This window comes from Centroberyx gerrardi, chromosome 16 (assembly GCF_048128805.1).
Source record: "Centroberyx gerrardi isolate f3 chromosome 16, fCenGer3.hap1.cur.20231027, whole genome shotgun sequence".
NCBI lineage: Eukaryota > Metazoa > Chordata > Actinopteri > Beryciformes > Berycidae > Centroberyx > Centroberyx gerrardi.
This window is the reverse complement of record NC_136012.1, coordinates 534,028-643,633: the sequence shown is the minus strand read 5'-3', so window position 1 is coordinate 643,633 and position 109,606 is coordinate 534,028. Positions and strand designations below refer to the sequence as shown.

The 109,606-nt window shown below is 40.1% G+C and overlaps 1 protein-coding gene and 1 long non-coding RNA gene across 4 annotated transcripts; both read right to left on the bottom strand.

Annotated features, from left to right (window-relative positions):
• Positions 1–21,541: 21,541 nt before the first annotated feature.
• Positions 21,542–32,168, bottom strand: LOC139926647 (uncharacterized). Of its 2 annotated transcripts, none has more exons than XR_011785314.2 (6): positions 31,713–32,168; positions 30,820–30,899; positions 24,142–24,188; positions 22,387–22,977; positions 22,206–22,337; positions 21,542–22,169 (listed from the first exon to the last, which is right to left on the bottom strand). It is a non-coding gene; the product is annotated as an uncharacterized LOC139926647 (long non-coding RNA). The 2 variants fall into 2 exon arrangements; XR_011785315.2 differs by having other exon boundaries at positions 30,820–30,896.
• Positions 32,169–48,992: 16,824 nt separating this feature from the next.
• Positions 48,993–108,859, bottom strand: fbxo38 (F-box protein 38). Of its 2 annotated transcripts, none has more exons than XM_078289181.1 (21): positions 108,720–108,859; positions 105,198–105,433; positions 104,560–104,693; positions 103,713–103,876; positions 102,481–102,646; positions 96,538–96,813; positions 92,372–92,465; positions 91,338–91,468; positions 89,897–90,067; positions 88,186–88,328; positions 86,344–86,542; positions 83,425–83,622; positions 79,077–79,271; positions 76,365–77,099; positions 69,731–69,831; positions 64,839–64,941; positions 63,983–64,149; positions 62,162–62,307; positions 54,905–55,008; positions 53,489–53,602; positions 48,993–51,633 (listed from the first exon to the last, which is right to left on the bottom strand). In XM_078289181.1, exons 2-21 carry the CDS (start codon positions 105,329–105,331, stop codon positions 51,455–51,457), a joined length of 3,654 nt encoding a protein of 1,217 aa, XP_078145307.1. In that variant the 5' UTR covers positions 105,332–105,433; positions 108,720–108,859; the 3' UTR covers positions 48,993–51,454. The 2 variants fall into 2 exon arrangements, with proteins under 2 accessions (XP_078145307.1, XP_078145308.1); XM_078289182.1 differs by lacking the exon at positions 108,720–108,859 and adding an exon at positions 108,574–108,655.
• Positions 108,860–109,606: the final 747 nt, after the last annotated feature.

The following is a 109,606-nucleotide window of genomic DNA, read 5'->3' as shown; positions in this document are numbered from 1 at the left end:
GTGTGTGTATATATATATATACATACATACATATGTGTATATACACAGACACACACACCCAAGTACCCTATCTCCTCCTGCTGTTAGCATTTTTATATTACACATATATACTTTTTTATCAGAAGAGTACATTTTTCAGTTTTCTACTGTTCATCTCCCTGTTCTTCCACTGCTGGTGTTTCTCATTGTTTTTCCTGCTTTGTCGTTGCCATCAACTCGGGTCAACACAAACTGTCTGGCCAGCTGAGAGTGCAGAGTGTATACTACTATAATATTATACAGTAGGAATAAACTGGCTTCCTACTGAACAGTATGCAGCAGGAATACATAAAACCCCACAGCACATTGATCGTAGTCTGTAATTTCTGTAACAGCATTTGTAGTTATCCATGTGCTCAAAGATAGGTTCATTTTTCTGCTGCCTTATTGGCATTAAACCTCAAAGCATATGAAGCGTAGACATACACTGGCTGCTAGACGGTATGCAGTTATGAATTCTTCCTCCTCTGTTTTCTATGGTTTTGTTAATGGCAGAGCTGCAGCGTATTGAAACATAAGACAAAGCCTCTTACTCTGCGACGCAGTCTCACCAAATTTTGTGAAATGAGCACCAACTCCCAAACGCAGATTATGTTTTGGAAACTTACGTGAAGATTACGTTCCTCCTTCATGAAAGGATTATGTATGAATTGGGCACAGTATTTTTATTTGTGTTATGTTTTGGCATCTAAAACTGTGGTTAAGGTTAGGCAACTAAAACAGGTGAGTTTAGGGTTAAGGTTTGATCATGGTTAAAGAAAAACTTTTGCTGAAAATGAAAACTTTGTTCAGAGTAGAAAACGTCTCGGGGAAATTAAACCTGGGTCATCGGAGTTCAAGGTAAATGAATCCGCCCATCCACTTCCCTGACTTCCACACCCTTACTTTTCACCACACTATTCCAATGTCAGACTATTTCTAGTCGTGCCTCCTCCACTTAATCCTTTCCTATTGAGGAAATGCATTTCTCTCCCTTTTGGTGCATGAAGCACTTCTTTGCATTTTAAGACAATGCGCTCATTTCATGAAATTACATCAGGTCAGGCTGTACTGTTAGTCATCATGACAAACACCTGAGATTTCACCTGGACCCCTGCTCTTACTAAGAAAAGCTCTCAGTACTACAAATATTTGTGTTCACTGTCTTAGAAAGCCAGGGTTTCAGGCTCTGGGGACAGCATCATCCTGTCCTCCTATCCTGGAGGGTGGAAACTCCCAGTTCCAGTTGTCTTGGACAGCCTTCCAATAGGACAGATGGTTTCAGTGCTGAGATGTCTTGGCTGTCCTCTCTTCACCTCATCTATCCATATCCCAGCCAACCCCAGCTGACCTCTCTCCTGTCTTCTCCTTCATCTCCTCCCTCACTGTAATTTATTCCCTTTTAGCATGTCAGAATAAAAGGTTATAACTTGTCAGACGTTTGCTGTCCATGCCTCTATGATTTGAACAAAACCACAAAAATAAAAGTCCACTAGTTGTGTCTGAAGCCCCTTATCTGAAATGGGAAAGCTTGTTAGTTCTTCTGTCAAACACACAGTTGTCTTAATCATCAGTAATTAGAGGGAGGGGATAATTATGTTTTTGCTCATTTTTTACATGTTCAATTCCTTTAATGTTCGTTGTGACAGTTTTTAACGTGCATGCGCTTCAATTAAAGATATTTTTAAATCAGTTTTTCCATACCCCTTGGCTCATTCGCTCCCATTCAATTCCAAACAGCATAGAAAGCAATTTATAATTCAGTCTGTAAAGGTAATCCATCACTGTGAATGAGAAGCCGCCAATCATGTTTTTGCAAAGTTTTATCAGATGCTAATAACAGGCTTTAACAGGAGAGGGAGGCTTATTTCCAGTTTCTTCTTTTCCTTTCTAACAAAACTTTCAACCAATAGGCAACGTTCTCTGCAGTTACATTAGGAACGGATATGTTGCGCTTTTATGAAACCAAAGCAAGACACTTCCACCAGCTATTGTCCATAAGATCTAATGGAAAATAAAGCATCATTTACGGCTTAAAATTGGCGCCCTTTTGTTTACTGGAAGTACCTTGTAATATTTAGATGGCTTTTATTTCAAAATATTTGCATCTTACTTGGAAAAACAAGGAAAAAAATATCTCCTGATGTGATATGAACACTGGAGAACGATCCACAGTGATGTAAAACAGTAAGAGAATGCAGGAAATGAGCAAAAACTCCAATCAAGCTGGAATTGTGCTTTTAAAGGGTTCTTTATCACACCATAAAGGTCCTATGTAGAGCCATTTGAGCATGGGACCATAGAGAACCTTCTTTAATAAGTGTACTAATACATCAGTATCATACTGTATGTTGTGTTAAACTACCATGAGGAACATTTCTTAACTAAACTACTAAATTCAACTGATGACTTAAATGGAAGCATTTTTACTTGCTTGGTATTGGAAACCATTGGCCTGACTGTGCTGCTGAGTATGGCATGTGTGCATCCCCAGGTCTCTTTCTTTTGTCATCGCTGTCAACTCCTCGTTTCTCCTCTCTGGTTCTCCACTCACCGCCACGCAACCGCAAGAAGCCTCAAGACACCTTGGAAATACCAGCATGGTGGAGGGGACAGTCCGGAGGGTGCGATGGGGGGCGAACACTTACTCGGTGGGAGATTTCAAAGCTCTTATTCCAGGTGGTGGTGAAGCCTTGTCCTTTTCTGGTTTGGAAGTCAGAAACTTCCATTCCCCACTTGTCTTGACACTTGACATTTCTGGGAATAGGAACTACTGATGCTGGCTTAGAAGCAGATAGCCTTTTTTGTACAAACATTGTGACAAGGGACTTAAACTTCATTCAAGCCTTTAACTATTTTCTCTAACTAAATTCTGTTAAATCCACACTGGCCAAACTGACAGACTGGAATTGTATTTGTTACCTGCCAGTATTAGGTTATTGGACGTACTATCAGGAATGGTTGGGAACTGTTGGGGCTTTACTGTTGCCAATGGTACAACTCTTCTAGATTAGTCCCTACATACATCAACAAGTGTATTCTCACGAAATAAACTTCCCCAGGGACAGTTCTTGGCTGTAAAACTCGGTTTTGAATCCTGTAGAAGCCCCTGTAGAAGTGGAGAAAGCACACCTTATCTGTTAACCTACAAGATATTCTAGTCTGGACTGTCTCTTCACAAGTATGGAAGAGGATTAGGGCCACGTGACAAATGTATGAGTTCTGAGTTTAAAGTAAGAATTCTGAGAATAAAGTCTGAATTCTGACTTTATTCTCAGAACTCAAATACATTTTTCACGTGGCCCTAATCCTCTTCCGTATCACAAGTCCCACTGGCTGACTAGAATTCCCCCGGTGCCACATCTTTAAATTACTCGTGTTCTTCTAAGATTCTTTATTGAAGCTCACTCTTAGCTCTAAAGGCTTTGATACATGTGCAATTTTACATTCAGTAGGGACTTTTCATAACTGATGGCCCATCTTACATGTACACAGCTTCCATTTGTTGCCCATGTATCATTGCTAGAAGCACTAGACATTAGCCACAGTAGACTGAGGCTTTCTGCTCTCAAAACGATTTTCATCAAACCGTGCCGTTAAAGGTCGGCTTGAGTATTTGTTGGTTTTAAAGGGCAGATGTTCTGTTGAGATTTAATGTTTCTGTACTGAAAACCAGGCTGTAATGTCATCAAAATGGACTTGTTGGGACGGTGGGCAGTTGTAGGTGCTTGTGGTGGTGTTTTGAAACAAGAATAATGATTAAATAAAAAATTCTCACAGGATTTTCTATCTGTATATATTAAAAATGACTTCAAACAGCAATTCATTGAAATTGGTTTATCATTATATTATTGATGATGGTTACATTGCTCATCTCTTCAGCTGTGCAGTTCTGATTTGCTGTAAAACCTTGACTTCTCAGTTCTCCTGTCCAACATATAATATTCACAAATAAACACAAGGTAGAGGCAACACCCTGTGCCTTGATGACACAGTCCCCATCTTCAGGTGTTTTGTGTTCTGGTAAGGAGTCATTAAATTCAGCTGGTGATGCATAATGTAGCACACCACACAAAGCAAAGATTCAAGTATTTTGACAAACGCAAATCATAATGAAGGGACTTTCAAATGCATGTGTGATTGTTGAAACTTCCTTACTGTGTTGCGCATGTGGTAATCCCACCCATTTGCTACCATGGTACGATAAAACAGAAAAACCTCCTACTACTACCAATACTCCAACTTTTTTCCATTGATCAAGTGAGCGCTATCACTCCATGCAAAGTCATTTCACAAATATGATTACTCACCTTTAGAACAACAGTGTGATGAGGTGGACATGAAAGATTCATTGCACAGTAGTGTGCTGTATTTCCATGAAATATCCAAGCATGGATATCGACAGCTAATCGTCATAAACACTTTCTTCAGACAAACCATGCCAAGGAATCGCTTCAGAGAAATCCAGTGAGTGTTGACTGTGTCAGGAGAGGAAAGTGCATGCATAAAAGTACATTCCCAAAAGCATTTAATGGCCAGATCTCATAATACATGTATAAATATTTGACATTTAGCAAATGTTATTAAAACTGGTTATTTCCTATTATTTAACCTAAGGCAGGCTATAGCAAATGTGAGATGGCTGCACATGAACTCCATACAGTAAATTCACAATGATTGAAGAATCCTGTCATGTTTTTTAAATACCTTATAGTTCGTTACCGTTTATCATTTAACTGTCCAGTTCTTTTTGCAGTTTTGCTACTCAAGTGCTTTTGGCAATGTGCCTGTAATATTTGATATAATAAAGTAATGGATGCGCCTCCGTTTCCCCCTGTATATATTGTATTCCAAAGATGATCCCACTACGCATGTAAGTGGTGGATGAATAGTCAAGAGCTCTTATTAAACCATGCAACACTGATAGGATGGCTAAAGAAACCTCTAAATTACAATCTGTGTGAAAAATAACTAAATTATACTTCTATCTACTTCTACTATTATACATACAGTATAATTCCAGTGAATCAGCCTCTTCAGCAAACATATCAAGCCAGCAGCAGCACTTTGTAGCTCCGGGTTTCTTCTTGCTTGAATTTTTCACCCAGTCCACTTTTATTGTTTTTGTAAATACAAGTTTATTCATTTATTTATTTAATTTTTTATTTTTTCCATTTTTCCATTTTTTCCATCTTTCCTGATGGAAACTGAAAGAATCCCAACCCATTTCCCCTCAAAAACCTCTGGTTGCATCCCTAAACACAGCATTTTTAGTTGCTCCAGAATAGACTTATGTCGGTTTCAAGTTAGCCCCCCACACACACACACACACGCACACACACACTCTCCCTAGGCCCTATATGTGTTTTGTAGGTGTGTATTGTCTGTATGATGTGCTTTTAAAGGAAAATGAGTTATTTTGAGATGAAGTGTTTAGAATAGAATAGAATGATCTTTATTGTCATTATACTCAGGTACAATCAAATTTCGCCTGGCTTCTTCTCAGTGTCGTTAAAATAAAACAAACTAGAAGGGCACTCGGAGAGCGGAGACCTCCGCCAAGGTTTGTGCTATTATTGCTTGTTCGTGAGTCGGATCCGGATCTGCTCCCAAATGTAATGGGTTCTTCCTTGGCCCATGCTACACCCTTCCACTAAGTTTCATGAAAATCGGGCCAGTAGTTTTTCTGTAATCCTGCTAAAAGACAAACAAACGGCACCGAAAACATAACCTCCTTGGCGGAGGTACTAAATAAAAGCAGTAGTAAAAGCAGTAATAGCAGCATAATGTTACGGAAGACTTGTGCAAGTACAACATAAAAATAAAAGGCATTAGTTAAATTATATTTACACATTTACAAATTTACAAAGGTTGAATGTTATAAATATTATAAATAGATGTTAAATCCTTGTGTTTATAAATTGTGTCTGTGGTTACCATTTTGGTGTAAACACTTTCCCACATCCTGCCTCATCTATTTGTAGTTCAGTTAGTGATTTCCTACATTTCCCAGAATGCCTTTTGACAGCCACCAAAGGACAGGTGTGAACATGTTCCATTTAGCTGTGACTGCATGGTTTACTGTGTAGGCTACATGACACGAGTTAGCTTGATATTGGATGTTATGTGGATGTTCATTTTTCCACCTTCAATAGCTTGTAAAACAAACATTATAAACATAACCACATTATGAGTATATTTGTGATTATTGGGAAAGGGAGAATATTTAGGAATTTACAACTACTTTTTTTTTTTCAATATTTGAGAAGATATTTTTCTTGTGCAACCTACAGTTCATATGGGAAACAAGCTACTGAAAATTGAATGTGTTCATACAGTAGAAAAATATTTCTCAATATTGAAACCAGTGGTTGTAAATTGTTCTTTCTCTTTCAGCAATGTGTTTTTCCTTGTTTGCTTTACAAGTTTACTTTACTCTGGTGTTTACGTGTGGGTGGAGAGAGCAATAGTGGTAGTGCCAGCTGTTGTGGCCAGTGGAGGAAAAGTAAGAGTCATGGCCCGTACGCAAAAACACATCTTGTGGCTGCTTTGCATTATGGATTATTGAGGCTACTGTCGGTGGAGAAATTGGTCTCTCTCCTCTTCTACAATGGATTTCTCCCTGTATGATGGTGCAAAATGGCGACTCAGAAAGAAACCCTTGATTCTGAGGGACTGACACCAAAACCTGACGTTTACCGTTGATGTTTTAGATCGCTGAAACATTTTCTCCTATCAAACTCCATACGCAAAACAACAAAATGGACATTACCAATAGCTGTTTTCCGACTGTTGGAAGTGTTTTAGGGGATTTTTCCTTTAAAGGCCATGGTTAATTTTGTTGGTCCTCTGTGTATGTATGTGTATGTGTTGCCTCAGAGTTTCCTACACAGCCTGAGCAAACAGGAAGTCAGCTGAATGCTGCCAGACAGAGTGGATGAAGGATGGAGGGGGAAGCCTGGAGGTCAGAAAGTCTAAATCCTGTTCCTATCACTGGTGGATGCATGGCAGACGTCAAGAGCCAAGAGTTGCATTACAGTAGGTACAGTGCCGAGAACCACATTGTAAAATGTCTGGTTCGACTGGACAATGGGACCAGACTATTAGGCTACAGATTATTAACCTAACAAATAAAACGAGCCACTTGGCTTGTAATGTCTTGCATCATTATGGTGTTTGTCAGCATGCCTTGTAATAAGCTATAATCAATCCTCAAATATAATGAAAATGCATCAAAATAGACCAAAGAGAAAGTCATATCTCACGTTAAAGGAATAGTTCACCCGAAACACCAGTATTTGTAGATTCATTGTATGTTGGGTTTGTACCTTTCATTGTTGTACAGCTTTGAATGGCTAATGAATTAAGGTGATCAAATCCTCGCCGCATGAGTGGTATGCATCCAAGGCATGATAGTCCAACTCCTGACCTGGCTTGACAACAGATCTTCTGTTTCTCTGACGTGGTAAGCGTTTAGATGGCTGACAAATTCAACTGTTGAGAAGAGTTGCCCAATGAGCATCCAGTTGCTCCTGATATTGAGTATGAAGGTAATCTTGACCAAAACTGCAATCTGTTCAGCATGCAGCAGGTCCAAAATAAAAAAAAGTCCCCCCCTTGTGTACTTCACCGAGTTCACAACTACGTGCTTGCTCCTCCAGACATTATCATCAACTGTTAAGGGTGTTGGTAAGCTCAGCAACTGGGCTTGCACACTTTCTGGTGTTTCTTGGAGTGATATATTGGATGTTGCGGTTTGTACGATGTCATCTGTCACAGCACTCTGAGAATGCCAATCCCAGCACTGGCGCAGCTGATTCCTCTTTGCCAATGTATGGCATATGTTTCTGAAGTTATTAACAACCCTGGTAAGTCTCTTAAAATATGTATGTTTTGCCTCAAACCTCATGCACCAGTGCGATCTCAGTGATCCGTATTCTACAATGAGGCGCAGGTAGTACAACAGGAAATGTAGTTTCGAAGTGAATACCCCTGGAAGCAGGCTTTTGAAGTCCGACAATAAAGAGGTACTCAATGAATCCAAATGACTAATCCAATGAAGACTCACTGTCGGAGCAAACATGATTTCTCCTATTTCTCTGAGCGAGACATAGAGCAGCCAGTACTTGTTGTCCTTGCTTATCTTGTTCCCAATAAGAAAAGGAATAGTTCTGAACAGTACCTACTTTTCCACCACTGTTCCTGCTGTGTCCATCACTTGCAAGCTTCTCAGGTGTTAAAACTGGTTTGGCGTGGGAGTCATTCTGACCAAATGAAAACCATAGTAAAGCCTGGTTAATTTCCTGAATGGTGACAGTTCTTTCACTGTGTAAGTTCTTCAACACCAACTTCAAGACTATAGCCGCTTTTCCACCGCATGGTACCGGTTCAACTCGACTCGACTCTACTCGCCTTTTTTGGTTTTCCATTGGGCAAGTACCAGGTACCAGGTACCATATTACCTGGTACCTGGTACTTTTTTTGGTAGCACCTCCCTCGAGGTTCCAAGCGAACTGAGGCGATACCAGAAGGTGACGTGAAAACACTGCAGACTACTGATTGGTCAGAGAGAATCGTCATCATTGTGCGAACATATGCTAACGTTAGCTACCAGGTTAGCTTACCCTCTTGCATCGCCTTTATAGGATTTCCCAAACTGTTTTTTTCAGCAGTCTTTTGTCTTGCTGCTTTCAGCCTCTTCTGAAATAAAATCTGTCTCCTTGCTGTGACTAACAGCCACATACCGAGAATCAAGAACACCATCTCTTCGATATCCTCCATTGTTGCTGTGTGTGTTGCGTTGAAGATGACATCACAGCAGTTTCATGCGGTGTCGCTATGACGACCAGTTGTGTGTTGTGTGGGGCACATTGAGGGGGTACTATCTGCAGTGGAAAACCAAGTGGTACTACCAAAAGCGAGTAGAGTCGAGTTGATTTGAGCCGGTACCATGCGGTGGAAAAGTGCCAAATCATGCATAAGATCAGGCGGAAAAGCCTGGGGTGGTGTTGAAATAAGTTACCTGGCTGAAGGGACAGGGACCTTTTATTCCATAGACTGATCTGGTGTTTGGATCTTCCGCAATACACTGCAAGTGATAACTGTTGGTGTCATTTTGTTGGCAAGATCTCTGTAATGGCACATACAGAATCGGCACACTCTGCCACAACTTATGTAAGTCGTTTTGATTTGGGTTTGAAACCTCAAATTTGTCATTGCACAGTTGAATCCTTAGAAGAGGCTCACTACAGTTGAAAAAGTCATCATCTTTGAAGATTTTGCCATGATAAAAGTCCATTAGGCTGTCACTCTCTGTAGAGCTAGGTCGAAATATATGTTCCTGTGTTGTGGGATCTTGGCAGACTAGTTTCAAAACATCGGACAGAGGGATATACTGGAACGTGTCCTTCTTTCCACTTGAGTCTACACCAAGAATATATTCAACGGGCTCAATCAATTTCAGTTTTTCCACACAGTAGTTGTCAAAGTGATGTTCAAGTAATTAGGGGTCTTGAAGAAATGAATGATTTGGGCTGTGAAGGTCTGCATTCAAATTCTCTAGACTGTTTCTAAAAAGAAGTGTGTAATTCATGTGAAAGTACTTAAAAGGAGTCTCTACTTTTAATTCATTTATTACTGAAGTCTGTACAGTTCTTTGAAGCACATGTTGTTCTTGTAGTTTAAGAGAAAAAATAGCTAGCTGCTTTTTAACAGTCTCAGTTAAATTTTCAACAATGTCAGGAACAGTAAGTGCTTATGGCTTGGCCTCCGAATCGGTTTCTTCAAACTTGTTTCCCTTGTGTTTTCCCCTGATGTGATGTTGTAATGATTTTATCGTCGAATACTGGCGAGGGCAATTTTCAATTCCACAGATGACAAAAAAAAGTTGTAAATGTTTCAAAAGTTTTCCATGAGTTGGCTTCTTTATAGAGTATCGTGAATACTGGTTGCTACCAGCCATTGACCCTCACCCAGAAATGCTTGCTGCCACTGCTTTGGACCAATTTCTTCTAGCCACTCACATACATCTGTCACTTTCCACAGGTGTACCATTTCCTGAGCAAAGAAAAAATAAAGAGAGCAGCATAAATATACATTTTACAGTGTCTCCTTCCATCCCTGCTTGAAATAGCCTAAAGAGCCTAATTTCCTACAGGGGTGGACAGTAAAGTATTTCTACTGTACTGTACTGTACTTACATTAGATACAGTTTTGAGATTGGAGTATTTACAGTTTAGGAGACTTAATGCTTATACTCCCCTACATTCCAAAAAAATTATTTTCCTGTTGAATGGTCACAGATGATCTATGAACAAACTAATGTACAGCTAATGATATGTTGTTTTCATTAACAATTGAGTAGGCCTAGTATGAGTAGCTAATATGAAAAGGTATTACTCTGCCCATTCTTCAAATTGTTTCCTTAACTTCACCAAAGGTTTGGGGGTGCTTAACAAAAAGACAACACTTTTGGTGGGTCCTGAAATGGAAAAGTTTTGGACCCCCCTGATTTAGACTATATTAGCCAGTAGGCATTCCCAGTGATATATGGTCCATGATGTCAATACCATTATTTTGTAATAATAATACATAAAATAATTAAAAGCACTGATGATCATCAATCAGTTTGTGTCAGAATGAAGTAGGTTTTAAACAGGTTGGAACACGGAAAAATAAAGGTACTGATACTGCTGGTATCACTATGATATAACATTAGGTCATTGAGAGGCTATTGACAACTGCAGTAGCAGAGCGATTTATCCAAACTTGTATTAGGTGACATCTGATTTCATCCACTTCTGTCTCATTGTATGATTAAAAAGGACACATTAGTGTGCATTTGACCACGGCCGCAATGGAAGGAAGCAACTATAAACACTGGTGTAAAATTGTTATCACTGTGACAAGCCTAGCATACAGGGCAGTCAAGACGTCTGTGATTAGCTTTTATGTTAGTAATCTGCCTGCTAACAATAGTTAACGCTAGCTAACGCTGCTCACTGGTAATGTTAGGCAACAGCTCTTTTAACTTTAAGCCAAACCACAGTTTGTAAACATGAACTAATATTCATTTTGCATCTAACGTTACAGTAGTTAGACTTATGCTAGGTAACATTAAGGTAACCCAATTACCATTAACTTCCCAGTCATCTAACGGTTAGTTTGCTAAATTAACGTTAACTAACTTAACTAGCTTACTTGTTAACTGTTCGACAGAATTGACACAATATTCATACAAATGCTAAAGTTACTTTGCTGTAAACTGTGCAGGCTTTTAGTATGATTGAATATATGCCTATAACCGAAAAAACGGTTACGTTATTTAATAAAATTACGCACTTTGAGAGTCTGATGTCCAACGTTAAGATGAAATCTCCAGGACAACGCGATGACGCCAGACCAGGCTTGATGCGCATGTGTATGCAAAACATTTGTTGTAAAAAAAAAAAAGCATATTCCCCTATCACCCATTGTCATGTATTTGAGTTTTATTACCCTAATCTAGGCAGACAAAATTATCCAGAATTTTTTATGAAGAAAGGACTACACTCCAGACCAGCACATTCCTCTTGTCTGGGTTTACAAAATTAACAGCCTTTTTCATGGAAATGTAGTTGCTTTTAGGTCTGCCTACAATTTTTAAAAGAATAGTCCACCCACTTTAAGAAGACTATCTAATTTGCTACAGAGCTGTAACTGAGACCATCATCAAATACAAGTCGCAGACTTTCTGTGTGTGTGTGTGTGTGTGTGTGTGTGTGTGTGTGTGTGTAGGCCTCCCACGGGGGCCTGATAATACCTGACCCAGGTCCATATATCATGTTACAAACAGCTGAATGTAGGTCACACACACAAAGCATGTGAATGTATAGAAAGTGAGGAGGGGGATGAGGGAGGAGAGATCTCGTCTGTTCATTGACCTTCATGAGGACATTGTTGGTAAATAATCTAGTGGTCCTGATGTGTAGGAAACATCAGTACATAAATACAAATTAGAGTTTGGGTTTTTTGTCCAAGTAGTAGTAGTAGTAGTAGTAGTAGTAGTAGTAGTACTAATAGCAGTAGCAGTAGCAACAGTAGTAGTATCATCCTGGGTTTGAGTTTTAGTGTCCCTTGATCGTCTAAATACTGATCGTCGGCAATACTGGGGAACTAGTTCCCCAGTTTGGGAACGCTGTACGACTGCTTCCGGCATGATGGCGCCTGTGTTTGGCTTTGCCGCTGCCCGCCCATCCAGTGTGGTCCTACCTGTCCTATGTGTCGTTGTGTTGCTAGCGCACCTGTTTGTTCCTGATGTGTCCGCTGCTTGGGTGTATGACCGCCAGACCCTTCTTGATATTCGATCATCTATGGTGGATTTCTATGGCACGTTTCCGTGGGATGGTGTCTTCCAACCCCCGTTCTCTCCGTCCTTCGTGCCACTCCCTTGTCAGCCGTATGGAGACCTTCCTCACCGAAGCTCCCGCAGACGCCGGAGGAAGCGGGGGAAAAGGGCCGGAGTACAGGTGAAGCTGCGGAGGCTCTGGAAGCAAGGAGTTGCTGTTAATCCAGGCCGATTGCTGTATATGGGCCTGCCCTCGGCTTGTTCTGCTCCATCAGTGGATCTTGGCGTCAGATTCTCCTGCCTCCGACCAGTGTTTCCGGACACTCCCTGTCGGCTGACTGCTTTCCCCCCGGTGAGACGTTCCTTGGAGCGCGGTGGAGCGGACTCTCGGTGCTTGCGCCCCTTGGCTCGGGCCTCTACTGCTGCTGGTGGTGGATCTGTGCCTTTCAGGATGGCGCTGGTAAATGCCCGCTCCATCGCGAATAAATCTTTCATACTGAACGATTTATTCATCTCAAAAGACTTGGATTTCCTGTTTCTGACAGAGACTTGGCAGAGGAGCGAGGATTACGGCCCCCTAATCGAACTGTGCCCGCCGGATTGTACTTTTATCAGCACTCCCAGGACCTCGGGCCGGGGTGGAGGACTCGCTGTGGTGTTTAGGAGCTGCTTTGCAAGTCGGATGGTGAGCACTGGGTCTTTCTCCTCGTTTGAACTGCAGATGACCAAAGTTGGTCGTTCAAATCCGTTTTATTGTATTTTAATTTACCGCCCCCCTGGCTCAAATAGTTCTTTTATGTCTGAATTCAGTGATTTTTTATCGTCTATCATTAGGCTGGACAGAATTATTATGGTTGGTGATTTTAATATTCACGTTGATGACAATACAAGCAGTTTTGCTGCTGATTTTCTTAATGTCACTGAGTCTTTAAATTTTATTCAACATGTGTCTGGTCCCACGCACATTAGGGGTCATACCTTGGACCTTGTTTTTACGCTTCGTTTAAATATTGATTCTATTTCCTCTGAGGAGCTGCATGTTACTGATCATGAATGTGTTTTGTTCAACCTGTCTTTTAATTTAGATTATCTGCCCTGTAAACGAGTAAATTGCTCTCGCATCTTAAATCGCCTCTCAGCAGAGAAATTTTCTGCAGCTTTTGACCCAAGCGCAGTGCGATCTTCTCACGCTGACGTTGATTGTCTGGTCCACTCCTTTAATGTGCATTGCTCTTCCATTTTGGATGAAGTGGCTCCTCGCAAAACTCGACTTGTTCCCTCCATCAGTTCATCCCCCTGGTTAAACGACACTATTCGTTGTTTCAGGCGTAAATGTCGGAGGGTGGAGCGACTGTGGAAATCCACCAAGCTCCAAGTTCACCGTATCTATTGTAAAGACCTTTTAACTGAATTTAACAATATGGTTAAGGATGCGAGGGCTTCTTACTTTGCTAACCTAATATCCTCCAGTAAACGAAATCCTAAAGTCCTATTTGACACTATCAACAACATTGTCACTCCTGCACCCCCTGATGTGCCTGTATTTTCAAATGAGGATTGCAGTAACTTTCTCTCCTTCTTTGTGGATAAGGTTAGAGATGTTAGGGCAAGCATCATCCCCTCTTCCACTCCCCTTTCCGTCTGCCCAACTCGGCCGTCAATTTTGAACTGCTTCTCTCCCATTTCCCTGCAAGACCTCATTGATCTGGTGGGCAGTATGAAAACGTCTTCAAGCCCCTTAGATATCTTACCAACGTCTATGTTTAAAAATGTACTTAGGTCTATTGGTCCGTGCCTGGTGTCTATTATTAATAGCTCCCTGCAATCTGGTTGTGTCCCATCTTATTTTAAACATGCAGTTGTTCAGCCTCTCCTAAAAAAAACTAACCTTGATCCATCCCTGCCCAAAAACTATAGGCCTATATCCAAGTTGCCTTTTATTTCAAAAATTTTAGAAAAAGTTGTTGCCAAACAGCTCACTGCTGTTCTGAATGCACACAACATTCTTGACAAGTTCCAGTCTGGTTTCCGTCAGAAGCATTCCACTGAAACAGCTCTTCTCAGAGTCTCCAATGACATCATGATGTCTTCTGATGTGGGTGAATGTTCTGTTTTGGTGCTGCTGGATCTTAGCGCAGCTTTCGATACTGTAGATCACTGCATTCTGATCGAAAGGCTTAGGCAGTGGGTGGGTGTCTCTGGGAGCGCCCTGGACTGGTTCTCCTCCTATCTCTTGGATAGGAGTTTTTCTGTGTCGGTTGGTCCCTACATGTCTGCAACTGCTGCCCTGTCCTGCGGTGTGCCCCAGGGTTCTGTTTTGGGTCCTATCTTATTTGCTTTATATATGCTTCCCCTAGGACTGATTATTGGCAAATTTATAGGTGTTTCTTATCACTGCTACGCTGATGATATTCAGCTGTACATCTCTTTTAAGCCAGATAAGACTGACAAACTGTCTGTTTTGCACGATTGTCTGAGTGCCATTAAGGACTGGATGGCCAACAACTTTCTACAGCTTAATGCAGACAAGACTGAGGTTCTTATTATTGCTTCAGACAGTATCGTTTCCAAGGTTGCGCAGTGTATTGGGTCCCTTTCCTCAACTGTACGGTCTAACCTTAGAAATCTTGGTGTTATTTTTGATCAGGCTATGTACTTTGATCAACATATTAAGTCATTGTCCCGTACATGTTTTTTCCATCTTAGAAACATTGCCAAACTCAAGTCTGTTGTGTCACAAGCTGAGTTGGAGATGATTATTCATGCCTTTATATCATCCCGCCTGGACTACTGTAATTCCCTTTTCACCTGCCTCAGTAAGTCATCTCTGGATCGTCTACAAATGGTCCAGAACACTGCTGCAAGGCTGTTGACCAGGTCCAGCAGGACGTCTCACATCACTCCCATCTTAGCTTCCTTACATTGGCTTCCCATCAAGTTTAGGATTCAATTTAAGGTTCTTGTAATCACATATAGAGCCCTGCATGGTCAGGCACCTGTGTACATCTGCGACCTACTCCATCCCTACATTACCAGCAGGTCACTTAGGTCTTCTGACCAGGGCTTACTGGTCGTCCCTCGCTCCAGACTCAAAACAAAAGGTGATCGAGCCTTTGAAATTGTAGCACCTAAACTATGGAACGCTCTTCCACTGGACTTAAGATCTGCGGTCTCTGTTGACACTTTTAAAAAGCAGCTGAAGACTCATCTGTTCAGACTGGCCTTTGTCTAGCCTCTTGTGTCTGTATTTCTGTGTGTTTTTTATGTCCTTTGTTTTTATGTTTTATTGTTTCTTACTATTTGATGGTCTTATTTTAACTATTTTACTCCTGTGAAGCACTTTGTGACTTCGTTCTGTGAAAGGTGCTATATAAATAAACTTTACTTAAATGCTTCTTGTTTTTTGGCATGAAAATGGTCACAGTTAAAGATGTTGAATATTGATCGATACACTATCACCTGTCGGTCTTCAAAAGCCTGTATCAGTGGAACCCGTGTACAAACACACACTTTTAAACACGTGCCGTATATCACACACACACACACACACACACACACACACACACACACCCACTGAAGCATTGGTTCTTATGTAAGAGGTAACATCAGAATGTCCAAACACCTGACACCTGATTAGCCTATCAGATAACAGCTGGGAATACACGTTTTCTGGTTCCTGTTGATGTCACTGGTCTGGGCCTGCAACCAGAAGGATGGCTGGATCATTGCATGGATGGATGGATGGATGGATGGATAGACAGACAGACAGATAGATAGATGATCATTTTAGTACTGATCAATTCTATAATCCCTCAGTATTGCTTCTCTTTATAGTACTGCACACAGTACAGATACACATACAATATAACATTAGTATGCAATGTTAACTTTTACACAATCTCGGTTTGTGTGTGTGTGTGTGAGAGAGAGAGAGAGAGAGACTCCATGTTACACTGATGGAAGTGGACAGCTGGCTGCCTATTGAGAGTACACTGGACTTGTCATTTAACAACCTACACACCCTGTACCAGCAAGCTCCCATCATGCACTGGGGCTGACAGCTGTCAAATGGCTGCTGGGAAACATACAAACACACACACTGCATATACACACTTGCATACACACACCTATAGACTTTTCATTCATTCAATCCTACTTGATATATTCTTGACATGTTGAAATTGTCAGTTGTGTTGTGTTTAATACTCCCCATTTGTTCTATTCTTATTTATTCTCTTTTTCTTTGCTGTATCCTATTACTAGTTGCTGCTGTAATTACCCAGTTTCCCCACAAGGATTAATAAAGTTTCATCTAATCTTATGTTACCTTAATACAGTTTAGAGTAAATGCATGTGATGAAAAAAGAAATTAAAACACTGGTATGTAAAATTGTTTGAATGCTGTAAAAGAAGGCTTGGTTAAGGGTGAAAATGATACGTTTCTCAAAATCCTGAGCCTTCCCTTTAAGAGAACAATGGCATCACTGACCTGATAATGTAATATCTGCTGGATATTGTCATAACTTGACGAAATGTCCTACAATTTTGAGTCAAATATGTAACAAAACCTGATTATGTAAAAAAAAAAAATCCAGATAATGTAATACATTATTACATTTACCAACAATCATTACATTATAAGAGGAGTAACCTTTTTTAAAATTATTAAAGTATGATGATATTAGTCTGGTGATATTGTTACATTAACAGTATGTATTACATTTTTGACTCATTTAGAGGAATAATTCATTATCCAGCAGTTATTACCTTATCATTTTATCATCACACAAGGTGTGATTAGTGAGCAATGGATCATGAACCCTAGTGCCACTCCCTGTACTAGGTTGTGAATCTGATGATTCATGACTGATGACTCATTCTACTGTTGCGTCCTCCGGTTTGAGCATCAGCTAAATGTTTTACATGTATAATATACATATAGAGTAGAATACACAAAGCCAGATGTACTCATTATATTGCATTACACACTACACAGTTCATTTACATTGGTGTGTTGGCTAAGTTAACTAACAGTGGCTATGGATGTGTGTGTCCATCCATGGCAGTGTAGTGAGTCAGTGAAAGTAAGTAGAGCCACACCTAACTAAGGTGTGTTTCTGTTGGTTTAAATACACAAGTATGGGGGAAGCAGGGATTAGTGTGTGTGTGTGTGTGTGTATGTGTGTGTGTGTGTGTTGTGTGACCACTCCTTTCCTCTAAATCTTCATACTGAGTTTTAGCAGACTTGCCCCCAGGTGCCTGTGTGTGTGTGTGTGTGTGTGTGTGTGTTTGACATTTCCAACTAACATGCCCTTACCTGTAGCCACCTCCCTTGATAATATGCTCACACACACACACACACACACACACACACATACACTTAGAAACACAAACACACAGCTCTCACACCCTCTCCAGTTCCTTGTGTAAAGTCGTCTAACCAGCTAATCTAGTTGCGACTGTAAAATTGCTGCTTGGTGGAAAATCACTGTACAGTTCCTCTGTGTTGGAGAGAATCTTCTGGCTTCTAGCAGTAGCAGACATTTGGCATTTACATTTACATTTACATTTAAACCACATTTACTCAGTTTTAGTGGTGGGAAAACTCAATTCTTTTGAGCTGTCAGGCAGTAAAGAATTGATTCAGGCGCTTTTGATTCACCTTTGTAAAAATGACTTTCGTAGCCAACAGCACTTTGGAATCGGTCCTGAATCGATTCACTACTGCTGGACAGCCTGAGAGAATCGACAACATGACGAACAAAGAGTAATACCACCACAAAACAACAGAAATACCCTACAGTCTGTAGCAATTCAGTTGAAATGAACACACGCCAAATAGCTGATAGTCTAATAAGAGCTAATTTACCTGTTCCAAGTAACATTAGGCTTGGTCAAGTCCAGTCTCAAATGATGATAAGTTGATAAACTATGTCAAATGCCAAATATTTGGACTAATTAAAGAGTAACAAAACCAAATCCAAATCTGTGTAAAGCCTGACATCTAAAGGTAAAAAGCATGTTACTGAAATGGCCATCTGCTATTGGTTGATCTTTGGTGGCAGGTGATGTCACCACCTGCTTTGGCATCATTGATTGGGGTGTGGCCAGAAGTGCAGCAGCAGCAATTTTCTGCCCTGTGTGATTCAGTGTTGATTTACTCTTTAAAGAGTAACAAACCCCAAACCTAAATCTGTGTAAAGCCTGACATCTAATGGTAAAAAGCACGCTACTGAAATTGCCATTTGATATTGGCTGATCTTTGGTACGACTGGAACTGTATGGAGCACAGTCCATCCACAGACACTGAACCAATTTGAAATTTAGATTCAGTTTGGTTGATTAACTGATTGAGCTCGTCCCATCACTATTGAATTTGGTCCCACGTGACCAGAGTACTAGTATGTGGTTTCTAATCCACTCACCCACACATACCTCATATACCTGCTGCCAAACGCACAGGCTGACATCCTGCTCATCCAAGATGCTTCCTTTAATGTACTTTGCAACTGATTATATGTTCAAGAAAATACTTCTTATGGTGAAGGAACATCCACAAGTTTCAGAGTGCTGTGCATTTGTTGGAGAGAGTCACAGGTTTTTACCATCCCATAGCTCAAAATGACCATAATATATCTGCATAGATCAATACCAATGACTCATTGATTACTTTGCCAAGTGCTGAGATTTCTGGCTTTCAAAACTCACTTTCTGGCCAGTACTCTGTTTTGGAACAAAGACTCCCCACCCATTGGAATTTGTAGAAAGACACTCCTAACTAATGGTTGGAATGCAAACCTACAGACTCTGGGGTGTGATTGAAAACCACAGAGACAGTTCACTCTGCTGCCTCTGCTGTCAGGATGTTTAGTCAAAACATGTTCATTAGCATTGTTCCTCAGATCTACCAAAATTACTTGTGAAACCACAATGAAAACAAAGTCACTGCTACCCATCTATTGCTATCAGCCATTATGACCCATGCGTGGTGGGTGAAGACAGTTGTCACTAGAATGATTGGCTGTCAGTTGAATATTGCTATTGTCAGCGCAGACAGCTGAATTTTGCCCAAAATCCAGTGGTTACATAAGAGAGTGATACGGGTTTGGCTCCATGATGCATTCTATTGGATTATAAACTCAGAAACACTAATCTAATCCCGTCCCTCAACAGGGGCAGGGATGTAGAGGAGAGTAAACCCGCCTAAACTCATGTACCCACCTTTTTATTTGCAAAATAGAGTTTACCACCTTTTTAGGCCAACATAAATCTATATGACATAAATTCATGGTAAATATCATAGTAGGTCGTATCAAATTGATCAAATCATGTAAGATTAGGATCTTTAAAGGGGGAAAAGGATTAGTTAATACCAGAGGTGGGGACTCGAGTCACATGACTTGGACTCGAGTCACAGTTTTAATTGCTTGAGACTTGACTTGATGCATGAAGAGAATACTTGAGACTTGACTTGACTTGGGTTCTGGTGACTTGGGACTTGACTTTGACTTGTACTTTGATGACTTGAAAAGGTTTCTAAAGTCTTGACTTGAGGTCTTGTGTTTATGTAAATGACTTATATTGAAAGTGATGAGATTTGTTCCAGCAGACGACTGAATTTAAATTCTGTTTTCTGAATTTGTATGGAATGATTGAATCTACATTTAGACTTGAGACTTGACTTCTACAAAATTCCTGAAAAAAGTTGATTTGCATTGGAAACAAGTGAAACTATCTCATGCCACTGGCAGATTTTTTCACTTCTTTTAAGAAATTACAATTTTAGGACTCAATAATAGACTAAATGACTGTTAAGATGGAGATTTTTTGCTGCTTTATCTGCTTGATCTGAATAGGGATGTCTAGTCTATCCATTTCTGCTCTGTGCGCTTTAGTCCATCCATAACGTTAGCAGACTCCAGTTTTAACTCCAGTTTTGGTGATTTTATTGAAGTTTAATTAAACAGTTTACATAATCCTGTGCATTGAGCTCAACTGAGAGGCTACAATAATGAACTTACCTGTTCAATAGCCCATTGTCAACACCATCAGATCTCTGTCACCACCATCAGATGGACATTTTGTTGATTTTAAATATATGTGTTTATATCTTGTTCAGCCAATTGTGTTAACCTATGAAAGCATTTATCTCTCTACACTTCAGAACAGGCTTATTGAGGTCCAAAACGATTATACCTTTAATATTAAAAAATAAAGTTGCATAATAAAAGTGGTGTAATACAGTGATTCTCAACCTTTTTCATATCAAGAACCCCTAATTTAGTCCACATTAGGACCATGGACCCCCATTTGATGAGATGTCTCTCGGACCCAAATCTGAGAATTTTTTTATTGTCAGATATGATTTTGTCCAGAATTCCATGACTATCTGTATTGTATGTAGAGAGATAACAGTGAAACTATGATCAAAATAGTCATTCCTCTACAGTCTCTAATTGTGTTCACTTCTTGTAAATTAAATAATGGTGAAGTTTAATAATTCATCAATTTGCTGGGGACCCCCTGGAACTCCCTCAAGGACCCCTGGTGGTCCCCAGACCCCATGTTGAGAACCACTGCTGTAATAAATGAACAAAAGTCAGCCCTCAACATTTACCCGTAGGCATGTGTGTTTGTGTGTAGTATGCTATATACAGCATGTATGGTGTATATAATGGTATGTAAAGCCCTTTGAAACTTGACTGATAAATTCTTATATAAAGGAAGATTTTGAGGCTCTAAATCTCCATTTTATTGTTTGAAAAAGAAGGCGGCCTCTTTTGTCTCATTTCTCTAGTGTCAGTGGGCTCAGACAGCATGAAGGCCTTCTGCTGTGGAAAACAGCTAGACGCTGCAACTGCTCCACCTGCTGGTCAGACGCTATTCTACTGTGCTGTCATATTGATTGTCATGTACTATCATGTTACTATCATGTCAGTGTATTGTCTTGTCTTGCTTGAGGTAAGGCCAAAAATGATTTTCCAGCCTAGGTTGGACAATAAAAATCTATTCTTTTCTATTCTATTCTATTCTATTCTATTCTATTCTCAAGCTGCAGTATTCATATTTACAGCTAGAGGATTGCTGATGACGTGAGTTACTGGTGAATTTTGTCACACATTTTTATTAAATGCGTGATGTTCTCTTTTGACCATTCTGTTGTAAAAGTGGTTTATGAAAAGAAGAAATGACAATATATTAAAATGACAATATACATTTATTTTTTTTACATTTATTCAACAATTAGAAGTAATAATGTGTTTTACACTGATCTAGCAAGACCATGAATCCTCACATTACAGATATTTTGTAGCAGTTCAGTTTCTCCCCTGTTTAGACAAACAAATCTCAGCTGCAAACAGTTAAAAATTGGATCTATTAGTGTGGAAATTCAAATAACATTACACTCTGCTGTTCACAAATATGACATAAAACATACATCCAGATATTTACATACACACAGCATACACATAATGTACATAATAATAATAGAACATACATGGGATTTTGAAATTGCTGTTAAGCCCCGCCCCCAAGAACAGTATTTCCAGGAATCCCCCTTTCGGATTGGTCAAGGGATTCCTGGGAAAACTGGACCCCAGGAGAGAGGAAGAGAGAAAAAGAAGAAGAGGAATCGAAGTCTGTCCCATACTTCCCACTCACACCTATTTAAAAGTTTTTAAATTGTTGCTTGTGTCAACCCAATTTGCTACATTATTGTTCAAATTCTATTTTTATCATCATATTACATTTTTCCTTGCTGCCTGTATCATATCACTATTTGCTGTTACAACGACCCAATTTAACCACAGGGATCAATAACCCTCTAATTATGTTTGGGGTCAACTTGACCCCATTCAACATTTAACGTCTCTAAAAACATGATTAACATTATTTTTCCAGCTTGATATTTCATGACTTTTCCTAATTTCATGGGGAAAACTGGTAAACATCAAATTTAACATGATGATATGTTTTCAAGGTCCTGTACACACTTTGCATAAAGCACCGTCGTTTGCGGTCATTTTGACCTCAAACACAACAACCTTATAAAACCAGAGAAAATATAAAAGTTTTACACATATTTTATTTCTCTTTGTTTTGACTGATACTGAGGGAACTTTCCCATGCAATTTTTTGATCTTTCAAAAATGCGCACACACACCCTTTCTCTTTGAGTTTTATCTTCTGTCCTGTCACAGCTCTTTTGCATTTGCATTCTGGTGACTAATTTACTTTTTATTGGTGTTTTTTTTTCATTATTGACTAACTGCTATGTGTTACTTGCTGATTTTCTGAAGTGTAAACTTGGGTAACATTTGCAATTACAAACACTTTTTGTAGGTTTAAATTTCTGGGGTCAATTTGACCCCAAATGTAAAAGGTGTTTGTTAATTTTAACATAATAGAAGGACTAATCTTCTAAGTGTGGGTGGTGGGGCGGCCCAAAAAAAATCAGTGTGGATGCTGTTAGTCTTGCTGTGTGTGTGGTAGAGGAAACCATATAGGCTGGTATGTGTGTCGCTCCACTTGTTGTGTCCTCCGTCCCGAGCTACAGTGCTTCATCTCAGACTACCAACTGACCAGAGATGCAGCACTGCACCATGGGCCGCAGGGATGAACCAGGCTATAGACTGGAGACAAAAACACAAACAGGGATGTAGGGAACAGAAAACACACCTGTTCCTCTGCAGAATACAGTTTGCAACTTTTTTCTTCTGACGTAAAAATATATACACATCATATTAAAGTCACAATGACACCGCATTTTTAGCATCAGTTATAATAGTTAGAATGAGCTAAAAAGGCAAAAAAGTCATTTTTCATTTCAGTGTGACTTTAAGTAGTGTCAAACTGATTTTTCTTTAAGTGGAAAAAAAAGCATAAATTAATTATATTCTGCTTATATTGTCGTTGCCTCATAACGATCACAGACTATTATATTCAACATTAAAACTTTACATTACTAATACTCCCTATCTCCATATACCAGCTGACCAGGAATTAAAGGTCCCATATCAGAATTAAAGGTCCCATATAGGAATTGCTATTCAAACTTCCCTCTATTTAATGAGGACATTGTTAAAGTTTGTTTTGATTTTGTTTTAATGGTTAAATTTAAAGTTATTGCATTTTCAAGAATCCATCCTTTTTCCCCCCAGACAGTTTAACTCCAGGAAACGCATCACAACTGGACTTGGTCCTCATTGGCTCCCTCACTAAGGGTCCAGTATTGTGAGGACTTCACATGTATTCAATAAATACCCTTTTAACTAAACTACTAATGTATTTTCAAAACATCATGAAGAACATTATTCTTCTCCTGAGCCATAGTAGATTTGAAAATAAAATACAAGTTAGTGATATAGGAAAGTCATTTTCACCACATAGTGCCAATGTTCTGTATAATAAGACAGAAACATCAGAGAGAGAGAGAGAGAGAGAGAGAGAGAGGACTGTACATATTGGGCTTTGTGTGTGTGTATGTGGGGGGGCTAAACAGGAAATGGCTTTAACCCCAATAGACCTACATAATGTGAACTTCCTGTCCTTCTGCCTCTCACTCCCTCTCACATTCCACATACACACGCACACACACACACACACACACACACACGCGCGCGCACACACACACACACAAACTATGTTCGAAGTCTACAAAGAGGAAACCAACCATCCTTTAGCTGCAGGTAGAAGAGACGCTGGAAATTAAACTGGTGTACTGTCTGTACTAACCCAAATAAAGCATTTTGTGTGTGTGCGTGTGTGCGTGTGCATGTTGTCTCTTTGATACTCACCTCTCCATTATTTCATTTTCTGATTTCTATTTTCTGACGGAAAACACCTGAAACACAAGACACACACACACACACACACACACACACACACATTGTTAGAGAAGAAAGAGAGAGAGAGACAGGGGAACAGCAGACGGATAGTGTAATAACTTATAAAAATAACTTATAATAAGATAAAAAAATCTCCCTCTAAAAGGGCAGAACATGAAATAAAACTTGATAATGTAATAAAATACATCAAATGACAATATTATTACTTCAAAAGGGGTAGAACATATTGTAACTGATGATGTAATGATAATATTGACTAACAATGTAACAACTCCAGTTATTAGCCTACATTCTTCTATTTCTTATGAGTTACTACATTATTAGTCTTACATCATCAAGATAGAAATATACTACACCCTTTATGAAGTAATAATTTGATTACATTTTCAACCCATTTAGAGGGACAATTCAGTACATTTTATCAAGCTATTACATTATCCAAGAGTTATTACATTGTCAAATCATATGTTCTATTTACTCAAAGAAATTATGTTTCCACTCTTTACACTATCAATTACAATGAATTCAATAAAAAACAAATCATTTGTGTTGATTAAACACATTTCAATTATATGGAACCAATGTACACAATTTTTTTTAAAGTAAATCCAAAGACCTTTTTTTTTGTGTACATGATCCAGATCAGGGATGGACAACCATGCTGCATTGTGACCCAAGAGTCTGCAGGTTTTAATTCCAACCAAACACTGCAGCAGCTGATTCCACTGATTAACACACTTTTAACCAGAGAGGAGGAACTCATTAGTTCAGTGAGCTGCTGTAGAATAGCTTTACCCACAAATGGAAGACCAGCGTAGAAGGAAACACATTTCAATGCAAACACATGGATATATACTGTATATAAAACTATTTAACAATGCTGGACAACCTTAGGCTCCTTGATATTTTGGATATTTTTATAAACGGGTCTGTTCAGTCCCCAGCTGCTTTAGCAGCCGAATCGCAGTTGGGATGGAACTGCTTTTGCCCCTCTGGTAGTGTTTGGTTGGAATGAAAACCTACTAGACTGTTGGGTCACAGTGGATCATGGTTGTTAGGTAGGGCTGATCTAGATTATCTAATCTCAATGATACTCCTATGTTACACACTAGCCTACTGTACAACATGCTGCTTTGCACATATAGGCTACATTTGCACATATATGTTATGCATACCTAGTTCATTCTTGCATTTGTATTTATTCTTTATTTTTTATTTTTATTATTATTATTATTATTATTATTATTATTTTTCTATTTATGTACCTGATCGATGGTTTGTTTTGTCTGTGTGGTGTCTTAAGTGTCTTGCTATCTATCTATCTATCTATCTATCTATCTATCTATTTATCATCTATCTATCTATCTATCTATCTATCTATCTATTTATCATCTATCTATCTATCTATCTATCTATCTATCTATCTATTTATCATCTATCTATCTATCTATCTATCTATCTATCTATCTATCTATCTTCTATCCCTCTATTTACCTGATTAAATAAAGAAGTAAAAGCGTATAAAGCTATGAGCACAATACTGGTGCAGCATTGATGAGGCCTTTCAACACCGCTGAAACTCCTGCAGCACAACCGCACGCTCATCTCACTTAACAGCTATTTCCTTTATCACTGAGTCACCGAGACAGAGAGAGGGGAGAGAGAGAAGAGACGGAGAGAACGAGAGGGAGAAAGACAGATATATACAGAGTGAATAACAGAGTGAGATCCGGGGTCTTTTCCAGGAATGCTCTGGGTCTGCTCTGTTGGAAACTCCCAGCCTTGCCCGTATAAGGCCTGAGCCTGCCTTTTTTTTATTTTTGGGATCATGGAAAATCGGATCGCCGCTTTGGATAAACATTCCCGTCTTCCAGCCTGTGATCGCTCCCAGTGATAGTTTGTCATTGCCCCCCACCCCCCCACCCCCCTCCACCCCCCTCCTTCCAACCAGCTACATACATTCCCTTTTCTAGTCACAGCGGCTACACTACTGACTTAAAAGGTAATACAGAAAGAGAGAGAGAGAGGACTACAGCCTTTATCTCTCTCACTCCTTCTCCCTCTCCTCTGTTCTTAAGTAAGTCCATATAAAGAAGAAAGGCCTGCACTCTGACTCTCTCTCTCTCTCTCTCTCTCTCTCTCTCTCTCTCTCTCTCTCTCTCGCTCTCTCTCTCTCACACATACACGCACACACACACACACACACACACACACACACTCACACAGTAGGTCATGTCTCCATGTCTGGCCCCAGGAAGTGTTGCCCTCAGGGAAACCAAACCAACAAACACATCTGCCCTCTCCCAGCCTGTGTGTGTGTGTGTGTGTGTATGTGTGTGTGTGTGTGTGTTAATAACAAAACAACATATAGCCTGTTCCCAAGCTATGGCAGTAGAGCTTCGTCATCATCATCATCATCATCATCATCATCATCATAATGATGGCCTCATAAGCACATCTTAATTGTATATTAAACATATAAGCACTATTCTTCTCTCTAACTCTAACAACACTGGTTTGTACAGAAAGTGGGTCTAGATAACGGCATGGAGGGACATTTTAAAAGATAATTCAACTGACTGCTGTTTGGCCTTTCTAGTGTTAAACAATAAATCCGTTTTTTGATCTATAATTTTACTGAAGGATGTATAAAGCCAGAATCTGCAGCAACAAAAAGGTGCAAAATGTGAAAACCCACATGTGAATTCAAAGATTGATTTACATATGTGAACATGTGAAATTTCCCATTGGCATTGTCACCTGTGAATTGTCTCTTTGCGTGTGAAATGAAGTTTTCACATGTGAAATAAATATTGACAAAATGTGGAAAAAAAAAAAAGTTCACGTGGAAAAATACTCTTCATCTAGGAATTGAATGTTTTACATCTGAAGTAAAAAAAACTGTCACGTGACGTCAGAATACAACGAGAGAAAAATGTTCACATATGTGCTTTGAACTTTTTTATGCAAGGGAAGGAAAGAATGCAAGATAAAGCGAGTCCCAGTGCAGAGAGTTGGTATGATGGAAGGTCCTGTCACACTGCAGATTGGTCAAAATCTACTTGGTCGGTCTGGAGAGCTGGAGGCCTCCTGGTTCAGGACGGCCTGGGACCAAAAGGTCGCCAGTTCAAATTCCCAGGCAAGCAGGGAAAAATGGCAAAGAGAAAGTGACACTCTTTCCTCAACAACCGCTGCTGAGGTGCTGCTGAACCCTTTCCCCACCCACATTTCCCCACCCGATCTGGGGATTTGAACCAGCAATCTTCCAGACTATCACCCCTAAATGGGTGTATGTGTGTGTGTGTGTGTGTGTGTGTGTGTGTGTGTGTGTGTGTGTGTGTGTGTGTTAGACAGGCTGTGATAACAGTCAGAGCCATCTCTCCTGTTGAGCCAAACATTTCCTAATATGGTTGTCTCTCTCTTTCCTCCCGCTCTGTAAATCAAACACAGGAAGCCCTCTCTCTCTCTCACACTCCGTCTGTCTGTTACACTCTACCACTCTTACTCTCCAGACACACACACACACACACACACAGAGAAAGCTCTGAGTGCTGTCTGTGTAATCTGAAATAATCTTTTTAAACAACAGTACAACTTTAGAAGTATGAGCGGAGGTATGAGTGGCAGTAGTGGTGTGTGTGTGTGTGTGTGTGTAATATATGGAAGCTGTGGTTAACCCTATCCAAGCCTGGATAGCTCATAAGAATCTATGGGATGTATTATATTTCCATAGCAACTAAAAATCAGATTTTGTGTGCTGGTTTGTCCATGTTAACATGTTAAATCAGAATGAAACATATAAACATATATAATGTACATATATATAATACATACGTACATATATATATAAATATTATATATAATATTAATATTTGAAAGAATGGATTACAGGTTGTATGATGGTGCACAAAATAACAGCATTAGGACATGCTGAGACAAAGAAAATCAAATCAAAATATATATATGAAAATATACTAAAAAGTGCAATATATGCAGCAGGAAATAAGTGAGAACTAATGGAAAATACATGCAATACATTAGCCTGGTTCCAGACTCCTGAATCAGAGAAACAATCGAGCCAATCAGCACCTTTGTGGGCGGGACTAAAGTTTGAATTGTTCGTGCAACGGTTTTGGCGGTCATTGGCATTTCGGCAGAATAGATTTATTGAAATCACCCCCTTAACCAACATATTTGTCGATATTTATTTATTTACAAATTGGAGAGAATATGGGATATGAAGAAAACATTTGAATGTGAATTTACAGCAAATAGACAGGATGTGCAAAAGGTGCAGAATTATAGCTTAACCAGCTGCAGTTTTACCCAGACTTTAGGACAGCATCACATACAAGCATTGCTATACACTCACTGGCCAAAATAATTGGAACACCAGTTTTCCATAAAACATAAAAGAGGTGTCACATGTTTGTTGAGCAAAACCTGCAAACCTGTCCTTAATCTGACTATCTACGCTGTTTTGTGACTTTCAATTCATGTGCAACTTTTAGATTATGGCTCGGTTTTTTGATGAGCATGACAATTAATCATAATTAACTATGAATCATATTATCAGATAATAATAATTTATTAATCAAATGGTGATATTTTGCCAATAATAAGGGAGTATACTCAGCTAATCTAGGACAAAACTAGCAAACACTTGGTCCCCAATGACTGGAGTTGTGCAGTGGACCTCCATATGTGAGTGAGAAGTGAAAAACTGAACTAAAAAAAGATAATTGAAATTGAGCAATATTTGTGACTCATGTCATGTGTCAAGTGTTGGGTTATGGCCGAATTATTATCATCTTTTTTTGTTGTTGTTGTTTAGTTGCATGGGAATCCATACTGAGCAGAGGTACAACTCCACTCTTCAACCACCAAAGACTTTCTGTATTTGCTGAAGATTGTACTCAGTTATTACTGACATGATAGCGTTTGATTCATAAATCCACTTGATCCACTAATCTACTTTAAATCCACCATTAGACAGCAGCACGACCATGTAGAGGATCTGAGTGAAGAGTAACGGTGATAGTAGTAGTAGTAGTAGTTGTAGTAGTAGTTGTAGTAGTAGTTGTAGTAGTTGTTGTACTAACAGTAGTTCCAAAGTCACTATCATCTTTTAAATCACTTCTTAAAACAAACTTGCTTTTATGTGTGTGGTACATTGTTTCTATTCTTATCCTTTTATCATGTGGTGTCTTCTTGTTTTGATTTGTTTGAATTTATTTTGATGATTTCATTTGATTGTCTGTTTGTGTGTGCGTGCGTGTGTGTGTGTGCATGTGTGTGTGTAGGGTTCTATACATAGCATCGGAGCTAAGGCCTCGTCTGTCCCAGAGGAGTTCATCTCCATCCCTCCCTCTCTCCCTCTCCTCCTCCCTCCCACTTCTTTTCTGCTTCCATCTGCCTTTTCTCCTCCTCCTCCTCCCTCCATGTGAAATTGACCCTGGGAACGATGGTCCTTTGGGCCCCGAGGGGAACCGATGTGCGTGTGTGTGTGTGTGTGTGTGAGGGTTATGTGAAAGTCCTCCAAGCCTAGCACCCTCCAGACTTTTGACTCCTCAGTAAACAAATACAGCATTTCCTCCTCTCCTCCCTCCATACGCTTTCTCATGTTCACCTCAGTTGCCAGCAGGGCAGCAGACTTGTGACTTGTGGCTAGTGGATTCTAAAATCACTTATCGTACCCGCCAGTTTGAGCCTCCAAATGACATTTGGTTATATGACCTGGTACATCAAATTAACAAGCAACAACCAAAACCTGTAAACTTCCACTATAAAAGTAGCGTGTTCTTGTTAGTTAAATGTGATGGTTATCTATGATAACTATTTGTTCTATTCTATTTGATCACAAAAAAGAAATCTGCAACATATATATACAGTCAAAAGTTTGGGGACACCTGATTGAATGTACAATGTTTTTCATTATGTTGAAGCCATTTTGATCTAAAGGCTTATGCTTAAATGCTTGAAATGTGTTTCTTAGACAAATATAAATAATTAAGTTGATGCCTATGTATGAATTTCTTTCCAAAGCCTTTGCCTTTCCATCAAGGCAAAGGGCAGCTACTTTATAGAATCTAAAATATAAGATAGTTTTGATTTGTTTAACACTTTTCTGGTCGCTGCATAATTCCATTTGTGTAATTTCATCGTTTTGATGTCTTTACTATTATTCTAAAATGTGGAAAACAGTAAAAATAAAGAAAAATGTGGTGTGTCCAAACTTTTGACGGGCAGTGTAAACGATGAGAAAAGGAAGAGATTACGTTTTTTTTTAATACTATGGACAAATACGGGAATACGTGAAAACTATTCACCATATCACATTCATCTACACTGTGTTGAAAGAGAATACTTTTGGTGTACGAGCGCACACTGGATTTTCCATATGCAGTAGTGTCCAGTCACATAGCCGTACTTCAAGTCATATACTCCTACTCATACTACTCCTAGAGATACAGCTAGACCCAGGTACAAGACTCTCACTTAGCTGGAACTACAGGCCAGAGTCACACGGGGTTCTAACAGAAGTCTTTATCACATCACCTCTGCCTCTGACACACTATGTGTGTGTTTATGTGTGTGTGTGTGTGTGTGTGTGTGTAGTGCTCTTACCTGTGTGTTGCTGGTGTGTTTCTTCCACATCTCCTGGTTCTCCTCCTGGTTCTCCTCCTCTCCTCTGCCCATCTTGTCTGCTGGGGTTGAATGAAAGAATGTAAACAAGCAATTTCCCTAATTAGAATTTGCCTATGACCTGCAGTTTTTTTTTCATGTTATGTCTGTTCCTTACAGTACAATATGTTATCCATGTTACTGATTTGGTCCCAGTTACTGATGCACATCATAGCATTGGCATGCTGTCTGGCTGGCTACAATACAGAGGGCTGGATCTTATCCACATCGTTTGCTCCAGTTTCCTCCCACAGTCCAAAGACATGGTAGATTGGAGACTCTAAATTGCCCATAGGTATGAATGTGAGTGTGTTTGTCTATCTGTGTTGGACTAGTGACCTGTCTAGCATGCTGGGATTGGCTCCAGCCAAGTGGGTAAATAGAATTAATGTTATTGCCATTTAGATACGTGCCACATAGTGGGGGGGGAATTCTACTTCCACTCCAGGGCAGTGTGAAATTTAGTTAAAATTATTCCAGAAAGTGGAGTAATGGCTGAGTAGGGGAAATAATTGAAAATGAAAGGCAGTTTATATTTATATTTATTTATTTTAATTTGACTCAAATGACATGCATTCACCCACAGCAATGCTCCATCTAAGCTAGAGGTGTCCATTTCTGTGCCATGGAAGAGTCTGCAGGTTTTTGTCCCAACCAAACACTACAGCAGCTGACTTCACTCATTAACACACCTTCACCCAGACAGGAGGAACTCATCAGTGACGTGTAGCGTTGGACTGGAATTTACAGACTGAAAACTGGAGCCCAGCCCAGAAAACACTGCATTTAACTAAGAAACAGCTCGCGAGCATTAAGAGGGATTATAATGAACATACCTTGGTTAGCAATCTTTTGTTTTCCCTCGATGTGACCAGTGCCAGGTAGCGAGTAACCCTTTAACCTGGGAGCTGTCATCTCCAGCGGCTGGCCGGCTGGTGAACTGGCTGGTTGTCATCTCCAGCGGCTGGTTGGTGGCTGGTTGGTTGCCTGGTGGGCTGGCTGTGATCTCCAGTGGCTGGTTGGCTGTTTTTCCTGGGTGATTCTTAGCTGGCTGCTCTTGCTATCTGTCTGCTGGGTTACTTTCCCCTGCAGTAGTGAGCAGCGGCGAACTGAAAGTGGAAGATTGTCCCATTTCATTTCATCCTAAATTCCAAAAGTTCTCTAAAAAATTCTCTGAAAGTTCTCTAAAAGCCTTAGTAGGAAGTCTTTAGTAGGCTGAAGCTAAAATGTGAATCTAACTCAAATAGGGCTGTTGTTGAGAATGGCTCATCAGTGTGGGACAACCCTCTGGTCTCTCTCTCTCTTTCTCTCTCTCTCTCTTATGAAGCAGATGGCCTGCCAAGGGAAGCATTCCTCTGTTACCTTGTATGGTCACTGGGGGGAGGGGCTTACGCCAGGGACTGCCCCCCCCCAAGACATGTTTGATTGGCTGATGTTAGAGGACCCCCGTGACCTCAACCAGTGACCTCTAGAGTCTGTCTGGGAAAGAGGGGAGGAGAGGAGAAAGGAGGAGGGAATGAGAAATGAGGGGGAGAGGAAGAAGGGAGGAGAGGAGTGAGGAGAGGAGAAGGAGAGAGATGGAGGAGGAGGAGAGAAAGGAGTGCAGAGAAAAGGGGAGAGGGGAGAAAGAGGAGGGGAAGAAAGGAAAGAAAGGGAAGAGGAGAGAAAGAGTAACGAGAGAAAGGGAAAGGAGGAGGAGAGTAGGGGGGTGTTGTTTCCTCGGTGAAGGAAAAAAGCTTTTGACAATTTTCATATTTCTTCTAAATTTGGACTTTTTCTGCTCGGGCAGCTGACTGGATGGCCTACTGAAACACCATGTGGAATCTATTACCCTGCTGCTGTGTGTGTGTGTGAGTGAGAGAGAGAGAGAGAGAGAGAGAGAGAGAGCAAGAGAGAGAGAGAGACAGAGAGCAAGAGAGAGAGAAAGGAAGAGGGTAATTATTTGGAGTAACTAAGCGATGTTTGACTGCTCTCACACACACACACACACACACATACACACACACACACACACATACACACACACACACATACAGCCGCCTTCGCTTAATGCCCCATATGGGCACGCTCTGGGAATCAGAGTAAATGAGAGACAGAAACAATATAGTTTGGTTTATAATGACAAATATAATATGGTATGCACATAAACTATGGTTTGAACTGTTGTTTGTTGGTTTTAAAAGTGTACATTTTGGTATATAGATATTGTCTGTAATAAACATTCATGATCATAAAGGAACTGAACTGAGGATGAAGAGAAGAATGACAAATGGAGAAAAGAACTACTGAAAAACTGAAATACTGAAAACTGAAACCTAAATACTGGAACTGAAGCAGCTGATAAAGCTGATTTGAGAGAAGTGTAAATGAAGAAAACATATGTTCTTCATTTTTTTATTTATACATTATATCATCCCCCCATTCTTGCTACAAATCCCTACAGAGAGGACATTCTAATTAATGGAATGGAACAGTTGAATTGACTTGAATTGAAATTAGTTGAATGTTTCTTTATTATATCATTGCTGATAAAACTGGTATTTATTGATTTGTGTTTAATTTGTGTCATTTGTTAATGTCTATAATATGACCTCATAATATTACTTCAATATTATATACGGCTATATTACTCTATTGTTTCTGTCTTGTCATTTTGACAAAGTCGGAAATAAATTAGATTAAATTAAATTCAACTGAAGGGAGGCAAGAAAAAAGGGATTTAATATCACATTGGCATTAAAGGAAAATTTCATGCAATTTATGATTTAGAGGAAGCCAGGGAATGATAGTGTACTATATAGCAACATAATACTTTTTGTTTGTGTGTGTGTGTGTGTGTGTGTGTGTGTGTGTGTGTGTGGTGGTGGAGGGGGGGGGTTTGCCAGAGGAGTCAAACAGGAAGTGTTAGAGGTCAAGTCAATAATGTGATTGGCCACTCTGAACAGCCTATTTCCTGTAATGTCCTGTAACTCAGAGAGAGTGAGAAATATTAATGATCATGATGACAATAAATAAATAATTCCACTCATCTTACGCATGTTATCCTCTTTATCAGACGAGATGAAGAGCAGAAGCACCACTATAGACTGTACTGATAGCATTACAGTGTAGTTTTCATTCTTCTATGGTTTGTAACTGGGACTATTTTATTTTATTTTTTTATGGATGTGCTTGTGGTTACTACTGCTCATAAGTTTGAAAACTATACAATAACTAACCACAACTTTTATTTCTTTCTGTTCTACTTTTCATGCCATCTGTTTTGAATATATATTGATATATCCATCCACCCATTCAGATTCTTGTCGCTTATCCAGGTCAGGGTCATGGTGGCAACAGTAACCTAGATGTCCTGTTCCCCGTCAACTTCCCCAGCTCCTCCTGCCAAGTGGGTTTGCCCCCCCCAAAGACATTTTTTTTTTTTTTGTGACCAATTTTTTATTGATTCATCCATATATGACTTTGGCTGCTATCGTTCCCCTTCCCCATTCCCCCTCTCAGGCTTCTTCAAAAAGATAAATAAATAAATACATTTAGATGTACAAGTTTTGTGTATGTAAGTGTCAAGCTATCAATAGTACAACATTGTTTGGCCTGTTATCTATAAAACATCTATAGTACATTAATGAGAACGTTTACATAATTAGGCTGGGTTAATTAAGTAGTAAATGTATAACTGTAGTACATAGTCCATGGGAATAGATATCGGAAACATATTGTCCTAGGTATTACTTATTGACAGAACACGGTAAAGTACAACAATGATAAAGGCAAAATAAATAAATAAATAAATATATTAAAAACAAAAGGGGGGGTATAATAATGCAAAGTATTTTATATACATGCATATACACCTACACCTACATATACACGCACTGCACACATGTATATATACATATATAGCCTACATACAAGCACATATACAGTACATATATGTATATACACAAAGACAAAAGACATTTTTTAAAACTATTTCATTTTGACCTACTGTATCTGCCAGCCATTCTAAGCACAATGTTCAAAATGTTATTTTCTCTCTAATTTCTTGGCTGATTCAACCAAATAAATGTCACTGTCAGACCCTACGACAGTCCTTTGTCCTGAAATATTAAGATAAATCAAGACTACAAAGCTCATTCTAATATCCGAAGCTGTTGGATATAGAGCAAGGTTTCATCGAATAATGAGTTCAATCCGAATTTTTCATGATGAACATGGTGTCATAGCGCCATACAATTCAAATAGCTTGTGGAAGCGTTTGGGTAACTAGTAGAAGATTAATTTCAAGTCCACTGGTTTCCTGATAAGGTAAGTCATGTCATTTTACAACACTAGATAGTCTGATTTAGGTTTTGCATGTTTGTTGGAATTCTTTGCTGTAAGTGGCTTCCTGTGTTGAGGATGTAACTTTAGCATAGTCGTAGGCCTTGCTAAGTGTATGTTAGCATTTACGTTAGTTGTTAAGTTGGAGTGAGCTATTATTTATCATTTGATTTAAAGGTGCACTAAGCGATTTTCCGACCACTAGAGGGTGACAGAAACCGCAACACATTTGTAAATAAAGCACAGCAAAGCTACTGGACTACGGAGGCCCCTAAGGACAAACCGTGCATAAAGACTAATAGCTAAGCTAACCGTACCTACAGAGAAGTGTTGCTGGTTACCACTTTGACAGATTTTTCTCCTACTGAAGGTTACATGTCCCACAATGACAAGTGAAGAGGTAGGTAGCAAGTTTACTAGTTTAACAAGTTTACTCGCTCGCTTCATCGATTCCGCCATTATGAGAGTTGTTTTAGGAAAGAGAGGGGGAGAGGGCTGCTTTTAAACAGCAAGGGAGGAGACAAGCTAGTTTTAAAAAAATAAAAGCTACTGAATGGGCCGGGAGGAGCTTCGAGTCGGTCCAGGTTTTGACAACAAGCTTTAGAAAAGAGGTGAAAACAGCAACACAGCTGGCTGCTGTGTGGATTTTGGTTTATATAAGTATGTCTCAAGGAAATCTCCACATAGCACACTTAGTTTCAGGATTGGTTATAGGGTCTGAAATCGCAGGTTTAATTAAATTATTTATCAAGACCCTCACAGCTGATAGTTAACTAGCACTAATCTAGTTTTCACTAGTTTAATCTATATCCTGTTTCCCCTCAGGGATCAATAAGTTCTTCCCAGTGGGGTCGCCAGGGGATTTCTTTCGGAGCTTAGGCCGAACTCCGATGAAGGCATGTGGCCGAAATACGAGTTCTTTTTAATGTTCAATAGAACCATGCCATATTAATAAAAGCGTTTTTAATCTAAGGGAAAGAGTGGTCCCTGGTCGTCTTGCTTTTTTAGCTTACTATTAGGTTGTAATAATATTAGGAGTTAGTGAAATACACTGAACAAAAATATAAATGCAACACTTTTGTTTTTGCTCCCATTTTTCATGAGTAGAAATAAAAGATCTAAGACTTTTTCTATGCACACAAAAGGCTTATTTCTCTCAAATTTTGTTCACAAATTTGTTTAAATCCGTGTTAGTGAGCACTTCTCCTTTGCCAAGATAATCCATCCACCTGACAGTTGTGGCATATCAAGATGCTGATTAAACGGCATGATTATTGCACAGGTGTGCCTTGGGCTGGTCACAATAAAAGGCCACTCTAAAATGTGCAGTTTTTATCACACAACACAATGCCACAGATGTCGCAAGTTTTGAGGGAGCGTGCAATTGGCATGCTGACTGCAGGAATGTCCACCAGAGCTGTTGCCCATTAATTGAATGTTCATTTCACTACCATAAGCCGTCTCCAATGTCGTTTCCGAGAATTTGGCAGTACATCCAACCGGCCTCACAACCGCAGACCACATGTAACCACGCCAGCCCAGGACCTGCACATCCGGCTTCTTCACCTGCGAGATCGTCTGAGACCAGCCACCCGGACAGCTGATGCAACAGTTGGTTTGCAAAACCAAAGAATTTCTGCACAAACTGTCAGAAACTGTCTCAGGGAAGCTCATCTGCGTGCTCGTCGTCCTCACCAGGGTCTCGACCTGACTGCAGTTCGTCGTCGTAACCGACTTGAGTGGGCAAATGCTCACCTTCGATGGCGTCTGGCACTTTGGAGAAGTGTTCTCTTCACAGATGAATCCCGGTTTTCACTGTACCGGGCAGATGGCAGACAGCGTGTATGGCGTCGTGTGGGCGAGCGGTTTGCTGATGTCAACGTTGTGAACAGAGTGCCCCATGGTGGCGGTGGGGTTATGGTATGGGCAGGCATAAGCTACGGACAACGAACACAGGTGCATTTTATTGATGGCAATTTGAATGCACAGAGATACCGTGACGAGATCCTGAGGCCCATTGTCGTTCCATTCATCCACCGCCATCACCTCATGTTGCAGCATGATAATGCACGGCCCCATGTTGCAAGGATCTGTACACAATTCCTGGAAGCTGAAAATATCCCAGTTCTTGCACGGCCTGCATACTCACCAGCAAGGGCGTAGGTTTGATTTTGACATTGGTAGGGACACAAATGGGGGAGGTCCGGAGGGGATGTAACCCCCACTGGAAGCTGAGGCGTTTTGCATTTATGATAGACTTCTGACCGCCATTTCATATCATCTAGATCAGTGATTCTCAACCTTTTTCATATCGAGGACCCCTAGTTTAGTCCACATTAGAGCCATGGACCCCCATTTGATGAGATTTTGTCTCTCAGACCCAAATCTGAGAATACTTTTATTGTTAGATATGATTTTGATCCAGAATCCCATGACTGTCTGTATTGTAGGTAGAGAGATAACAGTGAAACTATGATCAAAACAGTCATTCTTCAACATTCTGTAATTGTGTTAACTATTTGTAAATTAAATAATTCATCAATTTGCTGGGGACCCCCTGGAACCCCCTCAAGGACCGCTGGTGGTCCCCGGACCCCACGTTGAGAACCACTGATCTAGATAGTTATGGTAGCCAATACACTCATTAACAGACACACAGACACAGGGGTGTAGCACATTAATGAATCCTTTACTCAAATTTGCCAGCTGAATGGGACTTTGAAGAGCACATTTTGTTTTAAGGCAGGTACTGTAGTACTGTTGCCTATTCAAACCAACGATCTGTATTTACATTTAAAATAATAATATTAATAATAATAAGATATTGTAAACTATATCCAAACCCTACATACAAACAGCTGAGTCAAACACATGCCTACGCCTGTCATTAACAGAGATGAACTGTTGGCATATTTCTTTTACATCAGTGTTGTCCAGTGTGGCAACATCAGCATTGTTCAGTCTCACTTGTGACATGTAGGCTACTTACGGTCGTCACCCGTCACAGACGCACGCGACACGGTACTTAAATAAACTAACTTTAATGGCTAAACACAACTGTTACTAATATAAAATAGGATGGAGTCTTCACTCGCATGCTCACCGGTAGGCGGAGCTTTGGCTCTTCTTGCCCACAGCATTTCATACGTTAGCAAGAAATGGCAAAGCCAATCAGCGATTTTTTTGGGGGGTTAGGGAGGCGGTGTCACGCCAATTTTTATCCGGGTGACGCAATAACATTCTAAAACAGCTGTTATACTAAAGTTTCGTTACAGCGTCCGTTGCTATGCCGACACGGGACACCAATGCACTACACCAATGCAGCGGGACTCGTAGTAGAGAACACTATCTGTTAACATTGACTAGACACTGACGGACAAAACAACCTTTATTGTCAATCAAAATAATTGCTAGGGACATTTCAGAGTCGCTTGATATTGGTAGGGACACGTCCCTACCGTCCCTACCCAATTCTACGCCCTTGCTCACCAGACATGTCACCCATTGAGCATGTTTGGGATGCTCTGGATCAGCGTGTGCGACAGCGTGTTCCGATATCCAGCAACTTCGCACAGCCATTGAAGAGGAGTGGACCAACATTCCACAGGCCACAATCAACAACCTGATCAACTCTATGTGAAGGAGATGTGTCGCAATGGTGGTCACACCAGATACTGACTGGTTTTCAAAAAATGCATATCTGTAACCCTAGTCATGTGAGATCCATAGTTCAGTGCCTAATAAATGTCTTTTTTCAAGATAAAACTGCACATTTTAGAGTGGCCTTTTATTGTGACCAGCCCAAGGCACACCTGTGCAATAATCATGTTGTCCACCTGTCAGGTGGATGGATTATCTTGGCAAAGGAGAAGTGCTCACTAACACGGATTTAAACAAATTTGTGAACAAAATTTGAGAGAAATAAGCCTTTTGTGTGCATAGAAAAAGTCTTAGATCTTTTATTTCAACTCATGAAAAATGGGAGCAAAAACAAAAGTGTTGCGTTTATATTTTTGTTCAGTATATATAGAAACATAACCTTTGATTAAATATAACTCATTTGATTGGATTGGATTTTATTTCTTTTTTTACAGTAAAGGGAAAAATGACGAGTAATGAGCACATACCGCATATAATATATATTTATAGTTTTATATATCAGTTGATAGCTGTGTCTCTCTGTTTATCTTTCGCACAACCGGAAATGAACATGAGAGAAAATAAGGAGTCGGAGACAAAGAGAGATGATGGGAGGAGAGAAATAAGAGAAGGCAAGAGAAAAATCAGATAAGACAGACAGCACACTACAATATACTGTATCACTATAGGCCTGCACAGACTGCTGCTCAAAGTTTTTACTACGCTGCTTCATTTACACCCATGTATGTTCATGTCAAATTGCACCAGACTGATGCATTTTGCTGTTGAAATTTTAAAGATTTTCTCCTGGGGAGGATGGAACAAGCTTTAATCTTCCCTCTCTCTCTCCCACTCCAGAGTCTGAGTGTGAATGTCTCACTGTGACCTAGTGACATATTTACAGGTTAAAGAGAGAGAGAGAGAGAGAGAGAGAGAGAGAGAGAGAGAGAGAGAGAGATTTGTAAATGGCTTGAAGAAGACAAAATAAACCCTAAAATTAGCTGCTATAAATCTCTGGAAAGAGATTATAATCCAGCAGAGTAGCTTGTTTTATAGTAAAAGGCTTTAAAAGAAAAATCCTTAAAGTACTGAACCAGATACAACTTGGCAACTGAAAAAGGCTGTAATAAAAATAATGTTAAGAGAAGATGTGAACGTTCCACTTACACTGAAAACAGAATGAGACTGAAGATGAGATGCTAAATATCTCCCTGTCAGAGATGTTTGGTGGTAGAATCAACAGATAAAGAAAAGGTGAAAACTGTATTAAACAAATACAGCATTAACAAATATGAATATTGACCAGTCAAACAGAGTACTGCTGAAAAACACTATGTAGGCCTAATCCCTGAAAGGTTTCGTTTGACCAATTTAGATTCATTTTGTCCTGTTAAAATAGATCTGTATGAACAGTGTGTGTGTGTGTGTGTGTGTGTGTGTGTGTGTGTGTGTGTGTGTGTGCGTGTGTGAAACTGAAAAATGAAAACTCACATCTCTTTTCCCTCTGTCGCTCTCTCTCCCTCTCTCCTTTTCTTTCGTGTCTTAATAAGGTAATGTTTGGAGACGGTTCAGTGTTTACAGCAGCTGACAGGACTGGGCTATTAGTGATGGCAGCCAAGCATGGACACACACACACACACACACACACACACACACACACACACACACTACCCATTACTTAATGTGCGACAACTCTACATAAAGGGTAAATCCTATATAAATCTCCCAGTGTGTGTGTTTGCTCTAGTAAGAAGCCAGACTTTTCCCTCATATGGAGAGGAGTCATAGCATGGATTATTGTTCATTATTGCTCATCTACATGCAGATTTAAGGCCAAAACTATTGTAGAATTTCTAAAAATGTATTATGGCTAATGGGAAACGCAGCCAGTTCCTAAAAACCTGATGTTTTTGAGGTATGAGGGTTTTTAGATAACAGAAAACTGCATCAGACACACTCTTATTCTTTATTTATTTTTTGACATTCCAACTTAATAATAAACCTCTTAATTCTAGCAGGTAATCTCATTATAAAAATGATTGTTCCAGCTGATCAGTATCTAAACCTTTCCTTTCTGTTTTGGCTGTACAAATAAATCAATCAAATAACAAATTACATTTGTTATTTAATTGCATTTACTTTTGGAGTATTTTTTGAAGTCAGTAATTATATGTATTGACAGAAGTACTTTGCTACATTTTAAACTGCATACATTACCAAGTGCATTTATTACATTTTGCAGGCTCTCCATAAGCATTGTATTAAAAACTAGTGGTAATTGTGTTCATTCACGCTTTACTTTAAGACACTTTACTTTGTTAACTTTTTATTTCTTTATTAAAGAACCCAGTTTGAAGTCTGTTCTCTCGACAGAAGAGACTTCAATTTAATGAAATCATTTGTAACTGTATGTTACAAATTATTTCTTTAAATTGAAGTCTCTAAATGAGGAAGGAGGGATACGATAGAGAAGAACATTTCATCCCCACTAATTGAGACAATGTAGATTTACCCGCATTAAATTCTGGTGTTGGTGTGGTCACTGGTGGGAAATCTTCTCTCAGAGGAAATCCAAGAGTGAAATCCAAAAGTGTGTCTTAAACAGCAGTAAGCGCTCTGTCCAGAGAAAGCTGGATTCACCAACATTAGATCTTTTGCCTCTCTAGTCCCTTTGGTATCCTTTGGTATGAAGCATCACAGACCGGCCGGGTTGTGGCAGTTTACTGCCGTCACCTTACAGGCTTTCTGGGTATTGAAGTTTGAATTTTGTTAACAGTTACCTCTTGCTGCCTTTGGGAGCCGCAACGTGCAAACAGTCCATCAGACTGACCCCTTAAGAATATCCACTTCCACCCTGCTGGTCCGGCTGGCGGGGGCATCATTACAAAAACCCATAAAACTTTATTTTGAATTCTAGTCAAGATCCCAAGTTTTCCAAAGATACCAAAAATGTCATGCTGAATTACAGGGAAATATGTATAATATGGTGCACAAGACATCTGGATTTTTTTCCATCGTGCAGCCATAAAAAAATGGCATGTTGGGTTTGAATATTTCACATAATATACAATAAGTGTGCTATAGCTTCAATGAAGCATTGGAACAAGCAAATGTGATAGTTGTATAGAACAGGAAAAAAAAAAAATTCTAACTTTGAAGCTACTTTTTTAAGGGGAAAATCAGGGTGCCAGGGGATATCTAAGTTCTGACCAGTATGCCCCTTCAAAGGTACAGTAAATTCAGGCATTGCTTTAATATTAAATTAATTTAACTTTGTCAAATTCTTGAAGCTTAGCCTTAATTTGACACACTAAATACAGAATAAAAATTAAATAAATAAATAAAACTGGAATTGGCATTTATGTAGCCTATTATGGCACTTACTTGCCTAATAGAAAAAAGGGTAATGGTAAATTCCTAAATTCCAGTTACCCTTGATTTGTTTTATAGTCTTTATTTTCACCAAAGAAGGTGATTATATACCAAACCTTAATGTCATGTTGTGATTGGTACATTCGTGCAGCAGCCTGACAGTGTCATATAGACTTGTGCAACATTCAAGAAGAAGAGGCAGACAGAAACATGAGGTATACTGAGGTATACTCTCTATACTGAGAGGTAATTTTAACGCGACAATGTCGACGACAAATGTTGTATATTCACATGAGAACATTATTCATGGCAACAATTCTTTGCAAATGAACTTTTAGTTAATTGTTACTCCTGAAATAACAGACTCTCAAATATGCACTATTTCTTAAAATGTGACAAATATGATGACATCAGAGCTGTCTACTTTAAGAAATGTGTCTTATTAATCCCAAACTTTTGAAAAAACAAGTGATCCTACTGGGAGAAGGACTTTCAGCATCCAGAGCTGCACAATATGTTATGTTAATGGTTGTGTTTTGTCACATTAGCTTTTGTATTGTCTTGTTTGATCTTTTCTTTCTAAATCCAGCCTGCACTCATCATTACATTTTGTTTACTGTGACTCAGTTTTTCCTCAATGTTAGATTGTTATGTGTATTCTTATGTTATGTGCTAGTTATTTATCTGTATTTATTTATTGATTGATTGACTGATTGATTGATTGATTGATTGATTCATTGATTCATTGATTGATTCATTGATTCATTGATTCATTCATTCATTCATTCATTCATTCATTCATTCATTCAATTATTCATTCATTTGTGTTTCTCATTTGTATTTAGATGTTTTGGCAACGCTGTTCATGTGACATTTATGCCAATAAAGAAAATTGAATTGAATTGAACTGAGAGAGATAGAGAGAGAGACAGAGACAGAGAGAGAGAGAGAGAGAAACAGAGAGAGAGAGAGAGAGAGGGAGAGGAGGAAGATAGAGAGAGCTTTTCTCTTAATAGCACAGGTTTCCCTTCCATTTATGAACTGTTGGAGTTAATAGTAAGTTAAATGGAGTGTGACTGTGTAGGTTCCAAACACATCCAGTAGAAAATAGTAGTGGTGTTGGTGTTGAACACAGTGCACAGTGTATAGCTGGCATGGCTAAGTCTTCCTGTTGGTCAGCTCTACATGAATTCTGAACAACACAGTTGTTAAAATGGCAATAAGTAACAAGTTAAAGGGGGTTTAAGTAACAAGAAGTTAAAGGAACACTCAGTAATATTTCACTGGCTCATTGCACAAAATAATCATAATAAATATAAATATAAATATGAAATACTTCAGCATGGCAGGTCATGATTTTACTGTGGCGACCCGCCACAGTACAATATAGTTGGAACACTGGTTAGCTTGCCTCAGCTTCGCTATGCATAAGTAAATATCTGTCAAGCAATATGCTCACAAACAACCTGTTGCTAGTAAATGGCTAAAGGGTATTGGGACTTGTGGAGGCGGACACGTTTGCCGATGTTGTTGTAGTTCCTGTGGCTGCCATTAGATGGTACTAAAGAGCTCATATTACTGATTGTTCCTTTAAAGGGGCATTAAGTAACAAGTTACTTTGATACATAACCAATTCAAACCCCATAAAATACATCACCTGGGTCAAAAATAAACTGCATTCACAAAAGTGTGATTCTTTCTAATTCAGGCATACTATATTATTCATTTTGTTAAAATACTGAGCTGTGATTTGGATCACACAAAAATGTTTTGATATTTGAAATATGTTTTTTTTTTTTTTAACTTTTCACTACATTCCATGCCAATTAAATAATTTCCACAATATTTCGGTGTAAAAAGGCAGTGGATATCCACATATCTTGAGCCCCAATGTGGCCTTGTGCATTTGATGTTGGAGTCAAACATCTCCCACATAGACACATCCTAGCTCTTTTCCCCACCAGCAAAGAGTGTTAGACGAGTAGAGGCCCTGCGTTCCTCCTTGTTAATGCTTTGTTGTTGCTGCTCTCCGCCCCTCTAAATTGATGCATTTGAATTCAGTTGTCCCTGTCTCGCATAGTCCAGGTCAGCAGCGTCAGAGTTCAGACTCTGAATTAGGACCAGCAAGACCATCATCTCTTCATCTGGTATCTGTTCCTTGGTAAGCATCTCTATGGTTATTTCTGCTGTATATCTGGAACTATTGTGACCAGCTGGATGAAGAAATACAAAAGAAAGGGAATAATTTTAAATGCACATCAATCAGTTGATGTATTAGCCAATGCGTGTCAAAGTCAAATTTAGACCCTAAATTTATTTATAAAAGGATTATGAAGGTTTTTATTTAACATTTTATATTATAAAATTGATATATTTGATATTTCATCTCAACATACTGTATACTACATTCAATAATGTTCTTGTATATATGTTCAATTAAGTCTGTTACTGTGTGTCTAGGGTCTCCTCTCCTAACATCAATTACCAAAGTTTTCAGATGGACGTATGTGATTTTCTGTTAAATTGTATTTACTGTGGGGCAACGTTGTACTTACCCTAGAATTAAAAGAGGGGAACAAGCACTGCTTTATTTTACAGCCCGCACACCTTGTATTTATTCCATAACTACAGGGAACAAGCACCGATAACATGTTTTGCCCCCCCTAATTACGTTATTGTACCCTGTAATTATTTTTTAAGTATGCAGTAATTATGAAAATAGTTACACTATAACTACCTAATAAGTCTCTCACAATTACAAAATTGTTTCCCGGACTTCTTGTTTTGTTCACCTGTAACTACAGCATTGTTATTGTATTAGTAGGCCTACCCCATAATCACAAACTACCGTGTAAGTAGCGGGCTGTAAAATAAAGCATTACAATAATAATAATTTCATGTTTTTTTGTTTGTTTGTTTTTTCAGAAAACAAGTGGTATATTAAAAGCAAAATGGTCTCTCGGTGAAAAAAACAGCCACATTTAGAATAAATATTGATTATATTGTGGTAATAGAGGTAGTAAGTAAGTTAGTAATAGAGGTAAAGAAAATGGTAATGGCCAACATATATTTACTTAGTGGTTAGGGTTAGGGTTAGTTTGCATGCTGATGAAGCTGTGCTGGCTATTGGTTCCCATATATTGAGGCTCACAAATCCAGAAGCAGGTTTGGAGCCGAGACCAACAGCAGACTGTTCAGCAGGAGCTCCAGAGAAACTAGAGGCTTCAGCATAAAGGTAATGCTCCTTCTTCAGGACTTTCGCAAACATGCAGCTGATGTTTTCATGGCGATCGTCATTAAAGGCATTGAGTTAAGCGACCATTGGCATGGATGGTGAAAGAAATGCAATGGCAACATCTTAATGAAACAAATATAAGGTCACCTGATGTAGATTCATTCAAGGTCAACATGCTTCATCATAGCTTCATCTTATGCCTTTCATCATAGTTTTGTTCCAACAACAAATCTAACTGTGACTCTTCAATGTAAATCAAACTAAGGAAGAACTGGACACAAATGCATGTGTCTATCCTGACTGTCTGTCTCTTGTTTGTCTGTTCAGCAAAAATCTTTTTCTGTTAAAACAAATAAATAAATACATGTGGCTTACCAGGATGGAAATCACTCTCCATGTTTTCTGTTCTAAACAGTTGATATTGTTGTTGATGTTTCTCCAAATTAATGCAATCTGAGTTTTCTTTCTCAATGTGCAGGTGAACACCGATCAGAGTTGAAACTGTGAGTCCGAGTCTGTTCAGGTCAATCTGTCTTTATGACACTGACATTCTAAATTCTATGAACTCTGCTGCATTTTGTCCTGCTGCATTATGATTCATCAGATGAAGCTCAGGCCCCAGTAAACTTTGATGACAGAGATGTCTTGCTTTGTACATGGTTTATAAACATGATTAAAAAACACATAGCTGAAAATTTGGAATTTGTATTAAGATACTATCATATCTGAGGGGATACTCTAGGAAAATAACTTGATTTTTCTGAAGTTATTCATCTTCAATTCAGCTTTTCAGGTGTAGAATTTCTTTTTTCCAGAACACAATTTACACCAACCCATGTAGTTAATAGAAACATGGGTAGCACTTTACAATGGCCTTTTTCCAGTGCATTAATCTGTGTAACGTTATTAATCTATGGAAAAGTATTGTAAATACCATATCTCTTGTCAGAGAAGTAGTGTAGTAGTAGTAGTAGTAGTAATAGTGTATGCATTAAAAAGGTTTGCCAAGTGCATGGCACAATAACAAAATAATTAGAAATTAGAAAAAAATAGCTAGAAAAAATTCACCCTTCACAATAGATTAATGTTCACTTTGATGGTTTCTTCAGCAACATTTCAATCTAACTTTTAGTTGTTGGGCTTGATGAAGTAAGGTTGAAAAGTTGCTAAGCCCTATAAGTCTACATTCCCATTAAAGGTGGAAGTGGCCCAAATCAGATTTTTTTTTGCCTACATGTGACACAGATCAGAGTAGTGTGAAAACCAAAAAACACATGCAATCTGATCTTTGTAATTCTGATTTGGGCCACATTCATATGTGGTCCTAGGTCCATTACATATCTGATGCACAGCAATGCAACCTGAGTCTGGGTTAGATCAGATCGGAATACAAGCGGTTTTTGCATGTAACACTTCCATGTTGTTACATGGAAGTGATCATCAGCAAACAAAGTCTAATCCAACCTCCAATGCAAATATTCCTTAATATGTATGTATATGTTTGCTGTTTGGACAGCAATTTTACTTTCACGCTTCTATGATTTATTGTCTTGCAAATGTGCATAATTTTTTGTTGTTCATTTGCACGTGTGATGCTTCACGGTAGAGGTCCGGTTGCACTGACGTCGGATATGGGTCACTTTTCAAACATGAATGAGAACAGGTCACAAAATGCAAGTAAATAAATGTACTCTGAAACCCTGATTTTAGGATTAATAAAATCCCTGTATGTAGATTAAGTTGAAGTAAATGGCAGGAAATGCTTTCAGATTTTTCAAAATTTCTGGGGGAGGACCCCCAGACCTGCCCATATTTTCTGTACCCCCAATATCTAAGAAGTGGTGATGGCCATGTCCCCTGTACAGTTCCTCTTATTACTTGTCTCATTCATTTGAGTGCAATGTTTCAGTTCATATTTTTTTTGTAAATAAAATTTTTGGGTTAGTCCATGGGATCCTCTAGGAATGGTGATGACATTTTTCCAGAGAGTTGATTGGCTTTGTATACGTTTAGATACGATAGCCTGAATATACAGTGAGATGCTCCAGAGCAGGTTAATTAGGTGTGCTGCCGAAGTTACCATGGTGATGTACCCCGCTTAAAAGTGAGCCACCTTTCTGACAGCGGAAATTCCAGGTTAAACTTCATAGTATACCTCTCAGAACTCTGGCAGTTACCTAGACACAATGCAAGGCTACCTACACACACACGGGTTCCAATCGCAACTCCACAAATCTCTGCTCTTTCCTGCTTAGACAAGTTGGAGTGCAGTAAGGATGGAGTCATTCTCTCTCTCTCTCTCTCTCACACACACACACACAGCCGTAATGTTCGAGCGAATCAGAAGACTCTGCTGTTGTCAGTGAATGTAAACAGAGTGAAACTGTCCACCACCACTTCTTTCTACCTGCAGAGTGTCTTGCTGTCGTCATGCAGCTTGCTCTGACAGAGAACACCTGATTTAGTGTCCTGCACAACCCTCACATCTACAAAATTCTACTTTTCCCAGACATGGCCATTCATTTTATGTATTAGAATGCATTACTCGGCTTGAGCACAGGGTCATCAAATATTTTCTGTGCATGGGAGACAATGTCAGCTGTTGATTACAGTTTAAAGAAGGCAAAGTTGCAGGTAGGAGGTTTCTGCAGGACAAATATCTGATCTACTCATGGCTCTCTGAAAAAGCAAACTTGACAAATGACTTCAGCATGTTTTTCCATGTTTTAACAGCCTTTACTCTGGGTAAAGACAAGGGGGGGGGGGGTCACCTTACCTTAAAGGGCTGCTAACCCTAAAAGAATTTCAGTTGTCTGGGTTCCATGTGTGCCTTGGGCTAATCTGAAAATGCCTCATTGACTAGTTTACTGGTGTGGAAAGGTTTCAGTCTGGTCCTTAATCCAATCCAAAGAGAAGGAAGAGGCGGATCTTCATCAGAGTCTGTATTAGGGTCAACAGCAACTCTTGAGAAAAAAAATGACACCACTGTTAGCAGGCATTAAACTATCAAATATGGTGGCCTGAGTTTGAGGTTTGGGAAAGTATGAGCAGTTTTTTTAAGGCATTGCTTTTAGGGGAAAATTATTCATGTTAAGTTCACATTGCCTTTAAAGGGAAATGTGACTGAAAGCTTTTTTCACTGAGGAAAAACAGACTTGTCTTGTGTGCTTTGTGATGACAAAATGAAGCTCTGTGGAAGAGCCAGGTATTATTTCCCATGGAGACCACTGCTGGATGACAAAGTGTCTTCCCTCTCAACTCGAAGGCTCTCTAAAGTCACCAACTCATTAATGATCACAATCCAACAGTCATGAGGTCAGAAAAGGTAGAATAAAGTAAGGTTTGCTAACATTTTTCATACCCTACTGATGTACATCAGGGTTTTTGATGACCAGAAGTGCTTACTTATATTCTTTCAACAGTGGCTAAAAAACCCACCGCTGCTGCAGAAAATGGAAAATTACAAAATGTCATATCAATTCTGTATGGCTGAAATACCATGATTATTATTTTAATCAGAAAGATGACACTGGGACATTTTAGCTCCACTCAGTTCAGGTCTTTTATTTTTTATTAAGTGAAATAGTCTTTTTCTTTTCTTATAAACATATGAACAACACCATGGAAGCATATCGTCAACCATGAGATCTGTACAGTTTTATACACAAGCAGAAGGCAGGACGCAACTCACTTTATATTCAGTCCATTCAACATGGAAATAGAATTTCAATTCATTTGCTAATGATAAAACATTCACTTTGTTATTTCTTAATTAGTTAGATATGGCATCTTTCTCATGACACAGCGTTTCAATATTTGAATTGAGGAAAATCCATTTCCTGAACTGATCGAATGTAAAGTAAATTGAATCCACTGCTGTGCAATGCTATAGGGCAGAGCTGTCTATCTAAAGAACCAATGAAATCCCTGATAACCCAAACCAGTTCGACGATTCCTTCCTGACAATAAGCTAGAAGACAAGCTATCCAGTAAGCCAGCACACAGTTTGGGCCAGTAATGCTTAGCAACAAAATTTAGATCCAGAAAATCAAAAAATCAAATTGCTCAAGGGTTAAAACAGTTTGAAGGTCCAGTCAATGTCACAATTCTTTTAAGATAGAGAGGTAATGGGCTGGCCCAAAAGCATTTTAGAGCTAAGAGCATCGCTAGTCCATTGTAAGGCAATCTGGGGGATAGTTGGCTGATAACTTCTCTCTTAGAATATATTCATGATGGGGATCACAGCATTAGGGATGTAACTGGGACACCAAAAAGGAAAGAAAAAAAAAAAAAATGCATCAGCTGCATGAGAGTATGGCAGCTTTCAACTAGCCTTCCACCACTGTAGCCAACAGACGAAGGTGATCATGGTGTTCAGATACTGTTTGGGTAGCCACGCCATGTTTAGTCCTGTAGCTGTGGAACACAACCAACCGCTGCATCATGACACCAACCCTAATACGACTCAGAGGGTCCTTCATTACCACATTCATAATTGACATTGATCTCATCCACTAAGACAGTATCTGACCTCAGGGCTTTAAGTAGCACATTGACAAAGTGCTGTAGTTTCCCCGTTTGTGTGTGTGTGTGTGTGTGTGTGGACACTTAAAGGACATGAGAACCAACCAATCCAGTCATGGAAGAGGATTTCCCAGCCAATGATGACAGAAGAGAGAGAACACAGCAGCTGACTTCATTTTCAACATTGTTCATTATTACATTTTTGTCATCAGCATGCCTGAACAGGGCGGAAATAGCCAATCAAAATCATGTTGGCTGCATGGATGCTGCTTAGGGACTGGTGATTGTAGCAGCTCAACATGGCAATGCTATATGGAGGACATGCTTACACTGTGTATTTGCAGATAACACTTCTGATTTGCATTTGTAATAATAGCAGGCCAGGTTTTCATTTAAAGGGTGGAAAATGTGAAGATGACTGACTCATTATTGTGTTAGGAAAGGGAACGGGAGAAAAATCAATCTACAATTATTCAGTCATCCTCATCTCCATCTTGCATTTAGCACTTGCTGAGGTAAACACAACTGTGCAACATTACATTATACACACACACACACACACACACCTCTTCCAGAAGCTTCCAAACCCGGAGGTGGAAGAAAAAAATAAAATAAAATAAAAAACAACAAATAAAACAGACCAGTCTAAGGCCACTTCTAACTTCTGTTTGTGGGGTGTGTGTGTGTCTGTGGCAGCAGAGGTAGGCAGATTGACAGATTAAAGATCATACGAGTACTACAGCTTTTTCCCGCTCTCTCTCTCTCTCTCTCTCCATCTTTTCTCTTCATGTTAAGGTCAGTGATAGAAAACAAGGCAACTGAAAACACGAGCTATGAAGCTAGTGAAGACAATGGCCTTAGCCATCAGGACTTTGCAGGTCTTCAGATCTTGAGGAACAGGCTAAGGAGTTAATTTGTGCCTTGAGATTTTGCTCAAATGTTATGAAATTCAGCATCAAATATATGCCGCTAACCTCATTAAAAATCATCTCAATGAACTCAAGATTAAACATTGCTTTTTCCTCATGGAGCTGAAAAAGGTTTCACGACAAGTGATAAAACCATCCAGTCCGGTCCCAATTAGCCAGATAACAGTGTAGCTTTTTCACTGGGACTTAAGCCAAGGTCTAATACCAAATTAAGCTTCAACCTGTTTATTTTTGCCCACTTCCTTCCTTTGCCAAGCTTATCTTTGGCAAAGCCCTTCAGTGCCCTTCATTTGCAGACATAATGTAGCACATCAGTGTGATAAAACACAACTTTTACCTGCATCTTCCACACCAAACTACCAGTCACAGACAGACTAAAGGTGAATCTCTCCCTCCTCCAAACCAATGCAAATATTTTAGCTTACAGGATCTCAGGCAGTGCTGCAGCAGTACTGACATCCGTTAGGATTACACTTGATCTGGTCTACAAATAGAGTTTCTAGTCTTAGCTCCAGAAATAGAGCTTCTATAGTTGTGTTTTGGAGAGGCATGGTGTCTAGATGTAGTCATCGTCCACAGGCTCTCCTGGTGTATCACAGTGATGGAGGAAGAGCACCACCACTCTCTGGAACACTCCTCTTCGGCTCTGTCGGCGCTCTGAGATCTCCTCCCCTATCGTCTCCATGCAGATATCGGCCGACAGCTGGCCTTTACGCCGTGGGGCGTAGATAGTGGCTAACACAGGACAAAAGAGAGAGGAAAACATATTATGTGGTTACATGATCATGTTTTGTCTGTACTGTCTGTTAACATTCTGCTTTTTGCTTCTACAACATCTAGCCAGTGAAATGTCAAGAAGACAAACATTCCATTGCAGATAAAGATGGATAGAGCGCTGAGGTAGTTCAACATTGCTTTATGGCCCCCTTTACACCTGGCATTAACATGCATCTGGGTGATCAGATTGTGACTGGAAAAACCTGGAAAATAAGGCCCAGGTTGAAAATAACCGGAATTATCCTTTAATCAAGTAGTCTCTTTGAGATGGATATCTCTTTTTTTAAGAGAGCTGAGACCTGATATTAACAAAACAAACAAAACAAACCACAAAAAACATCCTTAGAAATAAACAATAAAAAATACACTACAATTTAACTCGAACAGTCAACAACATACAGGGACATACATTACAGAAAATAATCACATACAGAAAATGTGGGAATCATTGAGGGGGACAAGAAAGAGCTTTACAGTCGGTTCCATTCATAAGGGGCATACTAGCAGAAACCAACTACCTAACTAAACTAACCAGTCCTGTGATCTGGTAGCATCATTACTGGATTTAAGACAACAGAGATGTGAGGTACAGATAGAGCACTAAATAAAATGCAATGCATTTCCCTTCTCGTTAGAAAAGACAGTCTGCCTTTTTAACACCATATTATTTGTTTTGTTTGTTTATTGATTTTTTTCATTACTGTTTTGATCGTTGTTGTCTTGTGTGCTGTGATGTCCTTGTTCTTTGTACTGTATTGTGTCTTAATTTTATGTTTTTTTTCTTGTTTTTTGTCAATTGTAAAAAAATAAAATAAAGAAAAAATAAAAAAATGCCAAACAAAAAACCCTCTTTATTGGTCCATATATATACTGTATATGTATATATAAATATATATATATATATATATATATATATGTTGCATTTGCATATATATTACTTAATATATTTATTAAGTAATAAATATGAATTGGAAAATCTGAATTTAGTGCTGTAGGCTTCATCTTTGTTAAAAACCTTAAAAGAAAGATTTTGTGTCCGTCATTATTTAGATTACTGCTGGTAAAGTAAACCTAGCACACTCATTTTATGGTGTAACACAAAAGTAATGTAACAAGTACTGAAACTAATTACTTTTCTCAGTGAGTAATAAGTAAAGTAATTCATTATCCTTTAGAAAAGTAACAAGTAATGTGTAATTTCTTACTTTTTTCCAGTTACAAGGCCAACACTTGTTAGAATGACTTCGAATTTATTTGAATAAATGTCTCAAAATTGTCTGCAAACTTTGAGGCCCTTTTTCTTAAAAACATAGTTTGGTAACAATAAATAAAGATAATATTGATACCACCAGAAAGCTTAAATTGAGTGCTACCTGATGCACCAGCGCACACTGTATTCCCCGTATGCAGGGCTCTTGGAGCTCTGGGTGGCCTAAACATGCATACCACTATTCCCCTAAGCAGTGCACATGGCAAAAAGCATTACACACAAACAAACACAGAGCCCAGCTCATATAGAGGTGCTCCTCCCGAGCACCTACGCTCAGTTTAATCCATTTTGAATTCAGGCTGCAACACCACATAATTAATTCAAGGGGGTTGAATACTTTCTGGAATATCTATCTATATTCCAAGGTATTTTTAAGATTGTACAAGATCCGTTTGGGTACCTTTACATGTATGAATTCCAAGACAAGCAGTATTATAGTGACAGTCCTAGTGACTAATAAATATTTTGTTTTGTCTGAGTTTAGAAAACAGCCATGCAGAGGGGCTGCTGATGGGAAAGGACTGATGTGTTTACTGCACTCACTGCTCTCGTCGTCTTCAAAGTCATAGCGGGCATAGCTGTTGGGATCAGCTGTTCTCAGAGTCCTCAGCCAGGGGAAGTCTGTTATCATGCTGTAGGGGGCACCATCCACTACTCCTACAGACAGAAAATTACATCACTGAAGGAAAACAGCAAGTTTTTGGGAGATTTCCGCGATGGTCAACCTTAGCATAGCATACTTAAGCAACACTTTAGCACACACTATGTTGAGTGATAATAGGCTCCATGCTAACACTTTAGCATCTTACACTATGTTGAATGATAGTAGGCTCCATGCTAACACTATAGCATACACTATTTTGAGTGACATTGGCCATTAAACAACTAAGTTGACCAGCAAGACAATCACGTAAAAAATCACTGTATCCGTTTAAGATTGTCAGACCTTTCCAATCTTCCATACTATTTTGTTTAAATGTTTTGGAAAAAAACTAGACAAAAACATCCAGATCTTGGTGGTACTTTATACATAGTTGGAGTCCAATTCAGTGTTAATCTCGTCATTAAATTGACGAGACTAAAGTGCTCGTTGACAATGGCTTTTTGCAATTTTGTCAATGAAGTCTATGACAACTACATATTCTGTCCCATGACAGTATTTGAAATCATTTTTCATTCTAGTAATGAAAAACGGCTAGCACTAGATTGCTAGCTTGGACTGACACTTAACTAGCCTTATGGTTAAATGCCTACAAGCTACAGCTAAACTCTTCATTGTTTCTAAATGCAAAACGGCATTCCAAAGACATGCTTTGCTCGAGTCATTATAATGCTGGACCCCGCTAAGCAAAATGTCTCTTGTATCTCCAGTCTGCCACGTAGTTAGTTATTTACTGAAATACGGTCAAATCAGGTTGTTCTCCTGATCAAAGTGGTTATTATGCTGCTTCATTTACACCTATGTATGTGCACCAGATTGATGCACTTTGGAAAAAAATGTTAAAATTTCAACAGCAGAGCGGAAGCCCCCGGACCCCTCCAGTATGGTTCTGTACCTGCCTCTGGGCTGAGGTGAGCCCTGAATGTTCTGAAATCCTAACAATGCCACTGATCTACAGTATAGTACGGTCACATGTTTTTTTATTACGTGTATGTACTTGACTGATTAAATTTGATGATTCTGACATTATTCTCAGATTGAAGATTGAAGTTTTTAAGTCAACTATAATTATTTTAGTTGACTAAAATCATCAGTTACTTTCAGCTACTTTCATTAAAAGAATACGACTTACAAATGCTTTGAAAATTAACACTGGTCCAATTACAGTAATAGGCTGCCTCAATGTGACATTAAGCTACTGTATATGATCTAAACTTGTTCCTCCTGAAAAGCAGAAAAAGCCAATGTAAATCTGTCTATCTACCCCCAGGGGCAGTGTAGGTTTTACTGTGCGTTACCCTCCGATGTATAGATGTCCCGGCCCCAGGGGTAGTTGGGATACTTCTTAACATCCTCCTCTGTCCTAGTGGCCTCTGGGAAAAACTCATACTTGATTAACTCCCTGAGAAAGAAACACACACACAAACAGACAGAAAGATAATTTTTTGGCTTATCCGTTATGAACCACTAGATCATGGTTAGAGAGATTTAGCCAGAACTCACCTATATTTACTTGCTAACCATGTGAACATTTTGTGTTTCATGGGATTGGCAGTTCTAGCGCTCCGTTAGCCCACGTTAGTAAAGCAACATTTTTTTGGTGAATAATCAAGGCTAAGAACTGAAATTTCACTGGACTAAGTGCTGATGAATTTAGCAACAACAATCTAAAGATGTCCTTGCCAGTTCCATCAATCACAGAATTCGAATGGTGGCCTGATTACAGATCAATGTATAAGGTTAGAGCCAGGCTAAGACAAAATTGTATTTGACTATATTTCGCAGAGGATTTTCTTCCAAGAGGAAGATGTGGTTTATTTTAACAAATGAGGATGTTTCTGAAATCTGTGTTCAGTTCAAAATCAAGCACACCTCAAACGGTTCAAACCTTAATATATTTGGGCCCAATACAGAAAAAGTCTCTGTTGATGATAGGATGTGAAAAACTAAACCATTCTTAGAAAGAAGTCTGGTAGGAGGCATTTAATCACTTTATACCTTTGGTTTCTTGCTTAGATGGAGTGTGTTTATAGAAAGAGGAAGGGAGACAGGAAGAGGAAAAAAAAGGAGAGAGAAAGAAAGAGAGAAAGAGAGAGAGAGAGAGAGAGAGTGAGAGAGAGAGCGAGAGAGAGAGCGAGAGCGAGAGCGAGAGCGAGAGAGAGAGAGAGCGAGAGAGAGAGAGAGAGAGATTGCTTAGCCATTTGAGAAACAGCACCACTTTCTGGCCAAATGTTTGAAAAATGACAAGAAACAATATGTGCTTGACCGCAAAGACACAATAAAATATGTAGGACACACCAAATATAACATAATGAAATATGTTCCTTAATGAAAAAAATATTACTTATGGAAATAGACTTACTGCTGTTATCAGAGCAAAGGGCCTCTGCAAAGTATTAATTGAAAGGTGTGCAAACAAGGTAATTTGCTGGTTACTATATCCAAAGAAAATGAAAAGACTGAAAAAGTGTTTTTTTTCCCCCATTCTGAAAGTGTGTGTGTGTAGACTTTTGATATCCATTGTGTATGAGGAAATAAATTAGAAAATAATTTAAACTTCTCTTTTCATTCCTAGATAAACTGTTCATTTTATGATGACACTTTTCATCATGATGGGTACATCTGTCAGTCAATGCAAATGAGGCTGGACCTATTGGTTTAAGAGCAGCACAATGGCCTTATGGGAGAACGGTGATTAAGGCTGTCTGGCAGAGTCTTGGTAGCTAAATTCAGATACCAACATAGCAAAATTTAAGGATTAATAGGACGAAAGTGAAAAGTGATTTAATGGGATTTCAATTCGGGCCTCTAAGCAATAAAAACTAGAAAGTTTGAAAGGGTGTGTAGACTTGGTATGTAAATCAGTTTTTCCTCCAGAAATGTTTCCTGATAAGGTGGAAAGGTCTCTGAAACAGCTTTTTGAACTGGCACACTCTGTTGAAATAAATACATTAATTTTATTTCTTGCAGCTACTGGAGGAGGGATGGCCAAGGTGGGAAATTAACATTTATTAAATGCTACTATAATTTGACTGCCATGTTTGTCTACTCTACCACATACTCCATCATGTACCTATGGCAAGTAACCAATTTTAATTCTAAACACTCAAGGTTCTGTACTGTCCCACGGTTCATTTGTGGTGATGACATGTAGACCTAACTGATCAGTTTATTAATGATCAGTTTATTTGAATATGATCTCAGGTCTCTGGCTCCCTAGTGATCAGCTGCCTTCATCTCTTCTATGACAAATACAGTAACTTTAGCAATCATTGCTTATGACGCTTCCTACACACGTGTACGTTCGCCTTCTCTCACACACAGATGCAGAGAGGATTTGTTTCCTATTTCTGACACATTGGAAAACTCCCCTACCTCCATTGAACAGATGAAGACCAAGTTACATCGACTGCAGCAGAAAGAAATACACCTGAAGCTCCATGGCAGCACTCTCAGCGAATACTGGCGTAATCAACATATCCCCCAGGGACTTTGCATCCAAAAGGCCCCATCCATTGGACAGGACAAAGAAGATTTTAACAAGAAGTGGTGTGATATACTTAATAAGTGCTCCCTGTACCTGATGCTCCTGATCATTCAGGAGGTCTCACACCAGGAGATTCAGACACAGATGTTTGGAGATGACTTTAGTGTGATCCATCAATCCAACAAAACAACTCTAAAAAGCTTTGAAGAAGGACTGATAGCGAAAAAGATCAAATATAAGAGGGACACCATTGACTATCAGCTGAACCAGGTCTAAAAATGGACAGCCAAGGACCTTTCTGATAAGGTACTCTCCTCACACCAACTCTCTGATTTAAGTAAAGGCCTCTCATTTGTCCCCACTTATCGTAACAACTCCTTTGACTTAAAGACTGATCTTTTCCGCTTTTTTAGTTAAATCAAACTGAGGCATATGTTTGGTGAACCTGATGGGCCTGCTGAGACACAAAGGCCTAATAAGCCTGTGTTCAGACTGCACATTTATGCCTTTAGAATCCAATCCATCCATACATACCTTTTGTAGACTTGTGGAACAAGGAGTCTTAAGCTTTTATGAATCTTTGCCCCCCTACTCTCATAAAAATATGAGGCGAGATGAACAAGCAGCTGTCCAAGAACTTAGGACACCAGCATTGTCATTAAACCTGCAGATAAGGTAGGTGCAATTGTCATCCAGAATCTAAGGGACTATCGAACAGACACATATCATCAGCTAGATGACCACCATTTCTAGGAGGAAGCTTAAAGCCAACCCTACTGCTGAAAATAACCAACTACCTAAAATATGCCCTTGATCAGAACTGGATATCACAGCAGGAGTATGACTATTTGAACTGCAAATTTCCCATGACACCCGTTTTCTGTATGCTTCCAAAGATTCATAAAAGCCTTTCTAAGCAATGAATCATTACTGGAGCCACTTTCCAACAACGTAGACCATTTCATTAAGCCTCTGGTCCAGAATTTGCCAACATATGTCAAGGACTCCACTGATGTGATCAATAAATTATCAGAATTGGAAACACTACCTTGATTTTGGCTACTTTTGATCTTGAGTGCCTCTATACCAATATTTCTGATGACCAAGGCTTAGATGTATTGGCATTCTTCCTACAAAATCCTGATGGGCATACGTCCCCCCCTAGTGAGTTCTTGTGTGAATTGGCATCCTTGGCACTCAAGCTCAACTATTTTTCCTTTGAGAAGGAAGGAGGAAGAAAGGAAGAAGAACTGCCATGGGCTCTACCTTTGCACCAAATTACGCCTGTACGTCTGTATGTAGGCTTCTTTGAACAGAAATTCATTTTTAATGAATCCACAAATCTCTCTCTGAAGAAAATCATCAAATGGTTCAGATATATTGAGATTTTTTGGTGTATGGACTGGAACTGCATAAGAATTGAACTCTTTTTATGTAGTAGATGCACTTGAAAAACTTTTCATGCACTACCAATGGCAACAGGTGAGTAAGCACCTCAGTCATCACACTAACACTAACATGGTGATTGGCCAATCACACTGTGCCTCTGCCTCTTCTATGATTATTCCTCCCTGTATGATTATTGAACGTTATGGGTAGGGATGCACCGATCCGACTTTTTCAGTCCAGATACCGATACCGATAACTGGGCTTTGGGTATCGGCCGATACCGAGTACCGATCCGATACCAGTGTTTAATTAATAAACTGTAGGCTATGCCTCACTGTGTGGAAGAGACTGGGATCATTCTTTTATGTGTAAAGCAACATCAGGCTTGACTTTAACATTGCTTTCCTAACTTTGTAAAACAAAATGTAACAAATAAATACATAGATATAAATGTACTCAATTGTTATTTATTATTAAAATAATAAATAATCGTGCTCCAGCAACTTGGTAAAACATCTTCAAAATTAACAGGAATTACAATTCAAGTGTAAACCTTTTAAATGCAGCAACAAATTGGTCAGGAATTAAAATTCCAGTATATGTTTTATACTGGAATTTTACAATATACAACTGCATCAAATGAGAACAAAATGTAAACATTAAATCACAATTAAGTCACAAACCAGTGCAAACAAACTTGATAAATTAAATCATAATTCACACAAGTAGTATAAACAAGTAACTTGGTAAAAACAAAACATTCAAAATATGCAGAATAAGCCTAAATTACTGAAATAACTGGCTTAACTGGTAATCTTACTTTATGAAACAGCCCTCAGAAAAAAAATCAAGGTATGTTAGTCTGACTATGTGTCGGCCGAATGGAGCAGCAGTACCTGACGAACACAGAAAACACTTTAAATCGTGTTGTGGCAGGAAGCAACGTTGGCCTACAGCCGAGTCCCCGTAAACCTTGGATTTATGAATGGAGTCTGGCTGGACGCGCCGATTGTATAATTGGTGGAAAACTACTTTACCTCGCAGGTTAAATGGCAGCCCCGGGAGCGTTTAAACATATAACCGAGACAAAGTATTCATGCAGGTGTGTTTTTAACTACCGAGCATCAGCACCGACCCCCGGTCAGCTCACCCCGACCCCGGCTCTGTTATGAGGGTTGGGCGCCAGGTTAGCTTGTTAGCCTGGATGCTAGCTGCGGGAGACTCGCGCCCCACGAGCGAGAATTCAGTGCGCGAGACGCTGCGCGCGGCAGGCGGGATCCTCCTGCTGGACCGGAGGAGCCACCAGACGGACCGAAGGCAAATGGCCGGGTCTACCGGCGCGCTGCTGATGCATGACGTAGTATGCGCACGTAGACATAAACATAGAATTGAATTGAATAGATCGGCCCCATTGTCACCGATACCCGATCCAGCTATTTGAGTCAGTATCGGATCGGTGCATCCCTAGTTATGGGTCTAAAAGAAGCCCTTTCTCTTTGATTCTGAGGGACTGACAACAAAAGCTGATGTTTACCGTTGATGTTTTAGATAGCTGAAAGATTTTCTGTTCAAACTCCACTGTAGCTGCGCTAGAAATATCTTGACGTGATGACATGTTGTCTACGTTTGGCCAGTCATCTATGGGAATAAGAAAATACACCACCAAACAACAAAATGGGCCCAGAAATGCAAGGTACATTACGGTACATCACCTGTTTTTGAAATCAGTGTTAATTTGTTTTAGGGTGGATTCTTTCTTTTTATTTTTATTTGCCAATGAACAATTTCTTTGGTGGTTCCTTAGAAAGATATTACCTAGGAAAGCATCCCACACATTTTGCTTTCAAGGATTAATTGTGACAAAGAGGCAGAGGCATCATATGCAACAAAAATGCATTGCTGACTGACTCAAATTGTCATTAGAGCCCCTTCTAGACTGTGCTAAACTGTTGGATGTAACCACTGTCAATCCCCCAAGCAACACCCAATCAGCAGTCCAGCAACTGCATAATTACCCACACCTGGGTTTACCTAACAAGCCAATTTCAGTCAACGGTTTGTGGATGAAGAGCAGTATGTGATTTCTTTTGGATTTTTTTAATTTCCAACTTTCATACTGTATATCGTCAACATTATATTTGGGTGCTTAAAAAGTAAGATTTCAATTTACTGATTCAAACTTTTCATTACAAACAGTTGTGTCTCCTCTGTTTTTTATTTCTAGTTCAAACCATCCGGTTTTCACATTCATCTATACCGTTCATCTCGTGTGACTGAATAAATATGAGCGAAAAGCTTTGAAGTTCATCCACTCCAGTTTTTTTTTTTTTGTTTAAATCGGCATTCCCACCAGGATACTAGGATCCATACAATCCACATATCACAGACTTGTCAATGTTTGATATAGACCACAAACAATTTAAAAACACTTGACACTGGGGTGGACTTTGTCTGTGGCTATCAGTGTTCAGTGTTTCCCACACATAGACTTTACTTGGGCGGGCCGCCCAGGTATATTAACGGCCGCCGAAGTATATTTGGCGACCCATTTTAGCATTTTTTATTTTTATTTTTTTATCCGTCCGAGAGAACGACGCCATCCGCGATCGATCAACTAGTGGACAATCTCCCCTCGCTCTACCCCTCCAGGGTTTCCCACACATAGAAAACTTTGTGGCGGGCCGCCACAATATCAGCACTGACAGCCACAAATGTTCTTTTTTTTCACTATTTAATTGTAGAACTGCGTGTAGCGCATTGATTCGCTCAGCCCCTAATTGCTCCACGCGATCTCTCTCTCTCTCTCTCTCGCTTGCTCTCTCTGTTGCTCCCCCTCTCTCTCTCTGTTGCTCACTCTCTCTCTCTCTCTCTCTCGCTCTCTCACCGGACCCGTCTGTTCGCCTCCCACTGCACACGGGAGGGAGATTTCTTTTCCATGCCAAGAAGACAGCCGACTGAATTCCCGAAAAGAAGAACTAACAGTTAACGTTACTCGGAATACAGCTGAGTTTCCGAGATTAGCACGCTGTATAGCCTAGCTGCTAGTCAGTATCCACTGAGTGGACTGATAACGTTAATATTAACTTTTTAACTCTGACTCTGAATGTTTGCTCCCTCAATCCAGATTAATATTGAAAAATATTTTCAAAGAAGGAAAAGGACTGGTCCTGAGGAGGAGCAGGACAGTCTGGACCAGAGGAGCTGCTGAGCAGTAAAACAGAGTCGATAATAATGTCAAAGGCTGTAATGTAACGATGTAAAGATACAGGTGAGACTGACAGCACAGAGAGATGCAGCAGGGCAGAGGGGCAGAAAAGCAGATTTCTCTGTAAAAGGGGTCTCATTTCTATTCTTCACCTTGTAGACAAAAGCAAGCAACAAATAGAACAGTGTAGCACTGTTTATATTTTTAAGTGATGTTATCTTTGACACAAAGTACTTTAGATAAATACAGGTTAGTTATTTGTTTGACAAATGGAACTATTTAAAATGGAGTACATTAGATAATTTTTCAGCCATCCAGGTAATGGGATCCTTTATTGATATTAGCCTATATATTGACAATATAAGAGAATACAAGAATAAAAAGGCACTCAAACCCCACCCCACCCCGGTGCCAACCCACCCACCACCACAAATACATTCGAATTCTGTGGGAAACACTGGTGTTAGTACTCACTGGCTGATGTTCGCTATGGTGTCCATCCAGCTGCGAATGCGGACCTTGTTGCGTATATTTGGAGGGTTACTGAACTCGTGCACTATAGCGATGTGATAGGGATAGGGACCCTGGAACAGCTGACGCTCCAAAGCTAGAGAATCAATCTAGAAAAAATAAGAGGGGGGTGAGGGAAGACAGAATTAACGATGCATTAATTTGACAATTACCACATAATTAATTTGCTCCATACTGAAACCGCATTGATTTTTATGCATCCGACTCATTCAAACACAAGCCTTGATCTTTAATTGCAAAAGCTACATTCATAGGTATCTTTATCTTTATCACAGAGGAGCAAGTACAAAAACCTTTCCAGCAGTAAACCATCATGAAAGCTGCAGGGCTAGATGGGAGTCTCAATCTGTAAAGCATGATGACAGTCATGAGCACCTGGTACTGACTTACATCAGTATTGGGTCAACACTACTGTTTAATAAAAAAGCCAATAATGGGGCAACAAACTTTCAACTGGGAGTGATTATGTACTGGGGCTTTTAGCAGCTTCTCTCTGAAATCTGACATCGACTATTTGAATATTCTAAAATCAAGAACACACCTTTTTCTTCATTTCTTTGACAAAATGAATGGGGGGGTCGGGGTGGAGGACCTTGCACCTTGATGCCCAATGACATGATAAACGTATTAAGTACTGATAATCATAATGTACGCTAATGAAATGTAGCCAAAATAAGACTTATAGAAACAATAAAAAAAATACACTGTAAAATTATAAATTCTATATTATATTATTGAAAAAAGTAAAATTAATATCAAATTAACTTACATTTGTCAAACAAATAACTAACCTATACATCTAAAGTGCTCCCTTTCAAGTACTTTGTGCCAAAGATAACATCACTTAAAAATATAAACAGTGCTACACTGTTCTATTTGTTGCTTGCTTTTGTCTACAAGGTACGGAAAAATAGAAATTAGGCCCTTTTACAGAGAAATCTGCTTTTCTGCCCCTCTGCCCTGCTGCATCTCTCTGTGCTGTCAGTTTCACCTGTATCTTTACATCGTTAAATTATCTACTCTGTTCTACTGCTCAGCAGCTCCTCTGGTCCAGACTGTCCCTGCTCCTCCTCAGGACGAGTCCTTTTCCTTCTTTGAAAATATTTTTCAATATTAATCTGGATTGAGGGAGCAAACATTCAGAGTCAGAGTTAAGTTAATATTAACGCTATCAGTCCACTCAGTAGATATTGACTAGCAGCTAGGCTATACAGCTAATCTGCTAATCTCGGAAACCCAGCTGTATTCCGAATAACGTTAATAACTGTTAGTTCTTCGTTTCGGGAGTTCAGTCGGCCATCTTCTTGGCATGGAAAAAGAAATTTCCCTCACGCCGCATGTGCAATGGAAGGTGCACAGACGGGTCCGGTAGAGAGAGCGAGAGAGAGAGAGAGGGAGAGCGCGACAGAGAGCGAGCGAGAGAAAGAGAGAGAGAGCGATAGAGAGCGAGTGAGCGAGAGACAGAGCGAGTGAGCGACAGAGAAAGGGAGCGAGAGAGAGAGCGCGCGAGCGACAAAGCAAGCGGAGCAAGTAGGGGCTGAGCGAATCAATGCGCTACACGCAGCACTAAATAGTGAAAAAAAATAATAAAATTGTGGCGGTGAGTGCTGATATTGTGGCAGGCCGCCACAAAGTTGTCTATGTATGGGAAACCCTGAGTATGCAGTACATACTGATACGTATGTCGTAGGTTAGTATCTAATTTTGAACATAGCTCTCGACACTTTACCTGGGCAAATGTAGACAGCAGCATATATTACTCACCTGGTGCATGGGCCGCATGTAGATGATGCGGTTCCTCTCTGGGGGCATCCGGAGTATCTGATCGAGGACCTGCTCCATGTCCAGCTTCTTACACTGGGCATAGTCAAACCTGTTTACTATGGGAGCACTCTCTACTCGCAGCTGCTTCAACACTCTACATCGAGTGGCTAGAAAGAGAGAGGCACAAGGACAGAGAGAGGAGTTTCTTACTCAGCATACAGTGTTATGAAAAAGTATCATGTCTTATGTCTTAAACACAAGTTGCATACAGTCAGAGTTTTAAAAGGAATATATTTGAGGTAGTATAAATGGGAGGGGGAGAGAGAGAGGAAATTAATTTGATTGCACTGTTGGTTTTGCATTAGTCATGCCTATCCGTAGTTTAGTTAAATGGAGGGAGAGACAAAGTGGCGGTCCTGGCTTATTTGGTGCCCTAGGCGAGATCATGAAGAGAGGGGGCGATTACTTTTTCACACAGGGGCATTGGGTGTTGCATAACTTTATTTAATAAATACATGAAACAAGTATTAAAGTTTATGTCTACTTGTTTGTTCTTTCAGGGAACCTTAATATAGGTTTTAGTTGAGGATGTGCAGTAGTTCTTCAGCTTAATTCTGTAAAAGTAGTTAAATCACTAACATGTCAATAAAAATAAGGTAATACTTCACACACAGCATGTGATGACAGAAGAGTCAAATACTCCTTAAACAAGCACAACCAGGAATAACCTGAGAGCCTAAGACTAAATCAAGAAAACTATCAATCTCTCTCTCTCTCTCACACACACGGAGAAACACGCACACACGCACACACGCACACACACACACACACACACACACACACACACACTTCCTACCGTGAACAAACATCATCTTAGGGCAGTCTTTGAGTACCAAATCTGTGATTCCGCAGTTGGTCAGTGTGATGCCCACGAGGTTCTTACTCTTCAGAGACAAAACCTACAGGAGTGAAATGACCTTAGTATGTCAATAATACCAATATAACATATACATAATACTATAATTGTTAAGGCCAATGTCCACTGCCTCTGGCACATGTACATTCCGGCTCCGCGGTATGTCAAGTCTGAAGTAATGTCCACCAACAGTGTTTACAACACGGATGCAGCTGAGCAACGGCAGCTAGGCATTTGTTTGCGGCATGTTTCCTCAGTGTTTTTTGTCATTTACTTCAGTTATGGGTAAGTCAGCCATTTATAGGCACAGAGCTGACTAGACAGACAACAAACTTGAGAAAAAAGCCTGTCAGCATTCATTCACTGGTTTCATTTGGGAAACTGAAATTTTGTTGCAATAGATGAGGCATGAAGAGGTTATATAAGAGGTTATGATGAGGTTATATAAGCATTTTTTTATATGAATATGCGAATAAGTATTGTACTACGATAACATCCACATGTCAAAATAGTGTATTTCCACGCTTGAGATCAAGAAGGAAAATCTATACATTTGTAGATGTCAAACAATATAACAAACTCAAACCAGTCCTTATTTCTCGCTAGTGGATGGAAGGCTAAAGCTGCCATCATAGACCCACACTGAAGCACTGTTTTCATTAAAGCAAAATTGATTATCAGTAGTACCAGACCATTAAAACAGCAAAACAAGATTTTGTAGCAATTGGATGAGGTTGAAGTGCTATCTCTTGGAATGATAAAGAGGTTACTATAGTAAGTAAGTAAGTAAAATTTTATTTATATAGCACCTTTCAAAACCTAGGTTACAAAGTGCTTTACAAAAGAATAAAAGGTTAAAAGAACAAATGATGACATTTAACAACATTACACAACAAAGCAACAACAGTTAAAGGCATCACAAATCAAAATCGTGTACAAAGATAGGTCTTCAACTGTGACTTAAAACACCCAAGAGAGTTAGCTGACCTGACTCCCAGGGGGAGACTATTCCACAGCCTGGGACCCAGGACAGCAAACGCACAGCCCCTTCGTGTTTTCAGTTTAGAACGAGGTACAACTAGCAGGCCTTGCTCAGAGGACCTGAGGGGCCTAGCAGGGGTATAAGGCATTAGTAGTTCACCAATATACTCTGGAGCAAGACCATTCAAAGCCTTATAGGTGAGGAGGAGGATCTTGAATTGAATCCTAAATTTAATCGGAAGCCAGTGTAGTGACATAGGAACCTGGGTGATGTGAGAGCGATATGAGGTCTTAGTGAGTAATCTTGCTGCAGAGTTTTGGACTAACTGTAATCGGGTAACAGTGTCTTGGCTTAGGCAGGAATAAAGAGCATTACAGTAATCTAGGCGGGAGGACACAAAAGCATGGATAACCATTTCCAACTGTTGGAAGGATAACAGTGGGTGTATTTTTGCAATATTCCTCAGGTGGAAGTAGCAGGACTGAATAACTGACTTAACGTGTTTATCGAATTTCAGCTGGTAGTCAAAAATGATGCCTAGGTTTTTGGAAAAAGATTTTCTATTTGTAGCCAATGGACCGAGTTGTTGGAAGATATTAGTAGAGACCTGATCTGGGGCGAAAACCAGAAGTTCAGTTTTACTGTGATTTAATTGAAAACAATTTTGAGACATCCAGTTACTAATCTTGGCCAGACACTTGTGCAGAGTAGTTAAGTTTGAGAGGTCACCGGGCCTAATGGATATGTAGAGTTGTGTATCATCAGCGTAGCAATGATAAAACATTGACGGATCAGGTGCCCTAAGGGGAGCATATATAATGAAAATAAAATGGGTCCAAGAATTGACCCCTGAGGCACCCCAGTGAGAGGAGCACAGGTGGATGCCTTGTCATTAGCTGATACAAAAAAATTCCGGTTGGATAAATAAGAGGAAAACCAGTTTAGTGCTACACCAGATATCCCAAACCATTTTTCAAGCCGATCAATTAGGATAGCGTGATCAATAGTGTCAAAGGCCGCAGACAAATCTAACAGAACTAGAATGGCAATTTCACCGTGGTCTACCTGCATGAGAATATCATTCGTGACCCTGAGGAGAGCTGTCTCAGTGCTGTGTTTCTGGCGAAAGCCTGATTGGTATTTATCAAATATGTCATTTCCTTCAACCAGTTCCAGAAGTTGCTTGCAGACCAATTTTTCTAAAATCTTAGATGCAAAAGGTAGCTTAGAGATAGGTCTGTAGTTTGTTGGTATGCTAGGATCTAGGTGCGGTTTCTTTAGAAGAGGTTGAACTGAGGCCACTTAAAAGGATTTAGGAACATTGCCTGACAAGAGGGATTGGTTCATAATAGTGAGCAGAGATGGTCCAATAATGCTAATGGCTTCTTTAAATAATCTTGGAGGTACAATGTCAAGGGGACACATGAAAGAACGAGTGTGGGAAACATTATCAATCAAATCACTGAGGGAGATGGGAGAAAATTGGTCTAGTAAGACAGGACAGGTGTGAGATGGCTCAGTATGGGGGCTGGGGGAGCTGGGGCGCCCGATAGATGCTCTTATTCTGTTGATTTTATCAACAAAAAAGGATACGAATTTTTCACAATCCTCCACCAAAGGTGAGGACATGCTGGAGGCTGAGTTATTTAAGAGGCAGTCAATAGATTTAAAGAGAAACCTAGGATTATGTTTGTTTGTGGTGATGAGATTATTGAAATAGGCAGTTTGTGCATTCTTAATTATTTGATTTAGCAAGACCATCAGGTCTTTCATTCGAGTACAGTGGACAAGCAGTCGTGTGGTTTTCCACCTACGCTCTGCTTGTGTATATTCTCTTTTCGCAGAGCGGATGTCATCGTTTATCCAGGGAGATAAACTGGTTTTAGAAACTGATTTGGTCTTAAGAGGGGCAGCGGCTTCTAGAGCAGACGCACATATATCATTAAAATGGTTAACTATGTCATCAATATGCGAGGATGATAGCCCACCTTGATTCAGCACAGGAAAAGTAGAAGAAAATGTGGCTATAGACTGACTGTTTATGAGGCGACATTTTACAGTGCGCTTCTGGGTTAAAATGGTTTGATGTAAAAAAGTATCAAACATAATACATTTATGGTCAGAGATAAAATCATCCAATTTTAGCGAACTAAGTGTCATGCCCAACGTGAAAACTAGGTCAAGGGTATGGCCACAGTTATGGGTGGGACCCTTTACATGTTGTAAAAAATTAAAAGACTCAGTTACATTAATAAAATCACTTGCTGGGGCATTTGTTGCGTCATCTACATGGAAATTAAAATCACCAACCATAATCACTTTATCATACTTGACAACCACATCAGCAATAAAATCAGAGAATTCAGATAGAAAATTACTGTTCAGTTTTGGTGGATGGTAAATGACAATGCAACATACAGCATTGGTGCAGCTGATAAGAAACATGAGAGCCTCAAAGCTGGAAAAAATGTTAACAGTAAGAAGAGAGCATTTAAAGAAAAAACCACAGCTAGGCCACCACCACGGCCACTTAGCCTAGCGGAGCTAAAATAGCTCAAATTTGGGGGGCATAGCTCCAAAAGTTGACTACATTCTCCTTCCTACAGCCAGGTTTCAGTTAAGAAAAATAAATCTAATTTCTGGGACAAAACAAAGTCATTTAAGACAAAAGTCTTATTAGAGAGAGACCTAACATTTAACAGACCAAAATTGATAGAGGGGACTTTAACGTCAGGAATGTTCAGGAGCAGAGTCATAAAAGTGGGCCTAACCAGATTAAAATAGGTTTTGCATACTGCATTATAGCATTTGTGTGGTCTATTATTGATTATAACTGGGATGATAGAGAGGCTCTCTGAATTGTCATAGGAATTATTTGGGCTATAGGGGGAGCTGGTGGTACAAACAGGAGGTGAAGAGGTCACTGGGGACGAAGAAGAGCAATCAATGACCGGTGTGTAGTCCAGAGCTGTTGTGGAGTGGATGGCAGTCAGTCAGTGATGTGCAGCTGTAGTAACTGCATGAAAAAGGTTTGCTGACAGTGCACGAGTGCCATGGAAGCTGGGGTGGATACCATCTCTGCTAAAAAAGGAATCTCGTTCCCAAAAAAGATTAAAATTGTCGATAAAAGACAAATTGTGTGATGGGCAGACTGACTGCAGCCATGTGTGCAGAGAGAGCAGCCAACTAAAATGTATATACGTACATAGCCTACATTCAAGTCATGAATATATTTCTTTAGTGTTTATAAATAATGTATGGGCTATATACAGTATGTAGCATTAACAGGCACAGCTGACAAGACAGATAAACTAGGCTAAGGAACAACTGAACCCAGAGTAAAAAAAATATAACCCTATAACCAATACATTGTATGTAAGACTTAAAGCAGAGAGACATCTATTAGCATACCCATTATGCAAGATTGTAAAGAAATAAACAAGTAATAAGATTTGTTTTCCACAATTTAGAAAATTATATGGTCAATTATATTGAAAATTATATTGTCATTCAGAGGTAACTGTTTAAAAATTGTCTTGTGACCCAAAGGTGTGTTGCAAGAAAATAAAAATGGACCCCTGATATGATATGAAAAACAAAAGGCAAACAGGTTGAGACTTTTGGCTAGACATTTATTATCCTTATGAAGCCACTGACATTATGCCAGGCAGTCTTGCCAATTCTTACCAATTAAGGATTGCAGTACAAAATAATATACTGTGCTATGCCGACAACTTCAATCTGATGTCACATTTCTATTGGGCAAGGCTTTGCTAAGGGAAAACTGACAGGGCCGGCTTGGTTCCTGCCTCTCATCAGGATACGATAAAGCAATTACATGTGTGCATACCTGTACATGGTCGTCCTCAGTGACAGGGTCTGAGGTGCTGGTTGATTTATCAGCCGTTCGTTTCCTCCTCACTGCTACCCGAGGCCTGGCTCTCAACAGGTCTACACAACACAAACAGCAACAACTTAACCTTATGTAGAAGTCAGTTATTTTCAATAGAAGTCAGTAACAAAGTGAAGCAGGTACAGGCTTCAGTTGACAATACGACAGGCATGCAAGATGAAAAAACCTTCATACCTTAATACAAGCAATAATTTGCCATGTCATTGCTATCATAATCATAATCAAGGCTCAAGAGTAACTTTATTCACCACCATCCCAAAAAGTTCCTTCTTTGATGAAATGAGGAAATTATGAGGAAATTCAGCAAGACATTAATAGGGATTATTTAACTCATTCTGGTCTAAGTAATTGTGCCAGTAATGCAGACATTAGCAGAGTATTCAGATGGGCAGCCTTAATCTTACAGCCTGTTGCACCAATTAAACTTCAAGCTAGTTTGAACGTAAAATACTAGCACATATAAAGCACTCTAAAGTAGCACACATGACTTATTTTTAATGAATTTTTAAACTAGTTAAAGAAGTTTTAAACTTTGTAAAGTTGCTATATTTCCCCATAATACAATATGCATAATTTTGGACTGGACCGGACCAGTTTACAAAGTTTTGTGCATTTTTGTTAATGGGAAGGCAGTTTTTGTCAGAAGAAATAAAGAAAGAAAAAACAACAAAGACAGAGGAAAAAAGATATAAAGAACATACAAAACACATAGGCTGCCTGACCTATTGTTTTTTCTTCCTCCCTCCATGTCACAACCTGCTACAACTACAGTACCTCTCCTTTTGTGAATGTGGCTGTAGTCTATGCTTTGTTCACATGATAATTAAGTGTGAATATTCGATGGAGCAACTTCATGGCTAAAAGCGAATTGGAATTGTTCATGAAAGTGATGCACACATTTTTCTACCCTCATCCATTTTTTACCTGTTCATCATTTGAACAGAAGTTACCCTTAGAATGAGTGACATTAACTTACCCTCACCTAAAAAGTTATACATTTCCAACTCTCTCTATAAATTACTATAAATCACATTTAAAAATTACTAGAAGTATGCTTTTGAACACTCCTTTTTCTTTCTCTCTGGGAAAAAACATGTCCCAGTCCCCTCTAGATATAATGTGTCAGTTTTTTGCCACCTTTTTGACCCCTGATGTGTTTGCATCTATCCATCACCCTACCCGTTTACAATGCTATTTTGTGTATAGAATCGGGGCGCTTTGTGCTTCATCATGGCTGTATCAAAGAGTTTCTGTAACTGAGCCATTAAAATTTTAGCAACTCAAAAAGTTACTTGCAAGTGCAGCAGATGACCCTTATTGATTTATCCACAGACAAATTTTACTGGCATTTGGTGCTGGCGGGTGTTCATTTCAGACACTGTCTAGTTGTATAAATTTGTTTGTTTGTTGTTAAAAGTGTTTAGCTGGGGGAAGTCCAGTTGGTGTTCAAGTAGTTGCTAGTAGGTGGGAGCGGCTTGAGCTCCACACCTGGATAGTTGAGTTGAACTAATTGTTTGCTGAAACCAGTACACATTTTGTCTGCAGTGTAGAATCTTCTGTTCTATCTCAAGGTGCGATCACACCTACAGTTTGTTTTCTTTGGTCCAAATCATAGTTGATAAGTTTACTTTGTAACATTTTTATATTTGGTTCATTTCATTTGGATCACACTGCCCAAATGCGAGCCAACCAGGGCTTGTAAACAAAAGTCATATGGACTCACAAGTAGCTTGTTTATTGGACAGAATTTTAGCGACCTGTCATCCTGCCAGATTAAAGATTTTGGCAGCAGGGGAGCGGGGTAGTCAAAACAAAACTATGGACTTATCTGCACTCTTTGCCATAATTTACCATCTCTGGTCTTCATACCAGGTAAGAACACATGAATAAAAAGTTAAATATGAGTGTCAGTTCATTTTGTTATGCTAGGCTTTCCAAGCATGAGTAACTGTTGGATATCAGATGTCAATATCCATCCTTATACCCATAAGCTCAGAGCAGCTGAGAGGAAATGGCACAAATCCAGAGATCCCACTGACCCACTGATCAGTCTCTCCTATCAGCATTCTCCTCCCATTTAAAAACTGCCAAGACCACTTATTTTCACAACAAAATCAGCAGTGCCAAAGGCGCTCGAAAAATATTTTCAGCTTTTAAACACGCTCCTCAACCCTCCACCACCTCCACCCTCAACTTTACTCACTGCCGACATCTTCGCCTCCTTCTTTACTGATAAGGTTTCTGCCATCAGTAATCAGTTCTCTGATAGCTAGCTCTGCCCCAGCTAACAGGGCCTCACTCCTCTCATTTTCCCATCTTACCGAGGAGCAAATTTCCAAGCTTCTGCTTGACTCTCGTCCCACTATCTGTCCGGTGGACCCCATACCCTCCAACCTCCTACAGGCCATTTCACCCACACTTATCCCTGCAGTCACACACATCATCAACTTACTCACTCACTTACAACGGGTGTGTTCCCCACTGCTTTTGAGAGCAAGCTCGGGTTACCCCACTGCTAAAGAAACCTACACTCAGCCCATCTAAGGTTGAAGATTACAGGCCGGTTTCACTCCCCCCCTTCCTTTCCAAGACACTTGAGCGCACAGTCTTTAATCAAGTCTCTGAATTCCTTTCTGAGAACAACCTGTATGATCCTAACCAGTCTGGCTTCAAACGCGGACACTCTACAGAGACTGCGCTCTTGTCTGTAGTGGAAACACTGCGATCAGCTAGAGCTGCTGGTAAGTCTTCTGTTCTAATGTTGCTAGACCTCGGCTGCCTTTGACACAGTTAACCACCAAATCCTCCTCTCCACACTCGCTGAGCTTGGCTTCTCAGGATCTGCTCTCCGCTGGTTTGAGTCCTACCTCTCAGGGAGATCTTTTAGAGTGTTTTGTAGGGGGGAAGTGTCTAAATCGCACTGCTTGTCCACAGGGGTACCTCAAGGGTCAGTGCTTGGACCCCTTCTCTTTTCAATATACACCACCTCACTTGGTGCAGTCATCCGCTCACATGGCTTCTCATACCATTCATATGCTGACGACACCCAGCTCTTCCTATCGTTCCCGCCAGAAGACCTCACAGTCTTGGCACGGATATCGGCATGCCTCGCCGATATCTGCGCATGGATGAAGGCCACCTTCAGCTTAACCTATCAAAGACTGAGCTCCTTGTCATCCCAGCCAGTCCCTCTGTACAACAACAGATCAGTATCCAGCTCGAATCAGCTCAGCTCATTCCCGCAAAGTCTGCCCGAAACTTGGGTGTCATGACTGATGACCAACTAACCTTTAAGGTCTCTTCTGTTGCTCGGTCATGTCAATTTGCCCTGTACAACATCAGGAAGATTAGACCCTACCTGTCTGAACATGCAGCACAACTCCTAGTACAGGCTCTTGTAATATCAGCCTTGACTACTGCAACTCCTTACAGGCAGGGCTCCCAGCATGTACGCTCAAACCTCTGCAGATGATCCAGAACGCTGCGGCGTGTCTGGTCTTCAACCAGCCCAAAACAGCAAATTCATATCCCTCCACTGGCTCCCAGTTGCTGCCCGCATCAAGTTCAAGTCCTTGATGCTCGCCTACAAAGCAGCAACCAAAACGGCTCCCACCTACCTGAACTCCCTCATTCAGGTCTACGCTCCCACCCGCTCACTACGCTCTGCCAAGGAGCGGAGCCTGGTGCTGCCACCACAACAAGGCCCTAAGTCTCTATCCAGACTCTTCTCTTCTGTGGTTCCTCTGTGGTGGAATGAGTTACCAAACTCCATTCAATCCACAGAGTCCCTCTCAATCTTTAAGAAAAGGCTAAAGACCCAGCTCTTTAGCGAATACCTTCTCACCTGATGGACTGTGTAATTGCTAAAATAAATAAATAAATCTTTATCTGCCTCTATGCACTGCCTCTATGTACTGCCTCGTGGCACCTATGTCCTGTCGGACTAGAACTTAGCTTTATGTCACTTACTCTCGTTGTTCTCTCCTGACTAGATCCTTGCTTGTGTTGTATTCAAATCTCATGTGTACGTCGCTTTGGATAAAAGCGTCTGCCAAATCGCTCCACTAGGTGAACCAGTACTTGTTGGGCCCAGTCATTCTACAACGTCAGCCTCTTCTTTTCAGCCTCTGCACACAAAGCCTTCAGGCACACAAAGACAAGGGAGTCTATCTGCCGGAGTCCATTGAGAGAAGGCCAGAGAATAGGGACACACGGCTAGGGTTGTTTCTCTCAAACCCCCAGAGCCTCTGACTGTGGGAGAGGCACAGGACTCCTCATTTCATCTGTCCCTCCTCTTTCACACCTTTCAAAATCCACATTTGAATTCCAGGCAGTTTCTGCATCTTTTCCCGTCAAGCTTAACATTGTGGTGATCTATTGCCCCCTGGTCAGCTTGGTGACTTCGTTGATGAGATGGATATCTTTCTCACCTTCTTTCCTGAAGATGGCACTCTGTCTTCTGGGTGACTTCAACATGCAGCCAGAGAAATTGCAATCTCTAGCCTTCCTTAACTTTTCTTGTCTTTTGACCTCACTCCTTCTCAATCTCTTCTGACTTGCAAGGCAGGGAACCTGCTTGACCTTATCTTCACCAGATCCTGCTGCACCTTCAACCTTACTGTCATCCCTCTTCCTGTATCTGACCATCACTTTGTATCCTTCTCCCTCTCATTGGGCTGTCCTTGGTTTCTGTCTCTGGTTTTGAAACTGGGAAAACATGGCGGCTTGTTCAGAAAGTTCCTCTTATGTTCTCCCTGTACACCAAATCCCTTGGCATGTGATCCCCTCTCATGGCTTCTCCCATCACTGCTATGCTGATGACACACAACTCTACCTACCAAAAACACAAATTGATGGCCACATCTCTGCATTATTAGTGCTTGGATGTCTGTGCACCACCTCAAACTCAATCTTGACAAGACAGAGATACTCTTACTACCTGGGAAAGACCCTCACACAGACCTCTCCATTAACAGAGAACACCACTGTGTTGGCATCTCTAACTGTCAAGAACCTTGGGGTGATCCTGTACACATCTTATTTTAACTACTTTACTCTTGTGAAGCACGTTGTGGCTTTGTGCTGTGAAAGGTGCTATATAAATAAACTTTACTTACTTATTTACTTACAACCAGCTGCCCTGCTCTGCCAACATTGCTGTGACACCCCGCTCCTGTAGGTTTTCCCTCTACAAAATCTGCAGAATACACCCGTTCCTTATGAGGGACGTGGCACAACTCCCTGTCCAGGCACTTGTCATCTCCCGCCTAGACTACTGCAACGCTCTTCTGGCAAGGCGACCTGCCTCTGCCATCAGACCTCAACCGAAATTCTCACATGTAACTCCCCTCTTCCGGTCACTTTACTGGCTCTTTCGGCTCGCATCAAATATAAGACACTGGTACTTGCCTACAGGGCAGTACATCAAACTGCTCTTCCGTATCTAAAATCACTGGTTAGGTTCCAAACTCTGGCTCATTTGCTCCACTCCTCCACCCTCGCAGGTCACCTAGCCCCTCCATCGCTACGTGGACTCATAAGTCGCACATCCCACATGTGACTCTTCTCATCCCTGGCACCACAAAGGTGGAATGAGCTCCCCCCTTCTGTCAGAACGACTGAATCGTTACCCATCTTTTGCTGGAGATTGAAGACCCATCTCTTCAGGTTACACCTGGACCCCACTTGCATTGACCTATCTATCATGTAAGGATCTTCTTCCCTTTTTACTATATAAAATTAAATTAAATAAATAAAAACCTCTCTGATTCTATGAACGCTAGTTATTCCTATTGAAGGCTTAGCTGATGAAGACTGTGATATACTGTCGGTTTGACTACTGTTGACAAAATGCAAAATAAAAGCTCCCTGAGACCTGCTGTCAACAAAAAGCTTTGTCTATGATTTGGCTCATATATTTAGCACTCCACCTAATGCATGGTTTAGGGACTGCAGACAAGTGAGCCGTCTCTTGTAAAAACATGCTCTTGCCAGCTGCTCTTTATATTTTGTTGTGCGTCTAATCATGTCTTTACAGTACTTACCCTGCCTCGAGTCAAATAACTTTATTGGTCAAATATGTCTGAGCCATGTGGTTCCGCTCATGGTAAGAGCTAATAATCCATCGAATAAGTTTTTTTCTGGTTGAAAAACACTGGAATAATTAGCATGAGTGCTGAAAGCGGTTTTTTTTTTTTTTTAGAAAGGCTCTTTATCATGACTGTGCACCTCCTGCATATTGATGTCATATTGATGTAACACAGGCAAGCATAACATACATAAAAGGGGTTATGTGATTTTAGACAGATCTATTAGGTGTGCCTTTGCCAATTAAAGACACAAAAATAGCAATGAACGTCAGCAGTTGTGCTAAGATGTGGTCTGCGGAGGCGCTAGCGTAATTTTTGACACCAAAATTATACTGCTGCATCCAATTTGTATTGACATTCCCCTCTGGTGCGCTCCTCCGGCCATTTTGGCGTTAAACTGACTAGTGTGCAGAAGTACAAGGAGATAATCCAGAAAACAATTTGAATGTGCTATTTGAAATTATTTGTAATTTCAGTCTTACCTGCCTCAGGAACCAGGGGCACAGAGGACAAACGGGTGCGAGATCGGGTTAAAGGTCGTCTGGGAACAAAGCCCTCCTCTCCGCCCGAACCCTGCTGTAAACTTGAACCAGCAGCAGAGTAAGATCCAGGAGGGCCAGGCTGTCTCTCTCCCTGTCCAACCAACAGTGCTCCTCTCCTGGAAGCATGGTCTCCGGCAGCCCCTCTGTGCTCCAGACTGTCCACACCTCCACCAGTCCCAGTGCTTTGCCTCACCCCAACTTCCCTTGTGCTAACTGCCCCAGTCCTCACTCCAGAAGGGCCCTCTGTGCCACCATGGTTCAGCCCAGTCCCAGTTGCTCTGTCGGTGGTTGCTCTGTGGATGGTCCCAGCCACAACCCTCCCAGATCCAGCCCCCTGTCTCACCCTTGCCTCCCCAGCCCTCTCCACCCCAGCCCCAACCCTCCCAGGTCCAGTTCTTTGCCTCACCCCAGTCCTTCCCCCAGCCCCAGCACTCACAGTTCCCTGTCGTATCCCAGTCTCAGCTCCCTGCCTTGCACTAGTCTCCCCAGCCCCAGTAGGAATCCCTTTATTACTGCTCTCGGTAGCAGCTTTCATATCAGCTTTGATCTGTTCGCTGGTGACCTGACAGCTTTTCTCACAGCTGCTCTTTGTGTCCTGAGCCTTCATCTTATCCATCGATGCCGATACTGCTACAGCCAGGTTGCCGCAACGCCGCAGGGGTGTCTTTCCTTTACCTGGAAACATACACACTTGTTTGTATTAAAATAGTAAAGCCATTTCATTCACTAACATTCATTCCCTAAACCTGACCACAAAACTCTGACCATAATCCCCAATTCTAAACGTATTCATAACCACAAAATAAGAACTTTCTCATGTAAAGATCAGAATAACTGATCACAAGATGGAGGTCGCACACTGTCGCACACACAAACCTTGTGCGGCCACGATGGCCTTGCGAGGTTTGGTAATGCGGAAGCTAAATACAATGGAGGAAGACTCGATTTGCATTAAATAATGGATAAAATGTATCTTTTTCCACTCACAGAGCGATCGCATGTTGTTAGAGGATTTGGATTATGCTGCACGAGCTGTATGGAGTAATTTTATGGTTATTTTTTGTTGACTGAGTTTGGCACTAGGGAGCATTTGACTACACTTCAAACAAGCTACAGTGCCCCTTTCTTTCTTTCTTTCTTTGAACTTTTTAAAGTCCAACTGAGCTACATTTCTCATAATGCATCACACCTCCCTGGCTGTAACACTTTATAAAATGCATTTCTAGCCCAAAGGGTCGTGTAAATAGACTTCATTTTCCGTTTATCACCTGCATATTTCATAGTAAAGAGCTGCTCAAGTACTTTGCGCAATCTGATTTCACTAAAGACAACAGAATTTTTTAATGTTAAACTGATGATCTCAATACATCATTCAGAAATATGCCATACCTCGTTTGGAACATTATCTGATTAATAATGATAAAGGATCAAACATTGACCCATATTGTGCATACTCATGCTTTCAGCTCACTAGTACTAGATGAAATGCAAAATTCAAATCTTTACAAAACTACACTGAACAAAAATATAAACGCAACACTTTTGGTTTTGCTCCCATTTTTCATGAGTTGAAATAAAAGATCTAAGACTTTTTCTATGCACACAAAAGGCTTATTTCTCTCAAATTTTGTTCACAAATTTGTTTAAATCCGTGTTAGTGAGCACTTCTCCTTTGCCAAGATAATCCATCCACCTGACAGTTGTGGCATATCAAGATGCTGATTAAACGGCATGATTATTGCACAGGTGTGCCTTGGGCTGGTCACAATAAAAGGCCACTCTAAAATGTGCAGTTTTTATCACACAACACAATGCCACAGATGTCGCAAGTTTTGAGGGAGCGTGCAATTGGCATGCTGACTGCAGGAATGTCCACCAGAGCTCATGTTGCAGCATGATAGGTGAGCTGGACATGCAGTTATATCCAGAAAAGAAATACATTTGCAGGGAGAGGTATTTTGTAATTAGCTAATGTGTAGATCAAAGACATATAGATAATAGAAAATATAATACTTTCATGGTCAGACCCTAGGGGGGGTGTAGCTTGCGTAGCGTTCCATAGGTCGGACTCATCGGGCTAACCCCAGGGCATCACCTACCCCCAATGACCCTGAAATCTAGGGGAAACACTGGTGTCCTATTATGGTCTAAATGCTGTTTCAGAGGCTTTTCCTTCCTGCAAAAAATACATTTTTGGGGGAAGTCAGTCAAATTTAAATATATAGAAGATTGGCACAAAATATCGGATATTGCGAGCTTCAATCCAAAATTATCCATATCAATCTTCAAAAATCCAAACCCTAATCACTTCATTAACTTTTTAAGGTCTATGCAAGGTTCTTCCAAGGTCTATGACAGACATTTCTTTTTTTTTTTTTTTTAAACCAATTTGAGTGTTCATTCAAGTGTGCAATTCTAGGGTGGCTGCATAATATGACAACCTCTAACGTACTCTACAATTTTGTTGAATATAAAATGCAAGAATCTTTATCCTGTGTTTACTTGGTGTATATGATCAGGGAAATGTGTTACCACCTGTAAAGCTGCCTCACCTATACCCTCCCATCTATTGTGATTCTCCAACAAACCTAAGACAAACCTGCCACCATAACTCCCCCAAAAGCTGAGGGACAGCAAACTAGTCAAACTCACTGCTGTGACTGCTGGGTGTCTTCTGTGTTGCATTGACTCCTGCTGTACAGGAAGCTGGCTGCTGAGAAGAGGAAGTAGGTGTTAGCCTTGTAACAAGGCCCTCGTCTTCCTCACTGTCAGAGTCTGAGATGACAAGTGGGGGCTTAGTAATCGTGGTACCTGCTGGTCCACACTGCTGGACTAAACCACTGGGACCTGGCAGTGAGGAGGAGAAATCAATGGTTATCAAACTTTAATAAAAGAAATTTCTTAACCTGTAAAATGTAGGGGTCAGAGAGCAGGAGCTGGATTGGACAACACAAATGAACAGTTTGAACTGGACGGATAGATCTCTGAGTGGGACCAACTACCTGCCGGGCTAATTCACACCTGTGTCCTACAAAAATGCTGCATCTGCAATTTTGCCAATCTTGTTTTACTGTTACTGACAATAGGATGTAAAAGAAAACATGCATGTTTTTCTAAATTCTTGAAAAGTTGTCTTTCAGGGTTTCTAAAAAAAAATCATTTTTGTTCATCTCTGTAAAGTCTTCTGTACACAGCTTGCCCTTCAGCTACTTGCAGAGGGACATTTTTTTTCTTTTCAAATTTAAGGGCCCAAACACATTTAGACAAGTCTAAATTGTAATTCAGACATGTTAAGCCCGAGTAATGGCATCTGCTATTATGATAATGATTGCGTGCGAGTTAAACCATGAACATTTCTCCACTCTTTGTCCTTTAAATAGAGTTGCCTCCGTACAAATCATGAAATCATGAATCAAGACTGCGACTTATGAATGCAATACTCGATTAGGCTAATATACACATGGTAATATTATGCAGAATTGATGTTACGTTCAAAAGGGAATCATTTCCCTGTCTTCTCAAAATGCATATTATAATATTTGTTTTCAGCCAAGGCAAAAATCTACGTGCAGGTCAAGTTTTATAAGACTTTATAGCATTTATCGGTTTACTTTCACTATAGATTAAAGGATTCCTCCACTGTTGGCACTTCTCAACAATTGCTAATGTCCTACATGGTTACTTCAGCTGTGAAAGAGTGTTTATCTGCCTGAAAATAGCCCACAAATTAGTTGGAGCTACTCATAATAAGTTAGTTTGGTCTCTGCTATGATGCTGTTTTAAAAGTTAGGATAATTATGTAAAATGCAGGACATCTGAAATATTTATTGTATCTAATGGTAAAACATAAAAACAACAGCAATTTCATTAGAGAGAGATGCCAATCAGGAAAATATAAGTCTTTCACCAACACCAGAGGAATCCTTTAAAGGAATAGTTCACCCAAAAGAGAAACACAGGTGAAGTTTCTTTGCCCACATAACACACAGGGAGGTTGCCAGCACAACTCCGTAGCAGCCTTCTCTAAAACAACTGAAGGTCATGGTGACCAGGACAAAAAATGACCATAAAATTACTCCATACAGCTCGTGCAGCATAATCCAAGTCTACTGAAGCCAAATGATCGCACTGTGAAGAGACAAGACCTATATTTGCACAATTATTTAGTGCAAATGTTCACTACAGCTGTTGTTTTCAAAAACAACCTCACAGACCTCGCACGTTCATATGAATCTTCTCCACTTCCACGTTTACATAGGTGTTTACACATTGTCATAGGTTTACAGCACAGAAACTGAAAGACCTCTGCTCAAAGTGCCTCAGTTGGACCTAACGTTAGCTTTTCAGTCTTTGTTGTAGCTTCTCTCCCTAGTGCCGATATTTTAAAAATGGTTACAGTGAGTGCTCTTCCTGGATGCTTCAACAGAAAGAAGCCTGTAAGAGTCTGTGACCGGGCATCATTGCGGGATGCAACTGTGACTTTTCACAAATTACCACAGCAGAACCCAGAGAGGTTGTGGCTAATCGCTGGATGTTAACTCCTCCATTCAATCTCTTCATATAGTCTGGCTGTGTCGTGAACATTTTTCCTCCAGGGAAGAAAAACAGAAGTACCTCTTCTTCAGTCGGCCGCTATGCCTGCCACTTCTCTACAAAAAATGGAGAAATAATATACATGTATATTGTTAGGGCGAACAGATGCCCCAGTTTTCTGGGGACAGTCTGCAGGTTTGGTGCTTTGTTCCTGGCTGGCACTTTCCCTGTAAATGTCCCTGGGTTCCCCACTCTCTGGACAGCATACATGTATTACTTTATTACTCCCATAAATTACTGAGGAGGCGCATCATTCCCGTCAGATTTCAGAATGCGCCTATCGCACAAATTAGGCAATTTAAAATTTATAAATCACATACATGCGGACGGTTCTACAAGTGACAGAGGATATGGAAGTTCACTGAAAAAGAGTATAGGTGTTTTGGTTGGTAACAGTACTCCCCCGGGGACACATGCTCTGTAATAATCACAAATGGAGTTGATAGGGAATGAGATTCACTCAGGTAAAAACTACATTACCAGACCTGCTCTAGTAATACTAACCCTGTCCGGACAGGGCCAGTGGTTTGATCTGGCTGAGCTGCTATTGCCGCTGGTTCGTCCATCTGTCTGAGATCCTTGTCTGTGTAATCTGGTTCAAATAAATAAGGCTTGGCAAACAACTGTTGTTCCTCTTCTATACAAATATAGATTTTCTTCTTTGTTTGAAAGTCTGATAAGTAAGCGTTTAGCGTTATAAGTCAAAGTGGCTTAGACTTATCTGACAAGAGCCTGAAAGTGAAACTTAAAATTCCACTATTTGCTCCATACCCCTGTGTTAGTCACGGTATCCAACTGTGATGTCATGTAGATTGACATGTAATTCTGACAACTGATTGGCCAGATACTCTCCATGGAGATTGGACCCACGTGGGGAGTGGGGAAGAATTATCCGTGATATGCATGCGCGACCCAAACCGTGGGTGGTGAACTGTATGGTCCAGATTTTTTTGGGGAACGGTTTCACCTCTAATAGGAGTGTAAACACAGAAATGGGGAAGATTCATGTGAACATGTGAGGTCTGGGCACACGCAAGCGTGAGCGTTTTCAAAAGCAATGGCTGCAGTGACGATTTACGCTAAATAAAGGTGGCGATATAGGTCTTCTCCACTAACAATGCGATCGTTTGGCTTCAGAAGACTTGGATTATGCTGCAAAGCAGTATTGAGTAGCCTAATTTTATGGTCATTTTTTGCCCTTTTTGGAACTCAAGTCCCAGTCACAGTGTTATTTGGACAAACAACCTTCACCTGTGTTTCAACTAGCATGAGGGTGCATGTATAGAGGCTCCAAGAATGCCTTACAGAACATGGTAATGTTGCTACATAGTGCACATATTTTCACAACTGACAAAATAGTTTTTTCATCACTAGCCAGGTGGGCCAAAACTTATCAATTTTTACTGGCATAAGAATGGCCTCATTTGATGTCCAAGTTCAATACAAAAACAATGCATAATTCTGAACTATAATTTAAAGTAATCACATCCATACTAAATTAACTTTTAGGCCTACATGCTGCCGACGACACACAGGTAGCTTCAGACAGCAGCAGTACTGCCGATTCAAGCAATTTTCAGTTTTTCCTAGTCCAATCATAGGTTCACGAGTATTGGGGCTTATTTTACAGATATGGATCCAATTCCAGCTAGGAAGTGATTGGCCCAACCCTAGTGCTTACTTTGACGTAAGGGAGTGCTATGGTGGAATCATGTAACTTGTGCATATGATATTGACCTATGACCTAACTTATCTATATAGGTCTTAGGTTGTTTTTCCCCCATTGTATGCAATGAACCTTTTGGAATAGCCTGGACCTTTATATAGCATAAAAAAAAAAAAAACTTTAATCCTCATTTTTTGATACTGTGTAGGTTTCTTATCACTTCCTTTATCCTATTTAAAACTGGTTCGGCATTCATTTTTGTATGACAGCAAGGGTTTGATATCTCATTTAAACTTGAAGCGTTATGGTACATTTTCACTGGGGCATCATTGGACAGAGGGATTCGCTGCTTCCCAATATTGGCCGCTTGATGGTTGCGCTACTGAAATAACGTAGGCGGTGTCCCAATAGATGATTAACAAGCGCTCTGCAAACAAGAATTCCTCCCAAATTTTAAAACCCATGTGATGTCTTCCTGGGTTTATTTGAAACTTTGGACAAACATGGAGTGGCCAACGTGATGTGCCGGCTCACTGCACCGCTACCAGAATGCACTGCCCCTCGCCGGCCGTAATTTCCACCATTAGAAGGTAATTACCATTAGAAGGTAAAAGTGTGTGTTAACTTAAGCAAAGCTAGGAACTAACATCTCTACTAATTAGTGCTCTGTCCATAAGAATAAGAGCACTAATTAGTAGAGATGTTAGCGCTCCGTCCATCAGAATAAGAGCAGCTCCAGACCTGCTTGTTCCTCATCAGGCGGAGATGGTGCTTCAGTAGGATGACTAGTTCCTGGAGCGATGTCAAGCTCTTCCACCTTCACCTCTTCCTCTCCTCCTTCTAGCTCCATCTGGGGCTCAGCCTCTATGTTCTCTTCCTCCAAGATTACCTCCTCCTCCTCTTCCTCCTCATCCTCCATTCCGTTTACCTCCACTGGCTCTGTGGAAAGGAACAACATAAAATCTATATATAGCGGCATGCTTTAATATGTTGGTTTGTTGTGTTTTGAGGGAGGCAAAGTTGTCCGCATTGAGAGTTCTGGTAGACTGATCGGTGAAGTTTTTTTTTAAGAGTGGCACGCTTGGAGTGGCAGAAAAAACAAAACAGAGAAATGACTGAGCTGACTTCCAAAACCCCTCTGGTCTTTGGTGGTCCCGAGTTGAACAATGTTAATTTCCAGTTAATTTAACTTTAGCAGCTGAGGCTATGTGGAGAGGTTGGCTAATTGTTGCTCAACTCCAGCCAGAGCCACTGCAGTTGTTTTCAGCTCTTTGTAAGTGTGTTGCAGTGAGAAATTACAGTTTATGTCCATAAATTTGCTAAGCATGACAGGACAGAAACAACTCAAGTGCGAACCTGAGGAAGCAGATGCAAATGTTTTACTTGCCGAGCTTCATGAAAATAAAGAAGAAAAAATCATCATTCACCATCTGCTGGTGCTAAAATGTCTTATTTTGTCACTCGTTCAGCCCAGCCACCTCGCCTTCAACTCACAATGACGTGTAGTGTAGGTAGCAGCTACACTGCAGAGCCTGACATGTCAGTCTGTCAGTCTTAAGAATCTTGTCAAGATAAAGTTTTCATTGCTTGACCAAAGACTCCTTCATCTGCCATAAATAGATTCACAACATAAGAAGAGATCCTGGTCAGCATTGCAGGGTAAGGTCATAGGCAATGATGTTACTGTATCATTAGCATGCAACTCAACCATGTACTCATTTTGCCTCAGAAAGATTTAGAGAAAGTGTAGCCAAAGCTAAATCACCAGATACAGTGAACCTAACAAAAACATATCAAGAGTCTTATGATGTTTGAGTTGCAAACTTTCAAAACTCACTACACATGAATTTTTGACTACATATGACAAATGACAGAGTCCTGAAAAGGTAGGCAAAGTTTTAAAAAAGGCCTGTAGTTAATTAACTGTTTATCCAATATGAATGAAAATACTTAGACACCTAATACACCTAATACTTATCTGACAACCTGCATTTAAAACTCACATCTATTGTGGCATTCCACATTGTGAGTAATAACATTATGGAGACAAAACATCAGGCTGATAACATGGTGGAAAGGTTTTAATTTCCCCCTTTTTTTTAGCTTAGTATTCTCTTTTTGTGTTGTAGTTGCAGTGAGAGGCAACCATCAGTGTACAAGAAGAATCAAATACATGCTTCAAGACCAACAGTTCTGATTTTCAAGGTTCCAGGGGAATGATAGGAACAAAATGTTTTTCAAAGGACTTACAAATCATAACACACTCAAAGCCGTTTATGATCAGGACCTTGCTATTAGATTTGATGTGTCGCTTTCCCTGCTACAAGAGTTACATATTGGATTGTACAGAAATATGTGCAGAGACCTAGCTCAAAAGTTCTCAATCCCAAGATATATTCTCTCTACAACCAGAAGAGCTGATGATAACCAAAACATAAAACTTTGCTATATCAGAATTACAAAGTGGCCAGTTTTAACAGCTCTATACACTATTAACTGTAGGAAAAGTGACAAAGGGGCATCCATGATTTTTTTTATTTTAAGCAGCCTGTACAGAATGTGGAAAACAGTTTTATTCACATTTGTCTATTGTATTTTATGTAAATTCATGACCTTACAATGCTAACTTTGATATGAAAATATAATTTTCTGTTTCACTTTATGTATTGTATTACTTTGCTCATGTCTACTAGTTGCTGTGAAGAGAGGTTACCATTTTACCCGGGCCATCACTGGGCTGTCAATGGAACATCAATACCTTATTGACATGAATGAATTCTGTTGTATTGGGAACAATGGAGGCTGATGACAGCCCATCTACAGTACAAGAAACCCAGACTTCAAGAAACAAGACTTCAGGTACTGCTCTTTGAGTGGACTCTTCATAGTTCACAGTTCTGTTTGGATTAGCATCAGAAGTTACAACACTACACTTGACAAGCATTTATTAGAGTAATAAAAGCGATAAGCGATATAAGACCTTATAACCAATCCTGAAACTAAAGTGTGCTATGTAGAGATTCCATTAAGACATAATGATATCCACACACGCGGGCCAGCTGTGTTGCTATTTTCACCTCTTTTTTAAAGCTTGTTGTCAAATTATGGTCTGGAACGAAGCTCCTCCCGGACCATTCAGTAGCGGCCTGATTTTTTAAAAACTAGCTTGGCTCCTCCCTTGCGGTTCACCCTGTCCAATTCCTCAAAATCAATGAATCAATGAAGCAAGCAAGTAAACTTATCAAACTACTAAACTTGCCACCTACCTCTTCACTTGTCATTGTTTGTACCACACGTAACCTTCAGCGGGAGAAAGGCCTGGCAAAGCGAGACTGGTAACCGGCTAATCCACTGGACTTAGAATGACTTAAAATGTTGCAAACATCACTAAGAAGGCCCCTTGCATTGCTTTTCTCCATTGTATAGAGGTTTAATTAATTCATCAATAGGGTTAACAGGCTCAGCCATTCTCCCCAATATACCACTCTTTTTTGGCATTTCTGCTTTATTAAAGAGTCATAGAGAGAGACAGGACAGACAGGGCAGAGAGAGGGGATGACATGCAGCAAGGAGCACAGGCCGAACCCAGGCCACTGTGATTAGGACTTTGCCTAAATGAGTGTGTGTGCGTGTGTGTGTGTGCGAATGTGTGCAACTTGCCATCGTGCTGCTGCTGTTGTCGTCTTTGGTTGTTGATGACAGGTTGAGGAGGGGGAGGCAGGTTGGGGTCGTTGTTGTTGTTGTGGTGGTTATTGTTGTTGTTGTTGTTGTCATTGTCATTGTTGGAGTTCTGGTTGCTGACCAGTGCTGAAGACACTCCGATGCCAGTTCCTGCACTGAGGCCCACCCTGGCACAGCCCTGACACACACACACACACACACACACACACACAGATCAGCTTCTAATAAATCTAAATAATGCTGAACTTTAGTCCCACTTTAGTCTTTGAAGCGTGGTCTTGCTGATCTGACAAGTTTTGTTCACCAACACAAAAGGGATGTTTTTTTCAAGCAGGTTAAAAAAGGATTTCTTAATTAGGATGGGAATGCTTTGAAAGATTCTCAAACTTAGGTAATACTAACACCGTAACAAGATTAATCCTGACCAGCTAAGGGGAATGGTAAAGAGGACCACCTGACCATGCCCTGCTTACAATTGCTAAGCAGAGGATATAAGTTTTTTGTAAACATATCAGAGAAGCAGTGAATGATCTTGATTACCAAATATTTAAAACTATCATGGACTTTCCGGAAGGGAAAAAGGTTGGATGGAAGTGCATGTGCTTCAGAGTTTAGAGTAACAAAAAAAATTAACTCTTGTAAGTTTAGCTTATAGCACAAGAATTTTCCAAATTGATGTGAAGTGTAGGATGTGAGAGTGGGACGAGGCTGGGTCAGAAACATAAGAGCAAATTGCCTGTATATAAGGAGATCTTGTGCTCCAAACAGCCCCTTTGTTTACTTCCATCTTGTCCTCTACCTCAATATTGTCTTTTTTTATTAAGAATGGGATATGGCCCAAGTGAGTCTCATCCACCTCTGATATGATGGAAACAATGCCATTGGATTGATTACATATTTATTGTAGAATTGATCAAATCTATATTGGTTAACTATGGAAGTAGTGTTGTCATGATGCCAGAATTTTGACTTCAAAATCAATATCTAAAAATCCGATCACAAGACAACATCATGGCAAACAAGTAAAAACATCAAGTGATGCGTTACGGCACTTAACCTGCATGGCTTTGTAGCTTTATAGGGTTTTGATGTCAGTTGGGTGTCTGTCGGCTATGTAAGCGAATAGTACCGTCTGCTGTGTTTTCAGCCATTTCACTCTGACTGCTACGGTCCACTGTCAAGGGCTAGACTGCCCTATGTCTATTCCAATCTGCACGTATGCACCCTCTGGAGTTGACACTGAAATGGATTTTCAACTTGCAGACCACATTTAGCTCTCCATATTACATGACTTTCTAAACCAGTCACCAAGTTAATGATTTTTATCCAACCCCATGTTTTTAAAGCTAAATGTCCATCTTTTTGCAACTTAATGACGGAATCACAGAACAATCTGCTTTGTTTGATGTTGATGGTTCAGACAGCTTAATTTTTCAAGTTTCAAAATTTTAAGTGGGTTTGGCCTGTTCGTTGACTCTAGATTGGTTATTCTAAACAAGCTACTGGTTCATTTAAGCAGAATTTTCTGTATAGCCTACTTCTCAAGTTGAAGTCTGGTTTGGCAACTTATTCTCAAGGCGCTGTTACCCAGATTTAAACATACAAGAAGAGAGTGACAGTGGTTATATTAATGTTAGCTAGCAAACATCAGCTATCTTCCATCTACCATGACAAGAATAAAATGACACGATTTTTGCGTGAAAATGGTCAATAGGCTATGTGTGCGTGTTAGATTTGTATGAATGTCTGTGTTAGGTGTGTATGACAGTGTGTGTGTGTGTGTGTGTGTGTGTGTGTGTGTGTGTGTGTGTGTGTGTGTACCTTCGGCGGTTCTCTAAACATCTGGTCCAGACAGATAAATTCCAGACTGGGCAGTAACTCTATGAACTGGGAGAAGGAGTCCAGTTTGATGGCATGACAGCGAACCAGAGTCAGATCAACAAGGCGGCTCCATCGGGACTGATCTGAGCACAAAATAGGCAGAATAGAACATAGTACAATCATATAAAGCACACCACAACCCATGATTTTTCAAAAACACCTTCAGGTTTACAGAGTGAGAAAAAAAAGACAAGAGGAAAAATAGGGCCCATCAATTACCATCAAAAATACACACAGTATCCTCTTTATTGGGTATACCTCCCGTTTATGCAAAGCTCACTCCTCCAGACAGTGAGTACCATATTTTTAAAGCCTATTTATTAAGTATGCCAGGAGTTGAGTGTCAGCTGAAATATTCTCAAAAGGACATTGATTACATAAAAGGCGCACAGACCAAGTATAAGTCAGACAGCAAGGACATTATTATACAGATCCAGGAACTAAAAGCAAAGCAGGCTCATTCAACAGATGAATCTGAACGCATCGATGAGAACCAAACCCAAATAAATAACATCATCATCGAAGGCATTGGATCCAATCGTGCTGAGAAGACACGGGACATGAGACTGAGAAAAAGGTGTATGAACCGTTTACAACCAAGCTTAAACTGGACACGGACACAACTGAAATTGAGCGTGCACACAAAAACGGAAAATTCGAATGGAATGCTGGTCTGCTGAATAATGTGAAAAAGGGCAGATTTTTGTGTGTGCCTAATTATTTTTCATGAGCTACTTGGCATGGTCCATTTCACACACAAGGCGACAAGGCAAAGACAAAACATTGGCCAAAGCCGCGAGTGTCCTGGAGTCTATGGTGAGATGCTTGGAAAACATGAGGCCAACCAAAACCAAAAGACATTTGGATGTAAATCCAAACATTGTGCAAGTCACTTGGCATTTGCATAGGTGAGGAGGATGAGAGAGCACACAAGCAACCTATCATAACAACAACTGCTGTCGACTGCGCAGCTGTTACCAGCAGCCTTGGTCAGAGGGAGCACCAGGGAAGTACAGCAGAGAGCATGAAACAGAAATGGGTCGGACAGATGTACTTTCCTGTTTTGGATACACTTGTGGGTGAGTGTTCAGCAAGGTTTTCAACGCAGTCAATGGCAATAGTGAGCGGTGCAGACGCAGTGTTTAAAATGTGACTGCGGAGGTGCAGAGTCATATGTTACATATTAACAAATAACTGGCAGTTTGTATGAACCGGTAGTTATCGGTAGTGAAAATTTTGTGTAACTGGTGCCATAGTGGTACCAAAGTTTCGGTACCCAATCCTAGTGATCAGTATGTTGTTGGTATATGCATTTATGATTTAGTTGCCTAACTTGAACATGGAAGCTCTGAATATGTGCTTTCATTTTTTGGATTACAAAATAACGGTATTCCCGGTGTGGGGCTAATAACACTGGTGTGGACTCCAAGACTGTGTGCCACCAGTAACACTGCCCACCACGACAACCCTAGGAGTAAGCTGACATCTTAAACAGGTTTGAGATTTGAGTATGAGTTTATGCACGTTATTCTGACCCAGTATGACATGCATCGGGTTAGTTCAGTAACCAGGTTAACAAGGGAATTCTCCATGCATAAATGTAACCAGTGTGTGCATGTGTTAAGGGATAGCAAAGGAATGTGTGGGTTACCTGTGATCCAGTGGTGAGGGTTATGCAGGTGAGGACAGTTGTAGATCAGCAGGTATTTGATATTTGTGAACACCTCATTCACAGCCTTCATGCCAATATCGGTGATGATGCCTGGGTTCTCAATAACGTCAGCCAGACCATACTTCACCAGCTCCGAGTGACTCATCTTACCTACACACACACACACACACACACACACACACACACACACACACACACACACAGGCTGGACATTAAGCCTTTTCAGGTACATTAATAGCCTTTTCAGTTACACTAATAACCTTATATAATAATCTTTCACTTTTCAAAAAGTCACTTGATGAAAACAATGATTGCTTTTACAATATAGTCTTCACTAGTAACATAAATTACTACTACAGCCACAGTCACTTATATCCACTTAATTTGGATATAAGAGAGTTGTTAAAATTCATGTGAACTTATGTAGAACAGGACTTTTTTGTCGCGTATTGTCAGTGTGACATTGACAAATGTCTCCACATTGTAAGTGTTTCCAACAGAGGTGCACTGGTGCACTTTTTTCCAAATGGAAAAAAACAAAATTGGGAAAGACAACAAGAAGTGTTGGTCTGCTCTGACAGAGCAGGAAAAACTGATTACACCTCTGACACACTATCCAGATAATCAGATGTGCTCTACTCTAATGTCCATGAGCTTTCTGGCTCACTGGCGACAACCTGCCAATTTGAACTCTGAAAGAGAGCTTTTACTTTAATGCATAGCCTAGCAGTTTGTATAATATTGTGCTCATGAACAAAATCTTAAGAAGTTGGTTCAAAGATAGGCAACTAGATTGCAAAACAAAACAAATGGCCTCTATAGACAGATACCTACAGAGCTTTCAATAATATGCAATCTTATGTCGAGATCAGACAAAAAGTCTCAACTCTGGCCCAGTTAAAAAATGCTCTTGGCTCTTGCAGCCATGCTTTGTTATTTTCCGAGTATGTCAACGTCAACTGCAGAAGTTACATATGACACATGGTGCATTTGGTTTCATGACAACACATATGGAGTAGACACTCCCATCTCTGCAATTTTGGAGACCGATTACAGAGACCTCTTATCCCGTGCAAATTCGCCATTAACATTACAGATTGTCCAGTGTTAACAATTACAATAATGCACATTGTCCTGAAAGCTAATCCCATTTGAATAGGACTTAAGTTTCCATTGTGGTTGTATGACCATTAGTTGCTTCATTGGAATATCATATGTGTTGTTTCTAACATGTAAATTTGTAAGATAATTGGATGGAAACAGAGCTTATGAACTCTCCCAGTGTATCACCAGAAAGAAGGTTAGCTGATGAGATATAACCTGAAACTGAACCAAAAATGTCCTCTTTGGGAAGGGACATTTCATTTGTAATTTCATTTGGGGATGAGCTTAGAGAGTAGGAATCAGATGGAGAACTTACACTGCAACAGGAACTCGTCCACATATCCCAAGTGAAGTGTCTCAAACTGAGGGAACTCCAGTTCAGCCATCTTGAGAGCTGAGAAAACTCCATCTTTAGTTAGCGAAGGCTGAATACGCACCTCATGAAGCCTGAAAAACACATGACCATGCAGTGGTTTTCAAACTCCCAATTACAACTAAGTAAAATTAAATGAAATATTCAAGTAAGCCCCTATTAATCAATAAGACAGTGTAAGTGACATCTGGGTGGGACTGAATCCCACCACAACTTTCTGTCTGCTTTCCAACTGTCTGAATAAATTCAAAATACAAAAATAGCTGAGTGGCGTGCCTACTCCCTGACATGATAAGTGTAGTAGTCCTAGAGACAGGGCACAGAAGGGACATGGAAATAACTGTGTGTGTCTGAGCTAGGGACTAATATTTGCGGCTGATACTGTCCTTTATCAAAAATAGGATCCGGTCCAGTCAGTGTCGTCCACATCTGATATGATGGATATGATGCAGTTTGATTTGCATATTAATTGTAGAATTGAGTAGCCAATACATAAATGGTGGTGGTAGTAGCAGCAGTAGTAGTATTAAAAGGAGAAAAGTCATCCTGGGTTTCAATGGAGAGTTTTAGTGTCCTGTGATGGTCTAAATGCTATTCAGAGGCTTTTCCCTCATTATTAGAATAGAATTCTGTGAGACACACTGACTAGTGGTCTTTTTTTTTTTGGCATCAAAATAATCAAATGTAAATGGTATTAATATCGGCACAAAATATCAGCTATCAGCAGCTTCAATCCAAAACCAGTATTGGTAACAGCCTTGAAAACCCCATATTGGTTGAATCCTACACTGAACTCCTTCCTTTGGACAAGCCATTTTTACTTTGCTAGACGCTGCTTTGCAAGCCTGATTTAACAGAGAGTGCATCACTAGCCCACAAAATGCCAAACAAAAGCTTTTCATTTTGCTTTAAATACATATATTAAGACACTGTGTTTTTCCTCAGGGAGTTTGAGGACTTGGTGGTTGGTTGAGGACCTGCGAGCAGCGGTGATGATGAGGTAGCCCAGGTCCACTTCCAGAGCGTTCTTACAAGCTCCAAACACAATGGTGTGGAGGTTCCGAAACCCTCCTGGAGAAACATAAACATAGATCATTAATAATACTATACTGCTCTACTGCATGTGTACAGTACCTCAATACAACACACGCTAAACACTGTAAATCCACCTAGCAATAAACACACAGAGCATACACAAATGGATACAGTTGTACACAGAGGTACAAAGAGCAGAAACTCCTTCCTCTAGACCATGGGTCTCAAACTCGCGGCCCGCGGGCCAATTGCGGCCCGCGAGACGATATTTTGTGGCCCCCACCTTAATATGAAAGTTTAATGTTAGTGCGGCCCGCGAGTTTTATATGGATGGCACTTTACAGTATTGTGTGCGGAGCTGAACGAACCTACCAATCACGGTGGGGTATATGGCTCTCGGGGGTGGGACATCGACCGGGCTTGATGCAAGCAGAGAAACATTTCTCAATGAGTGAAAGTTACAGCAGCGTTGCCATGGAGAGTTTTCTTCCGTGCCTGGCTGGCTGCCTCGTTTCTATTGGGCACACGCGGACATTCGTCCCAGCGCGCTGCGTTCACAACACTTCCAAAAAAAAGATTTTAAAGTTGCTGCCCAGCGGGACATTATACGTATATATGTCTCTCTCTGACAAAATAAATCAAAGTGATGCGTACGCGGCGGGATAAAAGAAAAGTAAGGAACTCAATGTAGCCTAATGTAGTCTGCAGTCACATAGCGACACCTGTCCGTCGGCGATAACAGTCCCCGGTAACCCGGACCAATTATAGGGTCGCACCGTTATTTGTGGGTCATTATTTTTTATTTGCATCGTGCTATTTGCATTGCCTCACACGATGAACACTACATATATTTCTATATGATGTCATTTGTTTTTTTTGTTTCTATGACTACTGCCAGGTCTCTAGCAGCAAGGAGTAGGCAAGAGAAGCCATGTTCAGAAGAACAGTTCATGTTCTTCAATGTTCCATTCATGTTCAGGACAATTCATATTCAGAAGAACCCATTGAGGTTAAAGAACTGTTAATAAAGACGTTTAAATCTTATTTTGTGTTAAAAAATAAAAATAAAGACATTTGAGAAGATTGGAATTTTTTTAACAAAGCTTTTCTTGTGGAATACCTGATGCGGCCCAGCCTCACCCAGACTCTGCCTCCAGCGGCCCCCAGGTAAATTGAGTTTGAGACCCCTGCTCTAGACAGACCACACACACAGACTGACAGACAGACAGCCAACCGTACATAAAGACAGACTGCTGACCGCTACCTGTCTTCCATCGCATCCGGTCCTCCTAGGATCAGTACCCTCAATATACACACAAAATTTCCATTTGGACGGGGTTGGTTTCTCCACGGTAGGAAGAGTAATTGTAATTACTTGTTATTTTTAATCCCTGTAATCCCTTTTAATTACCAAGTAATTTTATTCCTGTCTGAAGGGGTCTTTAAGCTTCCATGGGACTAGTATTATGTGGGGATCTCAAGTAACTAATGAATTACCTCCCAGCCTCTTGGTTTCATGAAACAAATTAATTTCTAGAATTATTGGTGACCCAGACAAAACTGTGCAAAAATCAAGATTTTACAAATTTTCCAGATTAGGCAGAGCAAAACTTTTGTTTTTGTGCCAAAAATGTATTCATAAGCTTTGTCTTTAGTTTCTACTACTGCCTCCATTTTTCATAACAGGACGAAGGCTTCTAGAAGAAAAAACAATTGCATGCCAAAATCAAATTACGTACAGTTGAAATTACAGAGAGTATCATCTAGGGTTGCTGCAGGTTTCAGAAAGACTTTTTAAAGACCTTTTTAAAGGAATAGTCCACCCAAAAAATGAGAATTCAGTCATATTACTCACCCTCATGCCAGTTTAAACACAGGTGAAGTTTGTCAGTCCATATAACATACCCGGAGGTTGCCAGCACAACATCGTAGCAGCCTTCTCCGAAAAAACTGAGGTCTTTGGGGACCGATCTTTAGAGTTCCAAAAAGAGCAAAAAATACCCATAAAATGACTCCATACATCTCATGCAGCATAATCCTCCTGAAGCCAAACCATCTCACAGTGAGTGGAAAACACAGATGTTTACACCATTATTTAGCGCAATTCTTCATTACAACCGTTCCAAACCCAAACCTGGCGCATTCATGTGAATCTATCCGACTTTCTCTTTACACTCCTAGTCACACAAGCTGAAAAAGCTCTGCTGAAAGAGCCTCACTGGGATCTAATGTTACCTTTTCGGTCTTTGGTCTGTTACCTAGCTGTGGTAGCTTCTCACCCCAGCGCCGATATAAAAAATAATTTGAGTGAGAGGACTTCCTGGATGGTTCAACAGAGAGAAACCTGTGAGACTCCGTGACCGGGCGTCATTGCGGAATACAACTAACTTTTCACAAAAGTCTAGCTCTGGCTAATCACTGATGTCAACTGTTTTCGCAAAAAAAAAAAGGCTGTAGTGAAGAGTTGCGCTAAATAATGGCGGAAATATCGGTCTTTTCCACTCACTGTGCAATCGTTGGCTTCAGGAGACTTGTATTATGCTGCACGAGCTGTATGGAGTAATTTTATATATATCTTTTACTCTTTTTTTGCTTTTTGTAACTCTTAAGATCAGTCCCCCCCAGCTTGGAGAAAGCTGCTACGAAGTTGTGCTGTGTGTTATATGGACTAACAAACCTCACCTGTGTTTCAACTGGCATGAAGGTGAGTAAATAATGACTGAATTTTCATTTTTGGGTGAACTATTTCTTTAATGCTTCCTGGAATTGAATTTAAGACCAATTTGAAAACCTACACAAAATAAAACAGCGGTATAAGAAAAAGGACAACTGGAAATTAATTAAGGGACAATTGTGTAAAGCAAAGCAGATATGATGCATTTTGTACTACAAACCCTGTTCTGGATCACAGTCATAGCACCCCTATATATTTCTAAAAACTGGTGGTGTGAGACGTGGACCCATATCATGTAGGGAGGGCCCGAGGCATATCCCCAAGGACAACCCTCATCTCCTCTTCCTTGCTCATCTGTTGCTCTCTCTTCCTCACCCATCTCCTCTCACCTCTTTGCCCTCTTATCCTTCCTGATGAGGACGCCGCCGCCGCCGCCAACTAGCTAATGAGTTTAGTTCAACTAGCTAGATATCATCACTGCTCATGTGAGCCTATCCTGACATAATGTAGCTCCCCAGACTGAGGAAGCATAATATAAATCGCCTTTAGATCTAACTTTACTCAACCCGAGTCTAATAGTTCTTCGCCAGCCTCTCCTCCTAGTCTCCTGCCTTTCTCTTCCTTGGTACATACCTCAATAAACTCATCTGAAAGATTAAGCGGGGAAATATCTGATTTAGCCATGAAGGTCTAATGAACTTTGGTAGTACATTGGGTTGTGTAGCTTCCTGGCCATGATATAACCCCAAAATCGGTGATTCTCTGTTATCTGTTGCTCCGGTACAGGTGGTTGGAGAATTACATGGCCTATATCATGGCCAGGAAGCTACACAACCCAAGGTACTACCAAAGTTCAACATCACTTTAAGTTTTGCCGCCTGTCACAAAACTTGCTATCAGTATCCATTAGCTAATCACGTCTCTTAGCTAACCTTAGCTAATTCTTGACTGTAAGGAAGCTAGCAAAACCAACTGAAGACTTGAAGTACATTGCACCTCTTGGATTAGTATTGCAGGACAACGTTGGTCATGCAATTAAGTGCATTGTACATCAGTGATTTTAACAAACAATCTCAATGGCATTAATGTATTACTGTATTAAATAAAATACATAAAAATGACTCCAATAAATTACTGAGGGGGTGTATCATTCCCATCAGACTCTAGGATACATCTACCACACAACATATTTTTGATCTATGAATGATGTACCATCAATCCAGATGATAGTAGAATTGACAGAGGACATGGGAGTTCACTGAAAAACAGTAGGTCATTTGCCTGGTAACTATTATTCCTGCGTGGATGCGCACTCTGTAATAATCACAAATAACATTGATCCACATGTAACTGAAATCACGGAATCACTCCAAATGCACATTACCAGACCTCTTCTAGTAATACCAATGCCATCCAGACATATACACTGCTCACCTGATCTCCAGCTGTCCTCCACCACATGTTGGATGAGCCCTCCCAGGAAGGGAACCCTGACTAGTTCCAGTTGTTCCAGGTTACGGGCCGATGCCAAACCCGTTACCAGGGGAACATATTTGAGGGAGTTGGTTGGTCCAGCGCAGTTACGCATTACAAAGGTTCTCAGGCTCACGCAAAGGAAGTCCTTAAATGGCTGTGGTTTGGTGAGACGAACCCACTTTAGGTAGAGGTGACGCAGCATGGACACACAGGGAATCTCTGGGACATTCACACCTATGAGAAACAAAGGCTATGTGAAATAGCTAAACATACCTATTTTAGGTAGAGGTGACACAGTAAGAGCCAACAAGGTATTTCTGGGACAGTTAGGACACTAAAATCTCATAAGACAGACAAAAAGATATGACAAATGTTAGATAATGACAGAATTTTCATTTTTGGGTGAACTATTCCTTTAAAAACTGACTAGGCTAAAATAATAGCCTAAATATCAGCATACTGTCGGCTAATCAATCTGTATTTATTATCTAGTGATATTACAGCTGCACAAGGCTTTTATTTTGAAGTTTAGCTTCCATGTGTGAGATGTGTTTACACTGGAGAAGATCTGGGGAAGAGAGAGGACACAAAAAAATAACTGCTTTCTTTGCCATTTTTATGCGTACCATTGGGCTAGTTTCCGTATGAACCGACTTACGGCAAGATGCTGAGGCGGGAGATTTTGCACAAGCAGTGGAAAAGTGGCACTGCAGCTGAATAAAGTTGTCACTCATGCCACCACTAGGTGATGATCTTTTACAAGCTGCTGCTGTCTTTTTAAGTAGGTCAAATGTTTTGACATCTGTGCAGTTAGTGGAAGTGGATATAGTTGATTTAATCTGTTTCAGCTCATGTCCATTAGCTGTTTGACGTTAGCGAATGCTAACTTTTCTTCTCCACTAAAGGTAGGCTAAGCTATGTTAGTTTATAGCATTTAAGGTGCTATATTAAATTAAGTTGATGACCCTTACTAGCTAGGTTAGCTAATATGCTGATTTTGATGAGAAGAGCTAGCAAGAGAAGCACAATCTTTGATAATGCTACGTTAACCTCTTCACTAACTTCAGTTTTCCATTGAGTTTTGACAATTTGCTAAGCACTCGTGCAACAGACACATCTGCACAGTTCTCAAGCAAGTGTGACACACTTTACAGGCTGAATGCCCGGACTTGTGTTGCCACAATAGCAACTAACCCTTAAAATGCCATAGTGACCATTTTATGGTGTACCAGACAAATTACCATAGCAAACAGTGGTTCTATCCATTCAAGTTCTGTGGACAAAACCATGTTGTCCTATATTAGCAGGCACCTGTGTAGATTTAGCCAGATTTTTAGCCAAGACCTATTATTTTACTTAAAGATACATTGTTTTGCTTGACTGCTTGACTAAATGCCACAGACACCCATTCAGGTGTCCCATTGAAGCATTATTTGCTTGGCTAAATACCAATACTACACACACATTGATTAACTCCAACCAAGTTGGAAGGAGGTTATATTTTCACCTCTGTCTGTCTGTCTGTTAGCAATATATCTCAAAAAGTTACAAATGGATTTGGCTGAAATTTGGTGGACACATAGCGCTGGGATCACTTGATTAAATTTTGGTGGTGATCCAGATTGGGGATTTCCACTATTAGACAAGTATCATTTTTTAGCCATAACTATTACGCTGCGTTCATTAGCTGGTGAGAACGTCCGACATCCAGGACTTCCAAGTCGTCTGTGTTCGGCCCCCATCTTCTCTGCAGGACATGTTTGAGGACACAGTGGTTAGACGGGCTCAAAAAATTGTGGCTGACCCTAATCACGTTCTTCATAAAAAGGTACAGATTACCAAACTGTAGATTTAACAGATATAAATTTTCTCTGGTTCCACTGTCGATCAAGTTACTCAACAACAGGCCTAAATAGCCTAACAGGAGTTGACTCTCAGTCACAATGGTAGACTAAATTGTATTGTTGAACTGAATAATATGTACCATTGTGACTTTATTTCTGGTATTGGGAATTGTATAATATGTGGCAGGCCCTACTTGTACTTGTTATGAGGGTTAGGATGCGCTTTAATGTGGTGTATGTGTTACATGTGTCAATGTGTGAGTAATATGTCACGTAATGTAGCGAGCAATGGAATGTAACGACGGCAGCTTTCTTTACGGTCCAAGACAAATTTCTCTACGGAGACCAATAAATTGAATCTTGAATCTTGAATAAACAGCATTACATTAACATGCTTTTTTCTTGGAAAATCAAACCTGAAAGACAAACGATAAACAAACATAAGCCATTATGAAGGCTGCAGCTTTGCAAGTTAGAGAACTGTTCAGCATTGGCAGAGGTTTGCACTCTACCAAGTGCCTTTTAGGGTTTTTTTTGTTGTGCAAGGATTAATATTAAGCAGCCTACAACATATGTTTGTAGGTAACATGCAAGTTTTAAGAACATGTAAAAGATTGTTCAATTAAAGGGTCCAGATCACCATCCATCCTTGCATGATCAAGTAATGAAAGGAATCTGAAATATTTAGCTTAGTGGCAAGTTGCTAAATTAAACGTAAAGCCGATAAGGGATTAAATATAACATAATAGCAGTGAATAGAGTTAACATCAACAAAGCAAGAACAGGAGTATTGCAGCGTCCATCAATTGCTTCGCGTTTTACAAAGCTCACTAAAACAGCTGTTATCTAGTTCAAAGTTAAAGTAGGTCTATTCCATTGTTTCTTCTTCCAGTCATTGCAGGGCTGAGTCTGTCTGAGTCGTCAGAACTGGTTTGGTCATTCCCATCTGTATTGATTAAATGGCTTCCAAGTATAAGGTAGGTGTTAATGATTTTATTTTTCCTTTCTTTCTTTTTCTGCCCTACTTGTAAATACGTTTTCTGCCTCGGATCATCCACTTTTTGTAAGACGTAACTAAACACCTGGTGTAAGTTAAAGCTGGGGTAGGCTGGGTTGATAAATTCAAAACCTTTTATGCAAAACACAACCAACTGGCTTCTGTTGTTGGTTTCGCTGGTTGCACTGGTGTCAGTGCAATTCTAAAGCCCGCCTACACCAGTGTGACTGAACAGGCCAAACGTCTGTTAAAATACAAATCCAATAAACTTCAGTCACAATGTCTACTTCCCTTCAAGTTAATGTCTCTCCTTATGTTTTTCCTTCAGATGATTGTGCTATGTAGAGGATAGGGATGTCGCGATCGATCGGCCAGCAATCAGAATCGGCCGATATTCAGTATAAATATGAGATCGGAGAATTCCGATAATGCTTTATAGTCGCCGATTGCAAAAACCGATCGATGACGCAAAACACGTGAGCCATGTGCGTTTGTTTATATAATGGTCTGCACTCCTTGGGCCTGGTGCCATGCGCACGCAGGCAGGTTGATAACCATGGATCCCGTACGTAATTCTGAACAGATTTCTGTCATTCAAATTTCTCTGTAATCCGCAAAGTCTGATTGTTAATTCCTTGTGTTAATTATGTTTTTATCACCAGTCAATCAAAGGTTACGATTTGAAATGTAAGTGTCGGGTTTTCGCTGCCTACGGCACCACTCGCTTTGCGAGTCCTTTGCGAGAGGAAGTAGGCTATTCAGTAAGATCCCGCACGTAATTCTGAACAGATTTTTGTCATTCAAACAACTCAGAATTAGTTTACTTATAAACAGCCAATTTACTAAGAAAATTTCGGTTTTAAACCGGGCTCGGGCCCATAAATGCAGCCAATGGGACGGGCCCATGCCGGGCTCAGACAGAACGTGCACGGGCTCGGGTCGGGTCGGGCTTGTTTTTTTGGGCCCGATCTAGGGTCTGGTCGAGACCCTAACAGCGGAGAGGCAACTGAAAAGTCTCATTTCTCTCCCTCTTAAGAACATTCACTTAGGCTATACAAAAACAAAGACTGAAACGGATATATATCTTCGGAGGGTGTCTCCATTTGTTTAACTTGACTCAACAACACAGGCAAGTGGCAACAGTCTGAGTCTTGTGCTTCGGTTATCTCACTAAATCACGTTGCGCTACCTAGAACGCGCATGGTTTTGTTTACATAATGATCATTTTACATAATGATGAAGTAAATATTGAGGTAGAAAAAAAGAAAATGTGGATACTTTTAACCAGGACTCAGTTTGATGGATGAAATGCATGTAAAATGGAAACTGTTAGACCTATAATACTGCTATACCAGCTGCTATAACAAAACAAAAAAAACTATCGGTATGGCCGATCGGTAACGGCAGATATGGCTCATAGACGTTCGGCGGCAAAAAACGTTATCGGGGCATCCCTAGTAGAGGATATACGAAAATATTAAAATGGGCGTGTCTCAGGCAATTACTGGTGACAGGGCACATCAAGCCTGCCAGGATGAGAGCTGATTGACAGTCTCAATGAACTGTCTGTCCGAGAAGCATTCTTTTTTCTGCAGATGTCTTAATTCACAGATAAGTGAAGTGCACATGATTAGCTAGATCATTCATATGAGAGGTTTTGAAGGAAAATTATGTCTTGCTCTGCAGAAACAGATACTTTAAGGGTTCATCTCTCCAGATTTTTCGGTAAGTAAATTTCAATGTTACCTTGCTGTATCCCACGTTAGCTAGCTGTAACAATTAATGTGAATACGCTAATGTATGTCCCACCGTCTAGCTATATGTGACTATATGGTGCTGCTTTCTGCCAGCATAGTCTTCACCCCCCTTGCTCTATCGTGACATCCATCGTTTTTTTACAGTCTATGGGGCAATGGGGACACACTTTGAAATCAATATATGACAAATATTTTAAAATGCCAGCAACAGATTACTCCAAAACGTATCCTCCTCTTCCCTCTCTCACTAATGCAGTACCAGACCCATTGTGTAATGGTAAGGGTGTTGGCTTTGTTGACTACATGCTTGAAAATTCCCGGTCAGAACTATGCCTAAGTAGATATAGTTTAGCAATTATATCAATTATATCATTTGCAATGCAATGACTTCAAGCTAATGTTATCGACATATTTAAGTATCAAGGTTGGGCAATAATTTTGATTGAAAGATGAATCCATATGAGTATGTATGGTTTTAAGTTGTGATGAAACTCAATTGTCTTGGCAGCAGGATGGCCAAGTGGTAAGAATAACTGTCCTAATGTTGGGTGGACCTGAGTTCAATTCCCATGAGTCCAAGTTCTCATCTTTTTCCCTCCCCCTCAATGGTTGAAGTTTTTTGCTGGAGTTCAGTAACAAACAAACAGAAAATGCTACCATGTAAAACATTTCCAAATCTTTTACCACAATAGCAACTTTATGAAACATGAAATACTCATGACGTCACCTGATTAACAAACCTGCATTATCTTTAATATAACACACCACATCATTAATTGATGAAGCAACACATTGAAAGGCTACTGGAGATCATTCTGCCCATCATTTACAAATGTGAATAAAGATATGACACAATACATAAATCATTATTTACTAACATTTGTAAGTTATGAAACATATATGAACTAATGATTTGTTCACGGCTATTAAGGGTTTTTTAATTACTTATTCATTTAAGTTATTATAAAGTGTTATCATACAGGAATCTCAACAAAATAGGAACTAAATCTAGCCTAGTGGTGCTCGAAATAGTGGTAAGATCTGTACACCATGCCACAGGTTTCAGGTTCAAATCTGGGTCAGAATTGTACTGAGGCTGACACTGTCTAGTTGGCTAACATCATTCCTTGTGTCTCAACCTCTGTCTTCTATAGGTGCTTGAACACTCTAATCGTCACTTGCAGCCATATTTTTTTAATTGGTTTTACATAATTCTGCTGCGTTCCGTTGCATTTCTACTGTAATCTGACGGGGATGGTCAGTTTGTTTTGTCTCTACTGTGTTCTACTCATGTTCTACTCACCAACTAGATGCAGGGTCTGTATCTTTGCAGTTATGGGGATGGTCAGTTTGTTCTCAGCAGGAATGGGAAATGCCCCATTGCGGTTGCGGAACTTTCCCAGTATGTGGACCTGGGGCATGTAGTTCCATATGGCCTCCACCAGTTCCAGATGGGAGGTCTCCACACCCTAAAAATAACAAAAGGGTTTAGGCAGTGTCCAAAAATAACTTTTAACCAAGGGCTGCGATATTAAAAGAATTTACCAGACAAAAATATTTTTTAGCACCAAAATAATGAATATATATTATTCACAGAAATAGATTATCCTACCCGTTTTCAATGCCATTTTGTATATAGAATCAGGTGCTGTGTGAAACACTCAATCAAGAGACAGGAGCAAAGTTTTAATTTAAAACCAGCTCACTCACTTATATCAATCAAGTTTGAAGTCAAGTTTGAAATTCATCATGAAGTAACTTACCACATGGCAATAAAGTTAAGTTTGAACATACCAAGACACATACAATTTTAATCACCTCAGGCCATTTGCATATGATTCCAGGAGAGAGACAAGAAGTGTAGAAGTTATTCCCAGCAAGTGGTAACTCTATCTTTGATGATCGGGACAATTAGGATGGATGAAAGTGGCAGGTTCGATGAGGCCAAGATTTCATTTGCATAAAGAAATTAACCTGAGCAGAGAAGAATCACTAATAGGAACTAATTCTGCTTGGACCCCTAATAATAGTAGCAGTAGTAAGTACTGCTCATCGCCATGTTTTTTGTTGACATAAGAGTTTGACTGACTGCCAATCAAAACATGAACTTATCCCAGTTACTCCAACCCAATTATGACATTTATATGTGTCAACCTCAAATCAGGTTAGTTGAATAACTGGGTTAAGAAGGGAATTCACCCTGCGTGGATACTAAGCCACTGATACAACAAGTAACTCAGGGAAGACCTGTAATGCTTCTACTACTCCAGGTATGCTGAACACTTTGCAGCCTTTCAGTACACATTTGAGCAAAGACTCACTGACCAGTAGGTTATAGCTAGCCTGTAGGGCAGGGATGGGCAAACATGCACCATGGAATCCAGAGACTATGCAGGTTCTCATTCCAACCAAAAACTACAGCAGGGGATTTCACTAATTAACATACCCTCAACCAGAAAGGAGGGACAGTATTCAGTAAAATCCTTGCTGTAGGGCCTCATTCACTATATCCTATCACACACATTATACACTGACCAGCAGATTGGGACAGGCTTGTAGCGCCTCCAGTACCCCCGGTATACTGAAAGCCTCGTAGCCTCTGACTCGTCTCCTCTCCAGGTATCGAGGGTGGAGACCGTACAGCTGCTCCAGATCTGGCATCTTCTTCAGGAGCAGCAGGAAGCTGCTGTCTGTGAAACCTAGACCAGACAACACAGTTACACGTGGTTAACCTTCAGCTCAATATGTGCAATAATTGTTGTTGTCTGCCTCACAAAAAGTGTGAATACGTTTCCTCATTAAGTATCATTCAGAAATACAGGGGTGCAAAATAAAATATGATCTAAATCTACTAACTGCAAGCAGTCATGACGGGGCCGGCTAGATATAGCTTGAGAGGAAAAAGAAAAACATAAGAAAAAGAAGCCTTTGGGGAAAGCAGTAATAAGATAAAGATTATCATTAAATCTGTGAAATATCTTTGAAAATATATTAATCTTTGTCACACAGCAAAATGTCTTATTAGGCATCAGCATGTTTACTCAGCATCACCCAGAACTCAAACTCACAACTTTTGACACAACGGCAAGTGATGAACTTGTTGAGCTATCTGAGAAGTGGTGTGATTGGAGGTGGCTTCACATTATGACTAAGGCAACCGCCAGGGTGCATGATAACGACTGTCCATCCATACAAAGATTTAAAACTATTGCCAAAAATTCCGTTTTCAAGATAAAATTCTGATTATGTGCATAGTTTATCTAGACAACATAGAGATGTCTGTAATTTATTTTTACACAGATTGAACGCTCCATAAGTGAAACCCTGATGTTTAAAGATGCTCTATTTTTTTATTAAATTTTTTTGTAGTGATAGCCCTTACCTGCAGGCATATACTCCCACCAGCGACTGGCACATAGATCCACCACTTTGACCACTCGCAAGTACAGAGTGACAGCCTCGCGAAGTTTTCTGGATAGACACTCCATACACATGATGTCCTTCATGGGCAGGTATCTACACACACACACACACACACACAATAAAAGTCATTTAGTTTTCAACATCAGTTTTAACAGAGCCTATTTGGCGGCTTTCTTTCCTTTGTGTCTTGTTGTCCTCCATGCGAATGTTGGCCGAGCCAAAATTATGACAATTGTCTCAGGTGAATGATGTAAGGTTATTTGGCAACACTGACAAATTCTGATTTGAGCATTCAAATACAAGTGGCATTTAGGTCACATTCCTTGGGATTCAAATTTTGTACCAAATATCGATGTGGTTCAGATCAGAATTGAGAAAATGTGACTCAATGGCACTTTTTGCTGTTCACGCTGTTTACAAAACATCAGATCTGTGTCATGTGAGGGGACACGCTTCAGAGTGAATGTAGCCTAAGAGAGTGCCAGGAGTAAAAATAGATTATAGAATATAGTATCAAATATAGAACAGAATAGAATAGAATAAAGCATGGTGGTTCTGAATAGCTGAAGATGTGTGAGGAGCTGGAGGGCAGACTACCTGAATATGTGACAGAGGACTTCATGCGAAAGTTCGTTGATGTAGTCTTTGGGTTCATTGTGTCTCAGGACCAGCTCCCCCCCACTGCTGCCCCCTACAGGCTGGAGTTTAGTGGCCTTCCTCCTCGGACCCATCACTTCCAAGTCAAGGGTCAAGGTTATACACACACTTCCTCCCTCCTCCTGCGGCGCAGGGGCTCGATTACTCAGACATGAACCTTAATTCTGAGCACAACACTAAAGAGGAAGACAGAGGGTTGGGAGAGGGGAACGCAGAGAAAGAGTAAAGGTAAGACAAAACAGAGATGGATGAAAAAAAGACAGCAGGGTGACACCATACAGTCTGGGCCTGTCCCATTACCAACACTTGCGGTTTTAGCCAAGTGCGTACTTCTGTTACGTATTTTTGGTATTTCCCTACAGTGTCCAAGTAGGTGTGAAGACTGCAAGTGTGCGGAGGATTGTCAATGCACATTGGGACATCCTCAACCCGAAAATGTAGTTTCCGGTTGCCGTACCAACTGCAGTTTGTACTGTATTATTGTAAATACGTATAGTTGGGAGTTTGAAACACTGTGTGAAGTTTATTTCTTTTTACTCAGTTTAACTTTCATTACATTACACATACATTACACAAATATTTAAAGGATACGGCTGGTGTTTTTAAATACATTTCTTATAGTTAACAAGTCCTATGAAAATAACAAAATCAACAATGTGTCATTGTGTCATTACAGCTCACAAAAGGCATAGTTTCAATTTTAAAAATCGCTAACTGTTACCATGAAGTCAGGCTATTGTAGTTAATACCAAATCAAATTAAAATGGGAACAAATTCTTCATTACGACGGGGACTATTTTCGGTAGATGGAAAACTTGTTTACGGTCGACTTATTAAGTTGTTTGAGGAAAAAGTCGGCCAGCCCGGTGCATCGCGATGATGAGATATGCTGCCAGAGCAACGGCACGTCTCTTGACGTGTTTTTAATACTTTTTTTTAATACAATGGAGTTCTATGGCTACTGAGACATGGCTTTATTGGACACCGGCTACATGGACGGCACTTGCACCAGCCTCAATTTCTATGTACTGACCAACTTTTGATTTTGTGGCAGTCCATGTTGATATTGTGGTGGTGCGTAGGGCTGGGCAATAAAACGATAACGATATCTATCGCGATAGAACTTATACTCAATATAAACGTAACACATGCTCAATAGAACGGGCGATAGAAATCATTGCTTGGTTGGTTAAGTAACTCCACACAGCGAGAGAAAGCGAGATGACGCAAAAAAGGTAGCTCACCTCATTTTAGCTCCCTGAGTGCTGGACCTGTTCTCTCAACTTTGTCTGAAGCGCACCGCTCATCAATGTCACTTCAGAGTTCTACCAACCAATGAGGATGAAGCAGGGGCGGGACCAAGAGCCATCTTGCAGTTTTGTAGCTAAAGTTAGCTAGGCTGACATTTATCATAGCAACAACACCCGGAGACGCCGTCTCATCTCCCCGCTCCAGCGCTCACCTGGCGCTGCCAAAGCGCTCAGCACCAGCGCTTCAAGCGCAGTCCTGCCTCGCATTGCAGTAGTTGCTGTACAAATCCTACACATGCTTTCTGTTTTGGTTGCTGAAGTTGAGAAGAGTGGTGGAGGGAAGGCAAATCAAGAAATTAGTTTAAACTTTACCGTTCAAGCGTCAGCTCAGAAGGAATCTTTGTAAATTATGTGAGTTAGCAGATTTTAGATTTCAGGCATTCAATATCCTAATGATTATGTAAATGCTGTATTTTGCACAAAGGATATATGCTGACCGGAAATGACAACCTTGCATTTGTTTTTTGGCAGGCACTTAACAGTAGACTGTTCTCTTCTGATTGAAAATAAAAAAAAGCCTCCAAATAACATTGGTATCTTCAGCTTTCATTCAAAATTTAATTTTTAAGCCGACAAAACTGATTTTGTTTATATCGTGATATATATCGATATCGACTGAAAAATGTTATATTGTGATAAAGATTTTTGCCATATCGCTCAGCCCTAGTGGTGTGCCACAAATGACTAGTTCCTCTTTACTACCCCGCCCCCTTGTTTGACGGACAGGCTGCAGCACCTCCTACATATCGTAATGTTCTGAAAAACCATGAAGGTTCAGGGCTTTCAGAAGTTCGTTTCGGGCGGTTCTCAGAAGCACTTCTGACGAAGCATATCCAAGCCTTAAGACAAGTTTATAACACTCAAACTACCCATGGGCCCTTAGTATCTAGGGTTAGCAACTATGCATGTGGCCCTATTTTACATATAAGAACTGAACTGTCAAATATTTCTCAAACTGCTGAATACTTCAATACAGGCATATTATTTCATTACTTTGAAGATGGTGAGCTGTACTACCATTCAATTATTAAGAAATTCATAATATGTACAGTATATAGTATAATTAACTAGGCAACATATTCAGAAATGGCACTGACCCTTGAAAGGTGCAACTGACACCTGCAAAATCATCTTGGCCCAAACCCTGTATCCGTTTTCTGTATGCCCAAGGAGGAAGGATTGTATCAGAGACCACGGTATGCATGGTTTGACATTTCCCATGACATGTCGGAACTCAAGCTATGTCAGTAATTACAGACACATTCTGTGGCTGTTCAGGCCTATGCAACAAGCTTGTCGTCTGACCTCTCCGTGCGTCTCTTGACACAGACATCTTACCATGTAGCACACGTTAGCAAGCTTGTTCTGCTAGCTAGCAAACTTGCTCTTTGTCTACGCAGCATGTCAAGCATGAAGAGCTTCCAAACACCATGATCTGCCTATTACTACTTAAAGTTTAGTGGCTTTACTGCAAGTAGCATTACTTTACAGCGATGCAAGGTAGAAGGTTAATGCTTGCTAGATGAATCTACAAAATAAAATAAATTACCAAGATTATAACAAACCAAGTTAGTAAGCAAAGGCAAAGCAAAGAGCAAACACACATGAACATAAATATCCAAACAAATACGATCTCCAGCTATTTAAGTAGCTTAGCTAACGATATTTAACGGTGATTCGTTAGCTAGCTAACTGGCTAGCATTTCTCTCGAGCTAGCAATCATATGGTTTTCAAGCAAGTTACAATTTACTGGGTGAGAGGTAAAGATGCCTGGTTTATTCCTGTCCTGCCACATTCAGTAAATGTTACGTTACAACCTTGTCAAAAAGTTCACCATTGTCTTTCACATAGCTAGCTAGCTTACGTTACATACAGACACTACGCTAAATGTCGTTAGCCTCCTCTTCAACCCGAACCATACCAATTACAGCATGCATACAAAGTTAAAACATTTTAGTGACGAGGCATCAGACATGTTGTTGGTTGTATAAATATGCTAACCTACCGGTCTCTTTCTACCAAAACGGCTCCGTTAAACAAAGAAATGTGAATGCTGCTGTTTAGCAGCAGTCCGGTGTCAAACAGACATGCTAAACACAGAACTGGGCTGCGTTCCACTGATGCTCGAAAAATAGAAACTTCCGAACTTACCAATAGTCGCAATGAATGCAGCGTGCATGTTTCACGGGAAAACGGTAGATACGAGTTCCCTACTAGAAATACAGTTCACTCCAGCTACAACTTGGGAACTCGTTTGGGTTTGGTGACGGACCCTTATTTCTCAGACTTCCTGAATTCTTCTTCTTCTTCTTCCACTATTTTATTGGGGGATTGCAGCCAAATGCGTAGCATTACCGCCACCAAATGAAGACAAATGGGATTGATCTAGATTCTTTCAATTAGTCTTTTTTTTTTTTTTTTTTTAATGAGAATAAGCTGTTGTAAATCTCACTTCCCGATGGAGTTAAATCGAAATGAAGTCAATTTTCTTTATTCCTTTCCGGCTCATTTATTCTTATAGATCTTGTCTCTCACAATATCGAATGCAGTCAAATATAACATGTTGTCAAAAAACATAAAACATAGTCATAAAACATGTATTCATAGAACAATATTCTGTTTCTCAATGCTTCTGCATTGAGAAACCGGTGCATTACAACTTCCTGTTCCTATAGCCTTCACTAAATCGCTCCACAACCTGCCAAAAAAATTGTATTTGTTACATTATGTATCTAGTGCTAGTAACCATTACAGTGTTGTTGCTTTGTTGGATTGGTTTGTCAATAAGTCGCAAAAAGAAACTTGCCACAGGAAGTTGTAATGCACTGGTTTAGCTGTTACCGTGAAGATGTAACAGCTAAACAGCAGGGACTGGGAAAAATCACTGACGTCAACCTTCTATGGTAATTACAAGTAGCATAAATGGGACTGTTTTGTAAGGAGGACCGTAACTGCAAATAAATAAATAAATAAATGACTCAATAAATGAATTCATATGCCATTAAATGCACCAAAAATAATATTTAAAAAAAATGTAG

Coding starts and splice junctions, on each gene's coding strand:
- fbxo38 (XM_078289181.1), bottom strand. CDS start 105,331: ATGGGTCCGAGGAGGAAGGCCACTAAACTCCAGCCTGTAGGGGGCAGC. Junction 79,272..83,424: donor GCCTGATGAGGAACAAGCAG/GTCTGGAGCTGC, acceptor CCTCACTGCCAG/GTCCCAGTGGTTTAGTCCAG. Junction 53,603..54,904: donor GGACATCTATACATCGGAGG/GTAACGCACAGT, acceptor TTCTGTCTGTAG/GAGTAGTGGATGGTGCCCCC.